This window comes from Apium graveolens, chromosome 10, assembly GCF_009905375.1.
Source record: "Apium graveolens cultivar Ventura chromosome 10, ASM990537v1, whole genome shotgun sequence".
Taxonomy (NCBI): domain Eukaryota; kingdom Viridiplantae; phylum Streptophyta; class Magnoliopsida; order Apiales; family Apiaceae; genus Apium; species Apium graveolens.
Window position 1 is genome coordinate 207,748,603 of NC_133656.1, and position 144,179 is coordinate 207,892,781.

The 144,179-nt window shown below is 33.3% G+C and overlaps 6 protein-coding genes across 37 annotated transcripts; 4 read left to right on the forward strand and 2 right to left on the reverse strand.

The window, feature by feature from the left end:
* The first annotated feature begins 26,578 nt into the window (after window positions 1-26,578).
* LOC141689046 (uncharacterized) lies at window positions 26,579-51,378 on the forward strand. Of its 12 annotated transcripts, none has more exons than XM_074493213.1 (9): window positions 26,579-26,745; window positions 29,384-29,494; window positions 32,317-32,428; window positions 33,035-33,146; window positions 33,248-33,825; window positions 34,829-34,897; window positions 34,995-35,116; window positions 50,433-50,914; window positions 50,999-51,378. In XM_074493213.1, exons 7-9 carry the CDS (start codon window positions 35,095-35,097, stop codon window positions 51,278-51,280), a joined length of 786 nt encoding a protein of 261 aa, XP_074349314.1. In that variant the 5' UTR covers window positions 26,579-26,745; window positions 29,384-29,494; window positions 32,317-32,428; window positions 33,035-33,146; window positions 33,248-33,825; window positions 34,829-34,897; window positions 34,995-35,094; the 3' UTR covers window positions 51,281-51,378. The 12 variants fall into 12 exon arrangements, with proteins under 12 accessions (XP_074349314.1, XP_074349313.1, XP_074349308.1 ...); XM_074493212.1 differs by having other exon boundaries at window positions 35,014-35,116; XM_074493207.1 differs by having other exon boundaries at window positions 33,248-34,897.
* Window positions 51,379-54,077: 2,699 nt separating this feature from the next.
* LOC141691380 (uncharacterized) lies at window positions 54,078-72,222 on the forward strand. Of its 18 annotated transcripts, XM_074496113.1 has the most exons (25): window positions 54,078-54,464; window positions 54,591-54,660; window positions 54,797-54,878; window positions 54,962-55,013; window positions 55,106-55,147; window positions 55,234-55,407; window positions 55,837-55,957; window positions 57,647-57,786; window positions 58,337-58,381; window positions 60,036-60,113; window positions 61,777-61,933; window positions 62,095-62,154; window positions 62,282-62,418; window positions 63,824-63,995; window positions 64,230-64,427; window positions 64,631-64,704; window positions 64,802-64,895; window positions 68,858-69,248; window positions 69,411-69,479; window positions 69,616-69,697; window positions 69,781-69,840; window positions 69,938-69,990; window positions 70,078-70,250; window positions 70,763-70,883; window positions 71,783-72,222. In XM_074496113.1, exons 18-25 carry the CDS (start codon window positions 68,863-68,865, stop codon window positions 71,802-71,804), a joined length of 966 nt encoding a protein of 321 aa, XP_074352214.1. In that variant the 5' UTR covers window positions 54,078-54,464; window positions 54,591-54,660; window positions 54,797-54,878; window positions 54,962-55,013; window positions 55,106-55,147; window positions 55,234-55,407; window positions 55,837-55,957; window positions 57,647-57,786; window positions 58,337-58,381; window positions 60,036-60,113; window positions 61,777-61,933; window positions 62,095-62,154; window positions 62,282-62,418; window positions 63,824-63,995; window positions 64,230-64,427; window positions 64,631-64,704; window positions 64,802-64,895; window positions 68,858-68,862; the 3' UTR covers window positions 71,805-72,222. The 18 variants fall into 18 exon arrangements, with proteins under 18 accessions (XP_074352214.1, XP_074352216.1, XP_074352215.1 ...); XM_074496115.1 differs by lacking the exon at window positions 62,282-62,418 and having other exon boundaries at window positions 54,591-54,665; XM_074496114.1 differs by lacking the exon at window positions 62,282-62,418 and having other exon boundaries at window positions 54,955-55,013.
* Window positions 72,223-83,662: 11,440 nt separating this feature from the next.
* On the forward strand, window positions 83,663-84,759 carry LOC141692445 (histone H2A-like). Its single transcript, XM_074497289.1, has 2 exons — window positions 83,663-83,945; window positions 84,334-84,759. Exons 1-2 carry the CDS (start codon window positions 83,736-83,738, stop codon window positions 84,580-84,582), a joined length of 459 nt encoding a protein of 152 aa, XP_074353390.1. The 5' UTR covers window positions 83,663-83,735; the 3' UTR covers window positions 84,583-84,759.
* A 1,727-nt stretch (window positions 84,760-86,486) lies between these two features.
* On the reverse strand, window positions 86,487-89,790 carry LOC141688944 (soluble inorganic pyrophosphatase 4-like). The gene is made up of 9 exons (XM_074493092.1): window positions 89,638-89,790; window positions 89,138-89,279; window positions 89,010-89,038; window positions 88,630-88,695; window positions 88,436-88,543; window positions 87,509-87,574; window positions 87,316-87,436; window positions 87,114-87,195; window positions 86,487-86,832 (listed from the first exon to the last, which is right to left on the reverse strand). The coding sequence occupies exons 2-9, from the start codon at window positions 89,271-89,273 to the stop codon at window positions 86,790-86,792; spliced, it is 651 nt and encodes a 216-aa protein (XP_074349193.1). The 5' UTR covers window positions 89,274-89,279; window positions 89,638-89,790; the 3' UTR covers window positions 86,487-86,789.
* Window positions 89,791-98,289: 8,499 nt separating this feature from the next.
* LOC141692314 (ras-related protein RABE1a) lies at window positions 98,290-104,259 on the forward strand. The gene is made up of 9 exons (XM_074497089.1): window positions 98,290-98,437; window positions 98,556-98,668; window positions 100,144-100,216; window positions 100,307-100,407; window positions 101,529-101,594; window positions 101,868-101,965; window positions 102,100-102,162; window positions 102,276-102,368; window positions 103,874-104,259. The coding sequence occupies exons 2-9, from the start codon at window positions 98,596-98,598 to the stop codon at window positions 103,955-103,957; spliced, it is 651 nt and encodes a 216-aa protein (XP_074353190.1). The 5' UTR covers window positions 98,290-98,437; window positions 98,556-98,595; the 3' UTR covers window positions 103,958-104,259.
* Window positions 104,260-105,456: 1,197 nt separating this feature from the next.
* Window positions 105,457-109,678, reverse strand: LOC141693856 (uncharacterized). Of its 4 annotated transcripts, none has more exons than XM_074499039.1 (7): window positions 109,535-109,678; window positions 109,110-109,210; window positions 108,724-108,836; window positions 106,250-107,590; window positions 106,103-106,171; window positions 105,820-106,018; window positions 105,457-105,707 (listed from the first exon to the last, which is right to left on the reverse strand). In XM_074499039.1, exons 4-7 carry the CDS (start codon window positions 107,540-107,542, stop codon window positions 105,637-105,639), a joined length of 1,632 nt encoding a protein of 543 aa, XP_074355140.1. In that variant the 5' UTR covers window positions 107,543-107,590; window positions 108,724-108,836; window positions 109,110-109,210; window positions 109,535-109,678; the 3' UTR covers window positions 105,457-105,636. The 4 variants fall into 4 exon arrangements, with proteins under 4 accessions (XP_074355140.1, XP_074355141.1, XP_074355139.1 ...); XM_074499040.1 differs by having other exon boundaries at window positions 108,724-108,839; XM_074499038.1 differs by lacking the exon at window positions 108,724-108,836 and having other exon boundaries at window positions 106,103-106,168.
* Between the last annotated feature and the right edge of the window lie 34,501 nt (window positions 109,679-144,179).

Here is a 144,179-nt window from a genome sequence, read left to right on the forward strand (position 1 = left end):
AACACAGGAGGTGTAGGCACTCTGTCTTGAGCAGTATTTTCAACTTGAATTGGTGACAGTGGAGGTGTAAATTCAGTGGCTTCAACAAATTCTGGTTGTGTTTATGGAAGGGATTCAATCACAATTGGCTCATTTGGGATCAGAGATTCCTGATCCCCTTCCTTAGTTGCTGCTTCCACATCCTCTGAATCTGACTCAGCTGTGTCCATGTTAGCTCTTTGTTTCTTCACTCTCTTCAAGGGTGGAGAGATTTGGGAGCTATATCATCAGAATGTATCTTTCTAAGCCTTTTGAGGGGCCTAGAACTCCCAGTTTCCTTTGTTTTCTGAGGAGACACTTCCTCAGCTGCTTCAGCAACAGGTTCTGATGTTTGAACCTGTGCTTCAAATATTTCCTCAAATCATCAAAATTTATTATTGACCATTATTAAATTAAAACATTCATCACAGGATTAAGTTAAAAACGATGAAGTAAAGATTAACAAATTGCAATTAAAACTTGCACAGTCACATAATATGAGAAACAAAGACCAAATCTTGCAATTTAAAGGAAATTTCATTAATATATCAGATGAGTACATTTCATGAAATTTATCAATTACATGCAAAAATTACAATATAGTCCTATTCAAAGAATTCTTACTTCAACAGCCTTAGTCCTAGTCTAAGAAGACCTAACGACTAGCTTCTTCTGCTGCTGACGAAGAGCACTGCAAGACGAATGATCCGTTCTTGCTGACGGAGAGCTTCTCTCCTTTCCTCTTCCATATGATCACAAATAAACCACTATTCTGATAAAATATAACCGTTCAAGTAGTGACCAAAAATAAATCAAGTAAATAAATACTGCCACGTAAGCATCAGAACTTGATTATTATCAAAATTTACAGGTTATCAGAATATGGCTTCTTAACTCAAAAAATGAATGTTTATTTCTGTAATTCTTCACAAAAATAATGATATGGTTTCAACAGAACTTAATAATCAGAACTTCCATCAGAACTTGTCCTCAGAATTTATGCAACTAAATTGATCATCACAATAATTTTCATCATTCATATGGAGTGTAAGTGTGTGCATTAAGCTAAATATCAGACAAAGAGTAAAGTCTGATTCACTTCAGTACATCTTAGAAATAAGGCATAACTAAGAACTTTGCTCAAAATCTGTCATTAGTCTGAAGTCTACTATAAAATGAGTTCATGCATGAGTCTACCTCAACTGTTTTGTGCTCATTTTATGCATCTTTTGAAATTCCTTTTTACAGTGGCTTCTCAGTGTAAGTGAGTCACGACTGCTTATCAGAATTTATGCTGCTATCAGAGTATTTCTCCAATAATCAGAGAATGTGAAAAGTCACCAAGTAAATTTTATTTTGCTTTTCCAATACATATTACTTAATACCAGCAATGCACTTGGGTCTTTCCTTCCACATATATTTTTCTCTAGATCTCAAAGGAGTACCTGATATTTATTTCTTTTTTTTTTCTTTGGATAAGTAAGGCTTATCAGCACTTAGTACATCCATAAGATTTACTAACATCAGAACTTAACAGATAAGAAGCATCATTCTAGTTTTTGACTTAGTAATAAGATACACAATGTAAACCTAACCAAGCTCAATATCAGAATTTGCTTGTGTTAAAAGATTTTCACATAAACAATTATTTCAAACATAGGATCTTTAGTATATTAAAGACTATTAGGTCAGCATCTATCACACTTATCCTCATTGGTTTGAATAGTTACAGAAACATTCATATCACTATCAGAGTTTAGAAATTTACATCAGACAACAATCAACACTTAGTAAATTTCAATTTAAGCACATATTACATAAAAATAGTAATATCTGTAAATACTGATCATAAAGTCTGATATATCAGAGCATAAACTAAGAAGATTTAGAGAAAGAACCTGAAACCATTCCAAGTTCATTTACCAATCTTGTAAATGTAGCTTCACATAGTGGTTTTGTGAAGATATCTGCTAGTTGTTGATCTGTTGGAACAAAATGCAATTCCACTGTACCTTTCATCACATGTTCCCTTATGAAGTGGTACTCAATGTTGATGTGCTTTGTCATAGAGTGCTAAACTGGATTATCTGTCATAGCAATAGCACTTTAATTATCACAGTAAATAGGGATTTTAGAAAATTCTAACCCATAATCCAGTAATTGATTCTTCATCCAAAGAATCTGTGCACAACAGCTTCCTGCAAAATCTGCATCTGAGTAACCTATTAGCTTAAAGTCTGATTCTCTTGGATACCACAATCCTAGATCAGCTGTACCCTTAAGATACTTGAAAATTCTTTTCACAGCTGTTAAGTGAGGTTCTCTTGGATCTGCTCGAAATCTTGCACAAAGATAGGTAGCATACATGATATCAGGTCTACTTGCAGTTAGATAGAGTAATGAGCCAATCATACCTCTGTAATCAGTAATATCTACAGATGTACCAGTATCCTTATCCAATTTTGTTGCAGTGGCCATAGGAGTGGATGCACTTGAACAGTCTTGCATTCCAAATTTCTTCAACAAATTTCTGGTGTACTTAGATTGACAAATAAAAGTTCCTTCTTCAATCAGCTTGACTTGAAGGCCCAGAAAATAGCTAAGTTCTCCCATCATACTCATTTGATATCTTGACTGCATTAGCTTGGCAAACCTTTAAAAAGTCTGTCATTTGTAGAACCAAAAATGATATCATCAACATATATTTGTACCAAAAGTAAGTCATTTCCATGGTTGAGATAAAATAAAGTTTAATCAATAGTCCCTCTGTTGAATCCACTTTCCAGAAGAAACTGAGCTAATGACTCATATCATGCTCTTGGAGCTTGCTTAAGGCCATAAAGTATTTTATCAAGTCTGTAGACATGATGAGGAAATTTTGAATCTACAAAACCTGGAGGTTGTTCAACTTATACTTCTTTTTCCAATTCTCCATTAAGAAAAGCACTTTTTACATCCATTTGAAAGACTGTAAACTTTTTGTGAGCAGCATAAGCCAAAAATATCCTTATGGCTTCCAATCTAGCAACTGGTGCAAATGTTTCATCATAATCAATTCCCTCCTATTGAGAATATCCTTTTGCAACCAGCCTTGCTTTCTTTCTTGTAATTATGCCATCACTATCAGTTTTGTTTCTGAACACCCATTTTGTACCAACAACTGAACTATTTTTTGGTCTTGGCACTAGGGTCCAGACTTTATTTCTTTTAAATTCATTTAACTCTTCCTGCATTGCTTGCACCCAATCAGCATCTTGAAGAGCTTCTTCCACTTTCTTTGGTTCATCCTGAGAAAGAAAAGAGTGATAGAGACATTCATTTGATGTTGCTGTTCTAGTTCTTATACCTGCTTCAGGATCTCCAATAATCAAGTCAGGTGTATGTGCTTTAGTCCACTTCCTTGCAGATGGAAGATTATCTCTAGAACTGGATGCTACCCCATGATCCATGTTATCTCCATCAACATTTTCTAATGCCCCCCCTGAAATTATGCTCCTTGAGTTGGATTCTTCAGAATTTGAGTTTCCAGAATTATCAGAACTTGATGAATCAGAACTTGAAGAGCCTGTTCTAGGTTCTGATGCTTCTTGAGATATGGTTGGATCTTCAATATGCTCCCCCTGCACAGGTGCAATTTCCTTTGGCGTAGTCACCACAGTTTCAATAACATTAGAGTTTAACCCATCAGAGTTTGCAGTATCAGGATTTAGACTATCAGAATTTACAGAATCAGAATTTAAAACTTCATTCTCAAATCTCAGCTGATCATGATCATTGAAATCTTCAATTCCAGTAATCTTCTTGTCATCAAAAGAGACATTGATAGATTCCATGACAATCCTTGTTCTTAAATTGTAGACTCTGAAGGCTTTTGTGGAAAGTGGATATCCAATAAAAATTCCTTCATCAGCTTTTAGATCAAATTTGGATAACTGTTCAGGATGAGTCTTAAGAATAAAACACTTGCATCCAAATACATGAAAATACTTCAGATTTGGTTTCTTTTTCTTCACCATCTCATATGGTGTCTTTCCATGCTTGTTGATAAGTGTTGTATTCTGAGTAAAACAAGCAGTCTGCACAGCTTCAGCCCAAAAGTAGGTTGGTAACTTTGCTTCATCAAGCATAGTTCGTGCAGCTTCAATAAGAGTTCTATTCTTTCTTTCAACAACTCCATTTTACTGTGGAGTTCCAGGAGCAGAAAATTCCTGCTTTATTCCATGGTCTTTGTAGAACTCTTCCATGATCAAATTCTTGAACTCGGTGCCATTATCACTTCTTAAAATTTTCATAGAGTCTTTGACCGATTTATCCAGTTGTTTGACATGATCAATCAAGATAGATGAAGTTTCACTTTTTGTGTGCAAAAAATACACCCATGTGTATCTGGTAAACTCATCTACTATGACCATAGCATATTTCTTCTTTGCAATAGACATGACATTCACTCGACCAAATAGATCAACATGTAGTAGGTGATAAGGCTCAAGAATTGAAGATTCGGTCTTGCTCTTGAATGAAGATTTTCTTTGTTTTGCCTTTTGACATGAATCACAAAGGCCATCGGGAGCAAATACTAATTTTGGTAGTCCTCTCACAAGATCTTTCTTGACTAGTTCATTTATATTGTTGAAATTTAAATGAGAGAGTTTCTTGTGCCAATCCCAGCTTTCTTCAATTGATGCTCTGCTTAACAGACAGATTGCAGAACCATCAGAACTTGTTGAAAGCTTAGCTTCATAAATGTTACCATGCATGTATCCTTTTAGAACAACTTTGCATGTAGATTTGCTTACAACTTCACAGTGTTCTTCAAAGAAATCCACATGATAACCTCTGTCACAAATTTGACTAACACTCAACGGATTGTCTTTAAGTCCTGAGACTAGAGCTACTTTTTCAATTATGACATTCCCAATATTGATATTGCCATATCCCAGAGTTTTTCCCATGTTGTCATCTCCATAAGAAACTCATGGGCCAGCTTTCTTCACAACGTCTGATAGCAGGGCTTTATTTCCAGTCATATGTCCTGAACATCCACTGTCCAGAACTAGGATGTTTTTTCTGTTGCCCTGCAATCACAAAGACCACTAATGATTAGTTTTAAGGACCCAGACTTGCTTGAATCCTTTGGCCTTATTAAATTTGTTAACATTTGCAGCGGATTTAACATCAGAGTTTATGTTAACATTTTTCTTATCAGAATTTACAGTATCAGACTTTGTATCAAAACTTACACTAGAAGGAATAATGCTAACTTTCTTTAAAGAAGGTTTTATTTGATAATAATCATAGTACAAACTATGATATTCCTTACAAGTATAAATGGAATGCCTTAAACTACCACAATGAAAACAAGGATTTGTGGCTTAAACCTAACAGACTGACTCTTAACTCCTGACTTAGAAGGTAAGGAGTTTATATTCTTATTCTTCCTGCAAAAAGAAGCCAGATGGTTAGAATTTCCATAGTTATAGCATTTCTTTCTAGGAGCATTAGGAACATGCATATAATTATTGCTTTTATTCACACTTTCCTTTCCATTCCTATTTTTCCTAGGTGGCTTTGCCTTGTTTACATTCTTAATCTCTTGCAGCTTATACTTAAGCTGCTTCTTTGTCATTAAGCCTATGTTAACTTTAGCTGGTTTATCCTATTTTAATTTGTCAAAAGTCGACTCTGCTTTAAATTATGTTTCACTATCTTTCATCTTTTCAGAATCAGACTTTACAGTTTTAGCTACAAACTTAACAGGTTTTACCTTTGGCTTAGTAGTCTGTTTAACAATAATTGGCTTAATTTGATCAGTTCATGTTTCACTTTTATCATCTCCATAACCTAAGCCGCCTTTCCAGTTTCCACTACTTGGTAAATTCTGAGTTGTTCTGCCAGAGTTAGTTCAAGTTCTGATAATCTCTCTTTCCTTTTTTCAACTCAGTTTTTAGAGATTGATTCATTTTTAACACTTCATCTCTAACATAAAAAGCATCATCTCTTTCTTTATGAGTTTGATGGAACATAACTAACTCTTTTTCTAAATAGTCATTCCTTTTCTTAAAAGCCAGGTTTTAAGAAGTTAACATATCACAAGTTAAAGTCTGATCTCTATAACTAATGAATATGGTTTTAAGATAAGACCTCAACTCAGTAATATCATCAGTATGAAAAGCATAAGTTGTTTGAGGTACCTTTAACTCAGCGGCTTCAGAACTGCTATCAGCATTTACCATCAAGGCATAGTTCACCTCATGTTCAGAATCTTAAGTGTTTGTCCAGCTTTTCTTCTGTGTGACAAGTGCCTTGCCTTTGTCACTTTTTCCTTTCTTGCAATCAGGAGATATGTGGCCTTTCTCACCATAATTGTAGCATTTGACATTTGAGTTATCTCCTCTATCAGACTTTCCTGCTTTGCCTTCAGATTTTCTGAATCCCTTTTTATCAGAACTTCCACTTTTCCTGGAAAACTTATTTCCCCTTCTGAATTTCCTATAGGCTATCTTTATGATACCCTTCACCATAAGAGCACATAATTTCATCATCTCTTCATCAGCATCCATCTCAGATAGACTTTCAGTTTCTGAATCCTCATCATCATCAGAACTTGATGAATCTGAATCAGACTTTATGATGAGAGCATTTCCTTTGCCTTTCTTTGAGACAGACTGTGGCACCCTCCAAACCCGGGTCAGAAGTTTGGGGTCCACACACACACCTTATTTATAACCTGCTTATAACAGTAATAAAGATAATAATAATATGCAGTGACCCTACGTACCAACTACCACGGACCGCAACAGGTTAAAGTATGTACACAAGCCACACACACACTTTATATTACAAACGTCCAAATCCCAACTATTCAAACTCCGAATTGAGTATTAAATATTATTACAAACTTTTACAAACTTAAATTATCCCAAAAGATGTCTGCTAGCTTAACTCGATCAACCTGGACCCCTAGCTCTCGCACTGGATTGGGGATCCTTGCTACCAACTGGTTTCTTTTTAACTGGAAAATATCATAAACAACATCGCACAAATGAGCTAACTAGCTCAGCAAGTCACAATGACAAAACTGAGAATAATGATCATCAAGTGAAAAGGGTTATGATATCAAGTGAACAATAAATTATGATTTAGAATTGGATATCATATTTTTATTTTAAAAACCAAGGTTAGGCTGCTGAACAGTTACGCACTAACCCCGAGCAAAGGACACAACACTGCTCCCACTACTGGATCCAAGGCACAAATTGGCCTAACTTGACCATTAATATGGTCTGACCACGAATCTGGTCCACAATTTTATAAAAACAATCCAATTCTAACATAATAACAGAATAAACAATGTAAAGCAATAAACAGAATCATAAACAACATTGGATGTTCGATAATGAAATGGTTTCAATCTTCACAAGAATCAATATGGCAATTTCAAAGCTTGGATGTTAGGTAATGAAAGAAATGGATAACAAAGGAATTAACGTTTCAAGGATTTGGTCTTTCAAAGCATAAGGTACAATGGTTTGAATATGTAAGTAATTTCGGTTCAGGGTTGGTATTTAGTTTGTATGTATTTGTGGAGTAGTATCGTATATTTATGGTTCATATATGGGTATACAACAATCAATGGTTTAGGAAGAATAAAGTTAATGGCTCAAGATCAATAACTGGAATCAGGGTTTATGGTTCAGTGCTTCAAAGCACTTGCAATATAAATAGGGCTATCAATCAACTACAATATATCTCGAGAAAGTTCTAAACACTTGCCTGGTACTAGCTTGCTATACCGCACTAACTTCCGATCACAACCGTCTACTCCTCGGCTATCTGTTTCCCTTTCCTACGCCTTGTCTCTTCTGCTCACATATCATAAGCATCTATCAATACTCAACTTATACGATTCAATTCGATACACACTTCTATCTACCCTTCGTTTTACCCAAATCCGATTAATGGATTGAAAATTACGCTATAAACAAGTAAACACCGAACATATAGACCGACAGTCAACCAACAAGTCACATATAGCACATAACATGTCAAACAATCAATGATATATCATTTATAAAGGAGTCTCGGGTTATAAACAGGCATCAGATATTTAAAATGATTTTTAAAACATTTTTCGGAATCAAAACGGGTCGTTGGATCAATTTTAAAGTAATAAACAGGGTTTGGTTGGCCAAATCTGGTTTCAAAACAACTTTATAATAATTATCGAGTCTTGAAACCAATTTAAAATAATATTTTAAAGCTCGAAACTATTTTTCAGAATATTTAAATCATTTTTAAATAAATAAATCTAATTAAATAATTAATTAAAATCAATTAATAATTAACTAAATTAATTAATCAATTAATTTTCAAATTAATTGACCAATTAATCAATTAATTATTAACTAAAATTAAGTAACTAATTAATTCAGATTTATTTTTGAATTAAAAATAATTTTTGGAATTAAAATAATAATTTTTGGAATTTTCAGAAATTCAAAATGAATTTTTATAATTAAATAAATAGCAAATATGATTTTTAAATAATTTTAAAACATGAATCCTATTTTTGCAAACTCTGGAAACTTCAGGGACCAAACTGCATCGTCCCCAAAAGTCCAGGTACCAAACTGTAATTTTTACAGGGGGGTCGCCGGAAAATGCCCTGTCTCGCCGGAGAAGGCGATTCAGCGATGCTCAGGCCACCACCACCTCTAGATATGGTCTACACAACACCAGGAATCTAACCATGCCATCAAATCACATAACCCATCCCTGAGTTGGCCGAAATTTGGCCAAGAAGTTCGCCGGTTTCCGGCGAACTCGACGTGAACTTAAAATCATAACTCCCTTCGATTCACAAATCCTCTGTTAACGAGTTATATACCAATTGATTGCAAATTTCATAAGGAACACAACCCACTATATATCAACAGCTAATAACCCCTAAATCAAAAAGCCCTAAATTTCAATTAAGAACATTCATACGGGTTATAAACCCTAATTTCAAAATTCGAAAATCAAACTCAATTTTGAACATGTTATTGAACTCCAAATCAGTCATATGACATATGAAAATCATCAGGAAAACAAGCTCTACAACATGCAATCATCAAATCATTCAAACAATCATCCGAACAAAAATTCATATTTTTAATTAAAATAATTCGAAAATAATAAAAATTATAAAAAAATAACCTTGATTTCTGCAGGTGTATGGATCACAGATTCTGAAAGTACTCCTCAAGACCTTCGATTTGGTTACTCGAGCTTTCCAAACAGAGATCACTAACACCTTGATTTGTTGGTTTAATTCTCAGAAAGGTTTATGAATATATGAATTTTCTCCGAAAAATTATATAATTACTGTTTGCAAATGATTTTCGGTACGAAATAAAATACGGTAAAAGCTATTTATAATTACGGAAAATTAGTATCCCGTTGGATCATTCCAAATACAAAATGGTACGTTTATTTATAAAAACTGATCCAAACGGTACCGGTTTTCGGGATAATTATCCAAACCAGTACAATTTGTACTGCGGTCTTGGTCTCAGCGCCCAGTTACACGTATTACGAGGTGATAATTGTGATAGTTTAATAAAAAGATCCCGTTTATCAAAAATACGAGTTTTATTGATTTACCGAAACAAATAATGTATCGAAAATGTTGCGCCGGGACCCGCGCGGGACAAACCGTACGCCGGATCGAAAAAGTCGAAACATGGAAAATGCTCGGAATATTGCAATTGGGTTAGGAAGGAGTTTTCGGAAAAGTTTCGGGTTATAAAAACATAAAAACGGATGACGTCGGTTGGTTCCCGGTTGTATAAAATAGTTTTTAAATACTCGGAAAATATTTTATAAAATCAATATATTTCCTATAAAATCATAAATCAACATAAAAATAAATAGGAAGATATGACAATTATTTATATTTTATTTTGGACATAAAAATTAAAATACTCAATTAATATTATTTTAAACATCCAAACACATATAACACTTAACAAATAATTCATAGAATAGATACTGAACATACATACTAATTATTTATTAGCAAAAATAATTACACGATATATCCCAGATATTACACAACCACTTTGGGGGATTCCTCCTCAGCCTTAAGAGCAACTGTTCTTGACTTTCTCCCATGCCTCTTGCTTCTTTGATCCATCTCAAGTTCATGAGTTTTGAGCATACCACAAATTTCATCAAGAGTAGTTTCATCAAGAGCATACTTGTCTCTTATAGTAGTTGCCTTCAAATCCCAACTTTCAGGAAGAGCTAAAAGGAATTTAAGATTAGTATCTTCAAGATCATATTCCTTATCCACCAGTGACAGATTATTCAAGAGTTTGACAAATCTGTCATATAAACCAGTTAATGACTCATCAGGTTTTGAGTCAAAGTGCTCATACTCTTGAGTGAGTATAGTCCTCATGTTCTTCTTAATTGAGTCAGTTCCCTGGCATCTTGTCTCCAAGGCATCCCATATCTCCTTTGCAGTCTTGCAGTTAATTACCCTGTTTGACATGATATTATCAATGGCACTATGCAACAAATGCCTTACCTTTGCATCCTTGGAAATAGATGAGATATCTTCAGCCGTATATTCACTTTTCTCCTTTGGTATAGTCTGTGCTGGCTGATCTGCAACTACAACAGAGAGCTTGGTTGGCTTATGTGGTCCTTCATTAATTCTGTCAAGGTATTCTGGATCTATAGCTTCCAGAAATATAGTCATCCTCACTTTCCATATGGGATACTCAGATGGTTTCAGTATGGGAACCCTAATAGTCTCATATCGATTATGGATTTGAGTCTTTGGAGTTTCTTCAGTTTTGGTGGGCTTGGTTGGATTTGTTCTTCTTCAAACATGATTGTTTTGGATCTTTACTGTATATGTGTTAACAGATTGGATCTGATACCACTTGTTAGGTCACACACACTGTAGAAGGGGGTTGAATACAGTGTATACTACAATCAAATCGAATTAAGAACACAAGTATGAAACATATAATAATCTTATTAATAAAACAGTATTACAATGGAACCATTCTCTCTCAGTGATGAACAAATATCACGAGAGCTGCTAGGGTTACAATGAATAATATTCTCGATTAATATAACATATATAGTGTGTTAGATATATTTGATAATGTCATGTGTAATATGATTTGTGTTTAATTTTCAGATCTTACATTACAGGACAAATCAATACTTAACTGGAAATTAGCACTTATACTGAAGACATAACTTAAGATATCAGAACTTAAGTTATCAGAACTTAAGGTTCAGAAGATATTTATCAGGAGATAATATCAGGACTTAAGATGATTTCAGATAAGGCAGACGGCTGATTGAAAGGAAAGAAGATCGAGGCTAAGACAGAAAGAATTGTGCATGAAGAAGAAATTCTATGAAGAATAGAATACTTGGAAGAAAAGATAACTAGTTGATATATTTTAGGAAGCAAAATTATATTCCATACCAATTAGAAGATTATCTTGTAACTGTGTAGTATATAAACACAGGCATAGAGTTTACACTATAAGTGTTATGATTATCGAAGTTATTATTCTTTGTAACTCTAGCAGCTCTCGTGATAATTTGTTCATCACTGGGAGAGGACAGTTCCATATTGTAACATAGTTTATTATGTTGAATAAAATCTGTTTTCTGTTACTTAAGTTCTTATATTCTATTTGATTGTGCTAAATACTGTATTCAACCCCCTTCTACAGTGTGTGTGACCTAACAAGTGGTATCAGAGCCTTTTATTAACACACAAACAGTTTAAGATCCAAAATCAATCATGTCTGAAGAAGAAACTCCAACCAAGCCCACCAAAACTGAAGAACCTCCAAAAACTGTAACTCATAGTCGATATGAGACTATAAGAGTTCCCATGTTGAAACCTTCTGAGTATTCCATATGGAAAGTGAAGATGGCTATGTTTCTGGAAGCTACAGATCCAGAATATCTCGACAGGATTTATGAAGGACCACATATGCCAACCAAACTCTCCGTGGAAGTTGTAGGACAACCAGCAAAGTCTGTACCAAAGGAGAAAAGTGATTACACTGCTGAAGATATCTCATCGATTGTAAAGGATGCAAAGGTAAGACACTTGATGCATAGTGCCATTGATAATGTCATGTCAAACTGGGTAATTAACTGCAAGACTGCAAAAGAGATATGGGATGCTTTGGAAACAAGGTGTTAGGGAACTGATTCAATCAAGAAGAACAAGAAGATAATACTCACTCAAGAGTATGAGCACTTTGACTCAAAGCCTGATGAGTCATTGACTGATTTATATGACAGATTTGTCAAACTCTTGAATGATTTGTCACTAGTTGACAAAGAGTATGATATTGAAGATTCAAATCTTAAGTTCCTGTTAGCTCTTCCTGAAAGATGGGATTTGAAGGCCACAATAATAAGAGACAACTATAATCTTGATGAAACAACTTTTGATGAAATTTATGGGATGCTCAAGACTCATGAACTTGATATGGAACAAAGAAGCAAGATGAATGGAAGAAAGTCAAGAACAGTTGCCTTTGTGGCTGAGGAGGAAAGTCCCAAAGTAGTTGCCTCAAGAAAAGGCAAGAAAAAAGCTCTCATCACAAAGTCTGATACCGAGTCATCAAGTTCTGATAGTGATGATGACTCAGAAACTGAAAGTATACCTGAGATGGACCATGATGAGGAGATGATGAAGCTGTGTGCTCTTATGGTGAAAAGGATCGCAAAGATTGCGTACAGAAAATTCAGGAGAGGAAAGAAGTTTTCCAGGAAAGGTGCAAGTTCTAAAAAGAAAGGTTTCAGAAAATCTGAAGGCAAAGGAGGAAAGTCTGACAGAGGAGATTATTCAAATGTTAAATGCTACAACTGTGGTGAGAAAGGCCACATATATCCAGATTGCAGAAAAGGGAAAAGTGACAAAGGAAAGGCTCTTCTCACAAAGAAGAAAAGCTGGTCAGATGCTTCAGATTCTGAGGATGAGGAAAACTATGCCTTGATGGTAAATGTTGATAGCAGTTCTGATACTGCTGACTTAAAGGTACCTCAAACTACTTATGCCTTTCATATTGATGATATTACTGAGTTGAGAAGATATCTTAAAACCATGTTCATTAGTTATAAAGATCAAACTTTAACATGTGAAAGATTTGTTAGGTCACACACACTATAGAGGGGGGTGAATACAGTGTATAGCACAATCAAATCGAACTCTAATAACTCAAGTAACAGAAAACAAACTTTATTCAAAACAATAAACTCTGTTACAGTATGGAACTGTCCTCTCTCAGTGATGAACAAATATCACGAGAGCTGTTAGGGTTACAATGAATAATCTTCTCGATAATGATAACACTTATAGTATAAACCCTATGTCTGTGTTTATATACTACACAGTTAAAGATAATCGCTAATTGATATGGAATATAATTCTGCTTCCTAAAATATATCAATCAGATATCTTTTCTTCCAAGTATTCCATTCTTCACGTAATTCCTTCTTCATGCATATCTCTTCTTACGTTTGTCTAGATCTTCTCTTCCTATAAATCAGCTGCCTTTCTTATCTGAATATTTCCTTTAAGTCCTGATATTATCTTCTGATAAATATCTCCTGAACCTTAAGTACTGATGACTTAAGTTCTGACTTCAGTATAAGTGCTGATTTCAGTTAAGTACTGATTTGTCCTGTTTAAGTAAGATCTGAAAACTAAACATAAATCATATTAGTCATGACATTATCAAATATATCTAACAAGATTAACTTCTGAAAATCTTGCTTATAAAAAGAGGAATGATTATTTATAAAAAGAGTTAGTCATGTTCCATCAAACTCAGAAAGATAGAGATATGCCTTTTATGTTATGGATGAAGTGTTAAAAATGAATGAATCTCTTAAAAACTGAGTTAAAAAAGGAAAGAGAGATTATCAGGACTTGGACTAACTCTGGTAAAACAACTCAGGATATTCTTAGTAGTGGAAACTGGAAAGAGGGCTTAGGTTATGGAGATGGTAAGAACAATAAGGGAACTGTAGAAACTGAGCCTATAGTTGTTAAACAAAAACCAAAGGTAAATCCTGTTAAGTTTGTAACTGCAAAGTCTGATATTGATAAATCAGAAGTTAAGGAGAAAAAAAGTTCTGACAAACCTAAACAGGATAAGCCAACCGAAGTTAACATAGGCTTAATGACTAGGAAGCAACTTAAGCATAAGCTGAAAGATGTTAAGAATGTAAACAAGGTAAAACCACCTAGGAAAAATAGGAATGGAAAGGAAGGTGTGAACAAAAGTAACAATTATAAGTCTGTTCCTAATTCTCCTAGAAAAATATGTCATAACTGTGGAAATTATAACCATTTGGCTTCTTTTTGCAGGAAGAATAAGAATATAAACTCCTTACCTTCAAAATCAGGAGTTAAGATTCAGTCTGTTAGATATAAGCCACAAAATCCTTGTTTTCATTGTGGTAGTTAATGGCATTCTATTTATACTTGTAAGGAATATCATAGTTTGTACTATGATTATTATCAAATAAAACCTTCTGTAAAGAAAGTTAGCATTATTCCTTCTAGTGTAAGTTCTGATGCAAAGTCTGATACTGCAAATTCTGATAAGAAAACTGTTAACATAAACTCTGATGCTAAATCCGCTGCAAATGTTAACAAACTTAAAAAGGCCAAAGGATCCAAGCAAGTCTGGGTCCTTAAAACTAATCATTAGTGATCTTTGTGATTGCAGGGCAACAGGAAGAACATCCTAGTTCTGGACAGTGGATGTTCAGGACAGATGACTGAAATAAAGCCCTGCTATCAGAATTTGTGGAGAAAGCTGGCCCAGGTGTTTCTTATGGAGATGGCAACATTGGAAAAACTCTGGGATATGGAAATATCAATCTTGGGAATGTCATCATTGAAAAAGTAGCTCTGGTCTCAGGACTTAAACACAATATGCTGAGTGTGAGTCAAATCTGTGACAGAGGTTATCATGTGGATTTCTTTGAAGAACACTGTGAAGTTGTAAGCAAATCTACAGGCAATGTTGTTCTGAAAGGATACATGCATGGTAACATTTATGAAGCCAAGCTTTCAACAAGTACTAATGGTTCTGCAATCTGTCTGATGAGTAGAGCATCAATTTAAGAAAGCTGTGATTGGCACAAGAAACTCTCTCATTTAAATTTCAACAATATAAATGAACTAGTCAAGAAAGATCTTGTGAGAGGATTTCCAAAATCAGTATTTGCTCCTGATGGCCTTTGTGATTCATGTCAGAAGGCAAAACAAAGAAAATCTTCATTCAAGAGCAAGATCGAATCATCAATTCGTGAGCCTTATCACCTACTACATGTTGATCAATTTGGTCCAGTTAATGTCATGTCTATTGCAAAGAAGAAATATGATATGGTCATAGTGGATGAGTTCACCAGATACACATGGGTGTATTTCTTGCACACAAAAAGTGAAACTGTATCTATCTTGATTGATCATGTCAAACAACTGGATAAATTGGTCAAAGATTCTGTGAAGATCATAAGAAGTGATAATGGCACAGAGTTCAAGAATTTGATCATGAAAGAGTTCTGCAAAGACCATGGAATAAAGCAGAAATTTTCTGCTCCTGGAACTCCACAACAAAATGGAGTTGTTGAAAGAAAGAATAGAACTCTTATTGAAGTTGCACAAACTATGCTTGATGAAGCAAAGTTGCCAACCTACTTTTGGGCTGAAGCTGTGCAGACTGCTTGTTTTACTCATAATGCAACACTCATTAACAAGCATTGAAAAACACCATATGAGATGGTGAAGAAAAAGAAGCCAAATCTGAAGTATTTTCATGTATTTGGATGCAAGTGTTTTGTTCTTAAGACTCATCCCGAACAACTATCCAAATTTGATCTAAAAGCTAATGAATGAATTTTTGTTGGATATCCACTTTGTACAAAAGCCTTCAGAGTCTACAATTTAAGAACAAGGGTTGTCATGGAATCTATCAATGTCTCTTTTGATGATAAGAATATTACTAGACTTGAAGATTTCAATGATCATGATCAGTTGAGATTCGAAAATGAAGTTTTAAATTCTGATTCTGTAAATCCTGATACTGCAAACTCTGATGGATTAAACTCTGATGTTATTGAAACTGTGGTGACTACGCCTAAGGAAAATGCACCTGTGCAGGGGGAGCATACTGAAGAACCAACCACATCTCAAGAAGCATCAGAATCTACAACAAGCTCTTCAAGTTCTGATGGGCCAAGTTCTGATAATTCTGGAAACTCATGTTCTGATATTTCTGGAAACTCAAAAAATGAAGGATCCAATTCAGAGAACATAATTTCAGGGGAAGTATCAGAAAATGTTGATGGAGACAGCATGGATCTTGGGGGAGCATCCAGTTCTAGAGAAAACCTTCCATCTGTAAGGAAGTGGACTAAAGCACATACACCTGGCCTAATTATTGGAAATCTTGATGCAGGTGTCAGAACTAGAACAGCTATATCAAATGAATGTCTTTATCATTCTATTCTTTCTCAGACTGAACCAAAGAAAGTGGAAGAAGCTCTTCAAGATGCTAATCGGATGCAAGCAATGCAGGAAGAGTTAAATGAATTTGAAAAAAATAAAGTCTGGACCCTAGTGCCAAGACCAAGGAACATATCAGTTGTAGGTACAAAATGGGTGTTCAGAAACAAAACTGACAGTGACAACATAATTACAAGGAATAAAGCAAGGCTGGTTGCAAAAGGATACTCTTAATCGGAGGGAATTGATTATGATAAAACATTTGCACCAGTTGCTAGATTGGAAGCCATAAGAATATTTTTGGCTTATGGTGCTCACAAGAAGTTTAAAGTCTTTCAAATGGATGTGAAAAGTGCTTTTCTTAATGGAGAATTGGAAGAGGAAGTATATGTTGAACAACCTCCAGGCTTTGTAGATCCCAAATTTCCCAATCATGTCTACAGGCTTGATAAAGCACTTTATGGCCTTAAGCAAGCTCCAAGAGCATGGTATGAGACTTTAGCTCAGTTTCTTCTGGAAAGTGGATTTAACAGATGAACAATTGACAAAACACTGTTCTACCTCAACCATGGAAAGGACTTACTTTTGGTGCAAATATATATTGATGATATCATTTTTGGTTCTATAAATGACAGACTTTGTAAGAAGTTTTCCAAATTGATGCAGTCAAGATATCAAATGAGTATGATGGGAGAACTTAACTATTTTCTGGGCCTTCAAGTCAAGCAGAATGAAGAAGGAACTTTTATTTGTCAATCTAAGTACACCATAAATTTGTTGAAGAAATTTGGAATGCAGGATTGTTCAAGTGCATCCACTCCTATGGCCACTGCAACTAAGTTGGATAAGGATACTGGTAAATCAGTAGATATTACTGATTACAGAGGTATGATTGGATCTCTACTCTATCTAACTACAAGTAGACCTGATATCATGTATGATACCTGTCTTTGTGCAAGATTTCAAGCAGATCCAAGCGAACCTCACTTAACAGTTGTGAAAAGAATTTTCAAGTACCTTAAGGGTACAGCTGATCTGGGATTGTGGTATCCTAGAGAATCAGACTTTAAGCTAATAGGTTACTCAAAAGCAGATTTTGCAGGATGCAAAATTGACAGGAAAAGCACAAGTGGAAGCTGCCAATTTCTTGGAGGCGGATTGGTTTCTTGGTTTAGCAAGAAACAGAAGTCAATTTCCACATTTACTGCAGAAGCAGAATACATTACTGCAGGAAGCTGTTGTGTACAGATTCTTTGGATGAAGAATCAGTTACTGGATTATGGGTTAGAATTTCTAAAATCCCTATTTACTGTGATAATCAAAGTGCTATTGCTATAACAGGTAATCCAGTTCAGCACTCAATGACAAAGCACATCAGCATTAGGTACCACTTCATAAGGGAACATGTGGATGAAGGTACAGTGGAATTGTATTTTGTTCCCACAGATCAACAACTAACAGATATCTTCACAAAACCACTATGTGAAGCTACTTTTACAAGATTGGTAAATGAACTTGGAATGGTTTCAGTTTCTTTCTCTAAATCTGCTTAGTTTATGTTCTGATACATCATACTTTATGATCAGTATTTACAGATATTACTATCTTTGTGTATTCTGTGCTTAAATTGAAAATTACTTAAGTACTGATTATTGTCTGATGTGAATTTCTAAACTCTGATAGTGATATGAATATTTATGTGACTATTCAATCCAATGAGGATAACTGTGCTAGATACTGACCTAGTAATCCTTAATATACTAAAGATCCCATGTTTGAAGTAATTATTTATGTGGAAATCTTTTAAACACAAGCAAATTCTGATATTGAACTTAGTTAAGTTCACTTTGTGTATCTTATTACTAAGTCAAAAACTAGAATAGTGCTTCTTATTTGTTAAGTTCTGATGTTAGTAAATCTGGTGAATGAACTAAGTGTTGATAAGCCTCACTTATCAAAAGAAAAAGAAAAGAAATAAAAAACAGGTACTCTTTTGAGATCTAGAGTAAAAATGTGGAAGGGAAGACCCAAGTGCATTGCTGGTATTACGTAATATGCATTAATAAAGCAAAATAAAATTTTCTTGGTGACTTTTCACACTCTATGATTACTGGAGAAATACTCTGATAACAACATAAATTCTGATAAGGAGTCGTGACTCACTTACATTGAGAAGCCACTGTAAAATAGAATTTCAAAAGATGCATAAATTGAGCACAAAATAGTTGAGGTGGACTCATGCATGAACTCATTCTAAAGTAGACTTCAGAATAATGACAGATTTTAAGTAAAGTTCTTAGTTATGCCTTATTTCTAAAATATACTGAAGTGAATAAGACTTTACTCTTTGTCTGATATTTAGCTTAATGCACACACTTACACTCCATATGAATAATGAAAATTACTGTGGTGATCAATTTTATTTTAGATGAACAGTTTATGTGTCAGATTGCATTAGTTCTGAGGACTAATTCTGATGATTAAGTACTGATGAAACCATATCAGTATTTGTGTGAAGAATTACAGGAATACACATTCACTTTTCGAGTTAAGGAGCCATATTCTGATGACTTTTAAATCCTGATAATAATCAAGTTTTGATACTGACGTGACAGTATTTATTATCATATCCCGTGCCCATTAACTCTGGCTTTAGATCTTTTACTGACTCTTATTATTACACATCAGTCTAGGGAGTTGAGTGGTCATTATTTTTACTTGTAATTTTTAACCAGTCCTCGTGTCACTTAGTATTCCATTTCCTATTTAAATGACTGAACATTCATCAGTAAAACAACTGAGGAACAGGTTCCAATATAAGAACCTGTTATTGTAGAAGCTGAGAAGGTTTCTTATCAGAAAGATACTGTGTTGTGCATATGTTGTGTACTTGATGATTTCACAAAACAAAACACCTAAGTAGATTTTACTTATTGAAATAATGTAGCACTCGATGGATAAGAATTTTAGTCCCGACGGATAAATCTTTATAGTCCCGACGGATAATGATTTATTATCCATCGAGTGAGTAGCTTATGTAATAATGAGTCTGTAGCACATTTCTGCATACACCTTTGTATAGATTCTGTAGTAGCATATAAGTCATGTTAACTTTAACTAGATATGCAGAATAGGTTGATTAATTGTACATAGATGATATCTTGTAATTCTGCATAAGTGAAATGAAGTCAAGTGCCCGATTACTACTCGACGGATAATCTACAAAGCACCCGACGGATGATCAACAATCCAACGGATGATCATTAACTCGATGGATGATCATGAACCTAACGGATAAAGAATTTAAACATCAGTTGACAGTGACAACTGGTCACATGCGTCGAGATGTATGCAAACGGAATGAGGAAGCCTATTAACCGAGTAATAGAGAACAAAGTATCAAAGCATAAAAACTGATAGTTTTTATAATGATTCTATCTTTTGACTTTGTAATCTTGGTAATATATAAACCAAGAAGTAGCAAATAGAAACCAAGATCCGAGATATAAAAAGTGAGAAACATTTGTAAGCAGAATTATTAGCATTTCTCTGTATTCTCAGTAGTTCACATTTGTAAGCAGTTGTAAGCATTCTTGCACACAGAGTTCTCTCGATATAATATATATCTCTGGTGGAATTGTTTAAATCCACCAGAGAGTTTTTTTAAAGACTCTTGTTTTTAATTACTTATGTTTTGATTTACTTAAGTTTTTATTCCGCATTGTGCTAATCAAAACACTTAAATTTTTATTCGAGTTTGAACATTTTTATTTTTAGAAAAAGGTTCAAGAATTCCATTCAACCCCCCTTCTGTAATTCTTGTTATATTGTTAAGGGACTAACATACTGTAAATGGGAGTTCTAGACCCCTCAAAAGGCTTAGAAAATTAAATTCCGATGATAAAGCTCCTACAGTGTTTCCACCTTTGAGGAAATTAAAGAAACAGAGAGCTCATAGGGACATAGTTGAGTCAGATTCAGATGTAGTGGAAGCAGCTAAGGAAGGGGATCAGGAATCTCTGATCTCAACAGAAGCAGTTGTTATTGAATTATTTCCTTCTGCACAACCAGAAACTGCTCAAGCTAAGATACCTACACCTTCTATGTCACCTATGGTTGATCCAGTACACACTGAAAAACCAGGTACAAGTGTTGAAATTGATATTCATAACCTGATTGTGCCTGAGATTTTGTACTTGGAAGCTCCACCAGTTCAACTCACTCCACCAATAACATCACTTTTGAATGTTGATTAGAACCTGGTTGCAAATCAGAATTTAGAGGAAAATGTTGAAGCCTCTATAGCCTCACATACTGCTATTTTATCAGAGGAGGCTGATACTACATGATCTACAAGTTCTGATGCTGCTAATGAAGAAACTACTGGTGAAGTTGCTGCTAATTTGGATGCTGATGCAGCTGGTCCATCAGGACATGGACCTCAACAAACTGTTCATAAAGCTGATTAAGTCAAGAAGTTTGTTACAGGGGAAACACCAGTACCTTGGAGTGAAACTCCTAGAGGAAATGAGTGGATTAAAGAATGGAACTCAGTTAGTTTTGTTCCTTCTGAAAAGATTTTTGCTGAGCATCTTGCAAAAGCTGATGAAATGCAGATAAATGATGATTTCAAGGCACTGCTGAGAGTTACTGCATTGAGTACAAGGAACCTTCAAGGTCAACACTCAATAACTCATGATAAGGTGAACAAAATTCAGGAAGCTCTAATCTAGTAAGATATGAATGTGAAACTTGAAAAGAACAGATTTTTCAAGCCAGCCTTTGACAGAATTGCCTACATTGAGAAAACTCAGGAGAAGCAACAAGCTCAAATTGAAAAAATTCTGCAGAATCAGGCTTCTCACCAAAGTCAACTCAATAAGATACAATCCTCAGTGGAATTTTTTGTCTCTCTTCTATTACCTGTTGATGCCAAAAAGGGGGAGAAAGTGATTAAGTCCAAATGCAAATCTATTCAGACACTGAAAGGAAAGGATGATGGAAATGATGACCAGGGAAACTCTAATAAGGGTAGAGGTCAAGGTCAAGGCAAAGGACTTTCGTCAAGTAAAGCTAGAATTACAAGTCAAGGAACAAGTTCTGATACTGGGAGAAGAATAAGTTCTGATACTGGTAAAAGGATAAGTTCTGGTGGATATCTAGAACTTGATGAAGAAATTTCAAAGCAGTTATTTCTTAAAGAAAATCCAGGAATGGACTTTGAGAGTCTAAAGGAAGAAGAAGCCAGACTCAAAGCAGAAGGTGCCAACACAAAATCTGAAGCTTCTGTTGTTGAAAAGAAATTTCCAAAACCTAAGGGTATTGTGATAAAGGAAAGAACAAGTATTGAGGCAACCAAGTCCAAATCCCAAATGGAAATTGATCCAAGGTCCAAGGGCAAAGAAAAAGTTGATGAACCTGTAAAAGTTTATATGCCAGTTATGGATGAAGAAATAATTGATGAAGAAGCAGATGATAATCTTACTCTGATGCATAAGAAGATTTTTTAAACAACCTCTGACATGGCTCATGTTGTTCAGAGTCAAGATTTAGTAAGTTCTGGTATGACAGTGAAGCAAGCAACCTCTGACATAGCTCAAGTTGGCTTAATATCAGAAGATAAGGAAAATGAAACCTCTGACATTGCTCATATTAAACTTTTAAAGATACTCCTACCAGGATTCACCAAAACTAAACAGACTCAATCTTTGAAGACTGCAACAGGTGGTTTTGAAGCAAGAGTTGCTACAAGAAAGGAAGCAAGAGATAAATCTGGGTTGGGTAGTTCTGATGAAAGAAGAGTACATAACACTACCAATGATCCAACTTTCTTAAGTGAACCAGGTGTTGGAGCAACTCCTGAAAGATTGAATCGACTTGAATCTGTACAAATGGATTACCATACCTTTTTGAAAGAACATATCTTGTTATATTTTATGACAGATGGAAGGGTATACCAGATTAAGAAAAATGCTATACCACTGAAGTATTTTGAAGAACTGGAACATGTTCTATTCCAACTTCAAGTGAAAGACAGATTAACAGATAGTGCTGCAGGATATTTAAAGTCTCAAATTCAAAGACAGAAGAAGCTTTATTCTGTAAAGTCTGACAGCACATACTGTCCCAAGTACAGAGATCACAAGGGTGATATTGTCGATATGAAGTCTAACTCTACAGGGATTATAACTACTTTTCTGGGTTATAAGGCTGTGGAATTCAATCTAGAGTCTGACAAGGCATATCTAATTAGACTAGATCATGAGATAAGAAAAGCTAAGATAATTGATCTCAGAGCAGCTATTTTTCAAACTGGAGAAGATACAGCTGAATTGATAAATGCTAAAAGGAGGATGGTCAATGAACTTGAATATGCAGAGAGATGTTTGTTGAAGAACTATCTCAGGACAACTCCTGATATCAAAGAGATCAGAAGAAATTAAAAGTTGAAGCCAAGTCAAAGATCTACAACTACTTAAATTCTGAAGTTTATATAGACTGAAGAGGTTATTACAAGTTAACGATGGTAAAGCTGAAAGGACTGTAAGTTGTAGTTATCTAGTCAAATTCTCATGCATTTATACTTAATATTTTTGACATCATCAAATATCTGTTGAACTTGTATATTATGCTAATTTACAAGTTGGGGGAGATTGTTAGATATATTTGATACTGTATATGTGTTAACAGATTGGCTCTGATACCACTTGTTAGGTCACACACACTGTAGAAGGGGGTTGAATACAGTGTATACTACAATCAAATCGAATTAAGAACACAAGTATGAAACATATAATAATCTTATTAATAAAACAATATTACAATGGAACCGTTCTCTCTCAGTGATGAACAAATATCACGAGAGCTGCTAGGGTTACAATGAATAATATTCTCGATTAATATAACATATATAGTGTGTTAGATATATTTGATAATGTCATGTGTAATATGATTTGTGTTTAATTTTCAGATCTTACATTACAGGACAAATCAATACTTAACTGGAAATTAGCACTTATACTGAAGACAGAACTTAAGATATCAGAACTTAAGTTATCAGAACTTAAGGTTCAGAAGATATTTATCAGGAGATAATATCAGGACTTAAGATGACTTTCAGATAAGGCAGACGGCTGATTGAAAGGAAATAAGATCGAGACTAAGACAGGAAGAATTATGCATGAAGAAGGAATTATATGAAGAATAGAATACTTGGAAGAAAAGATAACTAGTTGATATATTTTAGGAAGCATAATTATATTCCATATAAATTAGAAGATTATCTTGTAACTGTGTAGTATATAAACACAGTCATAGAGTTTACACTATAAGTGTTACGATTATCGAAGTTATTATTCTTTGTAACTCTAGCAGTTCTCGTGATAATTTATTCATCACTGAGAGAGGACAGTTCCATATTATAACAGAGTTTATTGTGTTGAATAAAATCTATTTTCTGTTACTTAAGTTCTTATATTCGATTTGATTGTGCTAAACACTGTATTCAACCCCCTTATACAGTGTGTGTGACCTAACATAGTGTAAACCCTATGTTGTGTTTATATAGACACACAGTTACAAGATAATCTTCTAATTGATATCGAATATAAGTCTGCATCCTAAAATATATCAACTAGTTATCTTTTCTTCCAAGTATTCTATTCTTCATAGAATTCTTCTCCATGCATATTTCTTCTTGTGTTTGTCTTAATCTTCTTTCCTTTCAATCAGCCTCCTTCCTCATCTGAATGTCTTCTTAAGTCTTGATATTATCTCCTCATAAATATCTTCTAATATCTTAAGTTCTGATAACTTAAGTTCTGATATCTTAAGTTCTGACTTCAATATAAGTACTGATTTCCAGTTAAGTCATGATTTGTCCTGTTAGTTAAGATCTGAAAACTATACACAAATCATTATTAGACATGACATCACAAATATATCTAACACTATTAATAAAAATATTACCTAACTTGTGCATCACACTTGTTATAGGTTAGTATATATAGAACATGTACGTAAGGATGATCTTAATTAGTGCATGAGATTATAACATTTTCTCATACAAATGAACGAGCGTAAATAAATTCAGAATAAAAAATTTGATATTTATAAAAATGCCATTAAAAATGTATAAAAGAATCTCATATTTGGGGAGAATTGTGTGAGATCATCCTCGGACCCAAATTTCTTATATATATAATACCTATATATATATATAGGTATTTCCTCCGTGAAAAACCATCTTATATGAAGAATCGTGGGGAGTTATTGATTTTTACTATGATTCTATTATAAAACCAATTTAAACTTTTTCACTAATTTCAACAATTTTTTAAATAAATAATTGTGTAACTTCGATTTTTAACTTGAGAATTAAAATTTATAACAGAAAAATAAAATAAAATTATATATTTATATTTTTTAAATAATTGTTCTCCTCAATTCTCTATAACCATTTTAATAAAGTCCCGGAGTCTATATTTTTTCTACCAATAAATTCCTACAAAACTTTTTATTTTTGAAACATAATTTACAAAAATCACTTAAAAAATCTTGCAAATCTCGTACATATTTTAAGTAGAATATTACTAAACATTTTATATTCTACAAAGACTAAGTATATTCTGCATAATAATATAATTTGTAATATTTACATGTAAAATATATGGAATTTATAAAATTATCATTGAAAAAAATATATTTTACAAAATTTGCGAAATAATAAATTTTTTAATATTTTATATAATATATTATTTGTAGAACATTTATGTATAACTTTAGTCTACATGAATTATGAGTTTTTTTAGGCAAAACATGAGTTATGAGTTAAGTTCTATAATCAGTAGCCTTTTTTTATAGGATATACCCGTAGACCATAATTTCTAATTATTTGGGTTTTTACGATCAATCCTTCGTTGAAACCTGATAAATGACTCTCGCTTTCGTTCACAAAGCCTCCAGGTAGACCTGCCAATTCGTTCGTGTCGTGTATTTTCATGTTTCGTGTATTTGAATGTCAAACACAAAACCGACATGTTTAGCGTTCGTGTCCATTCGTGTCCGTATACTTTCGTTTCGTGTCGTGTATATCGTGTTAATTGAATATTAATATATATTAAATTTAATATTAATACAAATTAAAATATAAGATTTTTAGGTAAAAAAATTATAAAATATATGTTTAGATTTCAATTCTATACAATATAATGAAATCAAATAATATTTTAAAAATAAATATGCATACATTTAATATAATTCTACATATATTTATAAAAAATATTAAAATATAATTATAATATTTATTTATATCGTATAATTCGTGTCGTGTCGTGTACTCGATGTTTAAACACAAAACCAACATTAAATCTCGATCGTGTACTTTCGTGTCGTGTACTAAAAACACAAACACTAAATTTTCGTGTCATTTCGTGTCGTGTAAGTCATGTTGTGTCCAAAATTGTCGGGTTTGCCTCCAGGTCAGTTGTAGCATTGTAGGTAATCCAATACCTTGTTTCTTCTCTTCTATATCCCCTGTTAAGATTTTATGCGAAAAATTAAATTAACATATTTGGGTCCGCATGACAGATACAGATACGGGAAATAAATTTCGGGATATGACTATATTTATAAATATAATTTTTATATTTTTTAATTCTTGAAGCACTTTCATTTATTTTTAAAAATTCAAATGATGAAAAAATTTAAACTTTTGTTTGTTTTAGGGGACCGTATCCCGGTAAACCTTCCTTTTGTATCAGGAAAATCTTAAATGTGATAAATAATTAGCGATTAAGTTTCATCCAATTTTTTACATTAAAGTATAAATCTTGACACATTTTTTAAAATTCTTATAAAATGTCAATTTTTTTACCTCTTTTTCTGAATAAAAATATAATTTACGAATTTTTATAAACAAGAACATTATAAATTATAAAATTATACCGGCTTTATAAATTATAATGTGTGGCCTCACGGGAAAAAACCGTAGTACTGGTAGCATTATTCTATAATCAGATAATAAAAGCATATGACCCCTAATATTTGTAAGTTTACCGGTAAAATTAAACTCGTTTAATTCACATAGAAGATCTTGTTTGCTAGACTCTTCTGTCGCTGCATGTTTCTCCTTCCTTCACGCTCCCCGAGACTTCTCGCTAGATTAATTTCAGGTATTTTTTATGTTTATTCGATTAAATGAATTGCATATGTTCATTCCATTCATGATTTTTTGTTATTAGCGAATCTTTGTGTTGGTGCTTATACTCCTGCCATAGTTGTTATTAGTGAAATATATGTTATGTGTGTGAAATGCTTGTATGAATTGGGTAAATCTGGCTTCAACAATGTTTACCAAATTTCGAGTCCTACCTTCTTTTCGACCAACATGGTAGATTTTTATATTTCTGGGTGGAATGTTTTCCTGGCTCTTATTTTTTTCAGTTATAACTATGATTGTTTGAATTAAGATATATTTGAAAGTATGCATAATCAGCGTAGAAAGCTATATTCAACTACTTTCTTAATCCTTACTAGTAGCAAATAGGAAGGATAATTTGGTCCCATTACTGTAACCTACTAATTTTTAGCAAGTGGGAAAATCATAAAAGAAAAAATTGAATGACTGTTTGTACGTCAAAAAGGAAGTATTAGCGAAAAATGATAAGCAACTAACTTTTGGCCATGTATGTCATATAGTGCATTGTAAAATAATTGAACAGAAATGTGATAATTAAGAACACATCATTTGCAAAATCAGGCTCCAGTGAAGGATATTAGATTTCCTTTAGCATTCTTTTACTGCTAAATAGGGCCTTGCCCCTACTAAATTCTTCTGGTGGGATTCTTGGTTAATACCTACAGCCTGCCTGCCTGCCTGTAAGTTATCTGCAACTTGTAGATTATGAGTTCAGAAGTATTACAGTAATGTAATGGATATAAATGATAGTAGTTTTAACAGAGATTTAGATTACGAACAGAGATGCAGAGATATTTTATAGAAGAAATAGATTCGCGAGAGAACCAGGGGAAGAAGACAGAATTTTCTAGAGAGAGAATTTGTAGAGGAGTGAGAGAATAGTTGGTTAAACAAAGTTCCTTCACTGTTATTTAGTTAAAGCAACGTGATATAACTATTTACTTCTATTTATAGACCTCACTTCTAACACTTGTAATGATGCAAATACCCTTATTAAGTCTTTTTCTCAATACTACTGCTCACTTTGAACCTCAAGACTACTACTGGAAACTATTATATTGCAGTTCCCAATCTAAGTTGTTCCAACGAAACAAACCAGAAACCTCGAAAAAACACTTATGTACTAAGATGATCCGCAAGATTTAGAGGTGCTTATAAATTTAAACCCACAAGTAGTGGTCCTCATAATTAGATATATTTTGTTTCCTTTGATTTTTTGTCGCATATTTGCAGCAGTCTCCTGTAATATGATAAATTCTGAATACCCACCTTTCATTTTTTTTAAATCAATAGACATTTGTTTGAAATGTAAACTCATATTAAATCCATAAGTAACATAAATATATAAATTTATACTTAAAAATTCCTATTTTCTACATCTTGAAAAAGGGCATTACAAGCTAAGAGAACTAATACTTTCATAATTAAAATAAAATCAACATGAAAATATCTCATTTTAATTTTTATACAGATATTACAACTGTGATAAGATCGACAGACCTTGAGCACATCATATAGTCGATCTTACCTTCCATAATCTATAGTTGGTAAAACAAATATATGGAATATATAATAAGAGAACTTATTGGTGGCAATATATGAGGAAGCATGTGTACCTCAAACTTGAGTAAACACAAGACATGTGTGTCACTATTTGATGTTGCACTTGCATATCTTTCGAATCTACATTCTGATATCTTTGCCCTTAAATTAAGGAAAATATTCTACCCGAACAATAGCTAAGTTCCGAGAAATGAAATATAAAGATCTATGATGTTGGTCGAAAAGAAGGTAGAACTCAGAAATTGGTATATATTGTTGAAGGTAGATGTACCCAATTTATATTCTACATCCAGCATTTCACACACATAAATATATTTCACACACATCTAACATAAATTCTTTTGATTACTAAACAAACTATGACAGTATCTGTACCAACACAAAGAATCACTAATAACAAAAAATCATGAATAAAATAAACAAATACAGTTCCATTCAATCGAATAATCATAAAAAAGAAATAATATGAAATTAATCAAGCAGCGAGAACTCAGCTGTTGCACCTCGGGAAGTTTAAAGGAAAGAGACTCTCATGTAAAACACGTAGCGAGAGAAGAGTTGAGCAAAAAAGATCTTGTACAAAAATTAAACGAGCTTAATTTTTACTAGTAAACTTACAAAAATTAGGGGCGCCGTTGTGTCATGCTTTTATGATCTGCTTATAGGATAATGCTACCAGTCCTCTCTTCTGTATATGAAATTTTATTTCCATAGTTTCATGTTTATTCTTCTAATAACTTTTCATCACATTTATGATTTTTTTTAAATTAAAATTTTATATTAACATGGTACATGTTGGTTCCTACCCTGTAAATTTTCTTTCCATTTTATATATGGATATATATTTGCATTCCAAATTATCTTAATGTGGCAATTTGGTGTGGAAATTTGTGAACTCATTGGCGCAAGCCAGAGAGGTATAACCTCTAATTCACGGCTTTAATTAATTCAATTAAATCACAACACTTAGACACTTTATGCATTAAGAAAGAGAGGACAATCACAATGAAGCACATGATCAAGAACAAAATGATTTCCTATTTGTGCAGATAATTGTCATCAATTTTTTTGTGGGGCGCTGGATTCTTATTCGACCCTCTGTTGATCTCAATCGCAATCGCCACTGCTATTCTTCTCATTTTCGTTCTCAAAGCCTCTAGGTCAGACTGGTCAGTTGTATGTAATTCAATATATTGTTTTATATATTATATTTCCCCTGTTAAAATTGTATGTGAACAAATTAGATTAATACATATGTGTAGGTATTTAACTTCTATTACTCTGGCACCAAATGATTGCCTGTTTGTGCAGATAATTCCATGTTGATAGTGTATGTATATAGCACACACATATTTATAATTGGTGCTCTAGCTTGAAATATAGAACCAGAATTACAAAATGATTAATCGAATGGAGAGAAAGCATTGCTAACTGATTCTGTATACAAGCTAGGACACCGCAGGGAAATATCGTTGGTTCGTGAGCTGCTTTAACTTAAATATAACAATAGCCATAGTTAGATTTATAATGCTGCACCATTAATCACTTTCACTTTTTGGTGTCCGGAAAAAGAAATGGTTATTGTATCATTAGCATTGGACTTGATTTTACCTGACAGTTTTAATTATACTAGTTTTTTCAGTTATAACTATTATTATTTGAACTAAAATATATTTGAAAGTATACATAATCAGCGTAGAAAGCTCTATTCAACTATTTTCTTAATCCTTACTAGCAGCAAATAGGAAGGATAATTTGGTCCCATTACTGTAACCTACTAATTTTTAGCAAGTGGGAAAATCATAAAAGAAAATTTTGAATGACTATTTGTACGTCAACAAGGAAGTATTAGCGAAAAATGATAAGCAACTAACTTTTGGCCATGTATCTCGTATAATTCAAATGTCATATAGTACATTGTAAAATAATTGAACATAAATGTGATAGGAACACATCATTTGCAAAATCAGGATCAAGTGAAGGATATTAGATTTCCTTTAGCAGTCTTTTACGGCTAAATAGGGCATTTCCCCCACCAAATTCTTCTGGCGGGATTCGTGGTTAATACCTATAACCTGCCTGCCTATAAGTTGTCCACAACTTGTAGATTATGAGTTCAGAACCACTATAGTAATGTAATCGATATAAATGATAGTAGTTTTAACAGAAATTTAGATTAAGAACGGCGATAATATTTTATAGAAGAAATAGATTCGAGAGAGAACTTGGAGAAAGACATAATTTTCTAGAGAGAGAATCTGTAGATAAGTGAGAGAACAGTTGGTAAACAAAGTTCCCTTTACTGTTATTTAGTTGAACCAATGTGATATAACTATCTACTTCTATTTGTAAACCTCACTTCTAACACTTGTAATGATACAAATACCCTTATTAAGTCTATTTCTCAATACTACTGCTCACTTCCAACCTCAAGACTACTCAAAAATACTATATTGCAATTCCCAACCTAAGTTGTTCCAACAAAATGAACCAGAAACCTTGAAAAACACTCCATGTACTAAGATGATCAACAAGATTTAGAGGTGCTTATAAATTTAAACCCACAAGTAGTGGTCCTCAAAATTAGATATGTTTTGTTTCCTTTGATTTTTTTGTCGCATATTTGCAGCAGTCTCCTATAATATGATAAATTCCGAATACCCACTTTTCATTTTTTTAAAATCAATAGACATTTGTTTGAAAATGTAAACTCATATCAAATCGATAAGTAACACAACTATAATAATTTATCCTTAAAAATTCCTACTATCTATATCATGAAAAAGGGTATTACTAGCTAAGAGAACTAATACTTTCAAAATTCCAAATGAATCGTGTGTTTTCAACATTAAAATACCTCATTTTAATTTTTACACAGATATTACGACGGTAATAAGATCGACAGACTTTGAGCACATCATATAGTCGATCTTACCTTCCATAAACTATAGTTGGTAAACAAAATGATATGTAGTATATATAATAAGAGAACTTATTGGTGGCAATATACGAGGGAGCATGTGTACCTAAAACTTGAGTAAACACAAAGCATGTGTGTCACTATTTGATATTGCACTTGCATATCTTTCGAATCCACATTCTAAAATCTCTGCCTTTAAATTTAGGAAAACATTCTACCCAAACAATAACTAAGTTCCGAGGAATGAAATATAAAGATCTATGATGTTGGTCGAAAAGAAGATAGAACTCATAAATTGATAAATATTGTTGAAGGTAGATATACCCAAATCATATTCTACAGCCAGCATTTCACACACATAACACATATTTCACACATATATAACATAAATTCTTTTGAGTACTAAACAAACTATGACAATATCTACACCAACACAAAGAATCACCAATAACAAAAAATCATGAATAAAATTAACAAATACAATTCATTCAATCGAATTAACATAAAAAAGAAATGATACATGAAATTAATCAAGCAGAAAGAACTCAGCTGTTACGCCTCGGGAAGTTTGAAGGAAAGAGAGTCTCATGTAAAACACTTAGTGAGAGAAGAGTTGAGCAAAAAAGATCTTGCACATAAATTAAACGAGCTTAATTTTACTAGTAAACTTACAAAAATTAGGGGCGCCGTTGTGTCATGCTTTTATGATCTGCTTATAGGATAATGCTCTTCTATATCTGAACTTTCATTTCCATAGTTTCATGTTTATTCTTGTAATAACTTTTCATCTCATTTGTTATTTTTTAAATTAAAATTTTATATGAACATGATACATGTTGGTTCCTACCCAGTAAATTTTCTTTCCATTTTATATATGGATATATATATATATATATGCATTTCGAACTATCTTCATGTGGCCATTTGGTGTAGAAATTTGTGAGTGTAACTTCCTATTCGCGGCTTTGATTAATTCAATTAAATCATAACACTACGATACTCAATGCATTAAGAAAGAGAGGACAGACGCAACAAGAAGAAAATGATTGCCTGTTTGTGCAGATAATTGTCATCAATTTCTTTTGCGGGGCGCTGGGTTCTTATTCAACCTTTTGTTGATCTCAATCGCAATCGCCACTGCTATTCCTCTCGCTTTCGTTCTCAAAGCCTCTAGGTCAGACTAGTCAGTTGTATGTAATTCAATACCTTGTTTCTTCTATTCTATTTCCCCTGTTAACATTTTATGTGAACAAATTAGATTAATACATATGTGTAGTTATTTAACTTCTATTACTCTGGCGCCAAATGATTGCGTGTTTGTATAGATAATTCCGTGTTGGTAGTGTATGTATATTGCACATACATATTTATAATTGGCGCTCTAGCTTAAAATATAGAACCAGAATTACAAAATGATTAATTGAATGGAGAGAAGACGTTGTTAACTGATTCTATAAAGAAGTTAAGACACCGCAGGGAAATGTCATTGGTTCGTGAGTTGTTTTAACTTAAATATAACAATAGCCATAGTTGGATTTATAATGTTGGACCATTAATCGCTTTCAATTTTTGGTGTCAGGAAAAAGAAATGGCTATTGTATCATTAGCACTGGACTTGATTTTACCTGACAATTTTTATTATACTAGTTATTACTTGGGGTACTATAACTAATATAGACTATGTATGTTTTTGTTTATTACATGATACACGATTTTTTTTGTGTATTTATGTGTCTTGTGGTGTTATTTTGTGAATAATTACCTACACTGTTGAATGTAGAGAGGCATGTGAGACGCAACTGCACACGAGAAATGCTGTTACCGAGAGTTTGTAGCTTTGTTTCAATAACTGTGCTGGGGAAATCCTCAACGGTCAGATTTTTTAGATGAAGGTATTCTTTCTTAAAAAACTTGAGTGTTTGTATATGTTTATATATATATAATAAGATTTAATGAATAAAACTAAACTGATTTCTACATCACTGACTCACAGGAAGGCAGAGGTAACTTGGAGTCGAAATTAGAGAAGCAGATGAGATGTAACAGTAATGTTACCGGCTCAAAGTCAGTTACCGTGATTTTGGAGATTAGTTTCAATGTCCGTGCTTTAAAAATTCTAGACATTCAGATTTTTTTTTATTGTCTAACCAGCGTGTTCAATTCGAGCAGGTATCTGCAAACCGAATTGGAGTATATATTAAAATTAACTAGATTGGTATTTCTAGTAGACTAACTTTTTTGAATTCCTGGATGAATTTTTTATTAGCATTACTTTTGGTTACTTACTATTGTTAGATCCTCAAAATTATATGAATTATGGCCTAAGAATTTATGGTACTAGGTAGGGAACTAATTATGACATATAGTTTTATTCTCAACAGAAAATTGAATTTGATGCTGTTGATAATCGGATCTATCAGTATGGTACAGATCAGCCTCCAAAGTATGTGAACAATACGCATTTGTCATTGAGGGCTAGAAAGTTTAATATGGGCTGAGTTGATCCAGATCAATCTTTCAAGAGGGAAGATGATGCTTTCTGACGTGCACTGGCTGCGGTTCCGGCTAATAGTGAGTTTCTCATTATAAGATTTTCGTTACGAGACTAATTATCTAAATCACGGTCTTGCAATTTTTGTTATTAAAGAAATTCCGGTAAGAGGTATTCTGGTTGAATAACTTTAGGCGTGCTTTTCCCCCTCTTCCCCCTCTTCTCACTCTGAATTGGCAAAATCTTGGTTACGAGCATGAGTATTTGTGATGGAATATCTTGCAAGAATGTAGGGTGTTGATCATAGCGGAGAAGGTACAGTATTGAATAGATCTGTCGTTTAAGTAGTCATTACAAATGCCTCGGTACGTGCAACTATCATCTCCTAATTTTAGTTTATCACTTTTCCTGTAATATTCTTTTATAATAATTATAAAAAATGCAAGTCTTTAATAAATAAATATATATATGTATGAATATATAGGTCCTACTGAACTAGAAACCTCCTTATATTGAAAACTAGAAACTATTTTTTTTAATCGCGTGGAAACATATGAAATATGGTATGTAAATTAATCATTGGGAGATGGAGAAAAATACAGTGAAGTTAGATTTTATAAAAAAACTCACCAGTTGATGGGAAAAATCAAATTAAAAATGGAGGGGAAAAGTGAAAGGGTGTATTTTAATTCCGTGGTATATATAAGATGGCCATTAGATTAGATTGATCTAAGGACTTAGATTAGTTTCTAATTTTCATTTTAAGAGTTGTTTCTATTTGATCATCTATATCTATATCTATATATAAATATAAGTTTGTATGTATATTATGTACAAAGCAAGATTTTGAATTTAGGTGGCGCTCTATGCTCCTCTGCGAGTATTTTTCGTGATTTTTTAAAAGTTATATCCATTTTTTCTATAACCATGAAATAGTAAGTTAATTTTAACTACATGTCTTTAAAACCTTAGAACTAGAATTGAATTTTCTATCCGCTCCTTACTGGACTTATGTCACTGCATTTGCCCGCTTGTAGTCCACATTTTCAGTGCAATTGATCCTTCTGGTTAATTATATTTCAGTGTTCCAAGTTGTGTTACCCCAAGAAAAGATCCAGAACTCAAAAAAACTATCTTCAATTTTAATTAGAGGTACCCAATGCAACAATTTACTTTTGGTATCTCCAATGCTATTTTGTTTATGTATTACATCAAGTTTTCATTTTTTTGCTTCATATTACTCTCTCAGGTAGTTAGTGATGTTGTAGGTGGAGGCATCACCTAGTGATATTGTAGGTGGAGGCATCACCTGATTTTATTCGGTTGCACTAACTGTGCTTGTTGAGAGCATGCTTATATTCTTGGAACTAGGTACTTCCGTATCCTGAGGTCACTGTTAAAGTTGGGACTACAATTAATATCATATATAACTTTGATATTCAAACACTTTATTTAGTTGTTAAATATCAACACATGATTCATTGCATCCAAATATATCACTTTGGTCACTGTTTGCAAATCTAACTCAATGTGATCAGTCTTATTAAATTTGTATCAAACATTATGGTTAACTCAAATTATGGTCAAACTAAACGCTTTAAGTCTTAATTTCTGTTATCATTTGAGATTGCACGGACTTAAAACACCCGGTTTCCGACTAGATTGCTGATGGAGCTGTTGGACAAACTTAGTATTTTAGACTAAGTTGTGAATCATTTTGAGACTCTATATGAGTGAGAAACATTATGTGTTAGTGGTGTGTATTTATTGGAACGTATTCTCCTCTTCGAGGGGATTCCAACGCATATTTACACGCTCAAAATGAGTAAAAGGTGAATGATAACTGATGTTCCAAAGTTTTACCTTTTAATATGAAAAGTGGTTTTGTACCACATCGAGAGTAGCACAAACCTATTCCTTAGTTTTTCTTATAAATACCATGTACCACATCGAAAAGAAAAACAAGTCCTTTCAAGCCTCTCTTTATAAATAGAGTCTTAGGGCACCGGTTTTATTAAGTCGAGGAAATAAGAGTCATCTCTTTCATTCTCGGTCTCTTTAGTCTTAAATTTTTCCAATATTCCGGTGATAGTTCTCGGGCTCAGTTCAAGTTCGCTGAGAGTATATTCGATCTATCGATTATACTTCGTTTTGTCCTGGGAAGCAGGTCGCTAAACACGGATGGTGCGGGGCGAAACTGCTTTAAGGAGACAGTTTTCTGGACTCGAGATTAAATCCAATCTCTGTTTGTTTTCTCAAACTCTTCTCTTAATTTAATTATTAATTCTTATATGTTTATGTGATTTAAGAATTAGCAATGTTCTTGTGAATTAGTTATATATTCAATATATATATATATATATATAATAATGTCTTTATCGTACAAGATTGATAACAATCTTAAAGCAGTTTCGTTCAATTTTCATACTTTCTTGTGAGTAGACGCAAAAGTCAATTTGATTGTTTAAATTGGATTTATTTATGGGTATAGGAGTGACCATTATTTGCCTCATTAATTAAATTAAGTTTAGTGCGTCAATTTCTTTGATCACTTGTTGCCATGTGCTTGAAATTAATATAAATTTGATTTTAAGTGGTGTTTTGTTTAAGCATAACAGGTATGAGGCAAAAATAAGCACAAAGTTGTTGGATAATTGGTTCAAAGGCTATTGATACTTTAATGATTATTGATTTATGATCAACTTATATTCAAGTGGACATATTTGGTGACATCTCTCTCGGGTTGATTATTATAAATTGGTAGATTAAACCCAAATTTATAATGTGTCCATGTTTTCGCCATTAATGGATAGCTTATCATGTTTTGTTTAATTAACATGGTGATTGATAATATATATGAGCTAGAGTTTCTTAATTCTGAATTGATTTCGGAATTATTAGTATACTGATACAAGAATCGTATATGCTATTGTTTACATGCATGTTTGCAAGTTCATAACATGATATTGCTATGCAATTAAATGATATGGCTACATAAATGTGACCCTTCATGATGGAACTTGATTATTTATTAATTAATTTTTAATCATTGTTGAGTGATGATAAGGCATCAATTATTATTGTTTAATCTTTAATAATGGAGTTGTATCACAAACTTGTAATACTGGATAAATAGAGGCCTTACCGCGCATCTATTTAATTGGAGAAAATAGATTACAAGCATAGGTTGGTGACAATAAACGTGATACAAACTATGTAGTTCTAAACATCTTATTTTAATAGATTTATTTGTTAACAAAATATTTTTAGTCTATATGGAGGCTTTGGAAAGCTATTAAAGGAGGCATAAGTTGCTTTATTATGTAACGTGTCTCGTTAGTTAACATTAGTTTGACTGGAAAAATTTGTTCTAGTATTTTCACTTGTGCTGCACTGGATATAATGCAGTAATATGTTTGTTAAAAACAATATGACGAGTTGTGCAGTTGAAGTGAACTAGATTTACAATTGCTCAGGATTCTCCACATTAAAAACCTAATGGGCCTGAAGTACAGGTTATGGGTCGGCACATAAATTATATTTTTCTGGTTGGGTTTTTTCCTCCAGTTAAATAGTAATTTCACGTGTTGGTGTCGGTCTGCTGCGGCAGTGACACACGAGCCTATTATAGTGATCCATGTGATACTTAATACGGCGAATATTGATATCAGTATTTATGCTGAACTTCGGAGATAATCCGAAAAGTTGTTAACCCTAACACATCAGTTGATCAAGGATCACTGAATGTGGGTTTATTGAAGATTTATGTTCTTCCTTTGGCCTTTTCTGGTTGTACCAGTAGGTGAGCCAGAAATGTAGGTTTGTGTGAACCATGTAAATATTTTAGAGAAATTCGGTAATTGAATTTTTAATGATAAGAACCTCGGGAAGTTCTTTAAACATGATATTAAAATCTTATAGGTTTTAATGAATGACGTAAAACCTGCTCACATGAGAGGTAGTGACACGATACGTGTTTACTGTCTGGTTTGATAGTAAAACATTTGTCATTCGTACTCGTAGTCGAGTCAATATTGAAGCTAAATAGAGAGATGTGTGCTCTATAAACTCAAGGGTAAATCCAACTTAATATAGATAATTAAGATGGTAGTGAATAAATTTGATGATGAATAATCACCGGGCAAATTATGTTTACAACGTGAATATTCATGAGGTCGTTGCACCTTACTCGCATTAAATAAATGGAGTAGATGCAGGCTTGAGTTGCGCTCTGAGAGAGATACAAAACGATTGTGATAAGCTCAGACTATCACTGAATTTGAGGATATTAGTTACGAAGGGCTAATCATTCCTTAAACATGATACCACATATGGAAATAATTAAATTTCCTATTAGTTTTAGAATGTTTTCTGACATTCTGTAAAATATTAAAATTGTGGGGTATCTAGAATAGAAAATTATTGAATTTTCTATGAATAGTGGAATCTAATGAAACATTCTTGAAAATAATTGAAATATGGGGGTATCTCGAAACTTGATACCAATACCTCTGTTGGTAGCATGAGATCCAAAATCAATTGAGATATTTTGGATGGATACATAGATAATGGTTGAGTCTAATAATATCCGATATATGAATCTAATTTTTGAGATTCGTAAGAATACTATTACATAGTTTAGGAATGCTTATGTGATAAGCTAGTAGATCCTAGTAGATCTGTAATTAAAAGTCATCTAAATGAACTTACGAGTTATTGAATGAATGTGAGGATGAACCTGCAGAGAGCAAAAGATTTGGATAATTGCTAGTCCCGAATGTCTTGATAATTTGCTTGAAGGTGAACTCGTAAATTTAATAAAAGCAATGCGCTTCTCGTATAATTCCTTGATAAGTGAATATATCAAGAGAAAATTTGACTATTACTGAAAGTCAATAAATCAAGATTTTCTAGCACGTGTACTAGAAAATGGATTGTGCATGTTCTCTCTATGTCCTTTGGGGGGAAAGGATGTTAAGAAATATAGAGAGTGGTTCTGTTTGACAGAATCTTGTTTAAAAAATATATAGATCTTCTTACGAGATAGAAGCATTAGGACCCAAATGAATTTTCAAATTGGGAAAATATATGTGGGTCTGAAGGAAGTATAAGGTCAGACTGATAATAAAATATTACAGTCAAAAGTGATGACCTTATATAATTTATGAAATATTCTCGAGTTTTGAGAATAAGGTTCATTAAGATGATACTAAAATTATCGTATTGTGAAATTTAAAAGTGCATCAATGAACATTGAGACGGTCTTTCTAAATAGATATTTGGAGAAATATCTATTTACGTGAACCTGAGGGTTGCTCTAGATAAAGCAAGAGTAGAAAATCTATATTTTCGGTGATCATGTTGAGTGAAACAACATTGACACGAAATAATGGCATATTAAATTTGATATTGTTATGATAAGCAATGCCTTCAAATAAATGACATGGTTGCCATTTTGAGGACGCTCAAAATTGGTTGCTATGTGAATAAGGATTGTCAGTTTAAGGACTCTTAAACTCGGTAATGATGCAAACTGAAATTACTGGTTTTTGGGACGCTAAAAGCTGGTAATATTAATAACAAGTGAAGCCTTAAGTAATAACTAGTAAAGTTATTTCATAAATGTGAAATATGTCAATATGATATGTCAAACTGATTCAAAATCAGAGAATTGACAAGTGTGCATGTCTTATTTACACATGATATGCAAGTCATAATTGATTACATGTGAGTGATCTGATCATTACGAGAAGTAATGACAAGAGGATCATCTCTGAAAATCTTGATGAGATTGAAAAGTTTTGATTTGAAGATTACAATCCTCGTGACTTAAAAGTTTTATATGATACATGTCACATGTTGGTGACGTGAATTTTGAAGAGATCAACGAAGCTAAAGTTGTCATAGCTAGAATGGATTTATATTTATCCAAGCGTAGATGAACAAGGATCTCTCAAGAAGGATTGCAAGTCTGTTGTACTTTTTAAAATTGTACAAAATTAGACATAGGCTACACAGTTGGTAAACTGGGTAAATGCACGAGTACAATGGAAATTGGTCACTTAGAGGTGATTGCAATGAGATTTAAGGTGTATGATATGTGTTCGTGAGCTTGGACTACAATACGAAAGATATCTAATTGTACTATGTGAATATAGTATGTAAATTAGATATTTGACTAAAAGAACTTAAAAGTCATTCGAGAATACATTTCACACTTAGCAGTCGTGTCATGGAAATCCTAAACTTAGCTCGATTCATGATGGAATACGAGTCTGGTGCATAAAATAAATGCAGTTAAAAGGCTGAGTAGCCACTTTGTAAGGAGATTCCTAAATGACAAGGAAAATATGTCTTCAATATGCATATATTGTGTAATCAATATGCAAATTGGGAGATCACATTATTGTGTATGAAATGGTATGTCTCACATCTATGATGAGGACATAATACCATTAAACAACTATTCTCAATGAGAATTATCATGATTGACTATGTAAAGTCAAATGATAATGTTTGGATCCACTAACCAGATGGTTAAACTGAGCGAGTCTGTTTAAGCCAAGGGAATCTAGTTAGACCGAGAGATAGTTGTCAAATCATCGAGAGGAATGAGCCTTGCCTATTGCTTAACAACGTCATGGTGGACACCCAACCTTGCTGACCGGAGATCCCAAGAACTTGGTTCAATGGGACAACTAAATCATGATGACCAAATCACTGTGGAGATAACCCCTGGCCTATTTCTATGATGATGAAACAGTGAGACCCGTAAGGTACGAGGTTAAGCTTTATGCTTTTAATGATCTTTGACGAATACCAGGATTTCAAGTTTGAATACATAATATTCGGTTGAGTAAATGCGGGTTACTCTATAAGATAAAGATCACCTATGTAAGAGAGAAGTATGGCCGCTTCAAAGGAGAATTGCGAGGCACAATTCTTTAGAAACTCTTGCAGAACCAGGACGATGTTCCAGGGCCAAAATGGACATAATCATGAGAACTGAATGAGTCAGGAAAGATATAGTGATGAGTATGTCATCGTTTACACAAACGGTCGAACAGTTCAAGGACATCGCGTCATACTGTCTACCAGTAAAGTCGATATACTTATTCGAGCGAAGGTTCAAGGAGCATTCTCTACCGATCGTATGCTATATCTGACCGCCGGAACTATCACCAAGTCAATCTCCGCGTCTGTCTGTCTATGTGGTGTGTGCTACTGGACCATCAATCTCATTTGTGGGGGATTGTTGGACAAACTTAGTATTTTAGACTAAGTTGTGAATCATTTTGAGACTCTATATGAGTGAGAAACATTATGTGTTAGTGGTGTGTATTTATTGGAACATATTCTCCTCTTCGAGGGGATTCCAACGCATATTTATACACTCAAAATGAGTAAAAGGTGAATGAGAACTGATGTTCCAAAGTTTTACCTTTTAATATGAAAAGTGGTTTTGTACCACATCGAGAGTAGCACAAACCTATTCCTTAGTTTTTCTTATAAATACCATGTACCACATCGAAAAGAAAAACAAGTCCTTTCAAGCCTCTCTTTATAAATAGAGTCTTAGGGCACCAGTTTTATTAAGTCGAGGAAATAAGAGTCATCTCTTTCATTCTCGGTCTCTTTAGTCTTAAATTTTTCCAATATTCCGGTGATAGTTCTCGGGCTCAGTTCAAGTTCGCTGAGAGTATATTCGATCTATCGATTATACTAGTATCTCGTTCGCTAAACACGGATGGTGCGGGACGAAACTGCTTTAAGGAGACAGTTTTCTGGACTCGAGATGAAATCCAATCTCTGTTTGTTTTCTTAAACTCTTCTCTTAATTTAATTGTTAATTCTTATATGCTTATGTGATTTAAGAATTAGCAATGTTCTTGTGAATTAGTTATATATTTAATATATATATATATATATAATAATGTCTTTATCGTACAAGATTGATAACAGGAGCAACTCTTAAAAACTTCATTCACCGCCAAACTGTAAGACCTTATTTAAATTAAAACCTAATATTATATATACACATTTCAATTTTAGACCTTTCCAATTCACGAAAACTATGAACACACGAGTTATCCTTATTTACAACTTCTCTCATTACATATGATATCATATATATACACACATATATATGTTATATGTGTGTGTGTGGTGTATGTGTGTAATTTATAACATCTTACATAATCATTACCAATGTAAGCATACACATATATAAATATATTCATGAATTAATATACATTAGTTGAAGTTGCTTAATGAATCTAAGACATTACATCAACAAGGACAACCTCTTGGATTCCTTGTAATTTGTGGCTATATTGTATACTCACCCTGTATATGAATAATATGATTATATATTTCCGTAAAATTTATTTGTTATCGTACTTTTTTAAATAATCTCACAAGTTGGTTTTACTAATATTGAAAATTACTGATTTTGTATACTAACCAGCTAGGAAGGTGGAATGGGTGTTAGTAAATTAATTGGCCAGGTAAGTTTCTGGTCAGCCACATTATATTGTTGACCGTAAAAATGATACTGACTTTAACATTTGATACAAATTTTAAAATTGAGTGATTACAAATTGACAATGGTTCAAATTTCCAAATAATGATCAAAGTGATATATTTAGACGCAATGTGTCATGTTATTGATATTTAACCCATTCAATTAGTTACCACGATTATTTATTTGCCTTTATGTCTACTGGGGTATTTCTGCATACTCTTGATGAAGCTTATATTTTATAACTATCATTGTGTTATTCTTTATCGGAGTTATGCATCTGTCTTGTGGTTTATATTTAAAAAGATATCGAATATTTGCTAAATATCTATCTGAATGATAGTGGTATCAGATTACTCCTTTTGGCGTAGAATTTTTTTGGTTTATCTAGGAAAATATCATTGTTGGCCTGCCCTGCAAACAGACAAATGAAGCTCTGACAATTTAAGTGTTGTTTTTAATGTTTCCAGTGGTTTTTGGTCTGTGTGTGTTTTTCATTAAATTGCATTTGGTCACTTTTTATTTTGCTAAATGCATTTGGTCACTTTATTTGTGTTATTCTACAATTTCCCATTTTAAAATTTCTTTCATGCATGATATGTGTTTATTCTACTTATTTTTTGAATTTGAATCTATTGCAGTCATGGAATTGAATTATAAGTAGATTAGAGTGTCTCTTGATCTGCATTTAAATTATTAATTTAATATATTATATTGTATCCATAGAAATAAATAATGCCGATGTTCAAAAGAGAACACTCTTACAAAAAAGTCTGTGGAGATTCGTTGATTCTATTATAGAATCTCATCACAAATTATAAAATTTATTTCTGAAATATAAAATTCGATGTTAATGTAGAATATTAATTATATTTGAATATTATAAAAAGCCAAACACTTAAATTTGGAAAAAAATTGATTTTAAATTTGATTCTAATATAGAATATTTTTGGGTAAGTATGATATTACTACAGAACCACTTTGAACTATTTCATTAGTTTCCAATATATTTTTTTTAAAAAAAAATTGTGCAACTTCGTTTTTTAATTCGTTAATTAAAATTTGTAACTATATATGGTGAAAAATGAAATTAATATATATACTATACATATTAATATAATGGTTCTCTACGGAACTCTATATACTGTAAGTGACCATAATATCTAAGCCTCAGATCTTTTTAATACTTACTGTAGTTTATATAAAAACTGTTTATTTTTCAGTAGTGTACACTGAATGTATGATAATAAATATAAGAAGAAAGTAAGAATAAGCATCGGGTAAAGGAAGTTTTGTCTGTGCCTTATATCCTCGAAACCACTCCCAGAAACCCGACCCGATCTCCGTAGGTCATATTGTTCCTCCCTCTTTCCCAGTCCAAAAAGAGGAACAAAAAATAGGATACCCCACGAGGATTTAGTATTATGTAATAATTTTTTTTTTCAAGTTGTCTGATTTTTTCTTCAAAAGATAATAATACAATATTCTTTTGCATTTAATTTAATGTATGGCCAATTTTTTATTTAAATTATGAATATATTAGGGAATATGATTGGGTATTCTAACTCATATGACGAATATTGATTCTCTTTAGTAAGTTATTATAGGTGTATAGAGTGTTACGTTGTCGTTGAAAAAATTTAAACTAATTATATATTATAAAAGTTTCTATGTTCACACAATGGGCATCTAGTATAGGTCAAAGTGGAGCATGATCACATAATCAGGTGATAGATTCGACTGGGGTCGAGCTTGTTGTGTAAAAGGGGAGATTGTTGGGAGTTATCCCACATCGTTTGTTGGAGGGACAGATTGCTAGTTAACCGCTAGTTAACTCCATTAGTATGGGGTATTTTCGGACGTGCCCACAAACAAATTTATATGGGCCTGATCTGGAGCATAGAATATCATAATAATGTGGATTTAAAGTCTGCTTAACAAGGTATTAGAGCTATGGTTGTAACGATCCTTAGTTATCGATGGGCTCTCATAATGGTCCTAGTAAGAGGTGGATGGGATTCCCCGAGATGGGCTCAAGGAAAGGCAGGTGGGCCATCCAGTATGGACCTAGGGGAGATAGATGCATATTGCCTTCCAGTATAGTTCGGGGGAGTGAGATCACACAATCGGGGGCCAAATTCGGCAGGTGTCGAGCTTGATGTTTAAAAAGGAGATTGATAGGAGTTGTTCCACGTCATTTGAGAGGGTTTGATTCGTAGTTAATGAGTAGCAAGTTAACTCTATTAGTATAAGATCTTTCGGGATGTGCAAAAACAAAATCATGCTTGGCCTAGAGCGAAAAATATCATATTAATGTGGGGTTAAGCCATGCTTAGCAGAAGGTTAATATTAAGTATAGTTTCAAAATTTATTTTTATAATTTTATTTTCTTGTATAAAAATTTGAACATTATATTTTTATTTAGAAGAAAAAAAATTAAAAAATTAGGCAACTACATTTATAAGAGTTTTAAAGTGCGTGTCGAGCCCCAATGGAGGAAAGCAAGAGGCCTAGGGGAATCAGGATCGCCTTCTTCTCCTTGTAAAAATAGGAATTTTGAAAAAATAGAGTTTATATTGATAATATGCAAATATTTCAGCTGATTTTTTTATAAAATATTATTATCATCACTACAATTAATTAATCTCATTAATCAATTAACTAATAAATTAATTCATATTTAATTACTTATAAATGACTTCTAATCAATTATTTATTTCAAAAATAAAAATGACTAACTATTATTAATTAACTCATCCACCAATAAATCATTATCTTTTATGGTGTGACCTTGTAGGTTAAATATTAAAGCCGGTAATAAAAATAAATAATTATTATTATTATGTTATTATCATTATATGAATTCTTCCAATCAATTAAATACAATTAATAAATTAAACATATTTATTCTACATCCTGAGAGATACTTCTTAGCATGTCTCGACTATCCGGATAATATGAATTACTACTTAGAATACCAAAAACCTATTCAGTGAATGGTTACCGTACAATAAATTCCTTTTACCCTACAATATCTCGATTAAATAAAAGCATGAATCTCGTGTCAAGCCTATCTTATCTAATCTTATGTTTTCTTTTTCACTGTCTAGTTTTGTTCAATGCAAATTAAAAACTTCTTTTTATTTTATTGACGTTGGCCATATATTTCTGTACTAGCATAAGTGGAATAGCATAGGAGATTTTTTTCTTTCACGGGCAGATGTTTTATCGATCATTCACTATCTCGTGTACAGATTCCTACACCCAGGAGAGCCCTATTTATTGTCCTTAAAGACTAAGAACTAAGCCAAAGTATAGTTCAGTGTATGCAAGATGACTCTAATGACCTCAAATATAAGGACACTTTTATAATCATCACTTCGTGAACTACTGACACGTGAACTCCATTGGTGGTTCAGCTATTCGAGCCATGTTCAGTTAATTTATTCTTTAATAAACACCTACATACTAGCCATAGTGTCATAACACAAATTTCTATGAGAACAGACATCTTTCGTAATGAAGCAAAATATAGTATATACCGATCTTTGCGGATTAAATAACTACCCATTAGTTATCCTAATACAAAGAACTATTTGTTTTAGAGTTATCATCTTTAGATTTATTATTATGTTCTCATCATAATCCATAAAGCCTTCACTCTAAACATTGGATCATCCGATTTAAATATTTTAAATACATAAAGCCCGTAATAAAATACTCCATACATCCCTCTCCATTGTTTACATTTGAGAGGGATGGTTCGACACGCATTTTAAGACTCCTATATATAATATAGTTTCATAAATTATTTTTAAAAAAAAATATTCTGAATAAAAAATTAATATTTTTATTTTTATTCAGAAAAAAAGAAAATTTTAAAAATAAGTTACAGAACTATACTTTATATACGCCTTAAAATGCGTGTCGAACAGTGAAAAAAAAATGTAAAGAAATGAGAGGGACGGAGGTAGTATATAACTATTTTATTAATTCAATTAAACTTAAATAAATTGACCAAAGTATCTCCTAATTCATCATTGATGATTGAATTTAGGACACATCTTTCAATTTCCCATTTGTACTAAAACCAATCACCTCGTTATCTTATACACAATTTCTCATAACGGAGAACACATCGATTTTAAAATAACAGCTTAGTAAATGGTATTTACTATATTTTTATGGGTGTCTGATAACTCCGGTGAGCAGGGCGGCTCCTTCCGACGCCGTTACTGGACCTTCTGGGTGTGAATGGGGTGTAGCTGCTGTTGGGCGCCTGCAAAACAACACCGGAGGGGGGTTTTGTCCCCGCGGTGCCTCAATGTAAGAATAAGAGTCTGGTTGGGGAAGATAAAGATAGAGAGGACTAAAGGTGGCTGTGTGTGTAGGATGGGTGTATGAGAGTGTGTGTAATGAAAGTATTTTTTCTAAACCTTAAACCCTTCATCTTCGGGGGTATATATAGCCCAAAGGTAGGGTTTAGGGGTTGGTACCTCTAGATCAGGGCTGTTGGTTCTTGGAGGTGGAGGACGTCTAGCTTGTGTGGATTGCATACACGTGTCCAGGGAAAGACCACCTTCAGGGTGTCCTAACGGAATCTGACACGCGTCGTGCTTGTCTGATATGTTGGTTGTTGATAGCTGTCATTGTCACGTGCACGCGTACCCTTCCTTGGCGGGTTGTGGAATGTGCATGTGCTCTCTGGGACCCCCTTAGGGTGATCCGGGTTCAGGGTTGGATCCAGGTAGGCAGGTGATCCAGGTCATGGGCTGGACCCTGGTAGGCAGGTGATCGAGATCAGGGGCTGGACCCTGGTAGGCAGGTGATCCAAGTCATGGGCTGGACCCTAGTTAGGATAAGATCCAGGTTGTGAGCTGGATCCTGGTTAGGAGATGATCCAGGTCCTAGGTTGGCCCTGAGCCTGGGTCTCTCCACTTTATTGCTCTAGGAGAGGGGGCCTTGATCCATAAATTGATCCTGATACCCCATAGATCCTGGTTGGGCCCTAGCCAGGTTGCTTATACCCTATCATTTGCCTCCCACTCCCTTATGCAGATTCTCTGGATGAGGGAGTAGAGTAGTATCATGTAGCTGTTGTTTTAGGAGAAAAATTTCTGCTCCCTGGATGCCCCCCAATCCGGATCTGGTGTAGTAGATACCAATCCGGGTTAAGGTAGAATAATTTGGTGACTTTAGAAAAATTTATGCTCCCTGGTTGCCCCCCAATCCGGATTTGGTGTAGTAGATGTCAATCCGGATTAAGGTAGAAGAATTTGGTTGCTTTAGAAAAAATTGTGTTCCCTGGTGCCCCCCAATCCGGATCAGGTGTAGTAGATAGGTAGAAGAATCTGGATGCTTTAGAAAAATTTATGCTCCCTGGTTGCCCCCCAATCCGGATCTGGTGTAGTAGATGCCAATCCAGATTAAGGTAGAAGAATTTGGCTGCTTTAGAAAAATTTCTGCTCTCTGGTTTCCCCCAATCCGGATCTGGTGTAGTAGATGCCAATCCGGATTAAGGTAGAAGAATTTGGTTTCTTGAGAAAAATTTCTACTCCCTGTAGCTCCCCAATCCGGATCTTTTGGGTAGGTGAAAACTGTTGCCTTAGATAAAATTTTGCTTGTTTGCTGCCCGTAGGTCTGGATTCACTTTCATCCGGGTATGTGTCAATGATCCGGGTAGGATGCTGCATTTTGTTTGGAATTTATAACATTTTTCAGATTTTTCCCTCCCATGAATTTGAAATTTCGGCAGATACTCCCTAAAAAACCGGCCCATAATCATTCTGGGGTTTAATGCGCTTTAAGTATGTATATATGTGTATATATGCATATTTTGTAATTGCTGGGTAGACGAATCCCTGGCTGCCACGTGGCAGGGGGAGTTACTCCTTCCCGGGCCTATAAAAGGCTGCCTCCCCTCTTCCATTTTACTTTTTATTTTCACCCAAAAATGAAAAGTCACTTCGCCTTCTTCTTTTCTCTCTCAATTCCCTTGGAGTTCTTCGAAGCTTTTGAGTGTTTGCTGCCTGATTTTTCCACCGTCATTCCGTCTTTTCTTGTTCTCGTGTTCGATAAATCTGTAAGCCCCTTTCTTCTTGTATTTTTTATTACTTATTTTTTCAATTTCTTTTATTTTCGAATTTCCGCACTTTGCCCCAAGGTTTTGAATGTTTTGATTTTGTTGTAGACTCTTCACTTTTTGGGTTGTTTCTGTGGTGTATTTGTCCATTTCTCGCTTGTACCTATTTAGATCTGCGATTTTCTGTATTTTTTAAACTCGATTTTAGTTTGTGTTTAGTTGGATTTTTTGGGTTTGTTATGTTGTTCTTCGTGTTCTTGACGGGAATAAGTGTGTGTATATGTAAAAGCTCTATGTTTTGCCTTTTGATTCTCAAGGTTACTGTTTGTGGTAAAGGGTTTTAATTTTGATCCAGGTATGGGGTGCATAACCCGAATCTTGAGTAGTTTACTTGGGTAGAATTGTATGATTTAAGGTACTTTGAGGTTTATATTGGTTTTTCGATCCGGATCTATGCTGAAGTTCTTGATCCGGGTCCCTTTATGCTTCCCGCTACCCGGGTTGGTTATGGTTTCTGGGAATTTAGGTGTTTAAGGTGTTGCTTTTGTTTTCAGTATATGTGATCCGGATCGTTGATGTTTTTCCGGGTTGGACTTGCATTAGCGGTCTGAATCATTAGGTTATGGTAAAACTAACATAACGTACGTGATCCGGACCGCCTAGCAAAACACATAAAATCTGTAGGGACCAGGTACCTTCATTTTAATAGGTATATGGTCCGGACCAAGAAGCGGGCTAAGAGAGTCTTTAACTGCTACCCAATTTTTTCTGGAGACGAGAGTGATCCGGATTCTTTTGGAAGAGAACAGATCCGGGTTGAATGGTGAAGAAGGTTTCCGGGTTTGCTGAAATAATTACTAGTTTCCGGTTCAAGAGGCTTCCAGAGAACTCGGTTCTCTTTCCCCCGAAGGTCGCTGGACCAATATAAAATACCATTTTGTCAGGAAACCGGCCGAGTTTGAGAATAACATTTACTATGGTCGGGTTAGATACGAGAAGCATGAAGATGGTCATCCAGGGGTTTATGACCAGGGGGCTCTAGAGGAAGCTTTTTCCATGTTTTCGATTAGCCGGGACCACTATCAGCTGAAGGACTTCTATGTGGAGGCCGACCTGGCTGACATGGATATAGCGATCTGGGCTGCATTCCAGCTAACACCTGATATTGCTTGGAGGTGGTCGGAACCTCACGAGAGGATTTACCACCGCCCCTCGGATGGCTTCATCCCGGTATGGCTAGAGCATCTATGATCTAGGTGGAGTCCTCGTTGCCACATTTTTGTCAAACATCTCTGTAAATATGTTTATAGGATCTCCCCGATGCAAATCACCCCGAACGGTGTTAAATCTATGACATGGTTTATAGCCTGTTGTAATAAGGCCGGACTTCTGCCCACCTTTAAACTCTTCCACCAAATTTTCTATCTTTCCAAGTCAAGCCAGAAACTCTTCTACGAGCTTAGGTTCTGGGCCTCAGAGTGTGGTTATGGTCCGGGGGTGGCCAAACCAGTTATGCATCAGACCTCCTTGAAGCACTGGAACGGTGAGCTTATAATGTTGAAAGGGTTCGATTTGGCTTTCTTGCTTACTTTACCCTGGGAGATGTTCAAACGAAGTTCAATCACGCGATCTTAGAGGTGGAGGCTGTGACCCAGATCAAGAAATTTTGTGGTTGTCTCGGGTTTCAGCCGACCCGGGATACTTTCATGAATCACAAGCTGATGTTCCAACTCGGTTGTAAGTTTCATATCGTTTTGGACTCCTTCCTCACTTTTACTTGCATTTAGGCTAGAGGATCCGGATTAGTTGCTTTGGTATTGTATGGACTACCCATTACACTTGGTGATCCGGATTAACCCTTTTACTTAAATCTATTGCTTTGCATCTGGGTCCGGGTTTCCCAACCTTTTCGGTAACCCGGGTAGAGTTGTTTTCTTGTTTTTCCATTAACATTTATCTGCTTCCTGACCCGGATTGTTGGTTGACTTAGGGGACCTGGGTCTCTTTACTTTTTAGTTTTGGTTGCTTAATCCAGACCACTTAATATCTTTATTTTGACTTGGTTCTTTTTTCCTCTTCTGCAGGTTTGCCGCATTACAATCTTTCGTTTAGGGCGATAATGTCTTCTTTTGCCTATGCCGTTGCTTTTAACTCCTTGGGCCTGGCTTATAAGACCACTAAAGGAGCTCCCGGACCCGGATTTGATTCTGCAGATGCTGAGGGGGGAGCCGAATCTTCTGCCCCCCAGAATGTGGTAGATCTGGCTAATGTGCCCTTGCCTGATGATCCGGTTGTTCAGGAGATTTTCGAGGATGAGGCCCCTCGCCCAAAGAAGAGGAAATCGGTTCCGGGAAAGCCTCCCCGGGGCCAAGCTGCTATCTCCAACCGGGTCATCTGTGATTCGGAAGGAAAGGGTCTGGGTGGAGAACCGGTGAAAGTTGGGACCAAGTCCTTGGTATACCTGGTCGGATTCATGTCAAGCATCCCATCAGAGGAGGATTGGGATGAAGTGGAGGGCTCTAGTATGGCAGCAGCTTTCAAGAGGGTGACCGAGCAATGGGGTCAGGTGAGATTCAGGTTGTTTTTATGGTTTTATGTCCGTATTGTTTTTCCCACTTTGTTTCTTAGCTTATTCCTTGTCTTCTTCCAGGTTGGGAGTTCCATATCCATCTGCTCTGATATAGCTTTCATCGAGGTCCGGGAGGCCAACAACCGGACCAGGGCTGAGAAGATCCGAGCTGATGGTCTGAAGGATGAGCTGGATGAGGCTCGGGAGGGCTTCAAGACCGTCGAATCCGGGTTGAATGAACAGCTGAATGATGAGAAGGCCCAGACTGATGGTCTTGCCAAGGAGGTGGAGAAGCTGAAGGTCGACCTTGCTACTAAGGAGGATTTAAATAAGGAAGCTATAACATTACTCTTGAAAGATTAAAGCCTTGTTTATTTCAACTGTTTTCGAGAAATTTTTTTTAAGAAAATTGGATAAACTAAAAACATGTTCAAATGCAAAATTTTCAAAACAGAAAATGGAAAAATAGAAAACACCGTTTTCCATGTTTTCCAAATTATAACTAAAGATATGAAAAGTGTGGAAAACAACATTTTGATGTTTTCTAAACCTAGAAAAATGAAAACACTTTAAACATCTAACAGACACAAACATTTTTATATTTTTATTATTTTTAACTTTATATGACCATTAACAATTTTGTAAGTTTACTTAGAAAGTTAACAAAAAAGAGTAGTCAGTAAACAATCAATATACTACTAACTTAACTTATGGAATTTATAAATTTTCAACACTATAATAAAGTATTTTTAAATTAAAAAGTATAATATATATTTGTAATAAAAAATTCAAAATAGTTTAATTTAACAATTATTTTGTTAATTTGATTAATATTAATATTTATATTATAAGAGTGAGTTTAATAATATAATAACTAATACCTTATATGGTAGAAAAATAAAGAAGGGATTCTTAGAACTTAGTTATGAGTTATTTCGTAAAATATTATTCAAAAAAATTGTATATAATTATTAATTGGATTATTTATTAAAAGCTACAAAATCATATATATATATATATATATATTTAGTCATATAATTAGAAAGTTTCATTATTCAACCTATATTAGAAGACTATTTTATACTTTATTTGTCATATTTAATTATATTTTATCTAAAAAAGTTATTTTAAACATGTTAACGAAATATGTATATATAATTAAATTGTGAAATGTTTAAATTGTTTTACTGGTTGCTCTTCTATATATTTACTCAAATTATCTTGTCATTTATTTAATATTTTTAAGAAAATTGAAAATATATCATATATTATTTTAGTATTTGGAACACATTCTCTAAGTTTTCAACAGTTTTCTTAAAAATGAAAATTTTAGAAAATTTTAGAAAAACAGAAAATAGAAAAATGAAAAAAATTTCTACAAATTTTCTACAATTTGTACCCGTGTACTAGTTTTGTACCCTGTGATGCACGGGATGATTATAGTTTTTTTTGTAAATATTTTTTTTGAATATTTATTATTTATTTAACTAATTTTTAATAAAATAATTTTATTCCCTAGATAAATTTTATGTTCTTCATTAATAATGTATTTTTTTAAAAATATATATTTTGTGTACTCATATATTTAATTATTATTGTAGCGTTATATGTGACATTGATAACCTAATTATAACATATATGTTAAAATTTATTTTATTTATTTTACTATTTGAATTATTTCATATTATAAATTTGTAAATATAATATTTTAATCATATCATATAATATGTTTGCGTAATTATTTTTTTATTAGTATATATGTTTTTCTTAATGTTGTGGAGTTTGACCAAAAATTAGAGAGTTGTTTAGATTTGTCTCTTGCGATGTTTATAATAATATTTATAATTTTTTGGTTCTAATAATGATTTTCAAAAAAAAAATACTTTACATTTAATTGTCAAAGTACTTTTAAATATATTTTATTAGATTCGTATTTCAATTTTGAATTTTAATAAAAAAAAAATTATTATTATATTTCTTCCTAATTTTTATGTTTTATATGATTCATGTGTTCTAAATTTTTTAAAAGACAAACTTAATTTCCATTAAATTTTGTAAGATACATCTGCTCTAAATGTTTTAAAAGACAAACGGTATTTTTACTTGTTACACAACAAAACAAATCACATGTAATAGTTATACCTAAATATAATTTAAATTTGTTTCTTATTTTATAAAATAAAAATTATCTGTTCATAAATATTTTAAATCAAATTATTTCTTGTATTATATATATAATATAATACTTTTAATATTATTTAATATCACTTAAGAAAATATAATTGTACCTCACATAATATGTATATGTAGTTATTTTTATTTTATTTATATATTTTCTTTTCTTAATATTGTGGAGTTTGTTCAAAAATTTTGTATCTTGCCAATATTTTATCATTTTTCGATTCTAGTACTCATTTTGAATAAAAAAATTTACCTTTTTTTGTGACAGTAGTTTTGAATTTATTTTATTAGTCTGATTTTCAATTTTAAATTTTAAATTTTAATAATGTTTTATGATTATTATTATATTTCTTCCTGGTTTTTATGTGTTATAAATGTGTAATTATAGTTTAATTTCTTAATTAATTATTTATTTTTAAAAATTATTAAGTATTTTAATGAAATATTACAATAGTTGAAATACATATAGTAATAATATATTTTATTGGATTATTATTATTATTATTGTTGTTAATATTATTATTATTATTATACCTACACTTTCACCCGTGCAACCCCACCTTATTTTTTTCTATTTTATTAATGATTTTGAAAAAAAATACTTTACATTTAATTTTAATGGTATTATTACTATATTTCAAACTTACTCATTCCAATTTTTTTTTAAGAAAATTATACTAATTTAACCTGATTATAAATGATTTGTTAATTGTTACTTATATTTATTTTTATTAAAATTATTATTGTTTGTATTATATATAATATAGTACTTTTAATATTTTTTATATCAATTAAGAATATATTACTATAGTTTAGTTTCTTAATTATAAATATATAGATTATTAGATATTATAGTAGAATGCAATTTACCTATGTAACCGCATCACCAAAACTCCATTACTCTAATTATATACATATACATGATATAATATAATATAATATTTGTTCAAATTATTTACCGAATTTGACTTGGTGGAGTTTTCGGTAGTTGGTTCAATTCTAATTTTGGGTTTGTTTTGAACGGTGTATTGGCAGTTGTAATGAATTTGGAGGAAGTCTCGAAATCAAACATCTGTCTGGAAGCGAAGTCGTCATGTTTACAGACCCGTATGACAAAGTTTAAATTAAAGCGAAGAGGTGATAAATGGTTTGCTGAAGTGACAGACTGCTAGGCGCCATGTGCAAAGAAGCAGTCCAAAGAAGTCACAAATCTGAATTCCTCAATACACTTGAATGTTTTTAACAGCCAATACACTAAAGTGATTCGAAAGACTGACGGCCCTTCAAGTTCCTATGTTCAGAATGAACCTCTTGATCAGAGAAGTTACATCGATGCTTTAGGAGGCGAGGGAGGCATAATTAATTAGTTAGTAATTTCTAAACTTGTGACTAACTTCTATAATTGTATTTTCTCTTATTATGGCTAATTTGTGCCTTAATTATTCAGTAACGTCTAATTATCTGCTTGAACTCATCTCCTTCCTCTTTGCAGGCCAGGGCCTTATTCTTCTCGTTCAATTCGAAGAGAAAAAAGAAACAATGTAGGTTGCCCCTAAGAAAAGGTGAGGTATTGAGTGTCTCCGTTTTTCCTTTGACCTTCTTTACGTTCCAATTTTACGTGTGTTAGGTTTTTGAAAAGTTTGTTATTTGGGTTCTGTTTCTATAGTAGCCTTACCAATTCCTTTTTTGCTGAGACAGGTGCGGAGATTTACACCAGACACTATTTAAGCCTAATGGACTCCAAGATGGTACAGAGTTGGCTTATTTTGACAAGAAAAAGGTTGTGTATGATTTCACTTACAGTTTATGATGCTTCTGATGGCTTTCTTCTAATTTTATAGCTTAATCAATTTAAGTTTACAGTAAGGGCTACAAGCAGGGGAATGGTATAGTCTGTAGTCACTGCGATACCAAGGTAGATTTATTTTCTTCATGTGGCATTCTACACTCTTTTTGAACCTTTTCATTTTCTAAAAATCCCCTTCTATTTATTTCTTTGTTGGACAGATTAAGCCTTCCGCTTTTGAGATACCCTCAAAGACGACAACCGTACGTAAACTTTAAAAAGGTTTATGTTTTCAATTTTTTTGTATCAACAAGAAAAACTTAGTTATAAAACTATTTTTTTCTTACAGCAAAAAATATATACGCACTGCTGATGGGCATACCCTGTACGAGATTGCTCAGTGGTTATCAAATGGTCAAAGCATTCAAGGCATTATGAGCAGTAGTGATGACAAGTGTGCAGTATGTGGAGTAAGGAGGGGAAATTTTTGATTGCGGTGGTTGTCTTTGTGCTTATCATGCAGGTCACTTTATTGTTGTTTGTGTTGGTTATTTATGTTTGTTGATTTGAGAATAACCCCCTTGGCAATTATCTTGTATAGAATGATGATGTCATCATGGCATCAGCTGGGGCTAAAATAAAGTATTTTCAGACTAAAACTGTCAGAAGTTTAAGCTGAAATAGCAGTAATTGCTTGGGTTTACCATAATTCATACTACTGAACTTTCTCTTGGATCTTACTGATGGCAACTTATGTTTTGTGTTCTCTTGCTTTGCTCTCTTAACTTTATTTATAAAACTTTGATGTTAATCTTTCAGTGTGCATTTGACATGTATGTAATTATTGTATCAATATTGAGTTACAATCAACATGAAATCTTCTTCTTTGGGTAAATGTAATTATTTAGGTCTGATTTTAGTTTCATTTTACACTTTAAATGTGGCTGTGCAGTTTGTTTGGGATTGGAGGGTATTCCTACCGGGGATTGGCACTGTCCATGCTGTTCAGAAAACACTGGTCCTAGCGGAAGAGATCCTAGTCCTGTCATTTCACAACCTGATCGAGTTTCCAGGTTTGTTAATGCTATCTTTTGTACTGGCAATTAGATGTTCGATGAAATTATTTAATTTTAAAAACATCCATTTTCTGGAAAAGTAAGTACAACTTTGCAAGCAAGAGCAATGGCAAGAAATGTAAATGACTAGCAGAAGGTGGGCACCATATACAATGCAATCACTAATGCCTCTTCAGATCTTGTAAATAAGTTATAAAGATAATAATAATTGCGGACTTTAATCATAAAAGAGGTCTTTACACTTGTATAGAGTTTAAAGCTTAAACATATAAAATTTAATTTCCAATAAATGTCAAGCGTGTTGGCATCTTGGATATGAGAGTTGAAGTCTTGCTCATGAATCGGACACCTAAACTACTGAGTCAACACGACGATCGTTTAGTAATTCACATATTACCATTATTTATTTAATTTAATATCTATATTTTTCGTTATAGTTCTATAAACATGTGATGTATGCATCCTTTTTATAATCTGTACTGCAAATTATATTACTACACATGATCACTTTTTCATGATATATATTGAGGCCAACTTCCTGTAATAACAATATCAATTGGGTGACACATTCTTTGAATACGTCCCTGCGTGAAGAAGCACATGTCAGTCAGTTCTGAAGTAGTGACAAGATTTACATTGTACTCACGAGTTAAGATAAATGGTAAAAAATAAGAGAACAGGAAAAAAATTAAAAATTTCTTTCCGAACCATACTATCGAGTTGTTTTGGGAGAAAGCGGTAGAAATCTTGGAATTTCTTTTAATAATTTTATCTCCATTATATTTCTCCCAAACTTGGGCTGATTGGAAGAGAAGCTCTAGCCTCTAGTACATCTCTTTGGAATAATAGTAGTATATTCATTTTTTCAAAAAAAAAATTCTTATATTTATATTTTTCTCTTTTTTTGTGTGGATTAAAATGATGAGGTCTTTTGCATCTATTCACAGACCAGAGCATAAGGGTCGGATCTCCATTAGGGCCGTTTACAGTTTGATGAAGGCAACAGATCATAGCTTAAAAAGATATAACTTTTGGAGTGTGGTAACAGTATTCTCATCAACAAAAATGTGTATAGGGGAGTTCATGCTAGTAGATAATTAAATAATATATTAGCTTTTTTAGCAGTACTTTCGAAGGTTTAATCTGAAGCTATTTAAACGGTGATGATAAAACTGTAGTTCACATATTACAAACCTTTCCTTGATGCTTTTATGTTGTTTTAAAAACCTTTCCTTGAATAAATATAATCTAATCATTATCGTATAAGAAAAAATATGAAAAAGTGGTTAGAGTGATTAACCGATCATCAACATAATGACTTTGTTCGGAAATTTTTATTATTGACATGTTCAACAATAACAGTGATTGATAAATAATCATGAAACATCAAACAAGTTATATTAAAAAATTATTTTTATTTTTGTTCTTCATTCTTTTTCTTATTTGAAAAAAGCCTACAAGGCACAAAAAATATTAAACATTCTATCCAAATCAAAATGCATCAAAACGTTTGAAGGGGCAAACATGTAACCAAATCTTTCCAGTGATCCATGACTTCTAATTAGCCAATTTAGATGCTACTATCTTTCATCTCTTACTATATATTAAACGAGGACGAAGGGCAAAAAGTGCCAAGAAATTCACTGCGAAATGACGATAATAACCTTATTTGACATGTATTAACAGAAATGCCCCTCTGACGTTTTATGATCCAAGGCTTTATTACACGATTTAATCTGCAACATGTTAGACAGTCTCGGCGAAAGAAGAGTCTGGAAAGCCAAGATCGATGACCGCGCATTTTGGATCGGCCTAGGTGGAGAAAGGTTGGTGTTTATGAATTTCTTTAATTATAATTGATAGAAGTCTTTGGATGTGAAACATGTTACTGAATTTCCTTTCATTTTAATTCTGATTTTTGAATATTTGTTTCGAAGCAAATTCAAATTGTGCCTTGTGTGTTCCATTGCCATGTTTGTGATCTTTGTTCTTTAGTTGACTGGGAAGCTATATAATTTGTGTTTGTAGTAATCAATAGTTTATGGCTGTTTATTTTTGACAAAAAAGTTAGATTTCATAAGTTAAAGGAAACCGTTATTAGTGATGACCCTCTTTTAGTCTCAAATGTTGGATGGTATATCACTGTATCGCTGGGTTCTTGGTGGGTTTAGATCACGGGTACATGGATGCTCTCATCTCTATGCATACTTCAAAACATATTAAAGCCGTCTAGGGGGAAAATATGCCAAAAAAATTCATGACAAGTGACCTTTATATTATTGAGTTGCCGCTTTAGTTTGGGTTGGCAAATCGGAGCTCCAGATAATCAGTTAAACTAATTAATTGTCCCTTGCTTTTGTCTATTTGATTATGAAGGGGACGCGTATGAGGAAGATGAACAACACTTGCCCATTGTCAAAGGTTAGTGTTCGGTAATTTATGAATTTACATCAATCGTGTTTGTGATTACGTTATATTGCGGATTTTAAAATTTCTAAGTTGGATTATTTCTCATTACATTTTTGGATAGGGGGCATAGTCATATATGGTATTTGTTAATGGTTGTCTAGACACACAACATTTCCTTTCATTTCCTTTCATTTACTGTCATGCAGCTTGCGTCTTAAAAATGCCTATCAACCTTTTACTCATACTTTTTGTGTGTTAGTGTGTTTCTGTGAACTTGGAACTATAACTCGAAGTGGCAGTACTTGCCCAGGAAATCACAATTGCAATATTCAGTTATGCCAAACCTTCTTAGATACCTAATGCTAACACACTGATGTATAGTTTATCGTGAGATCTCTAAACCACCTTTTTATCATTGAGGCTGTCACAATAAGCGCCTTGATTCGATCAATTACAGCAATTTCCCCAAGAGTCTAGCCTCACAATTGGTTTTTTATCAACTTGATCATAGTCAAATTTGTATAATTTGCAAAGTTTGTTGGAATTTTAATAGAAAGTGTACGATGAGAGGTGAAGGCCGGGTCACAAGCTCAATCAGTTGGAGGTATGGGTGAAATATTTTCATCCACCTAATTCCTTGAAAGATCTATCATATCAAGCCATCACTGAAGTAGAATATGCAACACCATGTAGAAACTCACTTTGAGATCCTTATCTTGAAGCTTCAGATCAAGGATCATGCTCCCACTTTTATAGCAGTGCTCAACCCCACTAAATCTGCATAGAAAACCTTCGACATTATTAATATAGTTCCGATGGTAGATACTTATAAATGGGATCTTTTAGAGAACACTTTTAGGAATCATATACATTTAAAATAACTCTACCACCATAGTTAAAACTTAAAAATGATTTCCAAAAACGGCTAGACAGAGATGGTAATATAAACATTAGGAGTTCAGTTTTCTTTGGTAGTAGAACAGCTTGAAGCCTCCTAATACACTGTTCTATAAAAGCTGGAAGTTCCTGATATAATGTAAGAAAATGATTATACTACATGAGCTCTCAATAAAAGCTGACCTGGTTTCCAAAATATATAAGTCACAGATAACTATAAGTCAAGCCCCGGTTAGAAACAGAAATGCAAAACAATACAAATTCAAACAATTCCCAAACATTTGCCTGATACCAAGATGTGAAGAGGCCTTATATATCAAGATATTATGTGCATTTGGAGATATATATGTAATAAAGCCCGGTGAAAAGGGAATAATTATTCTAAAACTAGCCTCTTTCACATTTATAATGAATTAGGTAAAAAAAATTAGTGAATGTGTGAATGAATGAATGAATCCTATGTTTTTAATCAAAAATATTGTGTGTTAGAGAATGCATACTCACACAATTGAATTGAATTAACAGCTATATCTTACACCACAAATGCAGTACTAGAATTATTGAAACTTTTAGGTTAGCTTTTCAATTTTACTTTGGTGCTTTTATTTATCATGTTGGGTAGGATTATGAGGGATGTCTTATGCATCTCCTAACCTTGAATACCCGTCACTGCAAGTAAGATACAAGAAAAATGAAGGAAAACAACATTAAATATTATATTTATTCAATGAGTATTGAAAAAGGTTTGAAGCTTTTTCCTTGACTGCAGGTGTTAATTCTTGCAGTATATATAGGGTCATATTTTTGTTATATGTTCTCGGCTCCAGAGGAGAATTTAGTTGGAAAGGTAATTACTCTGTAACTTGTCTTTAAACTAAATTATTTGTTAGATTTTGGTGCTTTTCTGTACTAAGCCTACCCACAATGTAAATGATATCGTTATTAGTTGTACAAATTTCGAACATATACCATAGGCCCTTTTTATTCCAGTATTTCATTATTCAGCTAAATTTCTGCTTTTTGATTGGAAGGCCAATCAATTAATGAATAAGTTGTATCTTCCCTAGAATAATGAATATAAATAATGTATGTCTTAATTTGTGTCACAACTATTTATAGAGATCGTCCTGTCCTTAATTTAATTTATATATGAGTGTTGTAGCAATTCTTACCCCAAAAGTTGAAAAATGGGAGAGGGTACTTGTAAAAATCGTAGTATATATATTTTGCATCAATATATTTGTCCGTGTCCAAATTAATGAAGATTTTGTAATCTTAGGCTTTTTCCAAGGTTTCCATGGTGAATGTAATTTCCGTTAAATAATATAAATATTTAATTTTGTTAAAGATAATCATAAATATGTAATTTAAAAAATTCTGTGTGCATGTTATCAAAAGTTAGGTAGTTTCTAATCTAAATAAAAATACTATTTTTGTTTAAAAATTTCAAAAGATCTAATTTGTTATAATATTCAATTTTTTATAAATTGGTTGTATACTTGTGTATCTACTATTTTAAAATAAATTATGAAAATTTAAGAAATACTGTCTCGTATTAATAAATGGGAGGAATGTGTAAAATGATCATTTCATTATCTTTATTATCTGATTGGTAACATGAGCAAGTTTATAATCCATCCGTGAAAAATAGACAGCTTGTAGGATTACATACATTGCAATTTGTGCACCAAAAATTACCAGTTTGTGTGACTCAAAAACTTGTATAGGGGTTAGCTGCTTGTCAATAAACATAAGTGTGCAATTATACATTTGTGTTTATATAACAATTAGGGGCGGACCACAAGAACCCCAGCCTAGGTGAACTTTTACTGGCCCGTACTAAGATTTATATAGGAGTGTTATCAAGCCCAGTTAAGAAGAAATAAACGTCATGTCCACGTAAATATTAACCCATATAACGCTCAGTCTGCCACTGAGTAAGATGCATGCAGTTTCTCTTTATTTCTTTATATATAAATTGCGCTAGAATCCTTTATTTCCTGTCTTGAACTTAAGATACAAAATATGATAAAGATGAAAGTTTTTAAAATACTAATACATAAACTTTTAGCAATTAATTAACTATTTATGATAATTAGAAAAATAGACAAATAATTTTTTAGAAGCATATTAGAAACATTAAATTTGGTTTATAAATATTTAGGTTCATAACCTTGTACAAGTAAATAGGTTTCAAAAAATATAGATCAGTGAGATCTGAAACTACTGTATATAATTTTTTTAAGTAACTATATTCAAAGGTTTTATTAATGTGATTTCAAAATTCAATGGTTATAAATTGAGTGACCAGATTACTAACAAAAATTTTAATGTTTTATTTTTATTATAATAGTAAAAATGCCAGTATGCTCGGTTATTTTTTTATGTGCGAATTTTTTTCCCAGCCCCGGTAAATTTATAATCCCGGGTCCATCCCTGATAACAATCCTTCTGAGTAACTTGCTAAATTCTCAACTGATTTTGAATAACTTACGAAATCTCAATTGTAGATGCTTCATATTATCAATGGAATGTCGACTGCAGAGGTATTAGACTATTTCAAAATTCAAAGGAACTAAATCTTCGTTCAAAGGACATTACCGCGGAGCTTAATCAGAATCAGAAGGAATGTATTTTATCAAGGCTATCGGTGGATCATCAAAGCTTGTAAGTATGATTAATGTTATCCTCTTATTGTTTACAAAAGACCAAAAAGTTAAATTTCATTACACGAATACAGGAGACAAAGGAAGACACTACTAAATTTGACTTTTGGATCGTAATACATTAATGCTAATACTACCATAATTTTGAAACCTTACTTGCAGTTAAGGCGTCAGATAAAGGTTGAGCATCCACTGAAATAACACATTTACGGAAATTAAAAGGTACGCAGAAGAATAGAGGTTCTATCAAGGTGTTTTATGATGAAGTGGGCTCGTATATTTCCAAAAGACATAGTTGTATTGGGACTGCTAATATTTATTTTTATCTGATATATCACCTATTGTGAAGAGCATAAAAAAGGGGCCATCATGGGAACATATGGGTTGTAAACAGCACAGGCTTCCCTTACTGTCGAAACAATTCTGCATTAAGCTGATTGGGGTAAACTAATGAACTGCGAACACAAGCTACCCTCTTTCAACAAGGTGCAATTATCATTTAGTCAAGCAAAATTATTACACAATGCTCAACCACCTCAAGCAAACCGAACCCAAAAATATCGTGACGGCAAAAAAATTAGTGAAATGTATATATACATGCACGGGCTGTTACGCTAGTTTTCAATTAATGAACGACCGATCAAATAATACTAGTATAAATATAGCAACATGCAAACTATCCTGAGAAATAATATGAAAATGCTTACAGCCGTATTCGGTTGATCTAATCGGAGATATTACATTTCGACAATCAGTTAAGAACCACTTTTTCGTATTTATATTTTTCTTTCAACCTTGTCTTGATTTACACCGCTTTTATTTTGATAGTTTTAATATTTCACAAAATTTCATGAAATTCTAGTTTAATCTCATTCCTTTTGCCCTCGAGTCATTTTAACTCATTCTCGGTGCAATATTATTTCCCTATCCACTGTGCTAATTTTTCTTATATAACTCGACAAATAAGCCTCACGTGTTCGGACAAACGAGACATATTTGGCTTTGCACACAAAATAAAGGAAAAAAAGTGGATAAAAATCGTGAAGTGATTTAGACATAAAGAAAAATAACTTGGACAAAAAAAGAAGCTGACTTGAATTAAAAAAAAACTAAATGGCTTATGCGTTTACCCAGGATACATAATACAAAATTATATTTTTTTTAATCTGCATCACACCCTAAATTAGAATGAATTAGTGTTATTCAAATTAAGTAGGCCATGTATCAAAGTTTAAATGTTTGTAATACTCTTTTAATATAATTACACATATTTATTAATCGGTAATAATCAAATACATACTTATATGTTTATATAATATAAATAAATTTTAAATAAAAATCATGGATAACATAAATTATTATATTGAAAATGAAACAAAAAATAGAGCACTTTTTTATTTAAAATAATAGAACACTTATAACATATTATAATTATCTTTGATGCTAATTAATTTTTAGTATAAATTGTTAGTATATATGTCATCAGTTTTTATTTTTTAATCCTTTCAATCCTTTTTTATTCTCAATCACCATCGCCACTGCTATTACTTTCTCTGTCGTTCTCAAAGCCTCCGGCTTAGCTGTATGTAAGTTAATACCTTTTTTTCTCTTCTATTTTCCATGTTCAAAATTTATGCGAGCAAATTAGATTAATATATATGTGAAGGTATTTGATTGCTATATTGCTTTGGCACCAAATGATTGCCTGTTTGTGCAAATAATTCTTGGTTGTGTATGTATATTGCACGTACATATATGTTTGGCCTATTTTAAATAATTCTTGGTTTGATGAAGCTATTCTTTCTTACAGAACTTGAGTGTTTGTATATGTTCCTATATATTGGGATTTGCCGAATAAATGTAAACTGAATTTTACATCACTGACTTACAGGAAAACAGAGGTAACTTGGACTCAAAATTAGAGAAGCAGATGGGACATAACAGTGATGTTACCGGTTCAAAGCCAGTTACTGAGATTTGATGATTAGTTGCAAGTCTGTGCTTCAAAAATCCCGGACGTACAGTTTTTTTTGTTGTCTAAGCAATGTGTTCAATTTGAGCAGGTATCTGCAAACCGAATTGGAGTATATATTAATATTATATGTATAGAATGGATAGTAGTAAAAACTAGATTGTTATTTCTAGTAGAATAACTTTTTTTAATTTCCTGAATGATTTTTTTATTAGCATTACTTTTGATTAATTACTATTGTTAGATCCTTAGAATTATATAGATGACTAAAAATTAATTGTACTGGTGGGGTCCTAATTATAGCATATAGTTTTTTTCTCAACAGAAAATTGAATTTGACGCTCTTGATAATCGAATCAATCACTATGGTACAGATCAGCCTCCAAAGTTTGTAAAATATCTACAAATCTGTCCTTGAGTGCTGGAAACTTTTATATGGGCTGAGTTGATCCAGACCAATCTTTTAAAAAGGAAAATGATGCCTTCAGACATGCAGTGGTTGTGGCTGTGGCTCCGGCTGAGAGTGAGCTTCTTGATTTTTTATAAAAATATCCATTTTTCCATACAACCGTATAATAGATAGTTAATTTTATTTATATATCTTTAAAACCTTAGACCTAGAATTGAATTGTAGATCCGCTTCTTACTGGACTTATGCCACTGCATTTGCCTGCTTGTAGTGTACATTTTCGGTGCATTTGATCCTTTTGGGTAATTATATTTCAGTGTTCCAAATTGTTGCACTACCCCCAAGAAAAAGATCCAGAACTCAAGAAATCTACCTTAAATTTTGATTATAGGTACCCAATGCAACAATCTATTTTTGGTATCTGCAATGCTGTTCTGTTTATGTATTACATGTAGTTTTCATTTTTGTGCATCATATTACTCTCTCAGGTAGTTAGTGGTACTGCCGATGGAGGCATCACCTAATTTCATTCAGCTGCACTAACTGTGCTCATTGAGAGTGTGCTTATCCTCTTGGAACTAGGTACTTCCATATCCTGAGGTCACTGAGGTCACTGTTAAAGTTAGGACTGCAATTGATATGATATATAACTTTGATATTCGAACTCTTTATTTTGGCGTTAAATATCAATCACATGATTCATTGCATCCAAATAAATCACTCTGGTCACTATTTGCAAATCTGACCCAATGTGATCATTATCTTATTAAATTTGTATCAAAAGTTAATGTCAATTGTAATTATGGTCAAACTAAACGCTGTCAGTCTAAATTTCTGTTATCATTTCATTCTAAATTATAGTCAAAATGTCAATTGTATTTCTTGGCTATATTGTATACTTACAATGTATGGCTATATTGTATATGTACAACGTATATGTAATATGATTATGTATTTTTTAGTTTAATATTTTATGTAGTTGAAATTTATTTGTTATTGTACTTTTCTAAATAACCTCATAACTTGGTTTTACTAATACTAGCCTAAAACCCGTGCGATGCGTGGTTATTTTAAATAATTGTTATATTATTATTTCTATTATAATATTTTATCAATTTTATTTGTTAAAAGAGTAAATATTTCTAAATAAGTATAGCTGAATATATATTATAGTAACTATTTATAATAATCAGGTTTAAAAAAAATTAAGTTCATAGACTGACACGGTAAATAGGTTCTGAAAGATATATATCTGACCCAGTTAAATAGTTCATGTATTTCAATTAGAATAATTAAATTTAGAATTATTTAGGTTGTTGATAAGATTCATATATTGTACTAATTTATATAACTACTATTATATCTATTTATAAATTTGATTTAAAAAGTTTAATGATTAGAATTCATGCGAACAAACTACAACTGAGTTTACCGGGGAGTAAAGGTGATTTTTGATTAGTGGTTTAGTTTGAGTGATATAAAGTGTTAATGTTGATATGTTATATATTCATAAAAACTTCGAGTTTGAAGTTAGTTTCAAAACGTACAATGCGAGTCGACACATATTCAATTTATCAACTGAGGCTGATTTTTAGTAGGACGCTATTATACAAACATGAATTATCTCCATTTTCATTTTAATGAATTAGTATAAATATTACAGACATAGATAAGAACCCGTAATTATATAAGCCTATTGTATCATTCAAATTCAGGCAATTATATTTATTTTATTTTTAATTTTATTTTAACGCGGGCTGAATATTATTTCGTTTTAGATTGAATGTGTTATATATATATATATATGTATATATGTATATTATTTTGCTTTAGCTTGATATCATTATATCAACCGGCGAATTATCTTTCAATTTTAATATTATTTTAGCCGATTTAATAGTATATATATTTTTAAATGTGGCAGTGGTATTCGATATTTTGTTTTAGTTTGATACAACGAATCCAACTAACTATATCTAGTTTTTTATATTTTTATATTTTGTATACATTTGGTTTTTCACTCCGGACACCCTCGTGTTAAAGTAAAATGTAATAAAATTGATTTCAGATCAGAAAACAAATTGTACATTTGAAATCTTTGCAAAAATTTACATGAAATGGACCTTTAAATCATGTAAAACGGAGTTAAAATAAGTGAGATATATTTTGAACTTTGTAACCAAACTTTGAACATTAATATTTCACTCATATTGACTCCATTTTATATGATTTAAGAATCTAGTTGAAGTAGTTTTTCACAAAAAATTCGAACATACAATTTTATTTTCTAGTCGGAAATCAATTCTATTATATTTTACTTAACACAAGGGTATCCCAAATGAAAAACCATATGTACAAGGTTACCACGAGTAAGGGTCAATAATAAATTGATGGTACCAGCGTGAAATAAAGTTTTCGACAAATCCTTCAAATTCTCGTGGATTTTGGTAAGATTTCAGAAGATATAAAATACACTAGCAATCTACCAAATTATCAAATAAAAAAAAAATCCACCGACCTTTGAATACCATCAAAAATTAATGAATTTTTTAAAATCCAAGTTAGTACCATCAGATTTTAATAGATTTTTTAAAACCTAAATTGTAAACACACGGATGTTAAAAGACTTTTTTCAACACTTATTTAATACCACCAGATTTTAAAAGACTTTTTAGAATCCAAATTGAATACGCCAAGATTTTAAAAATCCAAAAAAAATCGTATGAAATATGAATAAACACACTATTTCTTTTGGTAGATCACTTTTGGCTAATATACAATAAAGGTAAATGTTTGATTAGGTGGAACGAACCAAAGAGAATCACATTTATTATTGGAGCGAATAGAGATGAAACAAATTGAAGGTGACCGATCTTCGTAAATGGCTCTCTTGAAACGTTGTTTCAATTAATTCTTAAATAATGCACTAGATGATACCATGAAATAAGCAAAAAAAAATGTATTTTTGCTTGTAGATATGATATAATTATGATAAATTTAACATGAAGGGTAACCTTTAACGTGCCAAAGAAGTTGTTTGATATAAATTTCAGGTTTCTCTCTACCTAATTTGTATGTCATGCCTAAATCTACTTGTTTCTTTTACAATTAATTTTGATTAATTAAAGAAATTTGTTTTGTGTTTTTAATAAAATTTATAATTTGTTTTCAAACTAAACATAATGGAAAATTTACAATTTTCTTGAACATATGTTAAGTCAGTGTCAGTAGTCCATGTTGAATCATCAAGGCAATTAGATTTGAATATGTTGAATTAAGAGAAGTTTTATTGAGAGTGATGAGATAGCCTAGTGGTGCGATTTATCCTGTTAGTAGTAGTGCGATTTATCCTCTCTTAGTTCGTCCGGGTTTCGATTCATCGACAATTATTAAAATGAATACTACTCCTCTGAGCTCAAAAGTTTACTAAAAATATTTAAAGTAGATTAAAGTGGTAATGTTAATAATGCGGGGGTAAAGAATTATTAATTCTTTGTTGGAATCTTTTGTATTTAATAGCTACAATTATATGTTTATTGGTTTTTGCTTTTGTTAACTTATTGAAAATACAATTTTGATTTAGTGTTATGTTTATTGACGTTGTTGTAAATGAATTCAAATGATTTTTTGATGTTTAATTTAAAGATTTTTTCAATAACTTGAAAGGATTTTTCGATTTTTTATTTAAAGAATTTTTCGATAACATGTACATCCATATCACTAGATATTTACGATCCGGATAAAGTTAATGTTTTGTTTTTGTATTTTGTCAATACCATATGTTTCCAAAGAAATTGATCTTTAGTGATCAGTTTTTCGGGAGAAACCTATGATTCGTAAAAAATGTATCGGGACAGAAATGCATCTTTAATTGATTGCTAGAACTAGAATTTTTAAAAAATTTTTGTTTATCTAGTTAATCAAATTAATGGATTATTCAAAATTAGGGTTCGAACAATCATTATATAAGAAAAACAACCCCGAATTCTTTATTCTTATAAAAAGGTTAAATTCACTAAATGAGACTAATCTAAATATTATGTGATAATCATGAACTTATTTTTAAATATGAAGATTGTTGTGATATTGATAATCATTATGTGTTTTACGTGGTCAAAATGAATATAAATATTTAAGTAATATATTGAATAAATTGCTATTGAAATATGGAAAATAACAAGGCCGCCAAATGGGATCTGAAAATAGTTCCCAGTGCCAGGTGTCACATTTTTATTGGTCTTAGCAAATGTTAAATGAGGTGGACTCTCCCTGCATTCACAATAGCCAAACCATTAAGCCGATTGAAATTTCCTAAACACATCATTTGGGAACAAATGGTGCCCAATTTGGTACATCTAGCATTACTCTTGAAAAATTAAGTTTTTTTCCTCAAGAGAATAACATTAGATCTGTGCATACAGTTGGTGGTTTCCCAGATTATTGTGTATGCTTGTTCAGATTTACCGAATTTGACTTGGTGGAGTTTTCAGATTTGGTAGTTGGTTCAATTATAATTTTGGTTGTTTTAAACGGTGTATTGGCAGTTGTAATGGATTTGAAGAAAGTCGCGAAATCAAACATCTCGCTGGAAGAGAATTCTTCCCCTATGACGAAGTTCAGATTAAAGCGGAGAGGCGATAAGTGGTTTGGTGAAGTGATTGCAAGGGTGCCATGTGCAAAGAAGCAGGCCAAAGAAGTCACGAATCCGATTCCCTCTCTGAAAGAGAATTCCTCATGTTTTCGAACCACGAGTAATCAAAAGATGGAAAAACCAGTGAGTGATGACCCTTCGATACACTTGAGCTTTGTTAACAGCCAATACACTGAAGTGATTCGAAAGACTAATGGCGCTTCAAGTTCCTATGTTCAGAATGAACCTCTTGATCAGAAAAGTTACATGGATGCTTTAGGAGGCGAGGAAGGCATAATTAAGAAGTTAGTAATTTCTGAACATCTGACTAACTTTTTTAGTTTCATTTTCTTTTATTATGGACTGTTGCCTAATTTGTGCCTTAATTATTCAGTAATGTTTATGGGCGGGGAAAGGCCCCATTAACAATTATTATTTCCTTGTACTGATCTCCTTCCTCTATGCAGGCCGAGGCCTTATTCTTCTCATTTAATTCAAAGAGAAGAAAGAAATAATGTTGGTCGCACGAAGAAAAGGTGAGGTATTAGGTGTCTCCGTTTTTCCTTTGACCTTCACAAAGTTCCATTTTTACGTGTGTTAGGTTTTTTATAGGTTTGTTATTTGAGTTCTGTTTCAATTGTAGCCTTACCGATTCCTTTCTTGCTGAGACAGGCGCGGAGATTTACACCAGAAACTCTTTAAGCCTAATGGGCTCCAAGATGGTACAAAGTTGGCTTATTCTGTCAACGGAAAGGTTGTGTATGATTTCAGTTACACTTTATGATGCTTCTGATGGCTTTCTTCTAATTTTATAGCTTAATAAATTTAAGTTTACAGGCTATATGTACAGGCTACAAGAAGGGGAATGGAATAGTCTGCAGTCACTGCGATAAAAAGGTAGATTTATTTTCTTCATATGGCATTCTAAACTCTTTTGAACTTTTTCATTTTCTAAAAATCATTACCATGCTTTATTTCTTTCTTTGTTGGACAGATGAGGCCTTCCGCTTTTGAGACTCATGCTGGATACTCCAAAAATCGACAAGCGTACGTAAACTGTAAAAAGGTTAATGTTTTCATTTTGTTTATATTTACCAGAAAAAATTAGTTATCATACTATTGTTTTTCTTACAGCTATAAATATATATATACTGCTGATGGGCAAACCCTGCACGAGATTGCTCTGCGGTTATCAGAAGATGAAAGCATTCAAAGCAACATGAGCAGTAGTGATGACAAGTGTGCAGTATGTGGAGTTGGAGGGGAACTTTTTAAATGCGGTGGTTGTCCTTGTGCTTATCATGCAGGTCGCTTTATTTTTGTTTGTGTTGGTTATTTATGTGTGTTGATTTGAGAATAACCCCCATAGCTTAATCTTGTATAGAATGATTCACGACATCAGCTGGAGGCTAAAATAAAGTATTTTCAGACAATAACTGTCAGAAGTTTAAGCTGAAATAGTAGTAATTGCTTGGGTTTACCATAATTCATTCTACTGCACTTTCTCTTGGATCTTACTGATGGCAACAATGTCTGTATTCTGGAACTGACGGCAAAGTAACTCTGAAATATTTATATTAGTCGTGTAGTTGATTTTGCATCTTCCATACACATTTTTCCCTTATGTTTTGTGTTCTCTTGCTTTGCTCTCGACTTAATTTATAAAACTTTGATGTTCATCTTTCAGTATGCATTTCACATGTATGTCATTATTGTATCAGTATTGAGTTACAATTAACATGAATTCTTCTTCTTTGGGTAAATGTCAATTTTTAGGTCTGATTTTAGATTCTTTTACATTTTATACGTGGCCTTGCAGTTTGTTTGGGATTGGAGAGCATTCCTTCCGGGGATTGGCACTGTCCATTCTGTACAGAAAACATTGGTCCTAACGGAAGAGATCCTAGTCCTGTCATTTCACAACCTGATCGAGTTTCCAGGTTTGTTTTTGCTATCATTTGTACTGACAATTAGGTATGTTGGATGAATATAATCCACTAATATCTCAAATTTTTAATACCTTAAAGAATATCATTGAATTTTAAAAATATCCATTTTATGGAAAAGTAAGTGCACCTTTGAAAGTAAGAGCTATTGGAAGAAATGGCAATGACTAGCAGTAGGCAGGGCACCCTATATAATGCAATCACTTTAGCCTCTTCAGATTATGTAAATAAGTTAAAAGATAATAATGAGTGCAGACTTTAATCATAAAAGAGGTCTTTACACTTGTCTAGAGATTAAGTTTAAACATATAAATTTAGCGGGCGAAAAATGTCAAGCACGTTGGTATGTTAGATATGAGAGTTGAAGTCTTGGTCATGAATTAGACACCTAAAGTACCGAGTCAACACGATAATCGTTTAGTTATTCACATATTACCATTATTTATTTAATTTATTATCTATATTTTTGTTATTGTTTATATACATTTGATGTATGCATCCTTCTTAAAATTTGTAGTGCAATTATATTACTACACATGATCACTTTTTCATGAAATAAATTGAGGCCAACTTCTGGTATTAACAATATCAATTGGGTGACAAATTCTTTGAATAGGTCACTGCATGAAGAAGCACATGTCAATCAGTTCTGAAGTAGTGACAAGATTTACATTGTACTCACGAGTTAGATAAATGATAAAAATTAACAGAAGAGAAAAAATTCTTTTCTTTTTTCCTTTTTTTTCCAGGGAAGAAATCTGGGAATTTTTTTAAGAATATGTGAGATGATTGGAATAGAAGCTCCAATACATCTTTCTGGAATAATTTCACAATGTTCATTTTTTTCAAAATAATCTATTAATTTTTTGTTTCTCTTCTTTTTTTTTCAACAGAAAATTTGGGAGCGTGGATTAATAATGATGAAGTCATTTTGCATCCATCCACAGCATGAGGGTCGTATCTCTGTCAGGACCGTTACCTTCCGTTAGTGGATGAATATAACTTTACCCTCTACGATTTGAAGAAGGCAAGAGATCATGACTTATGTGATATAATTTTTGGAGTATGGTAGCAGTGCTCTCATCAACAAAAATGTGTATAAGGGAGTTCATGCTAGTAGATTACTTAAATAATATATTAGCTTTGTTGGCAGTACTTTCTAAGATTTATTCTGAAGCTATTTCAACGGTGATGATAATAATGTAGTTCACAAATCACCATCTTACTATACCAGTTTTTTATGAGTAAGAATTGAGAAATAATGTAATTGATGCTTATATGTTGCTGGACAAAATTTCCTTAAGTATAAATCCAATCATTCTCTTAGTGGTGCTATGTACCCGAAAATGGTTCAAAAAAATGTCCCAAAATGACGAATGACGTGATTTTATTCGTGGGACTCGTATGTATGCACGAGGGGTCCATATCAATTATGAGAGAATAACTAATAATTAGTGACTACCAAGTATTTTATAACGGTTTTTGGAACGCTTTTTGGGAGCCTCACATTTCTCTTCTCTTATATCGGAAAAATGATGAAAAAGTGGTTAAATACGGAAGGCAGGGCCGGTGATGCTTATTTGCAAAAGTTGGACTGATCGGATGTCTTCATTTAAGCGATGATGCTGAAGAAAATGAAATGAAGTAGATGGTAAAGTAAGCCGGGTTGATCAATCTCGATGATCGTGAGAAGCAAAATGATATTGAGTTTCATTGAAAAAGAATCATCGGTACGAGTGATAATGATGGGCATGTTCGAAAATTATAATGATTGATAAATAATCATGGAACGCCAAACAAGTTAAAAGAAATTTTCAGTTTTTATTATTGTTATTCATTGTTTTTTCTTTTTAAAAAAAATCGTACAAGGCACCATAAAAAAATTAAGCATCCCTCTCCAAATCCAGACACATGAATACATGATACATCAACCAAATCCTTGTAGTGACCATGCAATTAACCAATTCATAAGCCACTATATTACATTTATAATTAACAAACAAACAAACAACTAGGCAACACGCCTGCTGATGAAAATGACGCCAGCCTTCCTCGTGTGATCGAATTGCATATATTGTAACGACCGTGAATTTTACGTTGTATTATATCATATTTATAATAAAATATATGTATTAATATGTCATTTATGTGTGTGATTATCTGTTAAACCCTGTTTGTTATGTGTTATGTGTATGTCGTGTCATTTCTGTATTTTTAAGGTATTTTTCAGATATTTTATTTTATATTCATAACCTTCATTTCAAACGTTTTACGTCCCAAACAATGATTTTAAAACCAGTATTTCAAATAAAATAATGGACCTTGTTTTTTCATCAAACGGCTTTTACAATCGCATTATTCTGAACATCTAGATATTTTATAAATTTTCTCGTTTTACGAAAAATGACTTTTCTGGGCCCCATTGGGTGTTAAAAACCCCACAAAAATCATATTTTTATTTTAATAAAATTTTAGGACTTTTATTTATACCATTTCTTTGTATTTTTGCAATATTCACAATTTTTGGGAAATTTTGGCATATATATTGCATATATAAAATATTTATAAATTAAATTTTAATACTCAAAAATTATAAAATTAGGGGCCTATTAATTTTAAAAAGTGTAGAATTAGGGCCTTAATTTTATTTAGGAGTATTAATTTTACTACTATAAATAGCCTAATTATTAATTAATTATAATTAATAAATCAGTTAAATTCAGAAAAATACAAAAATTCTCTGAAATTCGGGTCGGGAAGAACAGGGTCGGGTCGAGAATTCAAGCCGTGATTTTGAGCAGATTACAGCACCAAAACAAGCGATTCAAGTACTCAAATCGAAGGTTTCGATATTTTCTTTCCAATTCTAGCATCAATTTCAAGTTTTAATTCGTAGTTTTTGATTTTTGATTTTTAGGGTTTATGTTCGGATTAGGGCTTTTTGATTTCAGGGTTATTTTGATGTTTTGATGATTGATATAGCTTGGTTATGTGATTTACAGTTGATTCATGGTGTTTAATTGATGAAACGATACCTAGATAGCAAAGTACGATTTTTAGGGTTTATACCGAATTTTCAAAACACAACTCGATGATTTCTGTGAATATTTGGTTCTGGTAATGTTGGGGCTTTAATTGTATATGTTCTTAACTTTGATTTGCATTATTAAACGTTAAGTTTTATGTACAAATAAATGATTTGGACTTTTGGCCGGAGTTGAATTGATTTTGATCGGAGAAGATAACCTGAGGATTATTCCGTGATGTTGTTGCCAGAATTAGATTGCCAGAACGGTTTAGAATTGATCCCAGCTTAAAAACGAACCAAACGATGTGTTTTTGGCCATGAACGGACCTTGTCGGAGTCCGGCCGAGGGCTGCCGGAATCTGGAAAATTTCCAGAAACCGGTGGACCTTCAAGGTCGACCCGGTTGTGTTCTTCGTGACCCGGTTGACCGTGTGGTTGACCCGGTTTTGATCCGTTTTTGTCAGATTCTGGTTTCTGACAAATATTTCTGCAATTTATTTTATTTTATTTTTATTTTTATTATAAAATCAGTTTTATAAATTCTATAAATCTAATAATAAAATTAGATTTAAGTTCTGAAAATTATTATTAATAATTCCTAAATTATTTTCTTAATTTATAAATTCGAATTTAGTGATTTAATAAAGTATGTAATTATTTATTTAATCATTTATCTATTTATTTAGTTATTATTTAATAGTTGATAATTAATAATTAAAGATTAAAATTTATCGAATAATACGAGAAAAGATTCGATAATTAGGAAAATAAACGATTAACTCGTAGTTTTACGAGTAATTGAATGATAAGTTCGATTATTAATATTATTATTATTATTATTCAGACGATAGTTAATTATTCGTATAATATCGTAATAATTATTCGTAATGAATAATTAAATACAGGTAATTGATTTAAATCGTCTACACGTAATAATAACTGTAATGTTTCGATAGTTATGCGAGAAACACGAATAACTCGTAGAAATACGAGTAGTGGATCGTTGAGTGGAATTATGATTCGAATAATAACTCATTTACTTAATAATTAACGTACCAGTTAATGATATCGATTATCTACTTATAGATAATCGATTTAATCGAATAAATAACGATAAGTTGTAAATAATTGTAATAAGTTGTGATTAATCCTAATAATTAGGGATTAATTATTTTAAATTATTAAATAATTATTTATTAATTATTTATTAGCTATTTATTTATTAAATATTTAAAAGTGACTAATTATTTTGATAATTAACCACATAATTTTCAATAAATCATAACTTATTCATTTTAACTCCAAAAATTATAGAAAAATTATTTTTGACTTTGATTTTTCTTAAATAATTATTCTAGGATTTAAAAATTGGTAATAATTAATTATATTGAATAATAAACTGAATTATCAGTGTTTAATTGATAATAATTCAACCGTTAGTCCGATTTAAGCGAAACGAAAGCAATTTTACTCAGAAAAATGAATTCTTTTTATTAAAAATAATATGAAGACCTAATTTCTTCTAGAAATTATCTGACTCTAGTATTTGCTTGATTATCAGTCGAAATACGTACCGAGACGAATCCGAAAAATTCCAGAAAAATGGCAAATGAAGAAGAAGGTGATCAACGGAGCAATCAGCGAGTCGATTTTTATTCTAAAAATTATTTTAACTATAAAAATGATTATGTGCTTATGTGCTTATGTGTATTATGTGGTTAATCGAGTCTTACTTGCTTATATGCAATATACGAGTCGGTCATAAGCGTATGGGTAGATAATAGGAACGAAATGAAGTCGATTCAAGATGCAACTGAAGTACAAAATGACTTAACCAGTCTATTTTGCTAACAGAAGCTAAGCTAGAAAGGCAGATCGAGTAGGTGATAGACGAAAGTGAGTTAATTACAGTAAGTCGCGCAGAAGTCAAGTTTCTCCCCTATTCTACTTTCAGAATAGTAATATTCATTTCGAATTCTTATTACGCTTGTACTCCTTTAATTCTTTTATTCATATTTTAGTTTGATTCTTATTTTATTCTCTTCATTTGAATTCATTATTCATATTCCAATTGTTACTCACAATTATTGATATATTCTGGTGATTAGAATATATCAAAGCATACCGATTGTTCTGGTTGCTATTCCAGGGACTGGATAATACTACTTTTGGGATTAAGCCTACTTAATCCTAAGGACCGGGACATAACCGGATCCTTAAAACGGGTCGTAGTGCCTGGGTGCCCGACGGGATCTATATGGTGAGATATAGATCTGCACGGTATCCTGGCTGATCAGCAGGGTATAGCTGCGAACTTGAGTCCAGTTTAGTTCATTTGTATTCGCCAGTAATGGCCTTCTTTTTATTCTTGTGAAATTATATATTTGCAGATATACCTGGGTTACGGATTTATTTAAATTTCTTTAACCCTATTTTATATTTTATAGACTTGTTGAGCAATTTTTGGCTCACCCCTTTTGTTGTTATTCACCTTATTGTTTTCAGTTAAGAAGGAATATGAAACCCATCAGGACACGAGTGGTAAAGAAGCGGGTCAAGCCTCGGGATCCTCTCATACCCAAGGTGTTGATCCCAGTCCAGGAAGAAAGCTTTGAGTTGTCCGAGCAGGTGGAGTGTTGATAGATAGTGTGTGTGTTTGAATAAAAGTTAAACTTAGTTTAAAATAAATTAAACAATGGTTTGTAATAAAGAGAGTTTGTGAGATTTTAAATGTTGGTTTGTAATAAAAGTAGTTAGTGGTTCTTATTTTCATACTTCAACATAAAAAGGTCCTGGTTTGTGTTAAAGGGGTTTAGTTTCATTTCTTTATTATTTATTAATAAGCTTGTACAGGTTTGGTGATTAGCTCGTAACCCCCAGACCTATACCCCGGGTTTGGAGGGCGTTACAGTTTGGCATCAGAGCTGTAGGTTTGGTCCCTGAAAACAAGAACATTAGGATTAAGATAGGATAGGGAGATCACATAAGATAGGAATAGTGAAATAGGAAGAATAGTATTAGGATTTAGGTCAGATTAGAATAGGGAAATATAAATCTTAGGATTGTCTAGTGACCTTTTCTTTTCTTTGGTATATTATCAGATGGCATCTTCTGGCTATTCTGCATCTTCCGAGAAGACAGTCACTGGGCCAGCAACACCAGTTATACCTCCAATATCTGAGTATATATTTCCTCCTCTACCACCTCCACCACTATTGCCACAGGAGCTGGTACCACCAGTTCAGGGGATAGTTCATGACCCCATAGAGATGTTTGATCCTTTTGAGTTCTTCGAGCCGATGGTTCCTTTACCAGTTGAGCATCAGTTTATACCGGGTATTGAGTAAGAGTTACCACCACCACCATTGTTACCTCATATACCAGTGCATGCCGCAGAGCCGGACATAGTTCAGATGATTCCAGTCGAGGGGATGGGAGAGCATAATGTGGATTTACAGCTAGGCTTACCACAGCAGGGTACAGGTATTCCAAGGATTCCTTCACAGGAGTCAGTAGGTCAGGTTGTTCAGCCGTATATGGTACCATACCATGAGTATAAAGTTATGAGGGATGATGTGGAGTATTGGCGGGCACAGTGTCGAGAGATTATGCATCTGTTTGACCAGAGGGACAGAGGACCGTTAGCGGCCCTACAACCAGATTATCATATGAGATAGCGATTGCAGTCGGTGTTGATGAGTGCTACTTGGGAGATTGATGATTTGACCCATGATGGACCTCCTTCTTTTGCAGAGTTCTATCAGATATTTCGCTTGGCACAGACTTTGGTTCACGCACTTAGAGAGGAGCTTAGGTGTATTCCACCCGGGTTCTGAGACAGTTGAGACAATGACTTCAGAGTACAGATGTATATAGAGGCAACATAGTATAACCTAGTGAGTAGTGTGTACGTGTGTACTAGTAGTTTAACCTGTAGTAGGATTTTGACCTGTAGTGGTAGTATGACTTGTAGCCGCGGTGATTACCAGCAGAGCGAGACTTTTTGTATCAAGCATTTACACCTGAGGCTGGTGTCATGTATATAAACTGAACTTTTCAAATTTCTTTTATTTAAATCCCAGTCTTTACGGTTTTACAGCATTTACTTTTACTTTATTGTTTTACAGCTTTTCATATTATAAGTCCTGTTGAAAAAAAAGAAGAGAAAAGAACAACCATTTTATGTAATTACTTACATTTTCAGTTTTTACATTCAATAACTGTTTTCTTTATATAAATCATTAATACATGATAAATTGTTTTCATTACATACTGTCAATTGTTTATTAAACTGTTAAACAAATATCACTTGTTTTATTATCAGAAGAAGATGGCACCAAAAATAAAGACTAGGGCTGAGACTTGTAACATCAATTCCGAAGGTCAGACTAATGAGACCATGAACCAAATGTTCCATCTGATGCAACAACAGATGGTAATGATGCAGCAGCAGATGTAGCATCAACAACAGCAAATTCAGCAACAAATGTTACAACAGCCACCTCGTTTGGAGCCTCAATTACCACCAGCATTACCTATTGTCACTTTTAAGCAGTTTCAGGCATTTAAACCTCCAGAATTTGATGGGTCTACTGATCCTATCAAAGCTACCACCTGGTTAAAAGAAATAGAGAAAGTGTTTGCATTAGTAAAAGTAGGTGAGGACCGGAAGACTGATTTTGCTAGTTACTTGTTGAAGGGAGAGGCAAATTATTGGCGGAAATCTAAAAAGGCTTTAGAGGCTGAAGATGTTATTGTTTGGGATAGGTTTAAAGAGTTATTTTTAGAGAAGCATTTTCCTCGCTACGTAAGGAATCAGATGCAGATAAAGTTTTTGGAGCTGAAGCAGGGAAGTATGTCTGTAACAGAATATGAAGCCAAATTCAATTAATTGGCTAGGTTTGTTCCGGAACAGGTGAACACTGAAGAGAAACGAGTTCAGAGGGATTACGACCATGGATAAGTGGACATGTTGTAGTTTTTGAATTAACAACATATATCGCTGTAGTCCAGAAAGCTTTGATCATCGAAGGGGAAAGTGAAAGATCTCAACGAGACAGAGGACAGGGAAGTTTCCAAGACCGTTCCAACAGGAAGCCGGGATTTCAAGCCCGGGCAAATTTGAATTTCAAGAGGATAGGATAGAGTACACAAAAAGCAGGTAATCGTTCCCAAGCCTCCAAATAACAGGGAATTGTTAAGGTTCCAGTGCCGTATTGCAAAACTTGTGGACGCAAGCATATCGGCGTATGTATTAAAGCAGATGTGACATGTTTCAAATGCAAGCAGAAAGGGCACTACTCTAACGAATGTCCAATAGGAAAAACAGCAGAAATAACTTGCTAACAATACGGAAAGAAAGGGCATATCGCTAGGAATTGTAAAGGACCAGCAATGGCAGCCAATATTCCGAAAGTATTGGCATTACCTCCTCCACCGCCGCCGAATCAACCCAAAGCAAGGACTTTTAACATGACAATGAAAAAAATAGTGCAGAGTCCAAGTGTGATTGCAGGTACGCTTCTAGTGAATTCCGTAGATTCAAAAGTATTAATTGATTCTGGAGCTACCTGTTCATTTATTTCTGAAAAATTTCTTGATAAGTTACATTGCAAAATTGAATGGTTGGGCGAGACGTTAATTATAAAATTAGCGAATGACGACCAAGTTCTAGTGGATCGAGTGTGTCCTGCGTGTAATATAGAAATAGCCGGAAGTCATTTTTCTGTAGACTTAATTCCTTTTAAGCTAGGAGAATTCGATATTATTTTGGGAATGGATTGGTTAGCATGTCATAATGCTCAGATAGATTGTGTGAATAAGAAAGTTAAGTTGCGAACTGCGGAAAATGCAACGGTAATATTCAAAGGCGAAAAATAGCGAAAGAAATTTCTCACCGTGATGCAGACTAAACGATTGCTTCGACAAGGATGTGAAGCGTATATAGCTTACGTGTTGGATACTGAAAAATGAAGTCCTAGAATAGAAGACATTCCAGTGGTATGCGAATTTCCAGACGTCTTTCCAGACGAGCTTCCGGGGTTACCGCCAGATCGAGAAATCGAATTTACGATTGATTTAGCACCAGGTACAGAACCAGCTTCGAAAGCTCTATATCGAATGGCTCCAGTCGAGATGAAGGAATTATCAACGCAACTGCAAGATCTTCTAGACCGAGGCATCATACGACCTAGTGTATCCCCATGGGGTGCACCAGTGTTATTCTTGAAGAAGAAGGACGGCAGCATGCGATTATGCATCGACTATCGGGAGTTGAATAAACTCACTATTAAGAATAAGTATCATTTACGGAGAATCGACGATTTGTTCGATCAGCTAAAAGGAGCTGCATGGTTTTCGAAGATAGATTTGCGATCATGCTATCATCAATTGAAGATTAAAGCCGAAGATATTTCCAAGACTGCATTTCGTACAAGATATGGACATTACGAGTTTTTTATGATGGCATTTGGTTTGACGAACGCGCCAACAACATTCATGGATTTGATGAACATGATATTTAAGAAAATATTTGGACAAATTTTTGATTGTATTCATTGATGACATCTTGATTTATTCCAAGACGGAAGAAGAGCATGTGGAACACTTGAGGATAGCTTTGGAAATTCTAAGGAAAAAATAACTGTACGTAAAATTCTCAAAATGTGAATTCTGGTTAAGGGAAGTACAAATTCTAGGGCATATCATCAGTAGGGAAGACAAAGCATCCAAGTCGATTCAGCAAAGATTGAAGCTATGTTTAAATTGGGAACGACCGAAGACACCGACAGAAGTTCGAAGTTTCTTAGGATTGACAGGATATTATCGAAGATTTGTCAAAGATTTTGCGAAAATAGCAACGCCATTGACCAAGTTAACTCGAAAAAGTGAAAAGTTTGAATGGAATGATAATTGTGAAGAAAGTTTCCAAGAGTTGAGAATCGGTTAGCAACCGCACCGGTACTTGTATTGCCAGACGAGCAAGGGAATTTCGTTATTTTCAGCGACGCTTCGTATCGCGGGTTAGGGTGTGTATTGATGCAGCACTGTAACGTTATCGCATATGCTTCGAGACAACTTAAACCCCATGAGCAGAAATATCCCACTCATGATCTGGAATTAGCAGCGATTATATTTGCATTGAAGCTTTGGAGACATTATCTCTACGGTGAAAAATGTGAAATCTACACGGATCATAAAAGTCTGAAGTATATCTTTACGCAAAAAGAACTGAACATGCGACAACGTCGATGGCTGGAATTAATAAAAGATTATGATGTCACGATCGGTTATCATCCAGGGAAAACAAATGTTGTAGCGGATGCGTTGATCAGGAAAGAAAGATTGAATCGGTTAACTTCATGTGAAGAATTAGCTAAGGAATTTGACAAATTGGAAATCGAGATTCGTATTCCCAATGAATTTGTAGAAGCTATCTACGCTATGACTTTCCAACCGGAGTTGCTAGAGAAGATTCGCCGTTGTCAAGATGAAGTGATGAGTCAAGATGACAACTTAACGGGAGAAGAGATCACAACTCAGAAAGATAATGAAGGAATTTTACGCTTTGCGTCGAGAATCTGGATCCCTAACGTGGCAGAATTAAAAGAAGAAATAATGCGAGATGCGCACAATTCAAAGTATTCCATTCATCCAGGGAGCACAAAAATGTATCGCGATTTGAAGGAAAACTTTTGGTGGCCGAACATGAAGAAGGAAATAGCAGAATGGGTGAGTAAATGCTACACATGCCAGGGAGTTAAAGCGGAACATCAACGTCCGAGCGGATTATTACAACCGTTAGACATTCCAAAATGGAAATGGGAACATCTAGCGATGGATTTTGTAGTAGGACTGCCGAGGACTAGGGCAAATCATGATGCGATATAGGTAATCATTGACAGACTCACGAAGTCGGCACATTTTATACCAATTAACGAAAGATTTTCGCTTGACAAGCTAGTACGCATATATCTCAAGGAAATTGTGATGCGACATGGAGTTCCAATATCTATCGTGTCTGATCGAGATCCTCGTTTCAACTCAAGATTTTGGAGACAATTTCAAGAATGCCTTGGAACAAAATTAAACATGAGTACCGCTTATTATCCGCAAACCGATGGGCAAAGTGAAAGAACTATCCAAACGATCGAAGACATGCTACGAGTTTGTGCAAAGTGTATTTCTATTTTTTTTTCGTAGGTAACCCGCAGCCGCTACCCTTCGGGTGCGCACTGGGTAAACCCTACGGGCTCACGCAATAGCCTGCAAACCACGTGAACCAAGGTAAACCGCATTTAAGCGACATGCTCTGACTCAGGAGACATAATCATAAATTCTCCACCCGTGGGATTCGAACCTGTGACCAAAAGGATAGTTTTCCTCTCTTTAACCGACTGAGTCAATCCTTGCGGACATGTATTTTTAAATATTCGACTAGAGTTTACCCTGGTTCACGTGGTTTACAGGCTATTGCGTGAGCCCGTGTGGTTTATTCAGTGCGCACCCGAAGTGTAGCGATTGCGGGTTCTCTACGATTAAAAAAAATATCAAGACTCACAGATTCTCAAGGTACAAAATATTTAATGCATAATTCGTAACTGTCTTTTCTCTCTAATTTTTTATAATTTTAGTGAGATAATACCTTTTAAACTATTACTGAATTAAAGATTATTTTGTGAACTTCTCGTGTCCTTCAAAATCGTCAAAATCTGATTTATAAATATTAAGATAGAGCGTAATAATTATCATTAACAATTTATTATATTTATGTAATATTTATCTAATAAGATTATAAATATCATTAAGATTAATGTATTTATGAATAATAAAGTAAGTCATTAGAGATAAACTTGAAAAATAGTTAAAAAAAGCTGGTCATTAATTATTTATTTATTGTAAATCTACCGGGTTTTGTATATATTTGAAGTATGTGACACATGGCTACTTTTAATTGGCAAATGACCGAATACACGGATAGCCAACATTCCAAACACACACCGTCCATTAAAATAAATTTCCTCTCTTTAACCAATTGAGTCAACCCTTGCGGACATGTATTTTTAAATATTCGACTAGAGTTTACCCTGGTTCACGTGGTTTATAGGCTATTGCGTGAGCCCGTGTGATTTATTCAGTACGCACCCGAAGTGTAGCGATTGCGGGTTCTCTACGATTAAAAAAAAATATCAAGACTCACAGATTCTCAAGGTACAAAATATTTAATGCAGAATTCGTAACTGTCTTTTCTCTCTAATTTTTTATAATTTTAGTGAGATAATACCTTTTAAACTATTACTGAATTAAAGATTATTTTGTGAACTTCTCGTGTCCTTCAAAATCGTCAAAATCTGATTTATAAATATTAAGATAGAGCGTAATAATTATCATTAACAATTTATTATATTTATGTAATATTTATCTAATAAGATTAGAAATATCATTAAGATTAATGTATTTATGAATAATAAAGTAAGTCATTAGAGATAAACTTGAAAAATAGTTAAAAAAAAAGCTGGTCATTAATTATTTATTTATTGTAAATCTACCGGGTTTTGTATATATTTGAAGTATGTGACACGTGGCTACTTTTAATTGGCAAATGACCGAATACACGGATCGCCAACATTCCAAACACACACCGTCCATTAAAACAAATCGAACGGTAGAAACAACACAATACCCTCTTTGATCAAAATCACCTCTCAAAACACACACATTTCCGGCTATATAAACACACTATTAACACTCATCTTCTTGTGCAGTTAATTCAATATATACTTACAACAACTACTAAATCTCCGATAAGCAAACTTGAAATGGAGGGAGGTGGAAAATTAAAGAAAGGAGCCGCCGGAAGGAAAGCAGGTGGGCCCCGAAAGAAGTCGGTGACTCGCTCCGTCAAGGCTGGACTCACTTTTCCGGTCGGAAGAATCGGCCGGTTTTTGAAGAAAGGTCGGTATGCTCAGCGTGTCGGTACCGGAGCTCCGGTCTATCTCGCTGCTGTTCTCGAGTATCTCGCTGCTGAGGTATATTATATACTTGTTGCTTTTAGTTTTGTGTGTTGTTGTATAAAATGTAGATAATTTGATTAATTATGGATGTTTAGTTGCAGTTTGTTTCGATTTGTCATTGATCTAATGTTAATTAGGTTTTGCTCGATTTAGATCTGAATTAATTGCATCTAATTAATAACTGAAATGCATATTTGTAGAAAATAATGATGTATGTATGCTTCTTGTTAAGCATAATTTCGACTTGTATTGTGTCCCGAATGATTAAATTGGAATGGGAATTTAAGTGAACTAGTATTTTTTAGTAATTGAAAATGATTGATTGTAAAAATTCAAGTGCTCGAAACCCTAATTTAGGAGAAAGGGGGTATTTATTGGATTGTATATCTTTTTTTGTGATTAGGTGTTGGAGTTGGCGGGAAATGCAGCCAGGGACAACAAGAAGAGCAGGATTATACCGAGGCATATACTGTTGGCTGTGAGAAATGATGAGGAGCTTAGGAAATTACTTGCTGGAGTTACGATTGCTCATGGTGGTGTGTTGCCCAACATTAATCCGGTTTTGTTGCCTAAGAAATCTGAGAAGGCTGGGAGTGAGCCAACTAAATCGCCAGCCAAGGCGACTAAATCCCCGAAGAAAGCTGCTGCTTAAAGTTTGTTAGCTATGTAGGATATGCTTCTAGCTGCGGTTGTTCTATTACCTCATTTTCTTGTATGTAATTGTTGAAGTTTCAGGGTTGTTTGATGATTAGGTTGACTATAATTTCTTCTGTTGCTGTGCTTTGATGATCGTAATTGCGGATGAAATATATGTGGCTTTTGTTGATTACTTTGCTTTGAATTGTTACTGCTCAATGTTTCATTCAGACGTGTCTTGATGAATATTTTGAGTTATGCAGCATGTACGCTGTAGCTTAGTTTTTAAATGAGCCAGGTTTGTTTGGTGATGGCTGGGTTGAAATCTTGTGAGCAAATTTGATCACAAGCTTCCGATCAAAATTGCAAACATAGTTGATTATGATCTCCTTGAAAATTGTGAACATAGTTAATTATAATCTCTGCGAATAAGCAACTTATATCATTGAGCGACTGTCTATGAAATTTCCATTTGCTTTGGAATCAAAGAAAGCTTTACTAAGCATCAGGCATCAGCAATAAGAGAGTTCCAAATACAATTAGCATCATTCCTTGTAACCTGACAAAAAAATATGCTGCCTGAGACACCGAACCCACTTGAGGATAGTGCCTAGATAATTTTAAAGGAATCAGGGATAAAATGTGAAAATTAGAACCACCATATAGGCCACTACTATTTCTGACTAATTGGGAGTCACTCTCAAAGAAACATCGGTCAAATCCCTTATCTTTAATACAAGATAGTGCTTCCTTCAAACTAATAGCTTTCGTTTCCCTTGCAGAGAACACTCCCCTCCCAAAACCTGCTTGTTTACCAAATAAGATGAAAGGAACAAAAGCTTTGGTGCAGCGGGAATGAATGATAACCGGTAATAGGAACTCGTTTAGTAACAAGCAACCAACAAAATTACATACCTTATTAGGAATCTTGAGTTGCCACACCATGCTCACATTGCAACCACCTCTAAGCACTTTTAACTGAAAAATATCCATTTTGATCATGCATCCAATGCCAAGTGTCATTGCGAGTAATAATAGGAATCAGATTACTTAAAATCAGGTCCCGATCCCTTGCATTAAAAAGAACAGACACCACTCCAACATCCCACTCTGGACTATCAGAAACTAATAGATTTGTGACAGTAATATGTTGTAGTTCCCGGGGCATATCAGATGTGACAAAACCATTTTTACAATTCGGCAGCCAAGGTATATGCCAAATTTTGGAGCCAGCAACATCTCCAATTCGTTTCCTAATGCAGTATCAACAATACTGTGCCAAATGTAACTAGGATTAGCTCCTAGCTCTGCACTAAGAAACTCTGGAGAAGGAAAGTAACCGGCTTTTATTACTCTACCCACCAAAGACTGTACAAATAATATTAGTTCACTATGATTAAAAACAAACTCTGTAGTTGTGATAAAATGTTTGTGCAATCAGCAAGAATACTCTACCTGGATTTGAAGATTGCAATTTTAAGAATTGTTTCTTCTCGTCCAATTAGATCAAGTATTCTCCCTTGTGGTACTAATATTATGCACATTTTTTTGAAACAAACATTATAAATCTTCAAACAGATAAATTTCAAGTTATTAGGTGGTATAATTTTGGTTTTATCACAGAATAAAACTACATAAAGATTGCACTTTTTTTTAGTGGAATGGAAAGGTAAATCTGCAAGCTTGCAACGATTGACTTGTATGCTTGAGATTTTAAAATTAGCTACATTGTTCAAGTCAGTTTGAAAACGCCTAAAGACCATGTTATTCTTCCTTATTGCAGTGTTTTCACTAGCCTGAAACCACGTTAAATCATCTATTACCAAATCTACTCGATGTTCTTAGACTGTTAAAAAAAGATTTATGCTAAATGAACATATGTGCTGCAACCTGTGAAATACTCCATCAACACAGGCTTCATTCTGTCAACTCAACTGTATATATATTATTGGTGAATTATGAAATACCCAAGTAGTAAAGTAAATTTTACATGTACAAAGAAATTAAAAAACAAACATCTGTAATATGTATGTCCATAACGAGGCATGCATATCCTTTATCCGTCACCATTCATCCTAACAAATTCTTCATGATCATCAACTCTAAGACTACAAAATGTAAACAGTTTTTTTCTTTTGTTTGGTTTGCCAAGTAAGATCAGTTCCCCCCTTTTAAGTGAAGCATTTGCGCCACTGATCATCTCTGTACGGAGTAAAAAAATAACTACCGCCTCAAACTCTCTACTATGTAGTCAGCATAAAGATTCCTGCAAAGAAAGTGGAAACATAATGAATTTACATTGGAATCATTTATTGAAAAGAATGGCAAGATCAATTGGTGATAGGAAGCCTATAATTCAATGGAACTTGGAACTAATGGGCCTTTTCAGCACATGAAAATGTAAAAGATAATGTCTAGATATCTGGTCGATGATGGTATTAAGGAAGAATGAAAAGTTGCAATTAGAGACTACGGAAAATGTTACAAACAACAGGTGTTAATTATATTAGTAGTAGAAAATATAAGTAAGAAGACTCCATCACTTACATTGAATGCTGTATGGCTTCATAAGCCTTTGTGGCAGGAAGAAAATCATCAACTGCAACTTTCTTGTTCTCATTTTTCTTGTCTGATCATTTTGTTAAGAAAAAGAATATACTAATATAACAAATTTTCCGCTAAAGTATAGGTGAAGAGTATTGTATAGTCAAGTCTGTGCTCCATAATTTTATTAGAAGTAGAAGGATACAATCTTCAAAAAAGCGACGAATTTCAGCCAAACGGTGTGGTGGAAGATCCTTGATGTCATTGTAGTCCTTGTACTCGGGATCATCAGCACAAACAGCAATTATCTTGTCATCTGTTTCTCCCTATAATTTGAACAATGTTTTATTATGTCTGCCGAGCTAAAGAAGAACCTTTAGGCCATTAAGAGTAGTTACCTGATCAATCATGGGCATGACGCCTATTGCTTTAGCCCTCAGAAAGCACCCAGGAAGAACTGGTTCCTGGATACATTGAAAAGCCATGTAAGAATCAACAACAGTAATTAATTAAATTCATAACCTTCAGTTGTCTATAATATGCCAAGGTGTTCAAGCAATAACTGAAGGAGTACATCTACAAGGATCCTTGTCATTTCAACAAATTACATCTGCCAATGTATGCATCACTACTTTGTACTACAAAAATTATTTCCAAAGGCCATACTAAAAAAGAAAGTAGTGAAGGTTGTTTATTTATTTGCAGGTACACGGCCTATTGAGCATGCCATATGCAAATCCATCACAAGATTTATATTAACTAGGAGGTTAAGGGAAATTGAGACCTTCTATAGAGCATGTCAAATGTGTGGGGAATGCCACTTTAGCAAAGGAGTTGTAAGATCATAAACATGAATTTTGAAGAGTACTCCACATTCAAACATTGATGTTGTTCTTTTAACTTGTTATTTACATTAAGGATCTCAAATGAAAATGACTAAGACGAAAAGTTTTTTCATTACTTGATATGTCACTAATTGTAAGATCCTTTTCTTAAAATGGATGTAACAGGAGTACCACTAATTTGATTAGCAGGTGCATTGCCTATTTCTCGCTCATTTGGTTCAACACTCCTAACTAGGTGGATAAGGGGTTATGAATATATGGACAGTAATAGAGTGCATTCTAATTTACCAAATGCTTTAGAAAAACAGGTCAGCCATGAGGGTACAGATGCTACCTATATGTTGCTTGGAATTGTTACAATAGCAAAGTATGGTTCCAGTGCACATACATTTTACCATTCGTATGTTCCCTTATACATAAGTCATAAATTGGTTTTTGAAGTTTGCATTAATACTATATAAGTGCAGAGAAATGGTTTACCTGCATGATAACCAACACATCTATAGGGTCATTATCCTCACAGAGAGTGCGAGGGACAAAGCCATAGTTATGGGGGTAGACGACTGATGAATAAAGAACACGATCGACCTGCACACAAAACCAGAAGCTTGTGATGAGATTGTTGGAGAAGAAAGGCGTCATGGTTCAACTGAGTGTGCATGTGGCTTCCATACCTTGATGAGCCCCGTTTTTTTGTCAAGTTCATATTTCACTTTACTGCCCTTGCTAATTTCAATTACCTGCATTATTCAAAAAATTTAACAATTGAATTTATAGTCTAATTCTTGTCATGAATCATGGAGATCATGGAAATTGGCAATAGATGCATCTATCCCGATAGGTGAAGCAGTATGCTTGTAGATGGTAATTATTTGATACTCTCAAGTTATGGCTCAGCAACTAAATGTAGCTCATTGTTACTTTTTATATTCAAATCGCAAACAAAACCACCAAGCAATACCAAAGCTCATCCTAGTCCAGTTTCATTTAGTTGTTAGTAAAACAAACAACTACAGAGTCAGATAAAAGATTATGAGAAATGAATTACACTTACAGCATTAAATATGACTGGGGCATCAGGTCCTGCAACACATCATAAATTTTTCCATATTATGACATGAATAAATAAATTACACGAAAAAGTTTAATCCTTGGATCAGGCCTCATAGAAAAAAAACATGCCTATTTCAAGATCATGCCAAGGATGTGCAGCAACTGATCTCCTAGTCATGGATGAAAGAATTCTTTCATTTAAAGGAACGTGTGGAGATCGTTGGGAAATGGCTGTCTTGGTTTGAATTTCGATAGGTGGAGTCATAGTGAGCTGCACCAGGATCGCGGTTCCAAAAATTATAATCAAGGCCAAATTCAACAACGCTTAATGATCGCAATATAAATCCACTTAATTTTACATTAATGAGAATTAAATCAAGTAGTAGGAGTAAGATTAAATTAGTTTGAAAATCGAAAGCCTGACAATAATAAACATAGTAAAACAGAAAATATCCAACAGATCTGCTACTAGAGGCGTAATTCGAGTTAAGTTGCGATAACAGAGATTTGACAAAGTCCTATTCGAGTTAACATATTTAAACAAATTATCTCTATTCGAACTCGAATCTCGTTTGTCGAAATTCAAGTTGAGAATAAATGATGATACAGAAAACGAGTTGAAAGTGTACCTGAAACGACCGGAGGACAGGGAGAAAAAACAGAATGAGATCTGGAAGAGAGAAAATTATAGCGTGGGAAGGGGATGTAATGTAACACCGAGAATGATAGTAATGTCAAAGGAGAGACTCGCATGGATATATATAACACAAGCTAATGCGTTCCCGCTCAGTCCACCTTTTTTTAACAACGGTGATTTAAAAAAAGGAAAGAAAAGTAAAATGATGGAATTTCCACGTGGTTCCAAATGTCAGATTAGATAGAGGATTAGTCAGGCTGATTATTAGGGAAGTTGTCAACCAAAATAACGTGGTTAGTTCTCTAATAGACGGCTCTGCGGGACAGAGTAATATTAATTTTATAATCGATTTTTTTTTAATTTAAGCTGCAAAAGGATTTTTAGACAAATTCAGGGATTTACAATCTAGTTTTATTTTATTCTTATGATATATTTTTTTGAAATATATTCTTGTGATATCTTTATTGGTGAAATTATTATCCAAGGTTACATTTAAATGGAAATACTTAATTTTAGCAACATTTTATTAGGATAATTTAAGTACAATTGTGCACTTAACAGATTAATTGAATACCATCAATTAGTAAATCAATCTTTTAGGATTGAATGCCAAAAAAAAAAATAGCCAAAAAATGACTTGTCATTTTTCTTGAATATCACCAAAACATAGTACCTTTTTATTATGCACACAAAAGTTTTTTAATAAAAATTTGGGCTTATTTTTACGGATATGTCCCCATGTAACTCTTTCAGGCTAATATTACTAATTTAATTAAGTCTAAAATGTGAAAATAAAATAATAAATATTTACTATTTATTATACACCTCTTTTGCCTTATCTTATATGTAACCCTGTAAATTAGGAAATGAATGTATTTTTAAGTGATTTATAAGTTATGACTCACGGTGGCTGGCACACATTATTCAGACGTTGATCGTGTCTACCATCAATGCAACAATTGGTGATGGTGGTTCAAATGCAAATACAAAACAGCAAGGTTTTAGTTGGGCTTTTTGAATGTGAAGATAACAAAAGATTGCTTCTACGCACTCTCCATTTGCAAGACGCGTTGGAACTGTCCAACACCTAATATTCTCTTGTTTCAATAATTTTTTCTCCATTTTTTGGCAAATTCTTTTTCCCCATTTACAATTTGTAATTCGCAAGCGGAATGAACAGAATTGTTTGTGATCAAAAGAGATCAGCTTATTTAATTGAATTCAATTCGGGTCTTTTTTTAAAGAAGTTGAGTTTGAAAGTAAAAATAAGTTTGAATCAGTTTTTTGTCTATTCAGCTCGAGCTCGACTGGCTTACCTCGAAATCTCAGACTCGGCTCTAATCGGCTCATAAAAAATTATATATTATAAATAGTAAATTATTAATTATCACCTAATTTTTTTATTAATATATTTCTCTCGTAATTTATTAATAATTTAATCAAATTAGAAATGTTGTTTATATTTCCAAACTAAACAATTATTTTTTTTCAAAAGTAACAACTATTAAAACTGTTATCACAATTTGTTCGTATTCAATTCTTCCCATTTTTATAAACACCATTATAACTTGTAATACAAAAATTAAAAATCAAATATAAGTAAAACATCACCGTATAATAATATTTTGACTTTGTCAAAATAAAAATTAATGTATGATTTTTAAAGTCATGAATGTTTCAATAATTTTAAAATAAAATTCGATATGTTCATAAAACTCAATTTGAAAAATAAAATAATATAAATTAAGAAACAAGAATATATTGTCGGGGTGTACATCATTATAAAATAAAAACTAGTATTTGATATTGATATTGATGAAAAGAATGCCCAAAATACACCAGTTTTCGGCTTCTAGTGCCCAAAATACCCGTGTGCGCGAGATCCGCAATAAATACCCATGGATTACGCATTGCACATATGCGTATTCAGACTTTAAAAAAAATGTAAAGAACATGCATTACAAAAATGCGTCTTTTGTTTTTGAATTTAGTTAGAATACACATCTCTAAAAATCAAAAAATAATCCCGCATTCTGTACATGCGTGTTCTTTACAAATTTAAAAAAAATTAAATTCGAGTGTAAGCAATGCGTATTCAGTGGGTATTTAGGACGGAACCTCCCGCCAATCAGCATTTTGGGCAAATCTCCCCAAATTGAGGGTATTTTGGTTTTTCACCCATATTGATGTACCTTATAAAACTATAAATTAGATTTTAAGATAACCCGAATAAAAAGTACATATGATTTATTTGTGGACTATATTCGAATTCGACTTAATTGGATTGTTTTTGAGTAAATTTGTATTTAGTCCGAATTCAGTTTTTTTATTACAAGCCGATTTATAAATACCGCTTTATGTTTGGTTATTAAATTTATCCCAACTCAATTTTTTTTTAAAAATAATTAAACTCCGAACAATTTAAACATGACTTGACTGTTTTAGTTTACCGCTGCCAAGTTGACTTTAATGGATACTTTCCGCAAATGTTATATCCTTCCTGAAAATATTGTAATGCAGCAGTTGAAAGACTCAAAACTTATTCGAATAAAAGAATGTACTTCGAGCCGCCTCCCTCCTCTTGTTCGTCCATTTTCAAGTAAATCGAGGGGTTTTCACTGGTTTTCTCCGGTGGAAAGCCCCAATCCCTTCATTTTATTTTATTCTCGTTAATCTCTTTTTAATAAAACCCAATTTTTTTGGATATTTATGTATCTCTCCTCTTGGAGTGTGTGGTTGTCTCTCCTTTTAGAGTGTTTCTTATGTTTTTGCTTAGTCATGCTTGGGTTAATCTGTTATTGGATCTGTTAGAGAACGAAATTGCTGATATTTTTGGTGATCTGCAAAACTTGTATCGAATCTGGGATGGTGGTAATTATTGCAAGAGCTCACCTTTCACAACCAAAGATTGTTCATCTTTTATGGCTTTACACTTTCTGTATGTCAATAGCTGATATCCGGCATGTAGATAGCAGGGATGCCTTCGGCATGTCTATAGCCGGTGTCCGACATGTAGATTACTGTGGTGCCGTTTCTCCAATCTCATTTTATGCGATTGTTGTTTCTGAATATTGGGCTAATCATAATTTTTACGTGATATGGTCAATTGCGATGTTGCTATTTTCAGAGATGCCGGTGCAATTTGGATCGCTTGGGATGTATTTGATTTCGTTTTTTAGCTTCAAGAATTTTTAAATTTTATGTGTTAAACGATCAGGAAACAAATCATCTAATTGATTTTAGTATGTTATTTGTTTTATCACCCGGTTGTATCGATAGTTGGAGGTTTGCCCCGACTGTATTATATTAAATTTAATGAAAACTTTATGTATTTGTCAAAAAAAAGAATGTACTTCGAAAAATCAAATTTAAAGTTTGACAAAAAGGTAATTTTACATCGAGCATTTGATTTTTGATTGAAGAGTTCATCCATGAGAATCAAAATGTTTTATCCATTTCACGTGTTGATATCTTTATTAAATTTAATTTAAATCGAGTGTGAATCCCATTACTCTCTCTTTTTTTTTTTGCTAAATCATTACTCTCTCTTAACGCCTTGATAATACGTTCCTTCACTTCTTTTTCCAAATTTATACTCCTCATACACTCCCCATAAATGACCTAAACACAAAAAAATATATTTTTTATAGTAAGAAATTCGCTGTTGCTACCTGGATAAAATTTACATGCTCATGCAATTATTTATAAATCACGTAAATCAGGATAAATCATATTTAAATTTTTATTTCATGAAATATGAACCTGTAAATAAGAGAATGGTTATTTTCAGTTTAATCAAGTGAGTCAACTTTACTACAACATTAATAGGTTACAAATTCTAGAATTAGTAGTAACATTCTTATTGGTAGTTTAACAGTACTAGTTTTTTTTATAACATAATACACAACATAACATAAAAAATTAGGTGAACGCAATAATTGAAATGATTAAGTGTTAATTTTTTATTTATTTATAGATTCTGAATACCATTTTGGCTTAATTCGAAATTTATTAAAACGGGATACTTTAACGAGATGTACCTATTACTTAAAAATTCTAGGTGGCAGTATTATATACATATTAACTAAAAAAAGTACCTCTCCAACCTTAATACCTGTTAGCAATATTTTTACATATCATCTATCCCGTACTCATTAGCTACAAAATTCACGTCAACTTTTGCCTACTTTAAATAGTTTTCTACCTAATTTAAACCTAAACGTGATTACACATTAATACAAACATATATTTATATTATTTAAAACATGTGTTTTAAAGCTTTTATTTTATAATTAATATTTGTAACTTTAATACTTATTTTAATATATAATACAAATTTATAAAAATATAATATAATTTAATACAATTATATATTTTATAATGGATATATAATTAATGTTTATCCATATACAAATATATTAAAATTAGAAAAATTATCAAAAATATTATTTTTTCTATTTTTTTTTTGCAATTTTACGTTTTTTTTTGCAAAAAATACGATTTGCAACAAAAAATAACACATATGTAACTTTTCTGAAAAAATACTGAATCCTTTTTTGGTTGCAATTGAGGTTCGATCGGGATAAATTTGAGTTTGCATCTGGCTGCAAAGTCGTATTTTCGTAAAAAAAAAATTGGAAAATCGTATTTTTGCAAATTAAAATTATACCCGTTGCACACCCAAAGGTAGCGGCTGCGGGTTATCTACGATAAAAAAAATTAAAATATTGCATTTTGCAAAAAAGTAATCAAAATAGAGTATTTTTGAAAAAAACTCTTAAAATTACTATTATATTAAATACAAATTTTTTCACTTATATTTAATTAAATATAAACTAAATTTATTTTAACGTCTTAAAAGAATAATAAAATAATATTAACGAAATTAGCTAACTAATATAGCTAATATCATGGACCTCGAACACATTCTCTTAGAGAGGTTCAAAAAAATTTGAGATTATCATCATTTAGCTAATCATTTTAATTATTATTCTTGGAGTTGCTTTTCAAAGGCATATTAATTAGCCAAAAAAATAAAAAACAAACAATTAGGAGTATATAATCATAATAATAAAATAAGAGTTTTGGTCCACAACCCCGGGTGGTTGTAGTAACCACCTTCCGCATTGAAACATTGCGGCAGATATATTTGCCGCAATGTTTCATTGTTGCTGCAATGTTTTATTGCAAAGGCTGCAATGAAACATTGTTGCAGATACTGCCGCATTGTTTCAATGCAACAATACCCCCGCATTGTTTCATTGCAACAGCGCAATGAAACAATGAAGCAGTTATTTAATTTCTTAAATAACAAAAAATTATATTTTAATGATTTAATTTGTTTCCGATAATAACGAAGTTAAAAAGTATATAACTAATTTGAACAACAACTTGTTTCTATATTTACTAATTTTATTACTACTTCCCATTTATATTATCAATTGTATAATGAGTTAAAATTTAAAATTTAATTAGATATATAATCGGAAAAATAATTAAAATATTAGTTTTAATGAAAAAAATAAAAAAACGCAGATGATAACTGAAATGTTCAATGTTATGATTGTTTATTGATCGAAAGGTGTCGTATTCGAAGACGACACCCTTCGATCAATAAACAATCATACTTGTTTGCCTTGAACTTTTTTTTAGTGAATTCTAATTAAATTATTTAAATTTAAATTAAATATTTCAAATTTATGTATAATAACACATTTGTACTGTATAATGAAGTTATACTGAATTAAAAAATAAATTATATAATTTTTCCATTTTAAATAAATAAGAACAAAATAATAAAAAAATCACCCCCTCCCGCAATGTGTCAATGCGGGAGGTGTAAATCACAGCCACAGCATATTTAAAACACGTGGCGGGTGGTTGAAGAGCCACCTGCCGCATTGTTTCATTGAGGGGGTCGCAATGACACAATGCGGTAGGTGACCGAGATATTCTAAGTTATTTTATAATTTTTATAGGCAAAGAAAATTCAATAAAATTCATTTTTTTAATTTTTCACATTTTTAATATGTGCATGATAACATAACAAGAAATTTTTATATAGTTTGTTACCAAGAAATTTTTAACATTTTAGAGGCTAAGTTATTTTATATTTTTTATAGGCAAAGAAAATTCGATAAAAATTCATTTTTTTAGTTTTTCACATTTTTAATTTTTAACATTATATTTGTTTATTATAAATTAAAAATTGATAAATTAAATTCGACAATACAAGAAAGATAAATATTAAATAATTTATTTCATTCAAATAGAAAAGGACTACATTCAAATATTTTTTTAAACAAAATACATAATAACTTAAACATTTTATTCCGACGAGAATGATCAAGTTTTAACGGTGTTGGAAGAACCGCCTTTATCACCCTTATCGTCGTCCTTCTTCCTCTTCAACTTTTGTGCCTTCGCCTCATTTTCCTTTCTTTTCTTGGGCTCAAACGCCATTTGAATACGACGGAGAGCTATTGCCATGTCTTCATCTCCTTCCGGCCCGTCATAAGCCACGCCATCGATAATTACCTTGTTATTGTCCCAATCATAGTAGAAAACCATTTTTCGGAAAATAGAGAATAGATTGTTGAAGAGAAAACGTAGAATGAAAAAAAATTAGATTACAAAAGCACTATTTATAGGCTGAAAACCGGAATTTTAAAAACCAAAAATTTAATTTAGGCACAAAAAAAAAATGTTGCGGAAGCTGAGGGGTAAGACTGCTGACTAATCTGCCGCATTGACCCAATGCGGCAGGAACGACCCGCAATGGGTCAATGCAGAAAGTGATTCTGCAGCAATGAGCCAATGCGGTATGTCGGTCCAACCTTTGACCAATCAACTTATAATAATAATGACACAAAAATTAAGTATGAATTCAGAAAAAAATATAAAATTATTAATATAAATTTTAGAAACAAAAATTAGGTATGAATTCACAAAAATTGATATTGATTTAATATTTGCACAAAAATTAAGTATGAATTCATAAAAAAATATAAAATTAATAATATAAATTTTATTATTAAAATTGATAATTTGATTTTTTAACTAAAATAACATATATGACAATTTTTAAAAACATAAAACTCACAAAATATTGTAATAATCAAAATTCAGAAATACTATTTGAAAACCAAAAATTTAATTTAGGCATAAAAAAAAATGTTGCGGAAGCTGAGGGGTAAGACTGTTGACTAATCTGCCGCAATGACCCAATGCGGCAGTAACTACTGCAGCAATGGGTTAATGCGAGAGTACTCCCGCATTGATTCATTGCGTCAGGAACTTGGCTATAATTGCTCCAAAATCTGGTTGGTGGTTATATTTAATGGGTCTCCAACAATGTTTCATTGCTGGAATGTTTCATTGCTGGAGACAGTTTTGTTTGATTCCACATTTACTTCTTATTACTCATTTTACAATTTACAATATATTTTCAACAATTTCAAATTTACTTTCAATTTACTCATTCTTGAAGGTGATCTCAAAAGGTTAGTTTTCGATTGTTGATGGCTTCTTTTTTTATTTAAAGCTTGTAGTTCCTCTTCTAGTGAAAATGATAATTACGATTATTATACCCCCGTTAGACGAAACCCCGTAGCTCGTCGTAAGTTATTTGTTGATGAAGATACTGTAAATCTTGATAGTGATGATAATATGAATAATGTTGGTGGTGATAATATTGATGTTGATAATGTTAGTATTCATAATGTTGATAATAATGTTGGTGGTAATAATGTTGGCGGTCATAATGTTGATGATAACGTTGGTGGTGATAATTTTGACGGTGAAAATGTTGATGACGTAAAAGATGAGAAAAATGTTGAGAAAAAGAATCATGGATTTAAGAATAGTAACGATGTTGTGCCTTATGTCGGCAAGATTTTCGATACATTGGATGATGCAGAAGCATTTTATAGGAATTATGGTCGAAAAGAGGGATTTGAGATAATAATTAGGAATACTCATAAGCGAACAAACACAAAGGAACCATCATACCGTTTGTTTATTTGTCGAAAAGGTGGAAGGGTAGGAGCGACGCCGTTGGATTTTGGTAAAGGAAAACGGGAGAGGTAATTCCACGAACGAATTGTGTGTAGATGATGAGAATCATACCTGAGTAGCTGAATCAGCGAAGTAGATGTTGAAATTGCTCGAAATCGCCGGAGTAGATGAGAATTAGGTTTTTGTTATTATGAAATTAGGGATTTCAGGAAGAAACGGGTTAAACCCGGGTCTCGTCTTCCGCAATGACTCATTGCGGGGGTTGCAATGGGTCATTGCGGAGGCCGGGGTTATTCTGTAATTTCGCGAATTTTAAGTAATAGTTTGTTAAAATAAAGAATTTATTAATAAAAATATATAAATACAAAATAAAAATATAACAACCAAATAATAAATATATTAGGAATTTATGCATCAATTAAAATTATTTATATATTAATTATCTATTATTTTACAATTATTTAAAAATAAAACTAAATTATTTGCAGCAATGAAGCATTGCGCAAGCCGCATTGAGTTAAAGCTGGTGAGCTCCCGCAATGTAACAATGCGTAACCCGCATTCCGCAATGTAACAATGCGGCATGGGTTATTAGAACCACCTGTCGCTGTGGAAGGGCACCCATAAAATAATAATATTAAATAAATAAATATATAAAATTTGACGCACAATGACCGACCGGTGGCGTCGTCTTGGCTTGTATTCACACCAATTTTTAAAATCTGAAATCTAACAGGGATAGATCACCTCCCCTCTTCGATTGTTTATCCGATCAGGTAACTTATTAATTTAATTCTGTTTTTGTCTTGTATGATATCCTACATCAAATCATATTCATCTTACATTTTTTACATTTAAATTCATTCTAATTGCTCTGATCTAATCTATAAACAGTACCTAGGGTTTCACTAGTAATTTGAAAGATATACACACTATGGCTGCTCCACCCGCTAGACCTCGAGCCGATTACGATTATCTTATCAAGCTTCTTTTGATCGGTGACAGCGGTTTGTATCTACCCCCCTCTCCCTCTCTCCCTCCCCCCTCCTCTCTCTCTCAATATATAATAATTTTCAGATTTGAATTTAGATGTTGCAAATGTATTTGATAATCTCCTGCCTATGTTTATAATTAATTAGTTGTAAATGCTGTAAACTGTATACATTCTGTGTTCGTGTGTGATCTCGATCATAATACTTTATAATAATGTGTTTTTGTTTTGTCGTTTATTAGATCTTAAGTTTGATAATTTTGATTTGTTCTAGTACCAGGGGAGATATGATTTAGCTTAATTTGTAAACCGTACTGTAATTATGCAAGCGTGTTATGTGTATATTAGCAATGCTTCTTAGCTGATTACCTACTTTAGTTATTGTATATTTGTATGTCACACATTATTATCTTTTATTGTGCAACCACTTGTTTTCTTCAGAGATGTTATATAGATCGAGGCATATCATTTTTAGTGTATTGATTGTCCTACTTTTTCAAATGATATTCCCAGCTTTTTGCCATTTACCCAATGCCTTGTGTACGGATATTTTGACTCGTAAAGTCATCCTGTTTTTCATTTCTCTATCTTCTATTAGTATTAAATACTGCAGGTGGTCACCTGACTGATGTATTGTCCTCTGTACAAATTGTAGAAAAATCTGAACAAGCATCTGAAACAAATTTCAAGCCAAAATGTGTACAAACGAGTGTAATATGTTATATATAATTCATTGTGTAATTCAGTGAGTGCTTAATTGGCATTTTGGTTAAGAACACCACCACATGACAACCATTTCAGTTTTCACTTATTTGTTTAATTTTTAGTTCTAGATGTGCAAATGGAATTGCAGTGTTTGGTGTATTTATATGTATAGAAAGTTGATTGTACTGTTTTACTCCCCACTTTAAGGTGGCCAGGGACTGTTTGCATGTCCTTAATTTTTTCAACTTAAAGTAACTTTTAGTTTAAAAAATTTGAGTACCATAAGGTACTTTTTTATTTCTCACATCAAACTCTATATAATTAAATCATCTTTTAACTCATGTTTTACTTTTATATTTATCTGTGTTTTATACTTTTATTCTATATATAATAAATTTTATTTTTTAGTCAAAATTTATTAAATTAATTTACTTTTAAGTAAAATTAGCCAAGCATACATTCAAATTAAAGTTAGAAATATCACTTTTCACTTAAAGTGAATAAGTTGCACTGTAAGTGATAAGTAACTATTTTTAAGTTCAGCCAAATGGGCTCTAAGTCTTTGTCGTACAATTGTGTGGTTTACTTTAACTCCAATTTGAAACAAACTTGAAAGTGTAATGACCAGTGTTTAACAATTTTATAATCCAGGTAAGACTAATTACTAGATTTTAACTTTTGTCATATTAATCTGCTTACTGTTCGACCCGCGTACCAATCTAATATATGAAATTCTCTCTTCTTTTTTTCTTAGAATGATCATAATATACTTACCTTTGCTCACAGGCGTGGGTAAGAGTTGCTTGCTTTTACGATTCTCAGATGGTTCTTTCACCACTAGTTTCATTACAACCATTGGGTAGGTATATTTTGATTTCCTGTTGTTTCACATGGTCCTTTGTTACAGTAAAGTTGTGAACAAGTACTAACTAGTGGAGGTTTTTTATAGTATTGATTTTAAAATAAGAACAATCGAGCTCGATGGAAAACGAATTAAACTGCAAATCTGGGATACTGCGGGTCAGGAACGATTCAGAACAATTACTACTGGTATGTGTACTGGAGAACCTCCTGTTGAATCTCTCGCTTTGTCGAAATATATGTGATATTTATGTTGTGTTTGCATTTTATTATAATTGATAATGCTATTAAGATCTTATAATGTTAGTGGCATTCAAATAACTTTGGAAAAGATACCCGATTAATATGAATTCAGGTTTATGCCGCATTTGCACTTTTGATATCATTGATAATGCTTTAATGATCTTATAATATTAGTGGCATTCACAGAAAGTTGGAAAAAATACCCGAGTAATTTAAGTTTAGGTTCCGTGCAACATAGTTTGAAGTATGTCATTGCACAAGCACTCACTCTCGCTTATGAGTTATGTCTCTCTGGGACAATTTAATTCAAGAGATTGGCTGAGAAGTGCAATTTCTATTTGTGGCCAATACAAACAAAAGAAGTTCCTCTATATAAATTGAGACCCAAGATGTGGAAATGCACAACATTTTTTAAGATTGAAGCTCCAATGTCCCAATTAGAACATAAGTTAATGGGAATATGTTAAACTTAATAAATGCAACTGCTCTATAGCCTATCCTTGTACCCGAACTTTTGTTACACGGACATAAATAGCAAACCAATGTAGAAAGATATACACATATACAGATTTGCATATATTTATGCAAGTTACTGAGTATAAGCTTTGGACTTGGGATCACATCATCTTATATCCTGTTCTATTATGGCATTGTGGAACTGCTTTCCATCTTAAGGGCATTTAGTGGTGATAGTGGCATCATGCTATATAACATGTTATCTTGGATTTGTCAGTTTTATTATGTTTGGCATCATCTTTATATATAGCCCTAGTTCTTCAAGTTACATAATGTTTGTCTATCAGAAAGTATCCATTTCAGTTTGTAAAAATTAGGATTTTTTTGGTTCGAGCTCCAATTGCGAAATTAATGTGATCGAGGTAATTTGCACATTGTTTTTTATTAATGTTTTGGTAACTTTAAGTTTCAGTTTTCATGTGTCTAATATATTTTACAAAGTTTTAGAATTTGACTAACAATTTCTGTTATTCTTTTTGCTAAGTTTAGAACATTAATATATGTACTTTATCCATTAATGATGAGCTAAACATTATTTTCTGCTTATGCAGCTTATTACCGTGGAGCCATGGGTATTTTGCTGGTGTATGATGTAACCGATGAATCCTCTTTCAACAGTAATTGATTTTTACATCTTTCTTGAAGTATATTAATCAACTATATAGGCCATTGTATTATGATGATTGACGTTCTTCTATTTTCCTCACAAAAAGAGTATATTTGATGTTTCACTAGGTGCATTCAATTTTTCTTGCTGTATCCATTGTTTTTTTATTATTTCTTGCAAGTTGGATGCTGCTCTGCTCTATAAAATACTGTTAAATTGTTTAATTTCCTAATACTTTTTTACTTTCATTGTTCTTTATTGTTTCTCCTGTTCCCATTTGTAGATATTAGGAACTGGATCCGTAACATTGAACAACATGCTTCTGATAATGTTAACAAGATTCTGGTGGGCAACAAGGCTGACATGGATGAAAGCAAAAGGGTCTGCTTTATTCTCTTTACCATTCTTCAGCTTCGCTAACTTTGCATGCATGCATGGTATAAAGAGTTTTTGTAATTGCTGCCAGTAGCTGTCTTTAACATTGATCCCGAGGAACCCTATGTTTTTTTTCACAGGCCGTTCCTACCTCGAAGGGGCAGGCACTTGCTGATGAATATGGCATTAAGTTCTTTGAGACTGTGAGTAAGCTTATGAGTGTGTTATATTTGAATCGTAAAAGTACATGCTATTTCTGTCATTAAATAAATGTTCACCTTTTTTTTTTATTGTGGTGTTGTAATAATTTAAACAGAGTGCAAAGACGAATATGAATGTAGAAGAGGTTTTCTTTTCAGTTGCTAAGGACATAAAGCAAAGACTTGCTGAAACTGATTCAAAAACCGAGGTACCAACTACCTTACCCAAGTGCTTACAAGATTCTAGTTTTCTTTGTACATCTCTCACCTTTTGTAAATTATGGTGACATATCCAGTGCTGTGAAAGGCACGAATAAATTAAAAGCATAAATTTAATTTTGATTGGCAACTCGTGAAGCACGATTAGACGTGTGCTTTCTTGTAAAAATTAAGATAGTTAAAGAAATTCTGATGTGAATATATACTTGAACAAGTTTGTTGCTAGTTCAGATGCATGCATACTTGAACAATATATAATTGAACTAGCTCACAAGACATCAATCAACCATGTTTGACAACTCAACTGCTTCATAATCATTTAGTTCTACATAGATGAAAAAAATACGGAGACTAGAGATTTTGATTAGAGATGTGGAAAGCAAAGTATCAGTGGAGAGTCGCAATAGAAGAGATGGCAGAGCTGACTCTTTTGAGAGGCAGAACTGAATGGGAGAAGTGGGATGCGAACTGAGAGAATGTGAGGCAGCTGTGTTAGGTTATATATTAATTTTGGGGGGAGGGGGAAGGCAAGAGTGATGTGTTTTGTGTTAAGGATTTTAAGATTTTTAGTATATAAACCCACGATTTGTCAGAGATATGTGTGTTGACTTTTGCTTTACTATGCACTTTATGTGCAATTTAAAATTTGCCTAAAATCACAACTTTGACGTGTGCTTTCTTGTAAAAATTAAGATAGTTAAAGAATTTCTGATATGAATATATACTTGAACAAATTTGTTGCTAGTTCAGATGCATGTATACTTGAACAATATATAATTGAACTAGCTCACAAGACATCAATCGACCATGTTTGACAACTCAACTGCTTCATAATCATTTAGTTCTACATAGATGAAAAAATATACGGAGACTAGAGATTTTGATTAGAGATGTGTAAAACAGGGTATCAGTGAAGAGTCGCAATAGAAGAGATGGTAGAGCTGACTCTTTTGAGAGGCAGAACTGAATGGGAGAAGTGGGATGCGAACTGAGAGAATGTGAGGCAGATGTATTAGGTTATTTATTTATTTTGGGGGGAGGGGGAAGGCAAGAGTGATGTGTTTTGTGTTTAGGATTTTAAGATTTTAAGTACATGAACCCACGGTTTCTCTTAGATATTTGTGTGTACTTTTGCTTTAAAATGTACTTTATGTACAATTTAAATTTGCCTAAAATCAAAACTTTGACTCACAAATCTTGCGCTAACTCGTGATAAGTGCAAATTTTGCAACACTGTTACACTGGTCAATATTAATGACTCATTTTTTCTTTAATATTATATTGTCATGGAGTTAATCAAGTAGGTGGTCGGCCTTTTGTTCTGCATTGATGTGTTTTAATCTAATCTTCTTTTGATACATATTCTTAAGATATAAGGTCATTACATATGGCTCGCATAGTTGACGCATGTCCAAAAATTATTTTTACTACTACTGACTTAGCTGTTTATCTTTTCTCCATGGCTTTTACTGACCTGTCATGCAAAATTGTGCAGCCGCAAACTATCAAGATTAACCAACCAGACCAGGGAGCAGGGACCTCTGCAGCTTCTCAAAAATCAGCTTGCTGTGGCTCTTAAGAGAGATATATCTGTGGGGTGAGAAAGTTGAAACTGTGGTGTAATGGACAAGAAAGTTGAATACAGTGGTGTTGAGGAAGATTTTCTCGTTTCGATTGCTTGTATTGTTACAAAGTCGTATTCGAGTGATAGTTCCTATTTCAAAATATTGATCAGTATAGAAGTTTTTACTTGTCTAGTTCATAGTATTGTGTTTTTCTTGCAGTTTGCAAGTAGCAGCAGCCTCTTCTGTTCACCTTTTTTAAGGATATTGATATTGTCGTGAATGCTTTTAGAATTTAGTGTTCATTTATTTGGTGCTACTTCTTTCTTTTGCATTTTTTAGCGTTGCAACTAGATATATACATTGAGTTATTAGTTCTTGCAAGAAATCTTTATATGTTTCGGTCACTGTAGTCACCAGAATATTATTGGGATTTTGTCACGTGTAATTAAACAACAATATTGAGCCACATTTTCAGAAATAATTTTATTATGATATGCAAAATGATGAAGATATCTATTTACATATTATGATATGCTCAATTGCTCACTGTAACTCGAACAGAAATGTGTAGACGGTGGAGCAGCAAAATTTAACTAAAAAATGTCAGGCTTTTAGTTGCAGACGAAGGAATATAGTGATTTCTTCAGCAAATTTAAAAAAGATTAAACGAATATATAGAAATGTCAATAGATTTATTGCAAGCTAACGCTGCAAATTGATGGACAAAAACAAACGAACAAATGAAACAAGTTAAAAAGTTAAAACGAAATTGGAGCAGCAAGAGATGAATGTGATGGGAAAATTCTTGAGAAAGAGATCCCCTATAAAGTTATTATTCTGACTTTCTGTAATCATCACATCTTCTCTTAGTACATGTGATGAGGTAGTTGTATTCAGTAAAGAACTCCTTCACCATCTCACACATATCCTCATGATTAGATGCCATCCCCCCACAATCTGATAGGAAAAGAGATTCATTTTCTTTGGCGTAGAGCACGATGCGTGAAAGAACTCAGAGTTTGTATCACCTTCAGCTACCCAAAAAAATTCGCCCTCAGATCTTAATAATTTTAAAATGTTGTAGAACTTGTAGCATTATCCTTTGCACGGATATGTTATTTAACGATATGTGTGAAACGTGTAACAAAATACAGAAAAGTTGGAAGAAAACATTTAAAAATTTCAATAGTAATAGGAATTTAGGAGAGGGTGTACTGTAGGGGGTCAATTTAGTTACATTATATACCTCTGAAACTATGAAAAGAGGATTGGTAGAGTTGTTGTAGCATGCCCGGTACTGCTACCAAAATCACAATACACACTTCGAGAGAAGGCCCAATTTCACAATTAATTTTTTTACATTGCATTAAATACCGACTTGAAATCTACTAGACATAGGATAGCAATTTGTTTACAGTGCAGTAAGTAAATACCGACTTGAAATCTACTAGACATAGGATAGCATCGCTTACAGCTTATCTATGTTAAATAGTGACAGAGAACTCTCCGCCCAAGCTCAAACTGAAAATTATATTAATACATTATTGGACAAGCATTCAGTATCCTCTCAGAAGTTAACACAAGTTTGTCACTGAACTTCATAAAAAAAGTATCCCACAAGACAGTCCATTGAATACACCTGTACATAACAAGAAACACTTATTATATTTATACCCCATTTGCAGTGAATCATTTACAGTAACTGTTTGCCATCTTCCTTTCCGTAAATACGCTGAAGTTCACGAGTAGCAGCTAGAAACGATTCTGCATTAAACGAAATTTAAAATCAATTTGAAGGGTATAGAATACACATTTACAAGTAAAATCACAAGTGAAAGCTCAAGCTAGTAAAATATAAATGAGCAGATAACAACACCTCTCCAAAGACGAAATGATTTCTGGTTAATAGGTGATCCAGTTATTGTCTGGATAACTTCAAACAACGAATTCTGTGGTGTGCTCCTGAGCTCTTGGACAATTCCATAAACTGTCTTCCCATTATTAAAGTATATGTGATTATTCGGGTGCTTTGTTTTGCAACCAGCGTGACGCTCAAATTCATAAGCATTAATTACCTGTATAAACCAATCAGTGTACATTTAGGAAATTAAACGAGGAAAATTATACTTCTAGATGGAGATACTATATAAAGAACTGACCTTAGAAAGGTTACACGGGTGACAATCACACAGATATCCAGAACCTTTTATTATACCGCAGAGCTTCTTCTACCCCCCACAAGAATAAAGTTTAGGAATCAGTGTCAAGTAAATCTAAATAACAAACTCATGGCAAAAAGAGTTTACCTCACTTGACCAGGAAACATACTTCACAGGCACTCCATCGAATATACCAGTTGATAGCAAACTTCTTACATTTGATGGAAAATTGTTTAGAGGAGCTTTTTTGCTTGCTTTTTGATCCACTTTTTTGTTTGGAGAATAATCACACTGGCTAATTATTTGAGCACCACTTGCAAATAAGCTAGCATTTGAATCAAGCAACCGCTTCTGATTTAGTGCTTCTGAATTTTGAACCGAAGACTGGCCCATTAGCAAGTCTTGACTGCATTCCAGTCTTTCCGGAGGACATCTGTCCTTAAAATCATTTAAACCGTGAAAAGGTATGATAGTACTTTCACCATTGCTAAATGAGAGGCCCATCGTTAAGCCCCTATTACTCACTGTGTTGCACGTGTGGCCTAGTGACAATGAATTCTCATCAGCATTGTTGTCAGTTTGGCCTATGCATAGAGTCTCATTAATATCTTTGTTAAAGATTTGACCTATTGATATATCATTGTTATCATCCATGCTGAAAGATTGACCTGCTGGTATAACATTGTCATTATCCTGGAATGGGTTACTCATTAGGATGGCATGTTTGTCCATCACTGCCATAACATTAGCGGCATCCGTGTTCATACAATACCTTCTTGTAAAATTATTGTTAATTTTGTAACTCTGACCGCTTGATATCCGACACTCATCCTTGTTATAGGATTGATCCATTGATATTAAACTGTCGTCCTCCCTGTTAAACATGTTAGTCATTGATATCACATTCTCATCCTTTTTCTTGAATGAGAGTCCCATTGTTATAGATGCATCACCTGCCTTACTATAAGCATGAGAAAGTGGCATGATATCACTATTGCCACCTGCACAAACCTGTTCTAATGCAGCAGACATGTAATCCTCCGAGTTATTTACTAGGCCAACCTTGCCTTTCCTAATGCCACTATAGCCAAGACCTGATCCGGGATCAAAAGAAGAGTAGCTTTTAAATGAATCTTCAAGAACCTTTTTGTCCAAATTCATAGCGCCTATGCCAACTGATGAATCATTTCCGAGATTAAAACTGATACTTCTTTCAGCTTCTGGGTCAAATAGTCTTTCACTGAAGTGCCCAGTAAGTGGCTGAAAACTCAACGCATTTCCGCAGTGAGAAGTGTTTGAGGTCAGAAGCCCAGAGAACAAAGCGTGGTTTGGAACTTCAACAACTTGTTTCTTGTTGGGGAATAAATTTGTATCAGAGCTATCCAGGAACCACGGTTCGGATCGCTTCTGCTCAATTCTAGAGGATAAATTACAAGTCATCTCACCATCTAGATTTCCTGAATCTTTTGTTGTACAGAACGTCCCATCCTGAAAGTCTCACAAAAAAAACCATTGGCTAAACAACCATAAAGACCAACAGTGTCGAATACCCATAAACTAACATTATTTACAAGTTGAACAGACATCTAAGTAGTAGGGACACAAGAAGCCTATTGTACATTTAAACAACTAATTATTTATTAAAAAAAGCTTTAAATTTATTGGAATATTTATTATTTCTTGTAGTTGGAGCAAAAGAGCCAATATGTATTTCAATTCTTAAACTATTAAACTTACAACAGAAGGATAACGTCATCCATTTCACAAGAAGGTTCATTTGAGTTTGTTTCTACCACATTTACAAAATAACCACTGTACTCTTTTGATGTGATCACACAAAACACAGTCTTTACTTTGTGAAGTTCTAAGATCGAGTTGCAGATAATTAAAGATGGTCACTGTCAACTATAATTTCAGATTTGAAAAGGTAGCTCATCATAAGCCAACTTTGAGCAAGTATATAAAGAGGAAGGGGGAAGCAGCTGGATCTGGGTAATTATTTTACTCAAAATATTTAAACAAAGTAGTTGTCAATTCCCATTTTAGGCTGCAAATGTTTAATTTCTTGTTAAAATTAAAATTCTTTCTCCTATACATTGTATGAGCAGCTTTTAATCCCAACTCTCTTCAAAATCTTATATAGCCATTCCTCCCCATAGTTGCACTTAATATTTCCTTATTTCTAGGCAATTAACCATTCTTAAAAGATGATAAAACCATGCTAGTCGGCAATGTGTCGATCGTGTTAGTGACTAGTACAAGGTGTTAACTGTATCTACATTATCACTAGTGATTATTGTCATAGTAATACATTACAAATGTATAAGGTAATATACACTGTAAATGATAAATGATACTCCCTCCGTACCATAATACGTTTCCCATTTTGACTTTCGTAACCGTTCACGTTAAGCGATTGACTATTAATTTACGGTTAATCTATAAGATCAAACATAGTCATGAGTGATCTTGTTGTATTCGTGTTTACGAGTACTTGAATACAGTGAAGTTTTATATTTAATACTAATACAAAATTAAAGATATTAACAATCAAAAACGTGCATTGGCAAACGTGTCCGACACAAATGGGAAAAATATTTAGGGACAGAGGGAGTACTAACCACTGCCCTAAATCTTAGTCAAATTATTCATAGGCCATAGCCGCGTTATAGATGAAAATTGGCTGTCACTTTAAAAAATGCCCCATCTACTTGCTCTTCTTACATCTGCTACACTGCTTTTGTAACACAATGCAGTACCATTACAATGCAGGCACACAAAACTATTTAGTTTTAAGTATTTATTTAAATCTCTTATCCGGGTATTTCATACTTGCATTCGTGGAAAAGTTAAGCCAATTTTTTAAAAAAGCTTATGAAAGCATAAATATATTAACTATCTCCAACTTAACAATCTGTCGAATTATAGCATTCATGATTTGTGAGTGAGACAATTACATTAAATAGAACAAATATGTTCATGCGCATATCAGAACTTCAAAGCATACCATGAGTATGAGTATATGTTCCCACTAATAAGACTGTAAGCACGCAGGGGCATTACTGCATATATTTCATCCAAGAAAGCCAGAATTGGAGCATACGTTTGCTGCATAAAAAAATGCCAGTAAAATATTCATATTAAAATAATACAAAGCAATCAAACACAAGAAACAACATTCCCAATATTTTATAACTACGAGGTCTGTTCTCACGCTAAAATTTATTCTTGTTCGAAAAAATCGTTTATATAATCACATCTTAATACATATTGGGGAAAAAATAAAAATGCAACAAACTAGAGCAAACTCGGTAGATTTACTTAGTCAAGCAATTGATTAGTACATTTCACATTTGATAAGCAGCTAGCATTTGTAGTCGAGGATTAATAAAATTTCTGTATCTATATATATAAAAGTATATAGATATATACCTTATAAGTTACATCAAAAGTGGCGTTGCTGATCGGAGATTAGTGAACTTTCCGGCGAAAATGCACGGAGGAGTTGGACCTCAAGATTTTAGTTAAATGCAAAGAATTTGGGGGGTCATTCGGCGTGGGCCATGGGTCGTAGGTGAGATGGGCCGGGGAGGTGTAAGTTTGGGCCACCAAGGGGGGTCGAATCTTACTTTACTCGATGTGACTTTTTAACCCTTTTGCCTTCTCTAATTAGGTTGATAATAAAATCGATTTTTAATTTGGATGGGTCATTTTTTGCCTTTAAACAACTGTTGCTTATAAAAATCGTAAATATCAACTAGCTTTATAACTCGTACAAGAAACGGATATACTCTAGTTTTATTTGTTATAAAAATATATGTAAATCTGTAAAATGTATAATAGATTATGTTACAAGTGTTAGCGTCATCTAAACATAAGTTTATCCACCTATGATTGCGCTGCAAGTTATGCCCAACACCTGTAGTTCTGAAATATTTGCATGATTGTAACTAATGGAGAACCAATTTCATTCTATATTTGTCTACCTTATTCTGCAAGAGTCTTGCAGGCTTACATAACAGAACATCATTTAAGCAACTTCATTTTGTGGTATCCTTATTCCTATTTTTGGGTCGTAGAATACCATACATTACAAAGCGGAAAGTGCCTGTAAAAGGCCATACATAATTCGATACGCTAGCTGAAACTTTAATGTTTGAACATTACACAAATAAGAACACCCCATATGGATAAAACTGCAAGTGGTTAGTGAAATGAGCAAAATATTGCATGCCAACCGATTTATGAGCCTAAAAAGGGCCTACACATGTTTCGGAGGGGCAAGAATCATGCACTTACAGTGTAGCCCAGAATTGATAAGCTTTCAGCCAAGTACGTGAAAAAATAACTAACCTAAAGCAAACATAAGCAATATTTAATTGTAAAGAAAAAATACATAGAAAACTCTGGGCATTAAATATTTAAAGGCACCAATTAATTGTTCTAGTGTAGTCACAAACACAATAACCTCGAGTTGATAAGCAGTGCCCAATATTGTTTAGGTAATCCACCACTTTGGCTTATTTTCATGTTCAAATACATAACCATGTCATTTGCTTCATTTCCATGTTGAAGCATCTGTCTCTACTCTTTCACATTGATAAGTATATTCAAATCCTCCATGAGCATCTTAGCTTCTTATACAACGTTATCTTTTAGCTATACTTCTTGCATCTAATTGAATGGTGACTCCTTCGCTGAGTGCAAAGTTATCAAAGTACAACAACCACATCATAACATCAAAAGGTTGCAGTGAACTCTTGGGCAAAAATATTACATATAATAATTCACTGCATATTTTACGTAAGTTCTTGGGCTTTTAAAAGTTTAAACTGTTGACAAAATATTATTATTTTTTGTTAAATGTAAACATATGGATTAGTCTAGACAAATTTTTTTATCGTAGGTAACCCGCAGCCGCTACCCTTCGGGTGCGCACTGCGTAAATCCTACGGGCTCACACAATAGCCTACAAACTACGTGAACCAAGCTAAACCGCATTTAAGCGACAGGCTCTGGCTACAAACCTTCAACAAAAATGTTTTATTAAAAAATAATTTCTTTTAGAAAGTCATGTAACTTCATAATCAGACCAGTTGGCATTTGCGGCATATTAAAGCAACTCGAAGGGGAATAAATTTTCTCCTCTTCTCCTGAGTCAAGACTACAATTTTAATTGAGATCACTTACTTTTTGTGCACTAAATCTATAAATTAACATATACCAAGTATTCACACATTTATAAAATAATAATATTTTAATTTTAAATTAAAAAAAATGTGCAATACTAATTCTTCTAAACCTTATAGATTTAAGTCTTAAAATAATTATGATGACGCAAGTACTTCTAGTTAGCGAATAGACTAATAGCATATTTAGCCGTTTCGACTTGCACTTTCTATAATTCTAATTTCAAATTTTATGGTGATTCTCAGAGGTCTAAACTGAGCATAAACTTTTCAAAGTGCATCGTAATTATATTAGTTCTTATGAGAATTTACCTCCATCCTTTTCTTTATACCACTATCTATGATATTATTTTTTTAATATTAATGATCATTTTGATGAAATAACTTTTATGAGGTTTATATTCTTTTTCTTATTGGTCATTTATTTAGTTTGCACTAAATATTTAAGACTCCTCTGATAATTTCAATGCGTATTTCCTGCCTAACATATCACAATTGAAAGGAAAGGGAAACCGAGAAAGAGCAGGACTTGATAGACATTCCCGTTTTAAAAATTTGCCTCCACGGTTTTAATACAATAAAAACTAAAATAATTAGGATGACGCAAGTACTTCTATTTAGCGAATAACCTAATAGCATATTTAGCCGTTTCGACTTACACCTTCTATAACTCTGATTTCAAACTTCATGGTGGTTCCGAGAGGTCTAAACTGAGCACAAACTTTTCAAAGTGCATCGTAATTGCATTAGTTCTTCTGAGACTCTGCCTCCATACTCTTCTTTATACCACTATCTATGATACTGTTTTTTTTAATATGAATGATCATTTTGATGAAATAAATTTTGTGGGGTTTACATTCTTTTTCTTATTGGTCTTTTATTTAGATTGCACTAAATATTTAAGACACCTCCGATAACTTCACTGCGTATTTTCTGCCTAATAGGTCATAGGATTGAGAGAAAAGGGAGACCGGGAAAGAGCAGGACTTGATAGACATTGCCGTTTCAAAAATTTGCCTCCACGGTTTGTAATACAATCAAAACTAAAATATTAATCACTTCATCAACAGAATCAAAGCTATGTCCATAGCAGCTATGACCACAGATATTAAGTGTAAATCTGTTGCCCAGTAAAGATATAATTGTTTAAGGGGGGTTGGATACAATTGTATAAATGTTTCGAACAAGTAATAAAATATAACAGCTTTTTATATTTCTGATAAAAACTGTTACAAAATCCTCTCAAGAAATACTGATATTCTTGAGAGCTGCTAGGTCGAATGATCCTCGAGTGTGATACACTAAGTGATGACCTAAACTGTATTTATATACTACACAACTACAACAGAATAATCTAAGATATATATTATCAAAAACTAACTGAAATTGATACATATCTTAAACTAAACAGATAAAATCCTATAACTCAGACGTAACAGATATCTGCTCCATATTATAAGGAACATAACAAATCCTCTAATGCTGACTGTCTTCAAATACTGATGTCATACAAATGCTGATGACATACCAAATCCTGATGGTACATCAGATCCTGATAACACCCGAACAACCAGATACTGAGCTTCTTCTGATCATTGAGAATTCAATATGTAACAATCTCCCCCAATTTATGCTTAATACAATGAAGCATAAATTCCATTCTCAATGATGCCAAAACTAATCTACAAAATGTACAAGAAGTAAAGCTTACTTCAGTATCTTCAGATAACTGACAGTTGTTCCAAGAAAGTTCTTCAATCTTTCTTCCGCTTTGTCTCGTAGGACTTTAACAAGCTTTTTCTTCAACTCTCTCTTCTCTTCAGTGTCTTCTCCAAGCTGATAGATATCTGATCTTAACTTAGAAATTGAGTTTTTGCTTATCTCAAGATCACCAATCAACATGAAGCTTAAACTGACATCTTCATGATCAGGACTGAAGGACGAGGACTGTTGAGAAAAACTTGTAGCACTACAGCTGCCTTTTTCATCTGCATTTCTTGACCAGTATAAGTTCTATACTCAGGAACATAATCACCATTGTATTTATCATCTTTTGTCATAACTCTTCTTCTGATCACTTCAAGTATCATAGAAGATCAGTTTCTGGTGACTTTGTTCTCAACTCTAAGAAGATAGTGAATGTATTTCCATTATGTCACAGTCTTCATTAAGAGTTGCTGCAATGTAAAGCTTTTTACTTTACCATCCCTTAAAAAGTACAGAATCTCTTCTCTGACATCATTATCATTTATCTTTCTATGAACAATCTTCACAGCTTCAACTTTCTCAAGATGTGAAGGAGAAATTCTTTCACCAAGATTTTCTGTCAGAGTATCTGTATCCAGCAGATCAGATTCTAAGATCTCCATACTGGAATGACCAATGCCTCCACTGGTTCGAGATTTGATAAGTTTCAGTTTTTCATTGTATACCACCCAAGAAGGCTTCTTGACGGACTTATCAATATCTTTCTGTTCTGAGATAGAATCTCTTAACCCAGCTGACACAAATTCAACATGCTTGAACCCTTTAGAATAATTGAATACATGGATGTCTTTCCATCTTCTATTCTTCTTGCTGAGAGGAGCATAGTTTGAAGACAAATCATCAGTCTTCCCTTCTGCTTTATGCCATAGCTCCCTCTTTGATTTTAAAACTCTCTGCAAATATTCTTTGCATGCTTGATCAACTTTCCTTCTATCAATATTTTCTTTTTCATCAGCCTCTCAGGATTTGTGGCTGCATCAGTAGTTACATTCTGATTTGCTGTATCAGCTTGATCAATGTCAGTGGCTGATCTTTTCTTCCTGGGGTATAATCAACTCTTATGGCTTCTGAACTTCTTTATCTTCTTCATTTCCTTATACAGGAACATAACCTTCTCTGGATAGAAAATTCAGAAAAGTAGAGTTGAATGAAGTCACATGACTTGATCCAGAAGTTCTTCCACCTCTTCCTCTTCCTCTTCCTCTTGCTCTTGCAGATCTACCACCTTTTTTCCTCTTTCTTTAGAAGTGTTAGCTTCAGCTTCAATTTGAGCCAAAAGCTCCTTTTGTTGCATAACTGCTTCTTCAGGTGTTAGATCAGGAAATTCTTTAGTAATATACCCAAGAGCACTCCTAGCATTCTTTTGCTCAAACTTCTTGTCTTTGTAGTACAAGACAATCTCTTCACATGTTTCCTTATGTCTGTAAGGAAAGAACATCCCTTTAGCTTCTGCTAAATTTGAGATTGTAATATCATCATCCTCATGAGCACCAACAGTAGTCTTGTGCTTGGCTTTATAGGCACCAGTAGACTTCCTTTGTCCTGGAGGATCTTTCTTCTTGGAATGTTGAAGTTGTTGAGCAGTAGAAGCAATTTGAACATCTGTAACTGGATTATTCTTATCACCATCACCATCATCATCAATATCTTTATCCATTGTCTGAATAGAATCTGGTGTATATTTTATAGCAACTATCTTCTCCCCCTTTTTGGCATCAGTATTTGAAAGAAGAGAAAACAGAGCATCCAGTTTGTCACCTATAGAAGAAACCTTGTCTTCTAAGGAGGAAAGTCTAGAGGCCATGATGTCTTGAGATTTAACAACATCTTTGATGGTATTTTTCACACTTTTGATTTCAGCTGAGTTATGTGTGTGAAGCAAAAATCCATCAATTTTTTCTTTGACACCAACATGAGACTTCTTCATTTCATCAAGTTCAGAGTGAATTTCTTTAACAGAAATGGTTGAGGCCTTAAGATGCAACTTCAGATCAGGAGTTTGAATTTCATCATAGGCACGATGAATGTGTTGCATGCCAACATCAGATGAGATATAAGTATTTGCAAGTCTCCATTTATAATCCCATTCCGTCTGTCTAAAATACTCAGCCTCAGGATTGTAATAAGAAGGATTTTCAATGAAGTGCGAAGAAGAACCAACATTGGACTTCTTAGATGCATCAATTACAGACTTAAGCTGAGCTGAATCAGAATCATCGTCATCACTATCATTGTCAGAGTTAGACAAGCCATCAAAAGAATGTGCAGAATCAGGCAGAATTGCCTTGCCTTTATCCAGATTCTTTGCAAGAGATGCCTGTGGCTGATGTGATCCTGAAACAGAAACATAATAACACCTAAATCTCTCTGTTCTTTTCAAGTGATCTCATCACTTCTCACACAACATATTACTTTTAAGAGTAACATTATTCTCACAGAAGAAACTTTATAAGTAAAGAAAAACTTATAAGATTCTTGTCTCAAAACTACCTCTCCTTTTTCCAGTACAGGAGATTGCCACTCAAAATATATATATATATATATTTTTAAATATGATATTTTCACACAGTCTCTCAGAAAGGCTTAATGATATATATAGCAAAGAAATAAGAGATGGATGAGAAGAGTTGTATGCTTGTCATATAAATAGAGGTAACCTCAAAGAAGAGACTATTTATAATCATATAAACATGAGAATATATAAGAAGTTAGCAATACCTGAAGGTGATTCCTCACGTGGAAGTGATGAAAGTGGAGGAACAAATAACACATCATGATGCTTTTTCAAACTAGCAACTAGTAATGGATCATCAATTGTAGCTAGTGCAGTTGAATGATGATTCTCAATAGGAGCTATTGTATCATTAGGATTTGATCTGGCAGGAGAAGTTGAAAGACCAACATCAGTACTTTGAACTGATGGTTCTTGTGGAGTCTGTGACATTTGAGCTGCTTCAGCAATGCTTGGTGAAGGTTCTTGTGTGCTCTTCTCAAAAATAGGATCATCAATGATTGCATCCACCTGTGACAGTATCTCCTGATGAGTTTGCTTTTCTTGGAGTAGTTGAACATAGTCAGGAAGAAGATCACTCTGAGCAATATTAATAATGATCTGTGCAACCTCTATGTCTGCATCTTCCCTTTGAGAAGATGGTTCTTGTGTGATTGGATGTGTTGCAGTTGCTAAATCCCTTTGAGACCTAGGTTCTTGTGTACTAACATCCTTGTCAAGAGGCTGAGTCTTCTTCTTCTTTCTGATGTATCCAACTACTTCTTCACTTCTTCTTTTCAACTGGCTCTTTGCAGTTTTCTTGTGTTCAGCAGTTGCTTCAATTACTGGAAGCTTGTCAAACAGAGCACTAGCATCAGTAGTTGGCTCCTTGATTCCAGTAGTGTCAATCAAGTCATCAGTATTTTGATCAATAGACTTCTTGATTTTTGACAAGGACCCTATTGGCATATGATCATCTGATTTAGAATCTTCTTGAATGATCAGTCTTCTTTTCCTGATTGGAAAGCAGTCTTCTTTCTTTTCACTCTCACTCAGTGAGACTTGTTTAGCTTTCTGTCAAGATGTGACAGATTTCTTAAACAACCTTTTCTTTGTTACAACTGATGTCTTTTGAGAGACACCAGAGGAGGCTAATTTAGAGGCTTGTTGTGTTTGCTGTTTGGAAGAAGAAATGCCTGGGTTAGAAACAAGATGGGTGATTTCTTGAGTCTTAGCATCAGGAACTGTGGCAGAGGTTCCAGCATCAAGATTTGCAGGCACTTGTGTAGTAGTAGGTCTATTTCCTAACAGAAATTGCCTGACCTCTCTAGGAAGAAATGTAACAACCCAAATCCGGGGTCAATATTTGGTGTCATGAAATAATATTTACATAAAATAAAAGAATATTACATTAACCCCTTGAATCCGGATCGTTTACAGGTTATGGTATGAAACAAGAATCTAACCTTCTACACCTCATAACAACTACAATACAAATGTAAATACCTTTATGCTAATGTCGTTGTCATATTTTTCTAACATCTTCGTCCTCTCGCAGCGGAGATTTCTCTAAATTCTTCTGTTTAACGAAAGCTATTCACTTCTATCCTTATCTGCTTCTGAAAGAAATGAGAATTTACAAAGTAAGAGTGAGCCAAAAATGCCCAGCAAGTATATAATTTGAGTTTCAAGCATTAATACCAAAGTAAATTTTCTGGGAAAATCTTTAAACAATTTTAGACAATTCTATTTATTTGAGAGAGTTAAGCGAATAAACGTTGGTTTTTATCAGCCTTCAATTATAAATCCAAAAGTGACAATCGATTCCCAGATTCTTCTCCTGAATCAGGGTTTTTTCCGGTTTTGGAATCATAAAACTTTTCGAGAGAGAATGCCGTTAATGGCGATCAACAATGAATTAGACTGGACACTAGTTTGCACCTATATCCTGCTGATCAGTCAGGATACTGTACATATCTATACCTACCTGTATAGATCCAGTCGGGTCCCCAGGAACTACGGTCCATCTCAAGGCACTGGTCATGTCCCGGTCCTTAGGATTAAGTAAAACTTAATCCCACACGTCATCATAATCCAGCCCGTGGAGTATTTTGCTGTCAAATCATTTTGAATTCAAAACATCCTAATTCAGGATTCGCAAATAACCCGAAAGAATGGGTATTTGCTCAAGAGAGCAATCGAATTATAGGAACAAGAATAAAAGGAACATGCATATTACGAGTCATATTGTGGGGTCACAGTACGCCGTAGTTGGTTGATTATTAAGATTAAGTATTATTAAGGGAAATGGAACTCGTGACAACTCGGATCCCCGACCCCGGATTTGGGGGTGTTACATATACTCACGTATATATATATACAAACATGTACCAAATGGAAAGAACCAGAGCAATTGCCGAAAAGAAACCGGAAAGAGGAGGTGTGGCGGCCAGAAACCCAGCAGCGGCGGAGAAAAAGAAATAGAGAGAGAAGAAGAAAAATTATGAGAAAGAGAAAAGAAGAATTAATATGATGAATCGGGGGTGAAAGAATTGATCATGGGAAATCGAATGAGAGAGGAGAAGGAGGAAAAGATAATCCTTGATGTTCTTATATGTACCCCCCCCTTTTGCTAATTAATCTGTAAAAGATCCGCAATAATCACGCATACCGCTTATTCGATACGAAATTTGTAATTTAACGAACCGATTCGGGGTTAAAATAAATCTGAGAAATTATCAAATAAGTTTTAAAATTATCGAAATAATTAGGAAAGAAGAAGAAAATCAAATTAAATTAAATTAATAAAATTTTCATAATTATTTAAAGCATATTTTTTTTTGAAATGTGCAACGTATTTGCATTTAATAACTTAACGAATAAATGGGGGGGGGGTGAATAAAAGCCAGAAAATTTCTGAAATAATTTTAAAACTCTCGAAATATTTAAAAGTTAATAAAATAATTTTTTTCATGATTTTTAAAGTATTCTGGAATTAAATATTGATTTTACAATTAAATAAGATCAGAAAATCATTTAAATTAAATAATCAATAAAATATTGATTTCTAAATTTTATAAACTCCTAAAAATAATAAATATAATTATAGAACAACAAAAATAATTTTAGAAATGATTTTAGCATTTATAAGAATAAATATTCAATAAAATTACTTAAAAAAATGAATTACACACATACAACTCGATAATTAATTACAAAATTAATCTGCGCATCCAACAAATCACAAACAATAAATAATACAGCAACACATAGCTGACAGAGCCATCACATATTTTATTTACCTAATAATTTCATACTTACATTTACATATCGGATCCAAAAATAGGTTACTTAGCCGCTAAGTAACTAAAAAGACGATACAATTTTAATATCAGATTTGGATAATTATTAAAACAAAGCTTCCTATAAAATACTTTATACAAAATAAGGTGATAAAACCTCGCCTTTTGAGAATACGAGTTTTATTGATCGATAAAATGATTTGCGTATCGAAAATTTCACGCCGGGACTCGTACAGGTCAAACCGTACCCCGGATTAAAAAAGTCAAAACATGAAAAATGTTCAGAATTATTAGATTAGGGTAGGAAGGAGTTTTCGGAAGAGTTTCATGTTGTAAAAATGCAAAAACGGTTGAAGTGGAACGATTTCTAATTCTAAAAATTAATTCTTATAAAATCATATAATGATCCAAAAATTACCAGAAAAATACCAAAACTATCTATATTTTATTCTGGATAATTAAAGATTAAAATATCTAAATTTTATCAGACATAAACATCCAAATATTAATATCACTCATCAAATAATTCACCAAAATTCACATAATAATCACATAATAATTATTTACTGATAAAAATATTTACATAATATTTCCCGGACGTTACATCATTCCCCCCTTAAAAGGATTCTATCCTCAGAATCATGCTAAGGAACAGACAATGATACATTTCGAGTATCTTACTTAAAATTTCTCAGGACTCATCATTTTAATCACTACTCAACGGTCTTTTGCCAATATCAAAATCTATCAGTTGCTCATGCAACCTAATTCAAGTCTCTATTCCATACATATGGAGCTAAATTACTCTTCCTGGTCATACACATATGAACGTTTTATGAACTCGTTATACCAGTGACAACAAGGCCAACTCATTCGCAATCGTTCTATCTATCTCATTGTCTCAAAGGACTAACTTAATATGTATTAACCTTCTTTTCTTTCCAATTCTAATAATTCATACTCATGAATGCCGCCCATTTTTACTGGCTGTTCAACTTTATTTCTCATGTCTCTTTCCATTCGATTAGCCCAACCTATGATCATTTTCAATCGTATTCGAGAATCTTTAACCGATCTCTTGTACTTTTCGTTCATCTGCGTCCGATATACTGAGCTCATGGCATTTTTGTTAGTGTATACTGAAAATATTTATTTAAAGTATGTACATTTATTTCTGGCCAGTTTATTTGAGAATCATTTGAATGTTTACATGTTGTCTAATATTATATATTGTGAACAATCTAGTATCAAATGGGATACAGAATATTAGATTGTTAAATACGGTTATATAATATAATAAGGTTCACAGCACAGGTGGTGTTGGACAATCCACTGGTATGGCTGTAGTATTATTTAGATTAGTTTATATTGACTAATAAATAATACTAGTATACTTTGTGTATATTGAACATGATCAAATTTAGAATTGTTCCCTTAATACTGATTAAGAAGGAGAACTAAGATTCTATGTTATTATTAATGCTTAGGTTCTTAATCCGAAAATAGTAATTGACACGTGTATATTATTTACATGCTTTGATTTATATATGAAATAATTCTTTTGAATTATATCATTATATTTTGGGTGATGGAATTATATACATGGTGGATATTATTTATTGAAGGAATCCATGTCCTGATAATATTCGGGTTAATGATGTCCCCTTGAAAGCTCAAAAAGATTTAATTATGTGAAACCCTGCATGTGGAATTTATTCTCGCATAATTAAATAAAGGTTGAGTGGATGATCAAGGATAAAAGATATTAATTAAATAAATTATCAGTAATTTATTTAATTAATGGACATATGATATTTTAAACATGTGGAATTTAATAAGCAAATAATATTGGAACCGAATTAATTAAATTACGGTATTAGGAAAGGTAGTGCAAATATTAATTCTTTAGTGGATTGAATTAATATCTAATTATATTGGGCTAGGCTCAAGATGTAATTAGAAGGCCCAACCTAATTATCCATGGTCTCTATTGTAGCCTATATATATTCTTATTCTCTTCTTGCTTGGAATGGTGTGAAAACATATTGTAGCCACCAAGGAGCAAGAAGAGAGGATAACTTGAGAAGACGGAGCCCACACTTCGCTCAAGGGAATTTGGGAATACAATAGAAGAGCGTGGAATCAACCATTAACAAGGTAATCCTTTTTTCGTAATCTTTATCATAAAACGTAGTAACACCCTAAGTCCGTGGTTCCCAACAATTTTATGCTTCAAAAAGTCCTACATCTATTCAAAAGCTTAAACTTAAAGGAAAATTTTTGACAATTGCATTTAACTTACCACTTAATAGTATATCCCAATTTCTTTTCAACCCCTATCAAGTATATTCATCGAGCGAGAATCTTTTACTATCTGAATCATAACTTTATTCAAAACCCGGTCTCTTGGTATTAATACTCATTTTGTTGTCATATCAAATTAGATATTAATATGAACTTTGATGCTCACAACATTCCATATTGAAGTCAACATCAATAATCTATATTAATACCACCTTTGATATCTAACAACAAAGTAAGTATCAGCATAACCCAGAAGACGGATCAAAACTTGTTCTTCACTTTCTAATTTTTCAAATTCCTTTACTCATTCCCCGGTACTCCTAATGATATTCACTCTTTCTTTTCTACTCAAGACATTTGTCCTTAGATGGACCTTTCATGTTCGGTAGTTAACCATACAACTGGAGTTCATAATCAATTACAACCATAATTCATACCTTTGAAGCTGAGAATGCGATTGCTACTTTTTAACCCTTCACATGCATATCTTCAGGTGTTCAACTTGGTCTTCTTTAGTCCTTGAATGGGCAAGGATGTTATCAATAAATACAATCACACTATCCAAATACTCCTGGTACATTATGTTCATTTAATCTTCAGACTTACAACTTCTGATAATCGATGCGTAACTTCATACCTCCATTCTCTTTTCCCCATGATCACTTTTGTGCATAGCACGAAACACTTCTTATTTTATTATTCCTTCATTCTACATTCCTGGAGTTTCTTTAACTCGTTACTTTATCCTTATTGGGCCATATGATACAGGGCTTTTGACACCAGCTCGACTCTGTGCAGTAATCGATGAGAAATTCTTACCTCATTTCCCGAGGTAACCTTGGTAAATCATTCGTTAGAATCTTCGAGACTTCACTTTAATTATGGAGAATTCTGATATAAGATTCATTGTAACATTCTTCTCTAACAGTTTCCCACCAATGCCTTTGTTTAATTTTCCCTGTTTACACGCATTCTTGGAACGAATTCCTATCTCCAATTATCGGCGTTTCACTTCATTTTCCTATCAGTTCTGGCACAACTGACGTTCATAACTTGCATATATCTTGGATTATTTTATAAAATTTCTTTATCATCTTTTTGATTCCACTTCTTTTCTTAATTATTTCCCCATTCTCATTATTCATCATCTCTTTTAAATGTAAAGAATTTTCTTTTCTTGATAATATTAATTTGTTCATTGTTAGATAGGCCATTTCTGGAGTTAACACTGGAATGAAGGCTTTTATTTATAATATTTAAATTCTTACTAACCGAATTATTAAAATTTATCGGTCGCTATTTTCTTAGCCTTGCTTAAATCATCACTGATCGCATACTTGGCCTTCCCCATTTGATCAACATTTTTTTCTTCCAGAATTCACATGCGGACTTCGTTAGTCTCTGCCTTACATCGGATACTTGGATTTGTGAGTTTCCCAGTATTTCACAGTATCTTCCATTAATCGTCATTCAATATGGATGTATATTCATGTCCTTCATGGAATATTATTACAGATGGTGACATTTCTTTGCTCTATCTTGGATCTTCAGTTCTTGCAAACGTTCTTTCCACTAGCATGTACCCATAACTTCCTGTTTTTCTTATTTATTGCAAAGGTCATATTCATCTAGATGCAACCTCGTACCAGCTTGCGATAATGTCGCGCTAATTCTACTCAATTTCCGATTTCTGTTAATGCCATTCCTTCCTCCGAATTCCTAATTGTTGTGATTTCAGATCTGAAAATCATGTCAGAGCTTGAATCAATCTAATTGGAATCGATCTCCATTTAACTAACCATTAGTTGGTAAAGTTAATCAATTAACTCTTTTAACTGAGCAATTAAACCAAGTGATGGCTAGCTAAATGAAATTAAAGACCAATTACATAAAGTCGGTTTGGTCATAACAACCTTTTCCAAAAACCGAGATCGCAATCATTTGGAGTACCATTGAGAATCTAAATAACATATGAAAGTATACCTCTTGATTCTTAAAAGTAGGGTAATTTCTGAAAATTTGGACAACACTTCCCCTATACCATTAACTACCAGCCGGGCTCAAGCCGACACCATCAATCAATCAAAGCATCCACAATCATATCCATCCACTTCCATCAACCAAATTCATCCATTCAACATATCAGAATACACCATGCTGATAATCATATGTACTACTGACATAACATATATCTTTGTAATTGGAATAGGGTCTTACACCAACAATGATTAATATAACCATACATTTCTCAGTTCTTTCAGAATATTACAAATGGTTATTAATGAACTTAGAATTTATCTCGTTGTTTTCTCAAAATTTTATTTCGCGAGTATTTTAACTTATTTCTTGTCATTACTAATTGTGTACAGTTACCTTTAAAAATTATGTCGCATTCTTCAACTAATCACACCAATCATTTATCTTTGAAGATACACATTCAATTTCATTAACTAATCTGTTTATCTTTTAATAACTACACATGGTTTTCATTATTATTATCGCAATCTGGTGGAAACTCAATCGTCCGATCATTATTTCTTAAAAGGTTTCACAGTTGAGTCACCATTGCCTCATCTCCACTTATGTTCCTATATCGAACTTTCGTCACCGACCCGGTTATGGGTATTAAATTTACCATAACTTATTTACTCAAGGTAGAGAACTTCACAATTTCTTGAAGAACATGTTCAAAATTTGTTTGCAATTAAGATTTCTTTGATCTTGAATCTTCACAACAAATATCTTCCCGCGACGAAGGGATGCTTCACGTATTAATTTCCTGTCTGAGTTAGTGTTCAAAATTCCCTTGATCTTTGATTGTCGTCCCGACACTCGTTTACTTTTCCTAATGCATACAACCTTACTTCTTTGTTTTATAACTAATTTATTTGTTACGGTTCGCTAACCATTCATTTCACGTCGAAATCCTCTGATTTGAAGTGCCTCGCATTAACATAATCTACCGTACTGTTGAGATCCCCGTAGCAAGAATAACTGTCTGACTTGATGTCTTCTCCACATCCACGTTATCGGTGAATTCCTTTTCCCTTGCCCGCAGACGTCCACCGTTTATCAGTTTGCAGTCGTATCTATGCTCGTCATATGATTCCCCGTACCACATGTGACGACTGAGAATTTTGCGACATAATTAAGTCAATAAAGTATGCTTTATGTGATGTGATTATAATTATGTAACTAAATGCTGATTAATTGTCTTTTCTGTATATTAGAATATAGGAGCGTAAATAAAACGTTCCAATTTAAAAGAGTCAGCTTAGGAGTTAAGCTGTGTCGTCGGGCCGTCAGGTAGAACGGAACCCGTCCTAATAAGGAGTTAAAAATAATATAAAATGTGAATTATGTGTGATTGAATGAAATGAATGTGTAAATAAAGTATTTCGTCCTAAGTGACGTGTCGATTAATAAAGATAATGAGAAGCGTAATCGAAACGCTGAACGTCGGGCCGTCAGGCTGAACGTGACCCGGTACACGTAAATAGGGGATAAAGATTAAAGAGGGATAAATTCTATGATCAGACATGAGTTGTTATGTGATCGTATATGTGTGATTGCTTGTATGTGTGTATGACTATATGCTCTGTGACATTTTTATGAATTTAATGGAATTATGTGATTTAAATAAAGGTTTATTTAACCTTCGCACATTTTTATAAAATTATCTGAGTAAGATAAAGACACGGGAATTGTTTTGTTATCTTCGTAATAATCCTGTAGACTTTCTAAAAATGATGGACGGATTTATTTGGAGATCGTTGCATTTTAAATTGATTTTTATGTGGAAAAGTGTTATTACTAGCACAAACTTGTAAAAATCATATAAAATCAACCGTTCGCTCAAAAATCTATTATGAGTAATGGCTGGAAATATAATTTCGAGATCTACGTGTTAAAGATTTTTATTCAAAACAAATTCATCTTTCCGAGAGAAGTATTTGCAGATCAACTCTATTTTCTTTTAAGGATAAAAAGAAAATCAAAACATAGAATAACCTAATTACTATATTACCCTCCCTTGGTGATATAAAACCACCCCACCTCCTTCTTTCTTTTTTTTGTTCCGATCCCTCCCTTCTTTCTCTCTTTTCTCTCGTTTCTTTCTCTCTCTCTCTCTCTCTCTCTCTCTCTCTCTCTCTCTCTCTCTCTCTCTCTCTCTCTCGGTACACTCTCTCTCTTCACTTTCTCTCACTTGTTCTTCATTCATTTTCGGGTATAGAACCTTGATTGTGTGAGAAATAGAGATATCTACTTGTATTCATTCATGCATGTAGCTATTTTCAAGTTCTTGAGAAAAATCAAAGTTGGGTTTGGTGGTTTTTGAGTTCGGTTTTCATAAAAACAAAAGGGTTTGTGTTTTGAATGAGGGTATGTGTTTGCATGTGTGTATTGCTTGTGAAAATGGGTGGTTGATGGTTGGAAACCCCCGGATGGGGGCACCACCGAGATGCCACCGCCACCGGTGATGAACTCCGGTGAACCGGTGGTGAGCCATGATGTTAAAAACTGAGCTTTAGAATCTTTAAATCAAATATTTGTGTTTGCATGTGGTATTTTGATAAAAGGCCGAATGATTTTATGGATTATAAGTTGATAAATTGATTCTTGTTGGTTGTAATGATAATTTAGTTTGATGTTAAGAGATTAGTAGGATCAAAGAAGTAAAAGTTTAGAAGTTGAGTTTGCATGTGTGTTTTCTTGAGGAAGGCCGAATGGGCCTTGCCATTTTTAGAAAACCAAGTTGATTTTTTTGCTAAAATGAATGAGTTGTTGATTGATATATGATTATGGGTTGATTTGTGAATTAAGGATTAAGAAGATCATTTGCATGTGTTGTTTTTTTTTAAAAAACCCGAATGGGATCTTGGTTTTAAAAGATCAAAAATGATTTTTAGTAATGATCATGATTTGTTAATGTTCATTCTTGGAAATTAGTAAAGATTGGGTGATAAAATTTCTTAATATTTGCATGTATCAAAAAAGGGCTAAGTTCTTTTGTGAATTAAGTATGCTAACTAAGATTCTATGATAATTGGACTTGTACATTTGTTTAGATGCGAAATTTGGAATATATGGTGAAGGTTATGGTTCGACCTTGTGTTAATAAAAAGAAGAAATTGATTTTTGTGACTTGATTTTGGTATAATTAAGGTTTAACTAGAAAGTAATAAGATTGCATGTTGACTTAAAAGAGGAATTGTTAATGCATGCTTTGGTTTGATTATGTTTGTGGTTAAGGCCGAATAGGCCAAAGAAATTCAAAGTCAAAAATCTGATTTTTGGTAGATGATAGAATGATCGAGTGTTTATGTGTGAAAATCTTTGAATTTTGCTTGTTGGATTATGTTTTTGGTTCGAATTATGGATAAAAGAAAAGGGAATTGAGTTAATTAAGGTTAAAAGCTATAAGCAATAGACGTGCATGTCATTGTGTGCTTGTACGAGTTATAAATGTTTGATCTGGGCAAATAGTCAAGGATTAGCGAGTATATGCAAAGTGATATAAGGCTATGAGTAAAGAATGTGCTATGTGCTTATGTGTATAAGATATATTCGTATACCCGAGTCAAGGATATAATCGAGTTATCGTATTGAGTGATTGTTCTGGGTACGAGAGTCGAGGAACTGATTAAGGTTTTGGTTTTATTGTAGATTCGGAGCGTGAGGGCATTCAGGCTAGGAAAGGAAATGATATACTAGGTGGCAGTAGTTCAACCTTCAGGAAAGCAAATTCAGGCAAGTAACTCTGATTACTTGTGTAAATGGTTATAAAGAGAATATTGTTCATACCATGTAGAGTATTGAACTATTTAATTGTGAAACCCTTATTTTGATTTAAGACACCCTGCCTTTGATCTTGTTAAACTGTTACTGATAAGCTTACTGATTCGATCCTTTGATAACCTGTCCTTTCTGTTCAAACTATTTATTAAGCCATGAATTGTATTGAATCCCTATAATTATCTTTACGAACCCTATTTAATGATACCTTATATCCTGATCACCCTATTGATCCCTAAACAGATGTTGATCCTTCTAACTTAAGTACCTTGTTATCCTTGATACAGAATCCTTAAGAATTGTTCCTTGTTTATCCTCGAATCACTTCCTGAACTTTGTTTTTCTTAAAATTTGACTTAAGAATGAGTTTCGACTCGAAAGAGTCTGAATGATTTCATATTCTTGGTAATGATAAAATGGATTTTAGAAAACCTATTTGTTTTTCCAACTCAAGGTTTTCCAAATGAATCCCTGATGGATTGGATTGGGACGTAAGAGGTTAGTGGGACTAGTCCAGTCATGGTAAGAGGCTAGCGGGGCTAGTCCAACTTAAGGCTGAAATTATGCCGATTGGTACCTTAAAGACCGGATGGAGGTCGGTACGGGCTGATCACCCGTATTATAATGAAATGGAAAGATAAAGTGATCCAATCAAGGGTTCTAAATGATTATTTTAAAAAGGAACTGAAACTTTCTGTTCAGTAAATTGATTCTTGAAAATGAAAAATGTTTACATTGTTTCGAAAAGAGTTGATTATGTCAATGTGAAGCTTAAAGCTTGAGAACCCTGATTCTTGAATCTGTTGATCATATGATTGATTCCATATATTGAAATACTGTTGCTTTCCTCTTTTTGAAAGATCTATTCTGATCCTTTAATGACTTGTGATGAATGTCAGCTTTCGACCTACGTTGAGCCTTGTTCCTTAAAAGCTCCATATTGTTCCTTCAAAAACTTTCCTTAACCCAAAAGCTGGAAATCTGCCACCTAGAACTAATAAAGTAGAATGCCCTGAGTTTGGTAAAGTATATTGTGATTTGATATCGTAGAACTGCTTTATAGTTACTTGCTGAGTTTTATACTCATATGTTTTGTTTTAATCTAACCATGGCAGTTAAGCAAGAAGATGGCCAGGATTAGGCGCACTGCTCGTAAGAGCGTACCTGGTGGTCCCTACCGTGTTAAGGGCTTCCGGTTGCCAGAGCAGGTAGTGGTATTTTTGAGTGAGCACGCGCCTAAAAGGAAATCTGTAAAGATACAGTGGGTTATCTGTCGGTTCCCAGCCGGAATCGATATTGTTTATTTAATAATATTTTGGGGTTGTAAGTTATATCTTATGATTGGTAGTTATAATCTTGTCTCATACTTTATCATGTTGATCCTGTTAGTAGTTAATCGGGGTTTATGCTTATTTAATTATTAGATTAAAGGTGTGTGAGTCCTCATTTCCTAACCCCGAGATTGAGGGCGTCACACCACACTATTTCATTTCTTTTGAAATCGTCAGAAAATAGACTCTATGCAAGATGAGAGTTTGCGAATATGACTTTGATTAAAAAGAACCAGATAAGAAATAACAATGCGACAAACAGTTGGAAGAATTTGTAAGTCAATAAATTGAAGGAAAAGAATGAGTGAAGATTTAGATGTGAATGAGACAACCATATTCGTACTCAAGATGGCCAGTCTTTCATACCATATGGCATACAACACATGATTAGGTGGTGTCCCACCCGACTCTTCGTCATTTTGACAAAGCGTCATACCACAACACTGTTTCTCTCAATCAGGAATCAATAATTTGAGAAGAGAAATAATTCAGAAGGAATACAATAAATTTTCTTTCATTTTCATCTCATATGATTTATCAACAGAAGAAACTCATACGTACTCAAGAATCAAGAAGAACATATGTTATCGTATTAGAAGAAAGAATGTCAGTGTTGATCACTTTCCATGCTTCACCTACATATGCTTTCAAGATCATTCGAATACAGGTTCACAGTTCAAGTCACATCATTGCTTCAAAATGCTGTCTGGAAATGCCTTCGCATCAAATATTTTAATGATTCGACCATACGCGCGTCCTTACGAAATTTATAATTATTACTTCCGACTTTATCTATGCCACTAGAATAACAATCGATCCTGCAACGTCTCAATTTCATCGATAGAAATATGATTCTTCTTCAACCATCTAGAAGATTCTTTCATTTTCTTCATTCATCCACTGTCCATTCGAATCATGAATCTCGTTAAATTTTAATAATTTTATAAATTGGGTAAATAATATTTTAACACGTTGATTCAATTATTAATTTTATTAAACAAAGTTTATTTTCGTCTTTCACGGAAAACTTTAAACTTTCTTCTTACTAGTGGGTCTACTGGGTCCTCCAAATTAACAATACTGAGTCTAATTCTATTCTTCTTTTTAGGTCATTTTCTGTTTATAATAACAAGAACATAAATAGTAATTCGACAACCAAATTATAAAATTCATTTCATGCAAAAATCCTCTGAAAGTTGATTAAGAAAATCTTTTCCAAATTCTCATTTTAAACTTTTGGAAATAAAATATTTGGTCGTCATTACTATATAAGTTACTTGCTATTTTTATGATTTACCAATGAAATGTCTAATTAAAAGAATACCCATATAAGGGTCCCTCCACTTTGGTACGCCTTCTATTTTTCCTTGGATTCTGTTCGCATTTATTAGTCGTCGAAACTTCATTTACCGTTATATAGTATTTTATTCGCAATTCTACCTCAACGCTGACATCTGGTACTATCTTTGACATTCTTGTCATCGTCCGTGATGTTATGCTTACAACCACGCATGCGATTCGACGTTCTGTTTGTAGATAGGGTCGTACCTCCATGTTAGTCTTACCTATACCTAGGAAGGTAGATATCATCCCTCGCGCAGCTCCCGATAAGTGATAAAAATCTTCTCGCAATGGTGGTGCCTCTGAAACATGCAACGTTGGTTCTTCATCAGCTTATCTCAACTCGTGGCCTCCGACGTGGAGCTCGTCCTACTACCTAATTCTAAGTTAAATCGTACTAATACTAACCTAGCTTCCCTTATACAAGTTCTCATAAGAATCAATCACATTTTCTTCAAAACCGCATGAAAAGTAAGGTAACATACTAAGTCTCTGTCGAGCTGTCAATTCCTTATTACTATAGGATCTGAGAACTCAATATATCTATAGCGTTGCTATACTTGCCCTACACTTCCTTCAATAATCCTATCTTACTTATTCCATATCGGATCTGCTAACCCTAATTCGCACTCAACTCAACTTAACCTGAGCATGCCTAGCCCTTTCCTATTTTATATGGCCTATCACTCCTAACTTACTCTCACCCATTCTTATTTCAGTGACCAATAACCTGTAGCTCTGATGCCAACTTGTAATAACCCAAATCCGGGGTCAAGATTTGGTGTCATGAAACAATCTTTACATAAAATAAAAGAATATTCAATTAACCACTTGAATTCGGATCATTTACAGGTTATGGTATGAAACAAGAATCTAACCTTCTACAACTCATAACAACTACAATACAAATATAAATACCTTTATGCTAACGTCGTTGCCATATTTTTCTAACATCTTCGTCCTCTCGCAGCGGAGATTTCTCTAACTTCTTCTGTTTAACGAAAGCTATTCACTTCTATCCTTATCTGCTTCTGAAAGAAATGAGAATTTACAGAGTAAGAGTGAGCCAAAAATGCCAATCAAGTATATAATTTGAGTTTCAAGCGTTAATACCAAAGGAAATTTTCCGGACAAAATCTTTAAACAATTTTAGATAATTCTATTTATTTGAGGGAGTTAAACGAATAAACGTTGACTGTTATCAGCCTTCAATTATAAATCCAAAAGTGACAATCGATTCCCAGATTCATCTCCTGAATCAGGGTTTTGTCCGGTTTTGGAATCATAAAACTTTTCGAGAGAGAATGTCGTTAATGGCGATTAACAACGAATTAGACTGGACACTAGTTCGCGCCTATATCCTGTTGATCAGTCAGGATGTAGTGCAGATCTATACCTACCTGTATAGATCCAGTCGGGTCCCTATGCACTACGGCCCATCTCAAGGCACCGGTCATGTCCCGGTCCTTAGGATTAAGTAAAACTTAATCCCACACATCATCATTATCCAGCCCGTGGAGTATTTTGATGTCAAATCATTTTGAATTCAAAACATCCCAATTCAGGGTTCGCAAATAACCCGAAAGAATGAGTATTTTCTCAAGAGAGCAATCGAATTATAGGAACAAGAATAAAAGGAACATGCATAATAAGAGTCATTGCAGCGAAATATTTTGTTAACTATTCTGAACTTAGAATAGGATCGAAGAAATATTTGCAGTAATTTAAAAGAAAAATCGGGAATACTTGCCTCAATAAGATTTAATCGTTATTTACTGGTTGACTCTGGTTCGAGTTGAACGTTCGGCTTTATCGTCAAAATACTATCCTATTTTGGATAAGATCCTAATACTCAGGCCCTTCGATTAGAACTTCATTGATCTTGACGTCTAATCACTATATCATTCCTCGTCCGATGTCGATTCTCGGGTTTTCTGACTAGGACCTACAGGGTTGAAATACCCTAATTCAGATAATCGCTTAAACTTAACATCAAATCGCTATCACTTCTACCCATACGGTTTCATATCCCATCTCGTATTTATAGGTATTATTGAAATACACATAGCAATTATGGCTTGCACCTTCAAAACTCGGTTTGGTTTTTATTTTCAGAAAATACGTATACTCGTCGTTTTGAAAAACAGGGTAATCGATTATTTATAAATTATCTTGTCTCAACCGCAATTAAGTTCATATAATATAATTATATATGGTTATTCGACGTCTCCGATAATTATAGGTTACGTTCCCGTATTTCCGAAATTAATTTCCCGAAAATCGGACATCGTCTCCTTTGTTTATCGGCCTACCCGTCGAAATTAAATCGACGTCAATCACACAACATCAACAATCCACAACTACGATTCACAATTCCCAAACATCAATGTAATTTCAATTATTCATTATTGTTATTCGTATTTTTGTATTTTTATTCGCAATTTTTATTTCAAAATTAATTCCACAAACCAATTTTATTTATAGTTTAGGACTCAGAATCAATCATCATTGTCCACCGTCAGCTCGCCGAGGCTCATCTCCGGTGACGATAAAATTCGTGGGTTTCCGTGATATATGACGTCCTTCGCGAATTTCATCGATTACATATCATGATTCCGCACAAAATATTTTTACTTCATAAATCAATCAAATTATTTTTCTGCAGAAATAATTAGACTTAATAAAAATATTAATCAGGACAACACGCACCTACGCGCTGTGATACAGGGGAGGGGTTGCCTCGCCGGATAAACCCGGCGGCAACCGGAAAGTCAAACCACAACACACAGACCCGAAACAAACACCAACACATAAACACACCCGAAGCACACACATACACATATATACTCACGTATATATATATATACACACACAAACATGTACCGAATGGAAAGAACCGGAGCAATCGTCGGAAAGAAACCGGAAAGAGGAGGTGCGGCGGCCAGAAACCCAGCAGCGGCGGAGAAAAAGAAATAGTGAGAGAAGTAGAAAAATTATGAGAAAGAGAAAAGAAGAATTAATATGATGAATCGAGGGTAAAATAATTGATTAGGGGAAATCGAATGAGAGAGGTGAAGGAGGAAAAGATAATCCTTGATGTTCTTATCTATAACCCCCCCTTTTGCTAATTAATTTATAAAAGATCCACAATAATCACGCATACCGCTTATTCGATACGAAATTTGTAATTTAACGAACCGATTCGGGGTTAAAATAAATCTGAGAAATTATCAAATAAGTTTTAAATTATCGAAATAATTAGGAAAGAAGAAGAAAATCAAATTAAATTAAATTAATAAAATTTTCATAATTATTTGAAGCATATTTTTTTTTGAAATGTGCAACGTATTTGCATTTAACAACTTAACGAATAAATGGGGGGGGGGGTGAATAAAAGCCAGAAAATTGCTGGAATAATTTTAAAACTCTCGAAATATTTAAAAGTTAATAAAATAATTTTTTTCATGATTTTTGAAGTATTCTGGCATTAAATACTGATTTTACAATTAAATGAGATCTAGAAAATCATTTAAAATTAAATAATTAATAAAATATTGATTTCTAAATTTTATAAACTCCTAAAAATAATAAATAGGATTATAGAACAATAAAAATAATTTTAATTTTTTTTTAGCATTTATGAGAATAAAAATTCAATAAAATTACTTTAAAAAAATGAATTACGTTCATACAGCTCGATAATTAATTACAAAATTAATCTCCGCATCCAACAAATCACAAACAATAAATAATACAGCAACACATAGCTGACAGAACCATCACATATTTTATTTACCTAATAATTTCATACTTATATTTATATATCGGATCCAAAAATAGGTTACTTAGCCGCTAAGTAACTAAAAAGACGATACGATTTTAATATTAGATTTGGATACTTATTAAAACAAAACTTCCTATAAAATACTTTATACAAAATAAGGTGATAAAACCTCGCCTTTTGAGAATACGAGTTTTATTGATCGATAAAATGATTTGCGTATCGAAAATTTCACGTTGGGACTCGTACAGGTCAAACCGTACCCCGTATTGAAAAAGTCAAAACATGAAAAGTGTTCAAAATTATTAGATTAGGTTAGGAAGGAGTTTTCAGAAGAGTTTCGGGTTGTAAAAACGCAAAAACGGTTGAAGTTGAACGATTTTTGTAACTAAAAATTAATTTTATAATTACGTAAAAATAATCATTAATAATTCTATAAATTCTTATAAAATCATATAATGATCCAAAAATTACCAGAAAAATACCAAAACTATCTATATTTTATTCTGGATAATTAAAGATTAAAATATCTAAATTTTATCAAAAATAAACATCCAAATATTAATATCACTCATCAAATATTTCACCAAAATTCACATAATAATCACATAATAATTATTTACTGATAAAAATAATTACATAATATTTTCCGGACGTTACCAGAAAGGGTGGTCCTGAAAATTTGTTCTTTTCATCCCTTTTAATATGATCAGTGATTGCTTTTTCAGAAATTTGAAAAACATGGAGTAATTCATCATCATCAAACATATCATTAGGGCATTGAAAATTGAAAATCAGTTGCAAAAACCTAGTATACTTTATTACTCCTGAAGCATCTGCTCTCCTAGCAATTATGAATTGTAATATAGTATTACCATAATCAAAATTACCAGAGTTAAGAAGAGAGTACCCAATTCTCAGGGAAGTGGATGAAAGAGCATCAAAGTTTGTTGTCTTATTCAAGAAACATCTACTGATGTAGTCAAAGAAAAAGTTCCACTCTCTTTTCAGTTTGGTCCTGGCCAGTTTTCTAATGGTTGTGATTTTTCCTTGATAGCCTAAAATCCTGAGCATATCAAACAGCTGCTCAGTGGTATGAGTATCAAGAGCACCATCAAGACCAGTCAATCTCAAGGCTTGAAGCAAAATGTCAACATCAACTTCATATCTTTGGTCTTTATACTCAAAGGAAAAGCCAGTATGTGTTGGATTTACCACAGCTGTGTTCCAGACCAAGTTCATTCACAAGCTTTGTAAATGTTGCTTTAGGTAATGGCTTTTTGAAGATATCGGCCAGCTGCTAATCAGTAGGAATAAAATGAAGCTCTATTATTCCTTCCATGACATGCTCCCTTATGAAGTGATATCTGATACTGATGTGCTTTGTAAGAGAGTATTGCACCGGATTTCCTGTCATAACAATAGCACTTTGATTATCACAATAAATAGGAATTTTTGTGAATGATAATCCATAGTCCATGAGCTGATTTCTCATCCATAACAACTGAGCACAGCAACTCCCAGCTGCAATATATTCAGCCTCAGCAGTTAAAGTGGAAATAGATTTCTGCTTCTTGCTGAACCATGAGACTAATCAGCCTCCCAAGAACTAACAGCTCCCTGATGTACTCTTCCTGTCTATTTTGCATCCAGCAAAATCAGCATCTGAATAACCACATAATGCAAAGTCAGCTTCCCTTGTATACCAAAGTCCAAGTGAAACAGTACCCTTGAGGTATCTAAAGATTCTCTTTACTGCAATAAGATGTGGCTCCCTTGAATTTGCTTGAAATCTTGCACACAAATAAGTGGCAAACATAATGTCTGGCCTGCTAGCTGTTAGGTATAACAGAGAACCAATCATACCTCTGTAAGATGTGACATCAACTGTTGTACCTTCATTTGGATTAAGTTTTGTAGCAGTTGCCATAGGAGTACTTGTAGTTGCACTTTCTTGCATATTAAACCTCTTCAGTAGATTTCTTGTGTACTTGAACTGATTGATATAGATGCCATTATCAGTCTGTTTAATCGGCAAGCCTAAAAAGTAGCTCATCTCTCCTATCATACTCAATTGATAGCTTGATTGCATCAGCTTTGAAAACTTATTACACAGTGTTTGATTAGTTGATCCAAAATTGATATCATCCATATAAATTTGGACTATAAGCAAATCTTTACCTTTATTCAGATAAAATAGGGTTTTATCTATTGTACCTCTTTTGAATCCACTTTCAAGTGGAAACTGAGCAAGGGTTTCATACCATGCTCTAGGTGCTTTCTTCAGTCCATAGAGTGCTTTATCAAGTATGTACACATAGTCAGGATGTTTGGGATCCACAAATCCTGGTGTTTGTTCAACATAGACTTCTTCTTCAAGTTCTCCATTGAGAAATGCACTCTTGACATCCATCTGGAAGACCTTGAACTTCTTGTGAGCAGCATATGCCAAGAAGATTCTGATTGTTTCCAACCTAGCAACAGGAGCAAATGTCTCATCATAGTCAATGCCTTCATGTTGGGAATATCCTTTAGCCACCAACCCTTGCCTTGTTTCTGATGATTGTTCCATCAGAATCAGTCTTGTTTCTAAAGACCCACTTTGTGCCCACAATTGGCCTGTTCTTAGGTCTAGGCACCAGCTTCCATACTTCATTTCTTTCAAATTCATTCAATTCTTCTTGCATAGCCATGACCCAATCTGCATCCTTGAGTGCATCTTCTACTTTCTTTGGCCCCTCTTTTGAAAGTAGATTGTAATATAAACATTCATTCTGAGTTGCACTTCTTGTCTTTACACCATCATCAGGATTTCCAATGATCAGATCAGGAGTATGATCTTTAGTCCATTTTCTGGCATTGGGAAGTGTCCTTCTGGAGCTTGATGCTCCCCCTAAATTATATGCCTCTTCAAATGCATTTGAGGCTCCCCCTGAATATGTTGTGTTATCTCCTGATGAGATATTGGGACTTGACTCATGTTCATTTAATGTTGAATCAACATTGGATTCTGAGAGATTAGATTGAGAAGAATCTCGAGATGATTCTTCAATGTTAGTACCATCAATTGACCCTTGCTGTTGCTCCCCCTCAACATGTGCAGGATCTTTAGTACAGTGGTTATCTTCAGAATCTGAAGGAGTGTCAGGATTTGACAGTTCATTAGAGTTTGATCCAAATTCCAATAATGCATTTTCATTTACAAAGATTAAGCTTTCATGAGTGTCTTCTTTAAAAACAGGGATCTTCTTATCATCGAAAGATACATTTATGGAGACTACTACAGTATATGTTCTTAGATTAAACACTTTGTATGCTTTTGATGGTGAGTATCCAATAAAGATTCCTTCATCAGCCTTTGATTCAAATTTTCCAAGCTGATAAGTATGAGTTCTCAAAATAAAGCACTTACATCCAAATACATGAAGATGTTTGAGACTTGGCTTCTTGTCTTTTATCATTTGATAAGGAGTAACACCATGTCTGTTTATCAGAGTGATATTCTAAGTATAACATGTTGTGTTTACCAGTTTCAGCCCAAAAGTAAGTGGGTAGTTTTGTTTCCTCTAGCAGAGTTTTGCCAGCTTCAATCAAGGTTCTATTCTTCCTCTCAACAACACCATTTTGCTGAGGTGTACCAGAAGCTGAGAATTGTTGCTCTATGCCTTTGTACTTGCAGAATTCCTCCATCTTTGAGTTCTTGAATTCAGTGCCATTATCACTTCTCAGGATTTTCACTTTGTGAGTAGATCCATTTTCAATTTGCCTTATGTGGTCCAGAAGAATTTCTTGAGTTTCATCCTTCCTGTGTAGAAAATAGACCCATGTATATCTAGTGAAATAATCAACAATTACAAGTGTGTACATTTTCTTGTTGATGGACATTATGTTCACTGGTCCAAAAAGGTCCAGGTGCAGCATGTGATATGGCTCAGAGATAGAGAATTCTGTTTTGCTTTTGAAAGATACTCTTATTTGTTTGGACTTTTGGCAAGCATCACAAAGACCATCACTTGAGTATAGCATGTTTGGCAATCCTCTTACAAGCTCCTTCTTGGCAAGTTCATTGATTGAGTTGAAGTTGAGATGTGAGAGCTTCTTATGCCAGTTCCAGCTCTCATTTACTGATGCCTTAGAGATAAGACAAGTAGCTTCCTTTTCAAGACTTTCATGTAGCCTTACTTCATAAATGTTACCATGTCTCTATCCTATCAAGACAATTTTCTTTGACTTGTTATGAACAACTTCACAGTGTGAGTTATAGAATTCCACATGATAACCTCTGTCAGTGATTTGACTGATGCTCAGAAGATTATGCTTCAGTCCATCCACCAGAGCTATATTCTCTATTTCCACTCTTCCAATTATCAGGTTGCCATATCCCAGAGTATGTCCTACATTTCCATCTCCATAAGATACATCTGGGCCAGCCTTCTTCTCAAATTCTGACAGCAGGGATTTATTTCCAGTCATGTGTCCTGAACATCCACTATCCAAGACAAGTGTATTTTTCTTGTTACCCTGCAATCAGAAGAATAATTAACTAGAAGGATTTTTAAGGACCCACACTTGTTGGGCCCTCTTTTTGGACAACTTAAGCCTTTATGTGTCTGGAGTACTTTTGACAGTCTTTGTCTTGTCAGAAGCAAGTTTAGTAAAACCAACAAAATTAATCACACAAGCAACTTTATTAGACTTAGGCAAAGGTTCATAGTAATTGTGATACAACTTGTGATCAGAACTACAAGTATAAATCGAATGCCAACTACTACCACAATGAAAACAAGGATTTTGTGGTTTATAAAATACTAATCTACCCCTAACATCAGACTCAGGAATAGTAGTTTTCCTTTTCTTATTCATCCTACAATCAATAGCAAGATGATTAGTATTTCCACAGTTAAAACAAGTTTTCCTAGGAGCATTGGGAACAACCTTGTAATTTGAATCCTTAGAAATACCTTGCTTACCATTCCTGTTTATTTTAGGACTTTTTGCTTGAGGTTTATCAGTAGCCTCGGATATTTTCTTTTTCAATTGTCTTGCTGACAAAAGTCCTATGTTCTTTTCTTTATTAACAGACATAATGGTTTCCTTGCTTTCCTTTCTTAGAGTTTTATCACTTACCAGTTTTTCTTGTGATACTGATGTTGAACCCTTTTCAAAAGTGGATGTGGGTTCATCAACTTTTGAAGAGATAAACTTAACAGGAGTTTTAAGAGTAATTTTATTTTCAGTGTCAACATCCCTAACTCCATCTTTATAGCCTAAGCATTCTTTCCAGTTTTTCTTTGAGATTATCTCATGAACCTTTTTGCCTGAAACAGTCCAGGCTTTAAGAGTTTTTCTCTCATTTTCTTGATCCTTTTCTAACATACAATATCTAGCCTCAAGAATCTTAACTGAATGTTTAGCTCTCTCACATTCTTTCTTCAAATCTATCTGATTTATTAAGTCAGACTCTAACTGTTCATTCCTAGACTTCAGGATCTCAATTTCAGTTATAAGTCTATCATTTTCTAGAGTTTTATTCTTAAAATTGCCATGCAAAGATTTAAGAATAGATTTCAATTCAGATATGTTTTTAGTATCAAAAGAGAAGAAAGGAGTTTATACCTTAGGCTCAGAAGCAGCAGGATCATCAAGACTGGCCATCAGTGCATAGCATGTGTCTTCATCTTCAGAATCAGAGGAGTCCATTCCCTTTGTCATGCCTTGTTTTCTTGCACTCTGTGGCAAAATGACCGGGTTCATCACAGTTGTAGCATTTGATCTTTGTCTTGTCTACCTTCCCATCTCTAGAGTCCTTTCCATCTTTTCTCCCCGTTGACTTCATTTCACCTCCAGTAAACTTCTTCCTGAAGCTTCTGTTGTTCTTAGACTTCTTGAACTGCATCCTTCCGAAGCCCTTAACCAGTAATGCGGCCATTTGCATGACATCAGAATCTGTCATGTTCTCATCAGTTTATCATCATCAGGATTTGATGATGAATCATCAGTATCTGATTCTGGCCAATTGTTCTTCTTTCTTGCAGCTCCAGCAGATTTTTCTCTTGAACCTTTATCATTCACTTTGAAAGCAACAGATTTCCCTTTGTTGCTTTTCCTCTCTCTCATTTGCTGAACTTCCAAATCATGAGTTTTCAGCATGCCATAGACTTCATCCAGAGTAATTACTTCCAGATCATACTGATTTCGTATGATTGAAGTCTGAGTCTCCCATTCTTCACTCAAGGCTCTCAAAAACTTGGTGTTTGAATCCTCTCGATCATACACCTTTCCCACCAAAGACAAATTGTTTAGCAGAGTCAGAAATTCATAAATGTCAGTGAGACTTTCATCAGGCTTGGCCTCAAAGTGTTCATATTCTTGAATCAGAACAGCCCTTCTGTTCTTCTTGATGGCCATGGTTCCTTGACATTGAGTTTCAAGAGCATCCCAGATCTCTTTTTTAGTCTTGTAGGCTATAACCCTGTTTGACATCACAGAATCAAGACTGTTATGCAAAATATTTCTCACCTTTGCATCTTTTAGCACAACTACTTTCTCTTCTGGTGTCCATTCTGTCTTCTCCTTCAGTTGATAATGTGCATCAACCGTAGGAGTTGCAGGCACCAGTTTTGTTGGCATGAAGGGTCCATCATTGATTACGTCAAGATAATCTAGATCTGTAGCTTCCACGTACATGAGCATCTTCACCTTCCATGTTGAATATTCAGTCTTTTTCAGAATGGGAATTTTAATGCTTTCATACTTGTTCAGAGACATGTTTAGATCGTTTCTGATTGTAAATTTATCAGTGAGCTCTGATACCAATTGTTGCCCAATAAAGATACAATTGTTTAAGGGGGTTTGGATGCAATTGTATAAATGTTTCGAACAAGTAATAAAATATAACAGCTTTTTATATTTATGATAAAAACTGTTACAAAATCCTCTCAAGAAATACTGATGTTCTTGAGAGCTGCTAGGTCGAATGATCCTCGAGCGTGATACACTAAGTGATGACCTAAATTGTGTTTATATACTACACAGCTACAACAGAATAATCTAAGATATGCATTATCAAAAACTAACTAAAACTGATACATATCTTAAACTAAACAGATAAAGTCCTATAACTCAGACATAACAAATATCTGCTCCACATTATAAGGAACATAACAAATCCTCTAATGCTGACTGTCTTCAAATACTGATGTCATACAAATGCTGATGACATACCAAATCCTGACGATACATCAGATCCTAATGACATCTGAATAGCCAGATCCTGAGCTTCTTCTGATCATTGAGAATTCAATATGTAACAAAATCCTATCACAAGAATTGAAGTTAAACTTCCATTTGTCCATATTCTAAGAAAAAGTATACCTTTTTGGGACTCCATGGCCAAGATCTGCTTCTATTATATTAAGGAGGATCATTTTCTATGATTCTGATTATTATATAAATCTACGTGCCCAGAGGTCTTCATTTCCTAGATTTGAAAATGTCGTTTCTAGCTTTTGAAAATCTAAAAGACAAAATAGCTAAAGTTATTAAACGGTGTGAAAATGCAGTATCAACTTATATATATAGCTAAATTCATTTAATAACAATTCCAAAAGCCAAAAATAATATTACACGAACTTAAAAGAAAATTAAAATTAGGAAGAAGACATCTCCCCAGTATTCAAGAACCTCCTCCCCGGACGACCCTAATAATACAAAATAGTAATAGTAGATTCTCGAACATTTATACGTGTTAAACTCAAATAATAACATGTTATGACACACAAGCCAAAATTCTTAATTGTTCAAATGCTAATTGTTTGATATGTTAACCAAGTCGCTAACACCCCAGGCCAAAAAAATTGACTTAAATGGACTAATTTAGGCATCAAGTACGTGGAATTTAATATGGACAACTTTAGACACAAATATATGGAATTTAATTTCAGCAAGTGACTTCTATCTTGTGCTTACACCAACAGTATCAGGAATGTGCTGCACAATTGTTGTTATAACTAACACTGACAGTTACTATATAAATCAATAATTTACATCACACATTTTGGATCACCAATTGTTCAAAGGTTAAACCATTCTTTCAACTATTTATAGATATATAGTGTTATAAAAGTCTTAATATAGTGTTATTAGGGTCACTCCTTTTTACACAACGACATGACAAGATACTGGATTATAAATTAGTGTCAATAGTTTTAGCCTATTTGTTTTACTATTTATAGCCGCATACTTCACGTACGTTCTCTTAATATATAAAAATATTACTCGATTATATTATCTTATTGTTGATCCGCGTGACTGCTAGCAATGTACCATAGAGACAGATTCTCTAATCATGTAAAGTTGTCTTGCAATAACAAGTTCAATGTCGCTAGCTGCATAATACATGACTTAGTGACTGGAGCAGAGATATTCTAGTCTTAAAAATCATTTGAAGATCAAATGATGAAACCACTTAAAGAAAAATGAGGGATATTAGAATAAATGTAACAGAAAAGTAGCATATGCTGCCTCAGATGAAATAGAAGTGTTTCAATTTCATTTGAGCAAAGACAAGTTCTCATTAGTGTCCAGTAATCAGATTAGAAAATACTCTGGTTGAGGCATTCGACCTCTTACCTTCATACACACATAAAAAACAACTAAAATGAATACACACATGTAACATATGAATATAACAATAACTCAATTTCTCAATGTAAAAGGGATGGTCGATTGCGTAACATATACCTTAAAAATCCAGTCATATGGAGGATCTATTTTTTCTGCTCATAAGCAGGATAAAAAACATATGTTGTTGGTCCTGCTTGAGAATTTTAATAGACTTCAATGTATCAAGGATACTGAAACCGCAAACCTACTGGATGACAAACCTATAACAAAGGAAACAGGAGAATAATCAAGTGTGATAGTCTGACTTTCCCATCTTAATATAGTATAGTTTAATTTCAGATCTTCCTTGTGCTTCTAAAAATAATAAAGAATGTAACATAAAAGAAAGGTTTCATTTTCTCCTGCTAGAAATAGTTAAAGCTTTCTCTTGTATGATAAGTAAAAATAAATATACAAATATGAAGATTGTACACTTTTAGACTCCAATTGATTTGCATATAAAATAAATTTAAGATAAAATAGACTTAAAATGCCAAACAAAGCATAGTGAAAATGTTGAGGATACATAAAGTAGATGTAAGAGAGAAAGAACGATGCCAATTTACCCCGCTCACATAGGCGACTATAAGATCCACACATGTGTTCGTGATAAGTCTAAAATATCAATTTTTTTGCTGGCTTCCATTAAAAAATTATAATATTGAATTGGTCGATAGAACTTTAAAGAAGCACGCACTTTATATGCCTATCCTTTGATTAAGGCAAAAAAATTACATTTAACCAAAAGAAAAACATTGTTGATTAACCAATAAACAAATATGAATATATAATTCAAACACTCAATGATGTAGCATTTGTTTGCTTGACCGATGAATTTATAAGAAACTAATACCATTAAATAAGGATTATATATCGTTCAGGCCCATCGAGGATTCTTGCATCTGTCACGAAGGTCAGCTTATTTACTCCATTTACCCTGTTTTGGCGCAGATGCAACCGTACATGTAACACACCACGCTTTTTCCATCACTCTAAGTGCTTCTGCGTAATTATATACAGGCCCTTTTGAGTTGATTGAATTTTGCAACCCCTACCTTTCATTGAATAACAAAAATATATATTTACTTCCAAAAATACAGTTTGCAATCCCTAACTTCAGACATCAAATACAATATGCATCCCTTTAACCATTTTGTTAAAAATATTTATATTGTGGAGGGTAAAATTGAAATTCAACAAAATATTTAAATAATAATTTTTTTTTAAAATTAAACTAAAATTTAGAATTTCAAATTATAAAAATGATATTAATGTCAATTATTTTATTACTCAGTATAATTTTTAAAATTTTAAAATATAGATATATTTAGAAACTTTATGATTATATATATAAACATATATTTTGCTTAATAAATATATTTTAAGTATTTAGCATTATGATTAATTTAGAGTATTACTAATAGAAAATAACTATAATATTTTTCATGTAAAAAATGCATTAAAATAAATATTTTAATTAATTCAAAATTTTACTTATTAATATTAACATCTCAATTTCAATTTTATAACCACAAGGGATACATGTTGTAGTTGATATTGAAAGTTAAGGGTTGCAAACTGTATTCTGCAAAGTAGGTATACTGTTTTGATTTTAAATGAAAGGCGGGGGTTGCTAAATGCAATTAACTCGACCCTTTTAGATATTCTTGTTGAGTAACCAGCTCATTTAAAATCTTAAGGTGTTAGAGGAAGGCCCCAATAGGATCATATATTTAACACTCCCACTCACTCGAAAGCCCATTTACGGGTCGAAGAATGAAACGCCGGCACCCATCTTTGGGGCATTAATTACCTTTAGTGCCCACAATAAATTGTGAGAATGTTGGGGGTGGCTGGGAATCAAGCTTTAGTCATCCCATCAGCCTAAGCTCTGATACCATGTTTAGGAACCAGTTACTCTAAAGTGTTATAGAATGACCTTTTCCAGGATCTTATATTATTCTAACACTCCCCCTCACTCGAAAGCCCAATTATGGGTCAAAGAGCGGATCATGGGATCAAATCTTTGGGGCATAAATTTGCTTTTCGTGTCCCTCATAAATTGTGAGAAATATTGGGGGTGAAAGGGATCGAACCTGAGTCATCTGCCA

Excerpts from the sequence above, each read along its gene's own strand:
- LOC141689046 (XM_074493210.1), top strand. The coding sequence starts at position 35,095 with ATGCTTATATTCTTGGAACTAG. Across the intron at positions 35,117-50,432 it reads GCTTATATTCTTGGAACTAG|GTTTGCCGCATTACAATCTT; the intron begins GTACTTCCGTAT and ends CCTCTTCTGCAG. Across the intron at positions 50,915-50,998 it reads TGACCGAGCAATGGGGTCAG|GTTGGGAGTTCCATATCCAT; the intron begins GTGAGATTCAGG and ends GTCTTCTTCCAG.
- LOC141691380 (XM_074496115.1), top strand. The coding sequence starts at position 68,863 with ATGGATTTGAAGAAAGTCGCGAAATCAAACATCTCGCTGGAAGAGAAT. Across the intron at positions 69,698-69,780 it reads CTTATTCTGTCAACGGAAAG|GCTATATGTACAGGCTACAA; the intron begins GTTGTGTATGAT and ends TTAAGTTTACAG. Across the intron at positions 70,251-70,762 it reads TCCTTGTGCTTATCATGCAG|TTTGTTTGGGATTGGAGAGC; the intron begins GTCGCTTTATTT and ends GTGGCCTTGCAG.
- LOC141688944 (XM_074493092.1), bottom strand. The coding sequence starts at position 89,273 with ATGACTCCACCTATCGAAATTCAAACCAAGACAGCCATTTCCCAACGA. Across the intron at positions 87,575-88,435 it reads ATGTGTTGGTTATCATGCAG|GAACCAGTTCTTCCTGGGTG; the intron begins GTAAACCATTTC and ends CAATGTATCCAG. Across the intron at positions 87,196-87,315 it reads TCGTCGCTTTTTTGAAGATT|ACAAGAAAAATGAGAACAAG; the intron begins GTATCCTTCTAC and ends CAAAATGATCAG.
- LOC141692314 (XM_074497089.1), top strand. The coding sequence starts at position 98,596 with ATGGCTGCTCCACCCGCTAGACCTCGAGCCGATTACGATTATCTTATC. Across the intron at positions 101,966-102,099 it reads ACATGGATGAAAGCAAAAGG|GCCGTTCCTACCTCGAAGGG; the intron begins GTCTGCTTTATT and ends TTTTTTTCACAG. Across the intron at positions 102,163-102,275 it reads GCATTAAGTTCTTTGAGACT|AGTGCAAAGACGAATATGAA; the intron begins GTGAGTAAGCTT and ends TAATTTAAACAG.
- LOC141692445 (XM_074497289.1), top strand. The coding sequence starts at position 83,736 with ATGGAGGGAGGTGGAAAATTAAAGAAAGGAGCCGCCGGAAGGAAAGCA. Across the intron at positions 83,946-84,333 it reads TCGAGTATCTCGCTGCTGAG|GTGTTGGAGTTGGCGGGAAA; the intron begins GTATATTATATA and ends TTTTGTGATTAG.
- LOC141693856 (XM_074499037.1), bottom strand. Across the intron at positions 106,172-106,249 it reads ATGTTTCCTGGTCAAGTGAG|AAGAAGCTCTGCGGTATAAT; the intron begins GTAAACTCTTTT and ends TGTGGGGGGTAG. Across the intron at positions 106,019-106,102 it reads ACCCGTGTAACCTTTCTAAG|GTAATTAATGCTTATGAATT; the intron begins GTCAGTTCTTTA and ends TGGTTTATACAG.